Genomic DNA, 144,179 nt, shown 5'->3' on the forward strand with positions numbered 1-144,179 from the left:
AGAGAGAGAGGAATGGAAGCAGGATCGCTGCTGAGCAGAGAGACCGATGTGGGACTTGATCCCAGGACCCCAGGATCATGACTTGAGCAAAAGGCAGAGGCTTTAACCTACTGAGCCACCCAGGTGCCCCTACAACATCCATTCCCGATAAAAAACCTCAACTAATTAGTTTTAGAGGGAACATACTTCAACATAATAAAGACCATACATGAAAAACCCATAGCTAACATATACTCAGTGGGTGAAAAACTGAGAGGTTTTCCCACAAGATCAGGAAAGACAAAATGTCCACTCCTACCACTTTTATTCCACATAGTTTTGGAAGTCCTAGCCACAGCAATCAGACAAGAAAAACAAATAAAAGGCATCCAAATTAGTAAGGAAGAAAAAAATTTTTCACTATATGCAAATGACATAATACTCTATACAGAAAACCCCAAAAACTTAACCAAAAAAACTGCTAGAACTGATAAATGAATTCAGTAAGGTCACAGGACACAAAATCAATATACAGAAATATGTTGCAATTCTATACACTAATGACAAAGCAGAAGAAAGAGAAACTAAGAAAGCAATCCCATTTACAACTACACCAAAAGTAATAAGATACTTAGAAATAAACTTAACCAAGGAAATGAAAGACCTGTACTCTGAAAACTACAAAACATTGATGAAGGAGATGACACAAACAAGTGGAAAGATATTCCATGCTCATGGATTGGAAGAACAAATATTGTTAAAATGCCAATACAACCCAAAGCAATATACAGATTAAATGCAATTCTTATCAAAATACCAACAGCTAGAACAAACAATCCTAAAATTTCTGTGGAACCACAGAAAAACCCAAATAGCCAAAACAATCTTAAAAAAGAAGAATAAAACTGAAGGTATCATAATACCAACTTTTAAGATATACCACAGAACTATAGTAATCAAAACAGTATGGTAACTGTCACAAAAATAGACACATAGATCAATGGAACAGAATAGACTCCCCTGAAACCCCCACAATTATTTGGTCAATTAATTTTCAACAAAGGATGAAAAAATATGCAATAGGAAAAAGTCTCTTCAACAAATGATGTTGAGGAAACTGGACAGCTATATGCAAAATAAAGAAACTAAACCACTTTCTCCCACCATACACAAAAATAAACTCAAAGTGGATTAAGACTTAAATGTGAAACCTGAAACCATACAAATCCTAGAAGAGAGCACAGGTAATAATTTCTCTGACATCAGCCACAGCAACATTTTTCTAGATGTTTCCTGAATCAAGGGAAACGAAAACAAAAACTGGGACTACATCGAAATAAAAAGCATCTGCACAGCAAAGGAAACTATCAACAAAACTAAAAGACAACCTACTGAATAGGAGAAGATATTTGCAAAACTCATAGTTGGTAAAGGGTTAGTATCTAAAATATAGAGGGATTTTATAAAACACAACACCAAAATAAACCAATAATCCAATTAAAAGTGGAGAGAACACATGAACAGATATTTCTTCAAAGAAGACATATAAACAGGGGACCCTGGGTGGTTCAGTTGGTTGGGCGACTGCCTTCAACTCAACTCATGGTCCCAAAGTCCTGGGATTAAGTTCCACATCGGGCTCCCAACTGCATAAGGAGCCTGCTTCTCCCTCTGACCTTCTCCCCTCTCATGCTCTATCTCAAATAAATAAATAAAATTTTTAAAAAAAGAAGAAGACATATAGATAGCCAACAGACACAAGAAAAGTTGCTTAATATCACTAATAATCAGGGAAATGCAAATCAATACCACAATGAGATATTACCTCACATCTGTCAGAATGGCTAAAATCAAAAATACCAGAAATGAAAAATGTTGGTGAGGATGTGGAAAAAAAGAAACCCTTGTGCCCTGTTGGTGGGAGTACAAACTTGTGCAGCCATGGTAGAAAACAGTATGGAGTTTCCTCAAAAAATCAAAATTAGAATTAAAATGTGATCCAGTAATTCCACTACTGGGTATTTACCCAGAGAATATGAAACACTAATTTGAAAAGACATATGCTCCCCTATGTTTATAGCAGCATTATTTATAATAGCCAAATTATGGAAGCAGCCCAGTGTCCATTGATAAATGAATGACTAAAGATGTGGTATGCTCATACAATGGAATATTACTCAGCCATAAAAAAGAAGGAACTCTTGCCATTTGCAACAACGTTGTTGGATCTAAACAATATAAGGCTAAGTGAAATAAGTTTGTCAGAAAAGACAATACCACATAATTTCACTCATATGTGTAATATAAGAAACAAAATAAATGAACAAAGAAAAAAGATACAAACCAAAAACCAGACTCTTCACTATAGAGAACAAACTGATGGTTACACAGAGGGAAGATTCCATGCTTAGCAGAGAGTCTGCTTGGGATTCTCTCTCTCCCTTTCTTCCTCCCTTTTGCAGTCTCTTTCTCTCAATCTCTAAAATAAATAAATACATAAATCTCTTAAAAATTTAAAAAAAGAGAGAGAAAGAAAGAACAATAATAGCATTTACTTCTGATAGTTACCACCTTCTCAACACTTTTGTTTTGGTTTGGTTTTGGTTTGTTGTTGTTCATTTAGGATTTTTTGGGTTTTTTTGTTTGTCTGTTTTTTCTTTTCACCTGTGGTTCAGTAGATAACTCATATTTCCCAAGAAGTCATATGTTTCTGCACAGAGCATTTGCCCTCTGTATCGACTAGGGATGAGGGCCAAGCAAATATAATAAAATCTCCTTTTACCCATCAAAACCAACAATGTAATTCTATTTGCAGCAAGGTTAAATTAGCAGTCATAAGTCATTTTGGTATTGAATGCATGTACTCTAGAGGTGCCTGGGTGACACAGTCAGTTAAACCTTAGACTCTTGGTTTTGGCTTGGGTCATGATCTCAGGGTCATAAGATCAAGCCTGGCATTGGTCTCTGTGCTCAGCACAAAGTCTGCTTGAGATTCCATCTCCCTCTGCCTCTGCCCCCCCCTCAAATAAATAAATAAACCTTTAAAAAAAAAAAAAAGCAAGCATGAACTCTATAGTCCTCAATCTGTACCTTCACACTCCATTTTAACATTATACACAGTAGTTACATCATCTAAAGATGTTCTTATCATTTTTACAAAAAAATCTAGAATTTTCTAAATTCCATGTATTTAGGTAAAACTGCAGCTTCTTAGAAGTCCTCTTTGGTTGCTGTGTCTTGTGTACACACCTCCCATTTCCTACTTTCCATAGTAAGAACAATTACTTAAGTAGAACTACACTTATGATTAGTTTTAAGGTTTGACATTATCACTGGATCACGGTCTTGTGAATATACAAATGTATTCTTCTTGACCTCTTCAATATGTAATGGAAAAGCAATGTCACTATTAACAGTTCCTAAGGTTAGGAGAAAATCAAATTATCAATTTAATCTTTTCTTAAGAGAGATATAATTTGCATAGAGTCAAATTTACATTTTAAATGCCAACTCCATTAGTTTTGACAAATGCATGCTGTTGTATAACCACCCCCACAATCAAGATACAGAACAGTGCCATTACCGGCCAAAATTCCCTCATGGTCCATTGTAGTCAATCCTTCCCTCCACTCCCAGCCCTTACTAACCATTGATCAAGCCAATCTTTGTATATGAACATGTTCATCATGCCTCATTCTTTTGCCCTAATAAAAGTAAGACCTTATCAGAAGAAACTCAGAAATCAAAATGAAATTTTACCTGCAGAAAGTGAGAAAAAGCCAGTTAATAACGATACCCTTACATTTGCTTTCATAGATTCTTATTTATAACTATTTTTCTCTGTATTATGATAGTTATACATAGAAGTCTCCATTAACAAAAAGGATGATAATATATGTCATGGCAGATAAGCAAAAAAAATCATTTTGTTGCCCATGGTGAGCAAATGTCAGTTCCCTAACAGTATCTAAATTATTAATTAGCTTCTATTAACCTTCTGAAGTGATTGATAATAATTAACAAGCCATTCTCCTAATCAGGAATGTAAAAATGCTCTCAATTTGAATCCTGACTAATTGCTAGAAGCTGCCAAGAGTTCTGGGTTACAAAAAATTCTGAGGCTAAATAGAAAAATATTAATATGAAACATTTAAGTTTTAGAAATTATTAAACACTACATGTGGGTTATCTTATGTAATCCTAACAGAAACCCCAGAGAATATTCCTATTGTTATCGCTATGCTATGAGAGGAAGAAATTGAGTTTTCAAAAAAATTAAATAACTCATTCAAGGTCAAACAGGGTAGAAGCCATAAAGCTGCGATTTGAACCCACTCAGCTAGGCCAGCACAGCTTTACCACTGTGCACCCAAGCAAGTAATCACACAATGGGGGGGAGCATGCAAATTTTTCTGAGGAAGTGAATCTGGGCTGAAATTTGAAGCATGTGTTAAACAAGAAAGGAGGAGAGGGTGCAGAGCAAGAAGTGCTTTTCTGACAGAAGGCAGAGCAGGTGCAAAGGCCCAGTAGGTGGAGGAACAAGGCATGTTGCAAGAACTGACAGGCCAGGTTGCCTGAAGCACAGAGACCCAGGGGGAGAGCAGTGTGGGATGAGGGTGGGAAAGAGATCTACACTACAGCCCTGCGAATGACTTTGATCTTTCTCCCAAGGGCATCAGGAAGCTCCTGCACAGTTGTAAACTGGCTAGTGACCCAGTCAAATGTAGGCTTTCAAAAGGTCACTCTGCCTACAAGGAATAAGGTTTTTTCACAAGGGTAAAGGAGGTGGAAAAAGAACATGGCAAACAATCCAGTTAAGGAGCAGTGACAGTGCTAACCATGTCTTTTTACTTTCTATGTTGTGATGCTTGACATCTGGGCCTTGGCTGATCTGGAGGCACTGCCCTTCACAGTGCTAGCTAATTCTTAGGGATTATAAGCAACCGGTCTGCAGACATGTCTTTCATATGTAGACCAAACAACTTAGATCCATACCCTCAATTGTCTCCTTCATCAAACTCTTACATTCTGGGTCACTATCCACCAGACTTAATCACCCCAGGGATAGGTGTCAGATAACAAGAAACAGCCCCAGCGCCCAGTGAAATTATTCAAACTAACCAATCCAAAACCTGCTTACCCTGCTTGGCCCATTCCTCTCTCCTTCTGCCTCTTTACCAACCCTGGTGCTTCCCTGTGTGGCCCCCCATGGATCTGTGAGCTTACTAAACTATCTTTTCAATGGCAGTCATATCTAGATCTGATGGCCTCACCATACTGAGTAGTGAGATCTTTATTTTTAAAAAGAGGCATAATTAAGAAGAGAGTATATCTGAGAGATATTAGAGGTCAGTAGGACATGGTGATGGATTGAATTTGGGACCATGGGGGAAGATAGAGGTCAAGAAGGGTATTTAGATTTCTAACCTGCAGGCAAAGAGAAATAACAGTAAACATTTCCACAACACCTGCAAGGTTCCAGGCTCTGTTCTAAGCATTTATGTGTATGAACTCATTCGATTCTCTAAAATCCTGTTTATTATTCCTGTTTCACATAGATAGAAAAGGAAACACAGAGAAGTTGAGTAATCTGCTGTGGCAGAGACTAGCTGACTAGCTCTCTTACTTCCTGGGAAAGCAGCTGGGCTATATATCCCAGCCTCCTTTGAAGCTAGATGTGGCCAAGTGACCGATTTCTGGCTATTAGAATATGGTGGAGTTGAGGGACCAATATGCAGCCCTTTGGGGCCTGACTCACAAAACTCTCTTATGTACCATCCATCCTGTGTGCTCTTGTTCCCTCTAGATTAATGAATGGTCTCTGGAAACCTCCTGTTGATGATGGTGGAGCCATAAGATAGGTGGAGTTTGGATCCCTACGTTAAGGAGCAGCAGACTTTTTCTGTAAAATACCAGGGTAAGTATTTCAGCCTTTGAGGACCAAGAAGGAGAATTAAAAATATTCTATAAATACTTCTAGAACCAACTCAATCCTGGCCATTTAAAAATGTAAAACCTGTTCTTAGCAAATTTGTCATACAAAAAACATGCCACAGGCCAAATCCAGACCACAATTTGTAGTTTACTGAGCCCTGACCTACAGCATCATGTAAAGAAAAGTCACCTGATGATCTGGAAAACTTTCCAGGAGCAATTAAATACACTGCTTGTTTATCAAACCACTGTAATTTGGGGACCATTTGATCCAGAGTTAGCCTTCCATTACTTACCCAAGACCACATAACTAGGAAGTCACAAAGTGCAGATTTGAATCCTGGTTTTCAAGCCTCTGCTCACTGATACGCACCAAGCTGCCTCTTGAGAAGAAGGATCAGTTCAATTAACATCTAACAAAGTGTGGGAAGGGGCAGAGGAGGCTCATTCTCATTGCCACTCCCATTCTAAATCTTGATTAGAAGGAATGCACAAAAACAAGCAGTAAGAGTTCTACTTTGTATAATTGTGCCTTGAAAACCCACTGGTGGACCAATTTTCATAAAAAGAGATCTTTTTTGGTACTGTCAAGGAGAGAGGCCTATGACTGTCCCTTCAAGGAGCAGGACCAATGTTTTTCATTTTATAAATACCCCCAAGTGCCATTTCTTCCAACTCCACCTCTACCTGCCATCTTCTAAGGAGGGTTCGCAGTTCCAGAAGCTCCCCAAATCTGGAAACATATTGCCCTTCTGCTGGAAAGAGGGGGAATGGAGAGATGTGTAGGCCTGGCTCTGGGACCATCTGTACTTTCTAAGGTCTATACCCCTTAGAGACTTTGACACCTTATTTAAAATGACTAGAGATACAGACAAAGAATTTGTTTCTGCAACTTTATAGAAAATAAAAATGGGAGGAGGAAGTTCTGGTATAGATTATCCTGAACATGTGCACATCCCAAATGCTGGGTGATGTAATGTATCTGAAAAACGGGCCTTCCCTGGGATAAATTTACAAAAAAATAAACTGACCTTCTAAATACCACTCCTGCTGTTTCTTGCCATCTTTCCCCACCATGCAGGATTTGTTTACATTGGTGTTTATAGTTACCAGTTGGACTCAAAATAGCTGTTTTAATTCTGAGATTTCACTCATGGATAAAGAATGTGAAAAGTTTTCTGTGCTGATGTTTGCATTTTTAAATTAAGGGTGCAGCTAATTAATCTCCCCTCTCCATCTCAGGAACGTGAAGATGATTAATAGGAACAGCGAGGTTGTTAGAAAAGAAACCAGTTAATAAGTATATATTTGGGAATTTTCCTGAGACTCTGTTTTGTTTTTGTTTTTGTTTTGTTTTTAATTTTGGTTCAGGAAAGTAGATGAGAGAGATTATTTTTATTTGTACTGTACCTAATGTTATAAAGACAAACAAATGATGACCTTTGTCTATATCATCTGCTGCTTGTGAATGCTCCATTATTGGCTATTGTGGTTTGGTTCTATTGTGTCAAATTCTGGAAATGCAACGCACAGTAAAAGTCACCTTACACAGTGCAACCAGAACTAGTAGTTTGCTGGCTGATTTTAAAAAGTCAAGGATCATAAAAACTTGAAACATACATCTTTAAATATTTTCTTTTAATTTAAAAGTCTAAAATGCTTATATATTTACCATTTTTTCATGTAGTGTGGTGCACCTTCCTTGCCTTTGAGCATGAGTCTGTGAGTCTTGAGAGGAGACCTAGTCAGTTAGCTTAAGTAAAATTCAATCATAACATACTGTCTAAATCCCAATTTCACTTTTTTTATAGAGGAGGGAGAACTTAAAGACATTCAAGAATCAATCAGAAAGTGAAACTATTATTTGTTTTTACATTTTATTTTGAATTTTTTAGAATTGGGTCATCCATACAAAATGCAATGGCAATTTTTAGTGAGTCATCTTTATTTAGTTCAAAAGCGCTTATCCTCTTAGCAGTTATGGATGCAAGCGCTCTTTCCTTTTGCACTGATACTTCTTAGATTTATAGTAGATTTAAATTATGTAACGTCAATAATCCACAAAACTTGCATAAACTGGCTTGGAATTCAGTTCCAACTGCATATAATTCAACTGGCAACAGCAAAAATGCTCAGATATGTAGAGAGCAACTTTAAGCATTTAGCTGTGTTTGTGGAAAGAATGAAGAGATGCAGTTACTCTTACATGAGTCCAGTGGGTAGAGTTCAGTTTTAAGATCCTGGAACGTGTGTGTAAAGTGATGTTTTTATGTGTGTAGGTTTTCCAAATCTTCTTTGTCAATACATGAATTAAACATGGTAATAGTGACACCACACAGACTAGGATAGTGTCATAGAAACAGTAGAAATCTTGGTGTCTAGCTTACTTGGGTTTGAACTTGATCATCTTTGTAATACCAGCAAGACGCCCTAGTATAAAAGCAGTTCTTGCCATCATTATTTTTACATGGACTGAAATAGTGGGAGTCTACTTAACACAGTATGGGTGCACTTATGTGTCGGCAACTATATTCAGGATAGATTTACAAATGCCTTGAAATATTTTCTCAGACACGAAACCCACAATGTTTGACTCTGAGTTATTGAGGATGAGCCATTTAGGATAAATAAATACATTTCTGTCTGATGAATTTCTAATCCTCTTTATCTGCTTCCCCAGCTTCAAAGAGACCAGTAGTTCTCAACTGGGGCAGTGTAACACACACGCCTTCATGGTCATTGGGAAATTTATGGAGGCTTTTGGATCAGTTCTGTGATTGCAGAGTATGACTGGCATTTAGTAGACAGGGTTCTGGGATGCTGGAGTCCCAGCAAGGCGCAGGACAGTTTTGCACAAGTTTCTAATGTCTCTCCAGACACTCATGAAAGTACAACATCTATTTAGAGTTATATGAATGTTAAACAGAACTCTGTTTTATTCTAAAGACAAATAAGGCAAGATTTTGAGGAGGGATGATGTTTAGGAAGTCATTTCTGCTGTAAGAAGACATGTGTGTTCCTATAAATGACTGTGCTATGCAAAATTGTGCGGTAAAAATCATGGCACATATTAGAAAAATGGGGTTAGGAAGAGAACTCAGCAGTGACACACAAAGAAAAAGCTAAGGTCCCAGTAAGAATAGTAGCACCACCGTTTTACACTCATTAAATGGCTAAGAGATACACAAGTACTACAATAAGTACAGCACTTTATCTGAAAAAGTCCTGAAGCTAGCTAGTGAAAGTGGGCAATGAAAAAGCGGCAGTGTGTGTTATTGTGAAGTAGTGAGAGGAGGTTTATCAGAAACTGGACAGAAAGTCTCAATAACATACACTGTGTGTGTGCACGCAGCTCGGGATGCAGGTGGTGAAATGAGATGGCTCGTAGGTATTCAAAATGTGTGAGTGTGTACATGTGTGTATTCCTACAGGGCTCACCCAACTAAGTGCTGGTTTCTGGGTTCACCTCGTGTTTCTTGCTGAAAAAGCCATGCATAAACAAATGTGTTACGTTCAAATTGTTCCCTACCATATCAATTGCATTGGAACAAATCTTTAAACAAGTTTCACAGCAGAACGAACTATAGACTGATTTTTTTTTTCTAGAAGGGCAACAAACATGTAAATCAAGAAAAAATTGTATTTTGTTTTGTTGGGAGCTTTCCAAGATTTATTCTCTGTTTCAGAAAATCATGTCCTGGAGACAAACGTTACTTGTGGTGCATGATTCCTCAGTCCAGCTTGCTGGTATGAGCTTGCCACTTTTACCTGTCATGCACCTGGTGGTCTAGGTAGAGAGGCAAGCATCAAACTCCTTCATTATATCTGCTGTTGTAATCTTTCTTTATAAAGATTTATTTATTTGAGAGAGAGAAAGAGAGGTCGGGGTGGGGAAGGGCAAAGGGAGAGAATCTTAAAGCAGACTCCTTGCTGAGTAGAGAGCCTGACATGGGGTTCAATCCCATAACTCATGAGACCATGACCCGTGAGACCATGCCTCATGAGACCATGACCTATGGGACCATTACCCGAGCCCAAACCAGGACTTGATTGCTCAAACAAATGAGCCACTCAGGTACCCCTTCTACTGTAATCTTTAACTGTAATAGTTAAAGACTATTGAACTATTGAGTAAATAAGTAAAAATGTATCATAAATTACTTTTCTGTCTTTTCTCCCTTGTATGTAATTAGGCTATTATATTGAAATTTTTTGAAGAAACACTGTAAAATACCTATCAGGAAAAGAAGTTGGCATTGGGTTTGACAAGATTATGAACCACGGATACACAGAATTTTTTTTTCCAGAAAAAAGAAAGAGCTACCATCATTTCCCACCTTGATTATGGAAATAGCCTCTGCGCTGACCTATGTCCCCCTCACCCTATCAGATTTATTCTCTCCCCAGCACCATCCAGAAGTACAATGTGAGTCACATATATGATTTCCAATTTTCTGTCCCAACGTTTAGAAAGGGAAACATGGGAAATAAATTTTAATGACATTTTATTTTACCTGCTATATCCAAAATTGAATCATTTCAACATATTATCAATATGAAAAAATATTTATAATTTTGAGGTACTTGGCATCCTCCTTATGCTATGCCTTCAAAATCTGGCATATGATTTATACTTATAGCATTTATCAATTTGAACTAGCCACATTTCAAGTACAGTTTTGAGAGAGAATTTTATGCTTTCCTGTGATAGTCAATACATAACTTCTGGTAAGCCAGATTTGACAATGCTATGGGGCTTCTATGGAGTTGGGGGAACTCTTCACAAAGAATGTTCCATAGGAATAGTAAGCCTAATGCCCTAGGACACCTATTGTATGTTATGAATTAACTTCTCTCCAATACTTGAGGATGGTCCTAGTTAGGTACTCTCCTTAGGAGATTTGAGAAAATAGTTAACTCAGATCATTTTCTAATGAGCTTAATTCTCTTCAGAAAAGGCTGTATTGTCCATTTTTCTTCTTTACCTAAAATGCACTTATTTTATTTAATTCACCTGTTTCTGTTGAATATCACTAGATTTATAGTCTCACTAGTTTCAAGAGGATAAGAGAGAACCATAGGATGTATTTAGGGGGAAGTGGTGGGTCCTTGGTGATGGCAGGTTTTCTGCAAGAAGGGAAAATTCACAGTATGGTTGTCCATAAGTTTGGCTATTTAGAACAATGAGAAATAGTGGAAAAGAGAAGCCTTTTCTTCCAGGTTTCTCATGTAGGAGCCAGCATGGCAGCTCAGGTAGAGAAGAGAATATCCTCCATTTCTTCCCGCCCTCTGCTCCCTTTGTTACCATGGGAGAAAGAATGTCCTATGACTGCAAGACAAAACTCCCTTGATGACTTCTTCTTCCTCCCTCCTGTTTACTTATATGTGATAAGCAGAAAAGGAAAGCAGAATTTCTAGGGCCTTGAGACTACAGCTCTCTCCTCCCAGACCTCTACTTCCTGTGTAGAAGCTGTAGGATGACCTGGAGCCCTTCTTGGAGCCTGGTCATGTCTCTCTTAACCCACTGAAGGGTAGGCATTTAGACTAAGGCAAGACATGGGAGGCTCCACATCAGTCCTGAGGAGGTGATGTATCCACATCCCAGCTTTTGACAGTGATTTCCAGCAGGAGAGAGAGGAGTCACCTATAGGGAGCCTATCTACCCCATCATAAAATCAGGGGCTGTTGTTCCTGGGGTGAGTTCCAAGGTCCAAGACTCAATAAAAAGAGGAACAACTGATAAGATTGCATCACCAAATTCCTTAACTGGCTATTTAACAGTGAGCACTGAACACAGTTCTATGAAGGCAGATGTTTTATGTTATTTTAGTTTGTTTGTTTTTGTTGTTCACTGCTATATATCCAATACCAAGAACAGAGCTTGGCATATGATGAGAGCTCCATATTTTGAGGGGGGGGGGTCCAATTCTTTTTTTATTATTTTTTTTTCAGTGTTCCAAGATTCATTGTTTATGCACCACACCCAGTGCTCCATGCAATACATACCCTCCATAATACCCACCACCAGGCTCTATATTTTGAAAATGGATGAATGCAGATAGAGGTGTGGGGTACGACTGGTGCTGAAGCTGGGTTGTCCCACTCAGGACCCACTAGCCACGGGTGGCTACTGAGGTTTAAAGTAAGTATAATTAAGTAAAATTTAAAATCTAGTCTCTCAGTTATACTCACCCCATTTCAAGTGCTCAATAGCCGCAGGTAGCTAGGGCTAGGTGATTGTATTAGAAAGTTCAGCAAATAGTCTATTTCTCCTTGAAAACGACACCTAACTTCTTTGAACCACAGGCTTTGGAGATGCATTTGTAAATGATATGTTGGTTTATCAACCTCTAATTAATTATTTAATAATAAAGCTGCCATGATGCTGCTCAGGAAATGTCATCACTTTATAATTCCACAACTAGAGTTGGCCTCAAAAATGATGTTCTTCAGGTTTTGCTTTCTAGAAACTATCTTGGAGAACTTATGAAAATCAAGTTTTTGAAAATTTCAAAAATGCATCTTTTTGGTTCACTCCCAAGTTGCCTGCCCTCCCTTTGGAAGTCTTCAAATGTCTTCATCTGTCCTTTTGTATGTCCTGAGTGATTTTCTCCAAGTCAGCACTCTCAACTATGACTAAGTGACAAGAAGTGACAAATCAGTCTCCCGCTTAAGTCTTTCTTGAGAGTGAACTCATTCTAAACTTCTTAGAGGAGCTCATTTCCTTACCTGTAGCTGGTACAATCCCACCTGACAGTTAAGGACACTACCCTCTTTCCACTGCCGAAGTCAAGAGTGCCAGTCACCTTACCCCCTCTTTCTCTTTCTCTCTCATCCCAGACACCAAGTTGGTCACTACTTATTATCAGTTCTTCCTTAAGCAAAACTGTCCCTTCTTTCCCCCATCGTCTGCTTGGATTGTTGCTGCTCTTATTTCCATGGAAATAACACAACTTCATAATTCTCCCAACTGGTTCCCTGCCTCCACTCTTTCTGCCTCAAATCCACTATCTTCATTGCTGCCACAGTGATTTTTTTTTTTTTTTTTTTCCTAACTAAGAACAGCTCTAGCAACGGCAATGCCACTTTCTTGCTTCATCCCTTCCTTGGCTCAGCTCCCTGTTGCCTGCAGAGCCAGATCTGATGTCCTTAGGCTGGATTAGGAATTTGGACTTTGATGTGTCCTTTTGGCTTAAGCACACACCACCCTATCACATACGCAGGGAGCCAGTTCCATCTGGCTTTTTTACCCACTCTCTGCTTTACACACCCTTGATCATCCAACATGCCCTTCCCCCCACTTTTTTTAAATACCTCTCTATTAGAATATGAACTCCATGAAGACAAGAACTTAATCTGTTTTGTGCAGCACTGTACACCAAGCACAATGAACAGTGTCCTAAGGTCGGTGATGAGAATTTCTCTGTTGAATAAGTCAATCTACTATTTTAAGGATCTGTTCCAAGGCCACCTCTGTGATAAAGCCTGTCCTTCCCCTCCCTCCATTCTCATCAGGGTAACTGCTTAACTCCTTTCCTTTGTGACAGCAAAACACACCAAATTTACCATTGTTTAAGCTCTAACATCATATTACATACACTCATATACATGTCTTCCTTTACACTTGAACTCCTTGATGGCAGAAATACTTTCATCATCCCCAATGCCCATCACAGTAGCCAGTTCATAGTAGCCACTCAAAAACTGCTTTATGAATGAGTGAATACAAGAGACGATTTAGAAGAGGAAGCAACTAGAAGGGATCGCACAAACGCACACACGCACAATGAGGAAAAAGACACACAAATCACTCCTATGTAATGCAATGTTTCAGGGTTTCTTCTCAATGAGAGACAGATTTTAGGCTGGCCGCTTGTGTTGACCTTTAATTCGCTTCTGTAAAACATAATTTCAAAAGACAGTCTGGCTCGTAAAACCACACAAGTAAGTTGCAAATCCACCAATTTGAGATTTTTATAATGGGAATACTGATAGATTTTGACCTTTAGTGAATCTCCACTTTCATTATTAAAAAGGTTCTACTCTTTTGTACTAAAGAACTGTGATTTGTGGATATTTTAGGGTATATTTATTTCACTTGGTTTTTGCCTTCAGTCACCTGAGCAAAAATAAAGAGATTTCCCCAGTGGAATTTCAGATATGGATGCCTACTGAGAGGGAGGCAGAAGAGGAAATGATCGTTTGATTTATTCATGACTCTTTGCAGATGCAATGTATTCCGCCCATGCCCATGCTTAGGATCCAGTGACTCCATTTCTAGAGCTCCCACAGTGGTGACCACTATCTGTCCTAATTGAATGACATATAGAAGCCACTGACTGTCTTCTCACTTGTTAAAAGCATTCGTGCTCAGCATACCTCGGAATGGGCAAAGCCTAGCAATTAAAAGCACAGATGGTATGTTGGTGGTATCAAAATTTCTTTAGAAACAAAATCAAGAAATTAAAATGTAAAACAACACATTAAAAACTAGACACCTCAAGCATGTAATTGTATATTTATTTCTCTTTTTAAAGAACACTCCTTAATGTAATTCAATATACAAACTTGGTTTCACAGAATTATAATCCACTATATAGCACAAAGATAACCCAGATTGTGTGTGTGTGTGTGTGTGCATGCACACACATGTGCATGTGTGCACACATGTTGTTGTACCCCCTCCTTTTCTTCCATTCTTCCGGACCTACAAACAAAGGCTCTGCCAACCTTCCACACTAACCAAAGCCCATTCTGCATGTTGTGTACAAAAGACATCATCCTCCCACAAATTCTTTTCCCTGGAAAGCTTCTTTTCCCTGTTCCCCCTGAGATAGCCAGGAGCCTGACACTCTTCCCCTCTTTAAGAGGGTGAAGTGGCTTCCCCTAAAGCTGATGCCAACCCTGTTACCACGTGGACTGGCTGAGAGGAAAGGCTGGTGAGAGGTCTCCACACCCCTTCCCCGCGTCCACTCCTAACCCTCAGAGTCCAAGCACGTCCCCGCCGTCACAGCCTTAGTTCCGGTCACCATCTTGTGCAGCAAGAACCAAGGAGATCTGTAAGCCCAGGTCTTCTCCACGGGCAGCGCACAGCACTGCCTGCCAAGCCACCGGGCCGGCCGATAACCAAGCTCTACACAGTCCCATGTGCTTTGTCACTTTAATTTTTAAAGACACCCTAGCATAGGTCTGTGGCAACCTAGTGTCCAACTGAGTTACATAAAATTGTACCAGTGATGCACTTGTACATATTTACATGGGGCGGAATGTTTTCCCATATTTTTAGATGAGTATATAGATCAACATGTTCACATAAGACCAAATACTTTTAATATTATTTATAACTGATTTATAAAGCTTTGAAAAAACTCACAATAGCACATTGTTTACTTTAATGCTTTACGGTACTATAAGTTTAAAATCACAATCAGCACTTAAGTTATAGTCAATCCAGCAAACAAGAGACAAAAAAATTTACAAGAGTTAAGAACTGACTGATACATCCTTTATCTTTTTTTAACTAATGCATAAGTGCAGAATAAGATACTCTAGTTTAAATATCTTGTTTACAATATACATTTTTGTTCTAGTTACGCAACAGTAAATCCCATGCTTCACATAGAAAAGCAATCCACAACATTAAGAAAAAATGTACAATTTATGAAACAAAGTAAATAAATATTAGTATTACAGAATCAGAGCTGTACATAAAAGCTGTTCAGTTTTAATCATATAAAAATATGTTTTAGTGCAACCTCACATATATATTGATGCTGTTTTGCTTTACATCATTTAGATCCAAGTGTCCAAAAAAAGGAAAGAAATTACATTTATTACAAAGCAGATACACAAATTCTAAAATATGTACAAATTACTGCTAAAAAATGCTTATAAGAATATAAGCAAAGTAAAGAAAAGGCACAAACATCTGTACAATTTTAAAAGTACCAGACCCAATAGGTTAATTTCAAATTTTGTTTTGGTCAGGCTCATGATGACTTGTTAATTTACCTAATTCTTTTGATATAACAAAAGTATATATAATAGCAAACTACGGTAACTTAGGACAGGCATGCTATAAACTTGATTACCTCTATTTCTAGAAAAACAAAAACAAAAACAAAATGGGAAAAATGTGGAAATGAAAGTCTCCATGCATCTTAGATCAATGTAGTTGACTCTTCTCTGCTGAAGGCTCATTGCCTCCCTCTGTGCTTGAAGGTAACTCTTTGCCGCTGTGAAAGCCCGACTGTTTATCATCCACACGACTCGTGCCGTAAAATGTGGCGTGAGCTAATGCAGTCTGTGATGTACCAAAATTGTCCTTTTCACCATCATGCAAGTCAGGGTGGGTGGCTGAGGTACAGGGCTGACCTGGCTCAGGTCCACTAAAGTGTCTAATGCTAACATGTGCACTTTCCAAGGGTTTCTGGTGGTGGGCTTCCTGCACCCGCACTGGCTGATCTGCCCCAAGCAGAGCGGCCTCTTCTGTGGCAATCCGGAGAGAGGCAATGGCTTTTGTACAAGTCTGTATATTTTCCTCCTGTTCCCTCTCTGTTGCATTTAGGCTGTCTTCTGAAGTGCTCTGTTTCATCAACAGCCGAGGGGAGGAGGGCGTGCTAGGTGGACCAGATGACTGCAAGATGTGAGGCGATCGCTTCTCGTGCTGCTTTGAGAGGACATAGGGATCCTTGGGGAAGGATTCCCCAGAGGCTCCCTTCTTTTCCTCAGAGCCCTCCATTGGCAGAGGCAATGCGGGTGGAGGATGTAAACCAGAAAGGGCCGGCGGCATGGAGTGAACCATTTGGATCCCACCAACTGGCACCATGGGGATAGGAGCTCTCACTTGCTGCTGAGAGTGGAGTGGAAGATGACTGAAGACATAGTCATTAGGACCCTCAGGGAAAAGGCTGGAGCCTGGATGTTCATAAGCACCTTCTTGGTCTCCATAGAGACTGAAGTAAGGAACCTGAGGTAATCCTCTTCTTAAATTCTGCACGGGGAAGCAGAGAACACAACCTTTAGGACCTGGTACTCTTCAAGCGAGGTCAAATAGGTCAAGTTATTTCAGTCACTCATTCATTTACTCACTCACTCACTCATTCAAAACACTTTAAAACTACCTCATCCCTTTACTGATTTTTCGCTTTTTAGGACACAAGAGATTTCTCAGTTGTCTTTTAGAAGCCTTGAATGAAGCTGTCGGTCTGTGAAAAGTGACTTTTGTTTTTAAACAGCAACACGATAAAACATGCAGCGTGTTTTCCACCAGGTACAGAGACACATTTCAGTTGTGTGTATGTGTTTTTTTTTTCCATAAAAGAGAATGAAAAGAAAATAATGCATGATTACCAGAAAAAGTTCAAAAAACACTAATAATAGGTTTTTAAATTCAAAAGAAAGTAAAACAATTGCCATCTGTTTATATACTGGGAAGATTTTTAATATTTTTCTTAAGTGTTGAGTATAATTGGAGTGACAAGCCTGAAAATTGGCTTTTTTTTTTTTTTTTTAAGTTTTCCACAGAAGAGATGATGAAATAGTGGTGATAGACAAACTGGTTAGTCTGATGTGCAACACACTGGTTTAAAGGAACAAATTCTCACTCAAGAGGAACCCTGTGTGGAAGATTAGCTTCTTTATCAAATGATAAATCAAGGCCAGTTTTTTTAAGGCAACTATCCATCAAAATAGTTAACGTTAAATATGTCAAATAGTTTCAACTCATACTCAAGTACACAGCCGAGAACCCAAGATTCTTATGTTTTAATATCTTCTGTTGATATTATCATGTTCATTTAAATACCATCTTGGCAATTAATGAATGAGGACACTTAACACTAGGGACCAGAACTCAGATTTTATGGTCCCAGTCCTGAAAGAGAATTTACTTTCTGTAGCAAAACTCAACTTAGACTATGAGATTATCAAGCCTGAATGAAATTAGCAGGGTTTTAATTCCTGAGTTCATTCTTTCAATGGACTGTCATCTAAAAGGTATGCAGTTCTTTTATTTTTATTTTTTTGAGAACTTAAAGTCAGGTAGATATAAACTTGTCAAGTATGATAATAAACCAGGAGAGAGACCCTCCCCCCAAAAAAAGTTCTAATTCATTTCAAGGATGTTTCAGTTCTAAAGCTCAGCGTATGCTCTATACCATCAGTGATTCATTCGGTTCTATTTAGACTGTGAGACCAGCCTGGGAATGATAAATTAAGCATTATCTCTGTTACTCTGTGCCATGCTTAGCCCTTATCCTGTTTTGGGCTACACCTTGTTCAAGCTAGAAACAAATTATTATCCCGGAAGTGCAGGGAAGTGATGAAATCAATCCTATAATCACAAGGACCTCATAAGTTAGGGAAGGTGAGAATTTTATAATATGACAGTAATATAAATGCTACAACAACAAAAAAACAACAAATCCCTCTTGTCTTTGCTCCAATCTAGAAAAAGTCACATTTCCTACATCAAACATCAGTTAAGGTGGAAGAACTGTGACACCTACAGTCATAATCTTTGAAGATAACTAAATGAATCCTCTTTTAATTATAATTTAAAAAGATTCAAAGTTTAAAATGAAATATAGCTTACTCATTTTTCCATTTTGCTTTGGTTGCTATTCTGTGACATCCACTGCATACACCTAATCAGAATGGGGGTCTGTGAAGGGCCAAAGAGAGCTGTTCCATTCCATGGGGTCTCTGACTCCAGGCTAACAAAGGGAGTGATGAGTGAAGTGTCCTCTAACCCTAGGATATACTCAACACATTCAAAACCCATCAGAATTCTATTTGTGTTAAGAATGAAAGTGTCATATTCAGATCTTTGCTGATCAGCAATTAAATAATGACAACCCCAGAAGTAAGTGTGCCAGTAGAATTTTTACCATGTAAGCACTTCCACTGCCCCAAACACTGCCAGGCCTTTCCTATACATCCTCTTCCCCTGCGTTCACCCCTTCTTCAACCTCCAGAGAAACTCTCAACATGATTTTTCTACCTTGGTTTTTACCCTATCTGCAACCGTATTTTGTCTTATAATTTGAGCCTTCTCATTGTGATATCACTGTAAATCTTGGTAAGAAACGCCTCGATATGGAAATGCAAATAATGAACTCGTGTGGGTTGTGTTATGTGTATGTATGTGTGTGTGTGTGTGTGTATATATATATATATAACCTAGGTACCAGGTCTCTCACCCCACTCATCTCTTCAATATTGTCAGTATGTGCTCTGGAAGCAAATGCAAAGAAGGAGGTAGGAGTGTAAGGGGTTCATTGGGAGGCAGAGGAAGCAGGGGATCTGATGTGTGTGAGGGTAAAGAGGAGAGGAAGCAGGGGCTCAGTTGGGATGGATCTAGGCTCAGTCACTGGCTGGGGGCTGCAGGGAGAGTGTGACCTTAGCCTGAAAACTGAGGACTATCCTGATGGCACTAACAGCAGGAGGCTGTCAGTTTACAGCATTCCTCACCGCTGAATGGCAAATTCTTTCAAGAACAGAAATCTGCTTGGCCCACCTCCCTGACTGCCACAAACAGATTAAGAAACTGTGGCCAAGAGGTTAAGTGACTTACTCAAGATCACACAGATAGCAAGTGATAGAACTGAATGTTGACTCTTTGACTAGACACGATGTTCTTTGCACTACATACTGGAAAGCAGACACATTTCTCTCTGTCTCCTTTGCTAATTTATCTGCCAAAACTTTAAAAATGGAATAGGTTTTTTGCTTAAAAAGGTTGAGGCCAGGGGCACCTGGGTGGCTCAGTCATTCAAGAGTCTGCCTTCGACTCAGGTCATGATTCTAGGGTCCTGGGATCAAGCCCTACATCGGGCTCCCTGCTCAGCAGGAAGCTTGTTTCTCCCTTTCCCACTCTCCTGGCCTGTGTTCCCTCTCCTTCTCTCTCATGCTCTCTCTCTCTGTGTCAAATGAACAAAATCTTAAAAAAATATATATTTTAAAAAAGTTGAGGCCAGAAATCTTGAACATTTTTTCATCACCATCCTTGAGCCACATGTGTTAGACCCTCAAAAAATACTGAGGAACGAAAGACCTTCCCCCCCCACCCTTTCTTGCTTCCTTGCTTCTTCCTTCCTTTTATCTATCTATCTATCTATCTATCTATCATCATCTATCTATATTAAAATTAACCACAGCACATTAGGACAGAAACAGTAGAGCAGTATGATCCCAGTGGTTGAGTATCGTCTCCTCCAAACCTGCTCCCTGGAAACTACCACTCCAGGCTGACCCAGAGGATAAGTGTGTCATGTTAGCCTAGAAGATCCTTTCATGCCACAGTCACTGGCCTATGACCACTTGGCCCATACCAAGCAACAAGACAAGGAATTACTAAAAGTATTTTTATCAAAAAGGTTTATTTTTAGGGTTATTCCAATTTAATATTTTCATACATTATTCAGAGAGGGTACAGCACTCCTCCAATACAGCAATCATGAGAAATGCTTCCCATAGTACTGTCACTTCTGTTTTGCCCTGGCAACATCACAGAAAGATTAACTCCTTCTCTGCCCCTCAAAAATGATGTGAAAAAACATTAAATGGGAAGTGCTTTGGACCAACTGCCCCTTCTTCAGGGAGCATTCCCAGATCTATTCCCTCTTGTCACATGAATGAAGCAGCAGGCTATAAATTTTCTAAAGATAATTTAACTGGGTAATAGACCAATGGCTCTATAGTTGGCTTTCATCAATGGTAAAGTTTAATCATTGTGTTAAGCATCGAGGTGAACTGGTATTAAAAAAAAAAAAAAACTGGCTGCAAACTCAGTGATTAATAAAACCAATTTCTTTCCAACAACTTTCTGGTCATATATCCAAAAATTAGGTGAACTTCCTTAGTCCCCTCATTCAATTCCTTTGCCTAAATTGACTGTGAGTCGCTATTAGTTTTTAATAACAATCGTGTACTGGCATCAAAGGCTTATATTTTTGTGACTGCAATTGACTGAAGATGTCCAAACATCTCACAGATACCTCAGTCTCAGTCCACGTGGCCACAGCCAGAACAGGAGAGCCTCGACACACAGGCTTTTTGCAGATCTACGACTCTACTTACACTGTCGTGGCATAAACTTCAGAAGATCTCTCTTTTCTACTTAACACCACCAAGACACAAAAACCTGTGGGAATGTTCCTCTTTTTCTTAGCTTGCTAATTCATTATCTTGGCAAACAAATCCTGTCCTGACTGCGTGCATGTTTCTGCTGTAATTGTATCACAAAGCCTAAATTGGTACCAACTTGTGAAAAGATGATGTTCGGGGCCAGGGAGTGAATTTCAGCACGGAATTTTCCTGAAGTTTAAAAATGATAAACTCAGCTCATGACTCAAGGTAGTGAAAAGGCAATGAGAGAAGGAGCCTGGCCACCAGGACAGTGATAAGACGGAGCTGGAAATGGGTAGTGCCTTTGGCTGGAAGGATGGTATTGAGCCACACAACAGAAACCCAGAACAAAGAAAAAGCAGCAAAAAGTAGACTCCAGGAAACAAAAACACATTTAAAGCAAAGAAACTCAAAAGTCATTCATCTGTCTATGCTAAGTGTCTGCTTCATTCATTTTTTAAAATCCTATACACACTGAAAGAAACATCAAGGTCTGCCATCCTATGGAATGAGGCAGGGCAGATGCTTTTTTTATAGATTTGCATTAGACCCACTGCCTATATTTAATCCATGACTGTTAACTGTTGTTATCTACGTTTATAATGAGGGCACACCCTAGAAATCTCTGGAACTTTCTCCCTGAGATCTCCCAACTTTGGGCCCACCACCTCACTGACCAGTGCACTTGGAGTGACTCTCACTGAGCAGGAGGTGGTAGTAATGACATGAAAAGCAGAGAGGTTCATGCCTTTGACTCACAACATACCACAGGGGTCACTCTCCTCTCCTAGTCACTCACTGGTTTCACATGATCACTCACTGTGAGCAAGGTCATGAGTTTATTTAAAAAAAAAAAATGTATTGAAAATCAATGCTAATGTCTAATCCTGACTTGACAAAGTTCTATAACTGAGACCCCAGTGGCCCTGACAGTGTCTGTCTATACAGTTCTGTCATTCCAAAGACTTCACCTTTCCTACTCATGTAAAGGTTTCAGTTCATATCCATAGTTAGTGAAGCTTAGAAAGCATGTAGAAATGCCTCACCTGTTCCCAGCTGGAAATGCACTACTGCTCTGATGCAATACTACACTTGGGGTAATGCCATAGTCGTGTTACTAACAACAACATGTGAGAAAATGTCCCCTGCTATTTTCAGTAACCAAAGTCACTGTTCCCCATGAGAGATACCCATGTTATAACAAATTTCACATAAGTTATCAACACACTTTGGCTTTCACATTAGAAAGAGAAAACTAATCATACTTACAGGAGGCCCCAATACAATTGGTTCTGCTTGCAAATACTGCCCCATGGACAATGGTGGGTTATGGTATAAAGCCCTTCTGGGAGATGGTGCTCTTATGGTGGTCATGTATCTTCTCTCTCTTCTGGGAGAGAAGTCTCTTCTTGCCGTGATATCTTTCCCAGGTGATACTGGCCTCCTTGGGGACAGATGCCTTCTTGGTGAAACATCTCTTTGTGACATCTCTCTTCTCAATGCAGCTTCCTTTCTTGGTGAAAGATGTCTCATGGGTGACAGATCTCTCCTAGGTGATAAATGTCTTCTAGGTGATAAATCTCCTTTGGGTATCAGATACCTCTTTGGTGAATTATCTCGACGGGGTGAAGAGTCATATCCTGGTGAGGAATGGTGGCTTGAGGGTGAGAAGTCCCTCGGAGAGGAGCTGGGCTCCGAAGACAGCATGTACTCTTCATCCGCACAACTTGGGATGTCCAACCTGTCTTTGTCCGGTTCCGAGTCTGTACTTTTGCTCTGGAATAACCTCTGGTATTCTGTCATCTGAGTATCTTCGCATGAGTCACTTGGTGTCATCAGCTGAGTAACCTGAATACTTGGCAAAGTAACCAAATAGCTGATCAATGAAGAATGCCCCAAGGAACTATCTGAAGGAACCCCATGGGGCACAGCGCCAACATTCACAGGCAAGGATGAGAATCTAGGAGGCTGAGGACTGGTGCTTCTTGATCTTGTTTTCGGTGTCAAATCTCCCTGATCATCAAAGTCATCGTCATCTTCATCATCTTCATCATTATCATCTCCATCCTCACCATCCGATTCTTCGGCATCTGAGAACTGATGATCAGTTGAAATGCTGGACATGCTATGCTTCTCAGCTGCTTTGTGCAAATCTTCCATTGTTTCTGAAACGATTGAACAGACAGTGAAGATCAAGGTCCAAACGTCAAGGATGGGAGCTAATTTGGATGCCATCTCTTTCCAAAATCTCCCTTCCAACTCCGAAGCCCCTAGATATAGTTTCATCTCTAAACTCCTATCACACTCACTAGGAACTTAGCTGGGAGACCTTACACTGGTTCTTATCCTTTTATGACTAATCTGATTCATCCCCATCCAACAAAAGAACTCTAGAGTAGGACCTTATATCTCAAATGTCACATGACCCATAAAAAACACTCAACAAGTGGGTATGGATAATGCTGTTAATGAGGCTAGAAGAAAAGGAAAGCAACAATATGTCTCTATAGGTATAAACTTACATATAAGTGATATATCTCAGAAAGTCTGACTGGACCTCAAGTTTTCTATTCAGGTTAATGATGGATTTTTTTTTCCCTCTTAATAGGAATAATGGCACATTAAATTGTTTTTCAAATTTCCCCAGACGTTTCATAAAATCTAAATCCCTGTCACAACACAAGAATGATTAGATCTCCTTTACAGTTCTAGAAAGAAGTATTTTCATAGTGAGGCCTTTTTTCCCCTTCAGTCAGAATTGAAATGCATTTATTTCTTCTCAGTAGGTTGTAAGCAATTCAACATGTCAAATTTCTTCACTATGTTTCATATTTAATAAAATGAAATATGATCGGTTTTTTAAAATATCAAAACTTGTTTTGTCACCCCAGCCCCAAAGCTCCAGTGTGAAGAATGAAGAGGTCAGTCAACTAAATTTTGTAATACCTGCTTCTTCGTTTTCTGTATCATCCACTGATGTCATTGAAACTCCCAACTCCAAGCATTTCTTCATGTGTGCTTTAGACTTCATATGCTTTGTTAGGTTTCCTAGAAAACACAAGCAAAAAAAAGGATAAATGAATTCATTACAAAAATGTGATGATTGCTCCCAAATTAGAAATGAACTATCTTGAGATAACATAGATTTGTTTCTACCCACTACCCCTTGCCTTGAACTTGATGAGAACAATCTGGCTCCTGAATACATGAACCACTCAGAACTTTGGCCCATTTTCAAGTTTCCTTCCCTTTAGAAGACTTGTGGAATAGGGTCATACCTTTTAAGAGCATGTTCCAAGCAAGACTGGGAATCCCAGGCTTTCCTGGCTGAGAAGAGATCTAGTATCTTTGGCCCCAACAGGCCAGCTTCCTAAGCCTGGATATAAACAGGGTGACATAAACGGGGTCACACACCTCAGAGAAGGTTCAGATCAAACATTCTCATCAATACACCTGAGACCCCAGACCTTCTGACACTGATCAAATATAGATCAACTTTCCAGGCTCCTCACTGGTCATAAGAAAAAAATTATGCAAACTTATGCAAAGGCCAACCTTGTAAATAAATTCAAAGATCCATACACATACTTAGCTAACTACTTACAGGGAATATCACTATCGGTGTTTACCATCTATCTGTCTGGTATATGTTAGCAAACTTATGACAGTAGTTTTTAAAGTTCTGCAATATTCCATCTATTTTGGTAATTCCAAATATTTCCAGGCCCCTACAGTTCTTATTTATCTAAAAATGTTTTAAAGATCTCAAAAATTTTTAGAGCCAGGTCATCAAGAATTCCTAAATCTATAAATTAATTAATACATCTGTATATTAATGGAAAACACTGGCTTCTGCACAGGTGCAAGTTACCTGTGTATGTGGATGGGTGTGTAGGTAGGTGTCAAGATAATTTATTTAGATCTTAATATGTTTCTCTTCATCTATTTATTCTTTCTCTTTTTTCTCCATTTCAATAGGCAGTCAGGCTTTGGACTCTCATCTTCAGGGTAGGTTTTTAGTTAGAAATCTGGCTCTGAAATAACTCCACCCTGGCTTTGGTTGACTGAAGCCCCGAGCTTCTAAAGGGATTCCAGTGGGGGCGGGGGGGGGGTAGTCTGGAGGATGTACGGGAGGAAGGGAGGGAGGGAGGGCCCTGAAAGAGAGGCACCGGGCTTGCAGGAGGTGCTCCTTCCACAACTGCGCTCAGCATCTGCACTCAGATGACATGGTTTGGGACAACAGTCACTTCTATGGAAAACTGGAAGGGTTTCCCAGGATATTGTGCTCATTTTAAGATTCTGAGACATTTGCACATTCCTGAAGGGTGACAAGGAAATGCCAATAATGACCAAGAATAAATTATTTCCTGCTGAAATTCCATGACAATGATCCGGAGCCAAATTTAATTTGATTTTTTTTAAGGTTATAGAAACTAAGTCTTTATTTTTTTATTATTATTATTTTTTAATTTGATTTTAAAAAGCCTAGAAATGTGACATTTCTTCACTCAGCATTTCACATAGCTATACCCACAGCAAACCCTTATGCCCAGGGAAAATCTACCAGTGGTAATAACTAGCAAATTTGCAGTTTATAAAACCAAAGTTTGTATTTTCTTATGTCCTAGGGAGTCTTGAAGAAGTTCTAAATAAAAAGCTTGACTGCAAAGGTGGATGGTATTTAAAGGACCTTATGTTTATCTCTTTTGAAATGCAAATGAACACTCCCTCCTCCTTTACATGGCTTCAAAGGAAACCTCCCATAACAGAGATACTTCTTAATACAGAAGAAACAGGTATATTGAGAGTCTACTCATTTATACTTCTGACAAACCTGATAAGACATTTAGGATATTGGCTATGGGAGAAAATAGGTACAAATTTCTCTACCAAAGATGATCTTATCTGATATTTATTTTTCTTGACAGGTAGGGGAGCAGAATAATGGGCCTGCCAATTTTAAGTTAAAACATAGGAAATCATATGAGGTTAGTGAGGGGGTAAAAATCCATTAGATCTAAAGTACATCTACAGCAAACAGTGAACGTACTTCTACAAAACTCAAACGACCTCTAAGTTACTATTGTCTGTAATCCGAGAACACTGAGTGTATGTACATTTCCATGATTTTATAAAATGATGGAAATACAATCAAAGCAACTTTCTTGTATAAAATATTTTCATATAAATCTACCTGTAAAAGACAGAGTATCGTTTTAACACAGGTCCTAGTTTTATGAGATTCACAGTTGTGGCCTGAGAGTAAGAAATTTTCTCTGTGCTGATAAATACACGGAACACAAGCTATCAAACTTCTATGCATAATTAATGCGACTGTGGATGGAGGGGCCCACCTGGGAGTCTGTGGGTCTCTATATTATTTATAATCTTGAAACTGACCATGGGCACATGCTTTCTTCCCAGCTGCTGCCTTGCTTTTCTAATGCCGCTGCATGAACTGTCTCCCGGTGGTATTTCAGTACCGGTGCAAAGATTATCTAGACCACACAACATTTCCAACAAAGAGTAATAGCAAGAGCAATCCAGGCAATTCTCAGCCACTTCCTTCGGAAACAACTAGCCTGGCCCCAAGTCTATAGCTCTTACTTAAGTCATAAAAGGAGCCTCACTGTCTCGTGGACATCCTTTGACTGCTAACATAAGGGAGAAAATACATTTCAAAACCAAAACCGTCTTACTGTCAATGCAAGTTAGTTATCAAATGGTATTCAGAATCCAAAGTAGCCATTAAAAAAAAAAAGGAATTTTCCTCTAAAAAGATGAGAATTGTACCTTTCGTTTTGAAGGCAAAGTTACATAACTTGCATACGTAAGGCCGGACATCAGTGTGAGTACGGATATGCTTTTTGAGCATGCTTGGCTTCTTACAGCGAATCCCACATTCTTCACAAATGTACTTTCCGCGTCCACGTCCTCTGACATATACATAATCTTCATTCGATTTATACCTGTTTAGGAAAGGGGAATGCCATGTGTTTTCAAATACTTCCAGTGTTTTATATATCAACCCAGAAGCTGTTCTTTTGAGGGGTACATTTTTTTTTGAGTGACAAAATTTTTATGAATGTCTTTTACAATTATTCAACTTTACGTCTATGAAGCCTATGAAATTTATGCAGTAAATGCCTGAAACCACCAAAGAATAGATTTGGCATTGAAAGCAAAATAGAATTTTTCTATGGTCTTCAAAATGGAATTGGGTCCCTCTATTAAGTGTAGATATACGGACTTGGGGTATAGATGTTCAAATGGGCTTCCATAAATCTCAGACAGTTGCAGAGTTGTGTCTTACTACTTTTGGATTTGAGTGCAGACTCCACACAAGAAATATCCAAAAAGTTATACCAACATATTCAAATCAACGTATATCATTTGTTAACATTACATCGTCTAAGATGTGCATGCAGAACACACATGCATCCCTCTAAATTTGCTAAAATAAGTATAACTGATAATAGAATTCTTCATTGCAAATTTTTACTCTATTTTTACAATCCTGGCATGAGAGTGTCTCCAAAATTTCTAGTTTACACAGGCTGAGCTGAGCTCACCAACTGTTGTCTACAGATTTGATCTGCTCCTCCCAAGGACCATGAATTTGCACTAAAGTAGAGTCTAAATTTCAAGTAGCTTTTGGTAAGTACTGTTACATAATAAAAACTAGAGATTCTATTTTTCAATCAAATTTGCATTTGTTTCCAGAAGAATTTAATAGAGAGGCTTGAAAGGATGTCTGAGGTCATCTAGTTTAATCAAATCAGTTAACCAAGTCTTAGGTATTCACTGTGATAATTTGTGAAAGAAACCTATCCAGTGCTCAACCATCACATTTTGTTTAGACTACAATGAAACATGATCAATCATAGAGTACAGTAGCATTCCATTGAATAATTCAATGAATATCATTATCTTTAAATCAAAGCTAGGCTAGAATTATGGGTCTAATGTCATTCTTGGAAAAATATTCCTTTCAAGGGGCTCTTTTTATAACTTCAAAATGTAAACTGACATATAAAATGCCCTAATTCACTACGGATTTAGTTTAAAGGCACTCCATTTACAGGTTTTTTTGTTTTGGTTTTTGGTTTTTTACATTCTAAGAGCATTGCCACTTGTCCATTTTGTCCTAGTAGCTAATCTGTCATCAGGAGTAAAAGTTCAACTTCATTTGTCCAAACAACTGAAGGATTTTTAGGAGAGAAAATCCAACCACATATTTAAATACTAACTCTGTTATGGATGCTATTCAATCTTAACATTATTTACGTTTTGGTCAGTACCAAAAGATCCAGGTGGGAATTAAGTAATATCAAAAATACTGAATAGTCAATTTTGCATGTTTTTTCATCCTTTTAAATCTTTCCCCTTTCACAAAGAATTTCCATCTTCAACTTGTTCTCAAAACTTTCTTAAACTTCACATTTTATTTCACATTGCAGTTTGTAACAAAAGAACTTCAAGTTGCAAAATACCTTTCACCTTTTAATTTCACTCTTCTCTGCCCCTAAATGGATATTACCTAAGAAATATAGAATGAAACAAATAATTTTCTAGAAAGCTAATTTTCATCACAGAAGGACACCTTAAGCTTAATGTAGCCCATCACCACAGTTGGTGGGAAATGCATTTTATCTTCAGGTAACATAGTTTTATTTTTAATGTCTTACCTGTTTAACTTGCAAACAGTAAAATTCAGTATAAAATAAAGCTGCATATTAGAAAAATTTGTGCAAATAAAGTATTTTACCCTTCGACAGGTCTGCAGACCCATGAATCTACTTAGTACATGAATTAATGGATTTTGAAAAAAATAAAAGCTATGTTTAATTAAATTACTAAATCTAGGAATTGCATAAAGCACACATCCACTTAAAAATTTGGTCAGTAATACTTCTTTTTTAAAGTTATTCCTTTGCAATTACCAAAATGAGAGGCGGTAGCACACTGCTTGGAATGAACAGCTGGTCACCCACAGGCAGAAGTTGGGTCACAGATTAAGAAATGATTGGGATGTAGCCCATCCCACGGGACAATGAAAGGAGGAAGAAATAATATAAGGGCACAGTCCTTGTGGATCATAAAAACACAGCAATAAAATATTCACATATGCTTTTTCACTTATGTCCTTTGATGGTGGAGATGGGCTCCCCTAAGGTAATAAGAAGATTTCTGCTAATCTAGTACAAGTGCACAGCTATGAAAACTGCTGAATATAAGCATGTTGATTCAGTCACAGGGACCTCTTAGTCTCTGAGGAAAGATAAAATCTATATTTCTCTCATTTGTGTTAAAAGATGAGGGATGTCAACAAAATATCAAGACAGGTTTCAAGACTCCATACAACTATGGTTTCAATGTTGAAAATACTAGACATCCAAAACGGCCAACACTAAGAGGAAAACAACTTTAATAATTCATCTCTACACTGGTGAATCTACATGGGAAACAGATATTTCCTATCAGTAAACATTCAATGTTTTATAACCAAATAAATAACACTATTCTGTCTTCCAAATGTAACTAGAATAAATTCATGCTCATGGAAACAAGTACATTACAGATCTATTGCAGAGATAAGGCTCATTACAACATAATGCCCCAAATGTGGTTAATATGCTTTAATATTTTTAAATTTTCTCTCATGTGACTGACTGAAATTAAAATACATTTCTGTTGAAATTTAAAACTAAATGTTGCACATATATGTAATTTTTCTTTACCGTATAGATATCAAAGTCATTGGGACCTTATCACTTGTGTTTCTACAACTCAGGATTCAACATTTAAAAAGAAATTCCCAAAGACAAAGAGACTGTCACAAACCAGAAGAGACAGGGAAAACATGACAAATAAATGCAGTGTGGTATCCTGGCTTGGATCCTGGGACAGAAACAGGACACTGATGGAACTGGTGAATTTCTGACAAAGTCTGGACTTTAGGTAATAATAAAAGCAATAAAATAAACCATCAAATTAACTAGTTCTTAGAATTATACATGAGTGTATATGATTATATTTTTGTAAGCACACAATAAAATATGTCCATTAATATTACATATAAAAATAACTATAAAAGTAAAATTAAAGAAGGAACAAGCTTAGATGACATCAAGAGTCTACCAATTTAGTTGATTTCATAGTGCATGAGAGGTGTGAAAATTTAAAGCAGAAGCTCAAATCTTATGAACAGGGACATTATCATTGAAAGTAAGCCATTGAGAGCAAGGGCATGAACTCATTATCTATTACCAGCCAGACTTCAGAAATGTGAATAGAGAAGGAATTCACCTTATACTTCCAACCAGAGTAGATACTATTTTTTCCACGTGTACATTTGTGAATATTTTCTCTGACTTAGAACTGAATGTCTCACACATGCACGTATGTATCCTTACCCTCCTTCAAAGATTTTAATTCGGATTGGCTCCGTTTGTTTAGATCCAATATCTTTATCTCCATGAATATCTCCTTTCCCTCTTTCCTTTAAGATATTTCCAACTAGTTTCCTTTCTAGTTTGCTGCCAAATAAAAAGGATGCATCAGGTTTCATCTGTAGGACAAAAGAAAGAATCATTTCAAATGGTTTCCCTAAAACAGAAGAGAAGCCCACACATTCTGCTCTTCTCTAATCTCTGAAAATTAGCCTAAATTCCATTCTAAAGGGTTGCAGTCCATTTACATGAAATAAGGGATGTTAGAGATAAAAGCGGAGAAGAATGACACTTTTAACGGAATTATCCAACATTTTGTTAAAAAATAATACTCCTCTGTTGGCACTTACTCTGTGCAACACTAATAAAAACAGAAAACATGTTCTGTATTCGGAAATACCAATGAAAACAATATCAATTAAGGACATATTTTCAAAAATTGTTGAAGGGAAATGGTAACCGGATTAAGTAATATAGATTTTTAAACTCTATTTGTTTCGTTAATAATTTGGTAAAAATTCCAAGTGTCCCTTTTAGTATTTTTGTAATTTTACGTGTGAGGTATTAATTGTTCATGCAGGAACAAATCAGATAACCTCTTGGAAAAATGAGTTTGGGGAGAGAAATAGAGAAATTTTAGTAAAATTTTAGTAAAAAGTATTGTCAATGCGAACACGCCCCCTGGAGTTTGTGGAATTCAGTTCTGACACGTGCACACTTCCTCCCGGGTCTTTCCAGTCACTGTCCATCCCCATATTCACAGAGTTCTACGTCCTGTATCCACACTTCACAACCCCTCAATTCCTCACATCAGAAGAAAATTGGATCTGCCGGGTCACTAACACAGGCCAGAAAGGAGAAGAACCCAAAGGAATCGGTCCCAGTGGTAGAATTTCACAGCACCTGGATGAAGGAGAGACGTCCCCAAGACCCAGTTCACGGTCCGTGGCTTCTTCTCTCACTAGGGAAGGGAAATCAGTGTCGCAGAGGGCTCCCTCGACTCTAACCTTCATTTCACTTGTATGTTTTAGACCTTACGTCCTTCACTCTGTATTCTACTCAGCAAGCAAATCCACACTACAGGGCTTTTAGAAATGGTATCCATTACCTGAGCAAACTGCTTCCAAGCACTTGATGATGTAAGTTTGCCAGTTCCAGGTCTGTGCATAGCGGCCAGAGTATAAATTTCTGCAGTGATTTTTTGCTTGGACCTCAGAAGAGCCAGAGTGGTCTTGGTGTTCAATCCTGATGGGTTCGGGTTACAGGAACTAATGCACCATGAAGCATAAACCGAGGATTTGAAGGTGGCCTGTTGCACGTAATTGGGTTTTGTATAATTCAAGAAGCACCAACTCACGGTAGTTGTTGTCCGCAGACTAGGGAACTGAAGAATCTGCTGGAAATCTGCCACATCCGTGAAAAGAAGAGTTGAGTTTGCCATTTTCCTGCTTGGGCCAGAGGCCATGTGCACCAGCATGCCAACAGGCAGCTTCTGGCCCTTTCCTTGCTCTTCAAGCTGACTATCTCCTGGAGGCAATGAGGAGCTCTGTGGGCTCATGCTCATATCAGATGCTGTCTCATCAATATCAAGTTCATCTGAGGACTCTCTGCTTTCGGAAGGCCCACTGGACTTCTGGCCTAGAGAGGGTGCCCTGGAGTTGGGTGGGAATGGCTCCCTCAAGGGCATGCTGACGGATGGATGGTCTTGAGATGAGGAAGGGGACAGTGAGGAGAAGGAAGATGACCCCGACTGCAAGCCATCCTTTGGCTCAGAAGCACAACCTTGTCGAACCAGCTGGGGTTTCTGTGGGCGGGACATATCCTTCTTGATGTCTGAGCTGGTTAGCTCCACAGCACTGAGTTCCTCGACAATCTGTCCATACATCTTTTCTTCTTTGACCCTTTTCTGCTGCTTTGTTTCCATGAAGAGTTCTAAGCTGCTGGCTGGAGAAAGCATCCGTTTGCTACCTCCCAGCGTGGCCACACCATCAGATGTGGAAGGCAAACATAAGGGGATGGAGGATTCCAAGCCAAGGGGTAAGGTCTGAGGTACTTTCCAGATGGGGTATTTTTCTAAGCCTGCATGTTGCCCCAACATCTGGGCAATGTTGAATCCTATCCCTTGCATGGCCGCATTGGTCACCAGTGTTCTTTGGGTAGTATTCTCATCGACTTTGCATATGACAATTGCAGGACTGTTCTGCCCAAGTATCTGAGAAATGCTTGTGTACATGACACTCCCATAGGATGGGACATGGGTCTGGATCCTAACAGGAACCACTGTTCCTGGCAAGGACTGTAAAGGCCCGGCATTTGCTGAGGCAAAATCTTCTTGAAGAACCTGCTCGGAGGGAGTATCAGGTGACTTGGTGCTCTGGTCTGATGGAAACTTTGGAAGGATGGTCTTTGAGTGTAGCCCTGATGTTCCTGAATAACATGGGTAAGTCTGCTCTTTCGTGTGCACATAATCAACAGATTTCTTTCCAGTGTGCTCTGTAATATGCTCTAAGGGATAGCCAGGATGGATTTCTGCCTGGAAAGAAGGCTTGCCACAGCTCTTCTGAGGGTGCTGCATGAGGGCATGTGGAAAATGTGCCTGCCACCAGGGAGGCTGCTGAGCTGGTAAATGAACCATACAGACGGTGGGATATTGAAACTGAAACAAGGCATTCTGGATGGGAGAAAATGGAATAGTCTCTTGATGTGGAAATAAGTGCGGCTGCTCAGACAAGTGCTTGCTCGCAATGTATGATGTTGGTTGTATCAAGGGATTTCTCAGAGATTCCTGGCTGTCCATGTGCACGATCTGCTGCTGGGCCAAGTGGAGTGGCCCTGAGCTCAGCTGGCCACAGGGCCCAACAACCTGCTTCCCGGGGTCCTCTGCCTGGAGAGGAGGCAGCACAGAGGTGGGGGTGTGGTGCCACGTGGCCCTGAGGCCGGCGTGCAGGTGCTCCATCTGCTCCTGCTTCACACTCAGATCTGCACCAGCCTCACCCTGGGCGATCTCCGGAGAACCGCTGAAGGACGCCTGCCGCACCAAGAAGCATTTCTTCCTTTCCCGCGATGGAGATAACGTGGTGCCAGCCGATGCCCCCGCCACCGGGGCATGGGACAGATTCCCATAATCAAAGGATTTGCTCCGGATTTCTGGAACTTCAGTTGGGTGAGGACAAGGCATCTGCTCGGAGGAGCAGCGCCGCATCTCCTTTTGGTGGTGGTGACCCGGGACAGACAATGAGTAGGACCCAGCAGGGACAGTCAAAAACTCAGAATGCTTCCCAAACTCATCTTGCTTAGGAGGTGCGCCAAGCTTAATGGTTTCTTCTCTTTCGAAAGACATGGAAAAACTGGAGCTATGGGACAAGTTGCTTTCCTGACTGGGGCTGCGGGAGAGGCCGGTGCCTGTGGATTCAAAGCTGGATTCCCCTGAAGAGTGCTCCATATCGGCAAGGCGCAATCGTTTCTTTTTGGGTGGCAACTTCTCGGCTGGGAGCTGGGAGAGGGTTTCACTTCTCTGGGGCCACTGAAACTCTTCCACAGGCTTTTCCGGCTCTTTACTCTGGGTGTCTTTCTCCTTCTCTGGTTTATCAGGCTCCTCGGTCACTCGAATCTCAGGAACTTGAATGTTGTGCTGGCGCACCAGCCTGGGCTGCGCATGGTAGGACTGCTGCTGAGCATGCTGGGAAGGGGAGGGCTTCCCTCCACTTTCAGCACTGTCTGCCGGTGGAGCCCACTCTGGACTCACCGGGGCTTCAGAAATCTCACTGTCACAGGTCTCAGAAGGCGAAGAGGCTTTATCCTGTGTGCTAGCCCCCAGTTCAGCTGACTCAGACCTTTCGAATGAATTGGGTCGGCTCAGTGAGTTTGTGTGCTGAATCACAGAAATCACATTTCCAGGAGGCTTCCTGCCCGCTAGGTCTGACATCTTGTCTGAATCAGTGGCTGAGGGTGACTCCTCGGACCCAAGAGATGGGCTTCCAGATTGGAGTTGGGGTCGACAGTGCTCAAAGCGCTCAGAGTGTCCGTGAGAAGGGTTCTCATGTCCAGACATGGAGAATCCACCTCTTAGTCCTTCCTGTATCTGCAACTTGGGGTCATAATCTGAAGTCATCATGCCCATGGGAGTGCTCACAATGCTGCTGCAAATCATGGGGGTGTCCTCCTCATCTCCTACACTCTTCTCTTTCCGGCGTTTTCTATTTTCACATGTAGTTCCAAACATGGTTGGCATACCCTGCAATGGCACCGAGGGATCCATAAAATATTCGCCACCATGTTTTAAAGAGCTGAAGCAGGAAATGTCCCTGTAGCCTTGCTTTGGTGTCTCAGAGTCTTCCCACTTCTTGTAGGGTTTCCGACAGACATCATAGTCATAGCCCATCCGGTCCCCAGACATTAATTTCTTTTCCTTCAGGGATAAGCCTGTGATACTCTTTGACATTCTGCCATGGTGTTCTGCCTCCATGTGCCCCTCTTGTACCGAAGGCAGCTCAAATGCAGCTTGTCTTCTTAACATGCGCTGAGGGGGTATTCCTACCGTCCCTGGATAGAACACATCATCAGAACCAGACATCCGTTCATCAAATGAGTGACTTCCTCTCAAAGAAGGAGGAATACTTAGATTAGTTGCTGAAGAAGTTGGCATCGAGTTGCTTCTAATAAGAGGTGAAGAGTCCACAGGAGCTTCTAAGAGAATTGGGTTGCTGCCTTGGAAATTTGCAGGAAACAGCTTTCCTTCATTCCTGATAGATGATGGCATAGTCTGGGATTGCCTGGATTCGCTGTTGAATTTCGTGGATTTCAGCATGCTGGTTTGACTGGGGTCGATTTCTCCCTTGCTTGGGATCAGCTGTGAGACAGGATCTTCAAACATCTTGATATCTAACCTGGTGTTTACGTGAGGTAATGACTCCATCATGCCCTTTCTCCCCATTGTGGCACGCTCCTGACTTGCGGTTGTAACACTGAGTGTATTTCTGGGACTAAGCCGACAGTATTTTCCAAAGATAATTTCTTCATAAGACTTTGCATTTGTGTTTGGAGGACTTATTTGCTGCTCTGCACTTTCTGAGCGAGAAAAGTAACCGGAGTCAGTACTTCCTTTACTGTGCGGGCTCAGAAGGTTAAGAGATGGCTCAGAATCTTGTCCTTTTTTCTCTGACAGTCTTAGTGCAAGTTTCTGTTTCACTGTGTGAGAATCATCAGGCTTAGTATTTAGAGACGGGTTTGGTAGCATATCAGAGCCTATATACTGAGAGCTTTCACTAGGTAAAGGAATCCCACTTTTGGGGATAATCAAAATGGGCACTTTCATGGGCCCTCCCAGTGATTCTTCCAATGACCCATGATAGCCCCCTCTGCTGGCAATATCCAGTGGGATCGGTGGGCCAGGACTCATTTTCTCAGAAGCCTCAACAAATAAAGAGCTCTCCTCATCCGTATCTGTACTCTGCTCACCGTCTGAATGTATTTCTGCTTCTACATCAATAAAACCAGCCTCTAGGTCCAATTTAGATACAGCTGACTCTGTGAAAGGGACTAATCCTGCTTTAATTGCATGGGCATGTGACTTCCTGTGCTTATATAAATTGCTCTTTGTCTTGAACGAGAAACCACAAGGTATACATGGATATGGCCGCTCACCAGTATGGGACCTGATATGTTTTTTCAGTACGCTTGGTTTGGCACACGCCCTGCTGCAGTAAGGGCAAATGTATTTGCCAGGCTTTTTGGGTTTGTGCTCCTTCTTGTGAGCATCTTCTGACTGTTCGATACTTTTCTGAGAGTATTGGCTATAAGCAGGGTTCAGACTTGAAATCTTTTTTCTAGGGTAACCACCACCGTGGCCGTGTATAGGAAAAGAAAATAAGTCCTCGGAGGCAACAGATGGCAAAGGGCCAGGGAAAAGCCACGGAGGGCCTTCGAGGCTCTGATGTGGCTTGTTGCTGTGCATGACCCCCTGTGGCAATGAGTGCTGAGGGAAAGAGAGTGAATGTTGGCATGAGTAAGGACTTGGACGGTGCGGTGGGTATTGCTTCTCTGTGACCTGCTGTGCCACGTCGCTAGGTGAGGCCAGTTTCCCAGAACCAAAAAGTTGTGCTGATGCTGTGTCTCCGATTTGCTCAGGATCTATTTGTGGTTGCCGCTGTCCTTCTTGACTGCCAAAAGTGCTCATCTTAATAACAGCTGATTGTTCCTGTCTCCATCTACCTGAAGCCTTATCAGTTTCTCCAGACCTTGAGGTAGCTTTTTGTCCTAGAGCTGTGTCCCCGGTGTCCATTTTGTTACAAGGTCTTCAGTGCTAGTTCACTTGAAAGCCATGCAGACTCATGCAGTGTCTCCCAAGCTGTGCTTTTCAGAGCTTGTTTACTTCCATGTTGCAGGGTGTCTGCAGACTTGCTGAGTGCTCCTTCTCTTTGGAAACTTCCACACCCACCCCGTAGTCTTATGGGCATTCGATGGTAATTTCCTTGGACCAGGGCTATAACACAGTTCTCTCCATTGCAGAAATGTCCATCCAAAAGCTAAGTGCAAATCTATAAAGATTTCTTATGGCATTTGAATATTTTCAACTAGCATGAAATTGAGATGAAGAGCCTGGGAGAAATTTTGCCCATCAACTACAGCAAAGTTCAACTGCCAGTTTCACTAAGATAAAATGATCTGAAAGAAAAAGAAACACAAATAGATCGTCATAACAGTTATCTAGTTAGAAACCAGAAACAATCCCAAATAGCCAGGCTGACATTGGATAAATTGCAAATGATTTTTACTCTAAGGAATAGTTTAAAAAACAAAAAGATTTTATTTATTTACTTTAGGGAGAGAGAGAGCATGAACAGGAGGGACAGATGGAAAGGGAGAGAGAATATGAAGCAGACACCACGTGAGCGCAGTGGGACTTGATCTCAGGACCCTGAGATGGCAATCTGAGATAAAACCAAGAGTCAGAGGCTCAATGGACTCTGTCACCCAGGCACCCTTCCAAGGAATGCTTTTTATAGCTGTTACATTAGTTCCACAATTAAAAGATATTAATTTCAAACATGGCATTAAGTCATAAGCATAAATTTCTTCAGTGCTTTAATTTTGGTCATCCTTTTATATACTCCTTAGTTTCGGTTAGAAAAGTATTTAAAAGAAAGCTTTTGATCGACATCATTTATGTAATCATAACTTTTTTTTTTTTTAAGATTTTATTTATTTATTTGACAGAGAGAGATCACAAGTAGATGGAGTGGCAGGCAGAGAGAAAGAGAGAGAGAGAGAGGGAAGCAGGCTCCCTGCTGAGCAGAGAGCCCGATGCAGGATTCGATCCCAGGACTCTGAGATCACGACCTGAGCCGAAGGCAGCGGCTCAACCCACTGAGCCACCCAGGCACCCCAATCATAACATTTTTTAAAGCCTTCATTAAAATAAATTTAGAGCTATTTCCGACCAAGTTGTATAAGTTGCATACTTAAGTGTACTACATATTTCTCTATATGGACATTTTATAGATTAATATATGTATAATAAAACAAATACATGCAAAATATATTTCAAATATTTAAATATATCATATATTTTATATATATCTATATTTATATTAACATACAATACAGATATATTTTATAGATTAAAACTGGTGATCAGCAGAGCTAGCTAAGGCTATAAGAATTAAAGATTGTCCCAGAACTTAGGAAAAGGCAGGAAAGTAAACAATTATAATATCTTCATAAAAATTGAAAAACAAAACACATTTTTGGGATAGTTTGAAAATGTTACGATTACCTGAATGGTTTAGCATTCTCATGGACATGATTGTCTTGACGCTTCCTGGGTAGAAAATAAATGCAGTTAGGAAAAATTGTTCCATGAAACCACAACATTGCTATATATAAAGGTCAGTTTAATGTAATGTGCCCTAAAGAAAAAAAAAAGATTAACCAGTGACTGCTCTGAATATACTCTGCTAAAGTAGTAAACTTTATATTAACCCTGTGTCCAAAAACAACTGAGAGGGAAAACATTATTAAAAATTTAGTAGCATTTTCTAATATACAAAATTATTATATCAAAACATCTTAGTTTTTTGACACAAGTAGCCTGGTTCTAATTAGTTAAATATTTTTTAACGATTTTATTTATTTATTTATTTGAGAGGCAGACAGCATAAATGGGGGTGGGGATAGGCGGAGGGAGAGGGACAAGCAGACTCCCCACTGAGCAGGGAGCCCCACACGGGGCAAGATCCCGGGATTCTGAGATCATGACCTGAGCTGAAGTCAAGCACTTAACTGACTGAGCCACCCAGGTGCCCCTAATTCCTTAAATATTAAAACTTGAGAATAGTGGGGTTTTTTTTATTGAACCTATAGGTTTGCACATTTAAATTTATATCACAACAAATCAAGGAATTCTCCAGATGGCTGTGAATGGCTCAGGGAAACTTAACAACTTAGAAATAATTAGATTTTAAGTGAATAGTCATCTTCCATAAGTGAATGGCCATTGTCATACCCAGAGGATTCTGAGAATTTCAGTGTTCAACTCTATCAGTTATGATGAAAACTGAGATGCTTCCCTGATAGACAGTGTGGCAGTGCTTATCAAACTAAGAAAGCACATAGTCTTTGGCCCAGAAATTCCATTGTTGGAAATTTATCCTTACAGAGGTACCTGCACAAGTGCACAAAGACATGCATACAAGGACAGCTTAAATTAAAATATGACTCAGTCAGGGGCACCTGGGTGGCTCAGTGGGTTAAGCCTCTACCTTCCGCTCAGGTCATGATCTTAGGGTCCTGGATCGAGCTCCGCATCGGGCTCTCTGCTCGGTGGGGAGCCTGCTTTCCCCTCCCTCTCTGCCTGCCTCTCTGCCTACTTATGATCACTGTCTGTCAAATAAACAAATAAAATCTTTAAAAAAAAATATATGACTCCATCATAAACTCAGCCATTTAAGAAAATAAAGTATGGCAATAAGTACCCATATAGGAACTCATCCAGAAGATAGTAATATTGAATGTTAAAAACAACAACAAAAAACTCACTGCACCCTAGGATGCGTTTAAGAAAAACATGTAATCTACAGGGATGCCAAATGGCTTTTAACTCTCATTAAATTAAACTGCAAAGTAGAATCAGGGAGTCAGAAGGGGCATATGCCCCTTCCATATCTTTCACTACTTTTTACCTTATGGTTTTTGGTAATTTTTTCTTTTTGTTTCTTTTTCTTTTCTTTTCTTTCTTTTTTTATTTTTTTTTTAGGTTGAGAGAGAGAGCATAAGCAGGGGGAAGGGGGAGGGGCAGAGGGACAGAGAGAATCTCAAGCACACGCTCTGCTCAGCATAAGCCCAAATCTGGGCTTGATCTCACAACCCTCAGATCATGACCTGAGTCAAAGGAACAATAAGTCTTTTGGGTGAGGAATAAGTAGCCCCCAGATATTTGTAACAAGACATCTGTAATCAAAAGTTCCTTCTGCTAAGAGCCAGAGATTTGTAATGCAGTAGATGGAAAAACTAAACAATATGCATATTAACTTCGGTTTGCTGGAAAGTTTTACTATTAGATTGAATTTTTCCTCACACCGATCTTCTGCATACTTTTGTAGGTAATAAGACAAAAACTGAAAGAGAAGTAATGGCCCTATAATACTGCAATGCAAATTTACTTCGGTCAGAGCAATCGTGCTAACAAGAATATGCAATGTCGAACCCAAATTGACTGAACTTTTTCTCTAATTAACTAAATATTTAAGGTTTATGTAAACACAACCACCATCAGACTTTTAATGGTGAATAGTACCCTTTAAATGGAAAGCACAGTGTATTTTCAACTCAACAGATACATTTTTGAGCCTTTCCTTAACTAGAAGGTAGAGCTTGAACTGAGTAATTTCTAAGTTACTTTTCATATGTAATATTTTACATGACTTTGACCTGTATATGCAGCTCTTTTGCAAGTAATAACAATGATAATGTTTATCATTAATAAGTAATATCAATGATAATGATATGGCATTTACCACATGCCAGATACTGGTACAGAGCTTCCTATGTGTTACCTTATTGGCTCTTCATGACAACCCTATGTGATAAGTGTTATAATACCTATTTGACAGAATCACGATCCTTAGGGAGGATCAGTCTCCTTAGGGAAGTTGACTGTCAGAACCAGAGTCAAACCCAGGTTTGGCTCACCTCCAAGCCTATAAGGTCTCATCTCTCCCATCCACTTAGGCTAGTAAGTTTTATCGTAACTTAAAATAATACATATTCAATAATACTTTCTCCTAAATATTGTCCCTTGGATTTCAATATTTCCAGACCTTAAATTGTTCATAGTCCTAGGAGAATATAAGAGTTTTGCATGGTTGTACTACAGAAAGTGGCCTCAAAATGCCACTTCCTAGAAATCACACAAATCCATAATTTAAATAATGTTCAAAATGAGTAAATTTTTGTACAATTTACAATTTGTATATATTGTCAAAATATAAAGTATTAAGAACAGTATTATGAGGACAGCTTCTTGTGAGAACATGAGAAGTTATTACAACAGACAATTGAAGTGCTTTGAAAAGCACTCCTTTTTAAGGAAAGTAAGAAGCTCACAAGTGAAAATTAGGCATATGGTCACTTCCCAGTCATTGGTTTGCCCAGAATAATATAAAATTTTGCTTTAAAACACTGACTTCAAATTAAGCAATTACATAAAATTTTTTGGAAAAATAGGATTGGAATAATACATTTAATAATTAAGTAGAGTAAAATGTTTTATTTAGTAATGAGGTAATATCTTTATAAATCACACAGATTTAATTTCTGTGGTATACAGTAGTAAATTAAAACCATTATACCCTAAACAACACATACACAATTCTTATTCACTAAGAACATATTACAAAAAAGGAGATGCACAAATTAAAATCACACAAAGGCAGTACTATTTTGCTATTAAAGAATGAACCAGAAGATGAAGAAAAGTGACATACCAAAGATTCAAAAGCCGGTATTTCATGGTCAGAACAAAAATTACCTAGAAAGTTTAGTTAATTGTGGAACTTAAATTTTAGGAAAAAAGCCTAATCAGGAAAAGTCAAAATCTACTACTTTATTTAAAAAATCGATTTTGCTGATATCACATGGGACCATCCTATATTCCAATAGCATTTATTATTCAGAAAACTTTAAAATTCAAAACTTTGATCCCAGTCAAAAAATACATTGACAGTACAATACAGTTATGCAAATAGCTTCTGTCAGGGAGACCACTCCCTTTTAAATTTCTAAAGACAAGCCTACCTAAAATGTCCAACCATGTTATCTTGAAACTGGATGATCGTCTGAACCACATTCCCTACTCCAGGTCATACAGGAAGAGCTTCTGCCTGTGTCTGAACTAGAGGTCTCAGCAGGACTGGGGATCCCTCTGGTCTACCTTCCTCTAAAATTCAACATCTCATTTTTCACTGCAGTGAAAAGCTTAAGAATATCACGAGGGAATTGGGAACTACTCCTATTTCACATGTACCTTTTACATTAGATTTTAAACATAGCTGAGAATATAGCATTTCCCTTCAACACCAGACTTGGAGAGGTTTCAAATAACTGCTATCCATAAAATCAGTTTCCTTCTTGCAGTTTCTGAGGCATATGGAGACAAATAGAAGGGAGAAAACATGAGTGATGGGTCCTTAGAGGAATATACTGATCATATTCTTAAACCATTAAAAATGTGACTCTTTTTATTAATCTCTTGTCTACAGTTGTTTTATCTTGGAAATGGGAAAGAATTTTCCATGTAAATTGTATGTACCATAGATCTATTACTGGGCATAGCATATTTGTCTTGTTAAAACCAAACAGGATTTGGGAATGTTCCAAAGTCTCTTTGCTGCTCCCCTCAACTTCCAATCCGGGGAAGAATTCACTTTTAATCTCAAGGCTTTCAAAGCTGAATCCAAGATGAGATGATGACATTCATCTTTTTTTGTTAGGTGTTACTTTTACTGAGCAATCTAACTACCAACAATGGTAAATTCCTGAGCTTATGTCTTATTGTTTAAATGTATGAAAATGCTTTTTAATAGGGAAATGGTAATAATATTATTATGACCCATCAAAAGTGCCCTTGTATGTACCTGAAGCTTTACTTACATTTTCTCAATAGACATCTATTTGGCACTATGAAATCCATAGTTATGTGGTTAATTACAGCTATAATATCACTTCTCTATTGCAAAGCTATGTCTCATTTTTCATATTCCTAAATGTATGCTAAAAGTTAAATTTCCAGTTTTCCCAATCAATTGATATGTTCAAAAAATGTAATATTAGAGCAATCCTCATATGGGGAGAAAAAAAACAACAACAACCAGCCAGTTATTTCATTCTGTGAGATTTCTTTTTATGGTAAGCAAACCCACGCAGAGTCATTTTTGGCACCCATTGTCAACAAAGGAGAGATATTCCAAACACAATTTCGCATTCACATTTGAAATTTTCCCAATGTCTTTAAGCTCTACGAAAGGAGTGAGATATTTCGTTGGAGAATATGACTCTGGGGTTTCCTGTGGATGGTGCTCCAGCCGGTAGAAACCCTTCAGGCGGTAAAGACAGGCACTGACTGGCAGCTTAGGCACATTTTTCAGAGGGGGACAATGTTGAAAAAGATATTATCCTCTGCGTGGCTATTACATGGAAGAGTTGCCATTTTTCTAAAAGTGTGCCCTCTCCCTTGGCCACTCTTCACAGTCCCACTCAAATAAATTTGGCACCCAGTTAAATAATTTCCTCAGACAGGCCTTGAAAGGAAAGGCACAGAAACAGCCTCCCGTATAGACCTCAACAGAGGTCTCTTCAGGATAACAGCTGGGTGGGATTGGCAGGAAGGCAGGCTTGCTCTGCAGATGAATAAAGGCTTACAGTATCCAGAGTTGTCAATCTGGGATCTTTTGCTTAGAAAAACACTATCTTAGAAAAAAATCTTTACCTCAGGAAATTAATCATTACTTGCGCGGTGGCAAAAGTCAAGTGTGCATCACATAATAACATCCTAAATAATAATGGTATAAAATGACTGGTAACAGACACTACCTCTCTACTTCCAAAATTTTAGTATTAAACATTTCTAAAAATCAAAGTGGTCATTTGGCCTTTTTTTGAGAATTAGGGGGGTATTATACTTGTAAACAAGTATGCACATCTTAATATAGCAATTACTGAATAAAACTTTGGAGGCTGTTTTCATATATTTGCTTTTAAAATGCCAGAGATCAATTACCAAATATTTTAAGAAATATATGAGCATCTCAGGGCACAATGATGGTCTCACAAATCAATACCACATAGGAGGACTGGATAAGGGGAAAAAGGATCTACAAAAAAACTGTGACCATTGCCAGAATCCAGCTGAATACAGACTTATTTCCACAGGATGATTAAAAAAAAGGCACCGTTCTGAGAGCCAAATTCATTATAAATGCTTCTTTTATTAGTAAAAATCCCCATAACAACCTTAGTTCTCCGTAAAATAAGCCAAGTTGCCAATATGAGGAGGATACCTTATATTAATATAAAACCCTGCCAATTGAGAGAACTTTTAGAAAAAAGTAAAAATATTTTGATGATTACCCTCTAATTTGACATATGTTAAAATCCAATTTGATATTTAAAACCTAATGGAAAACTAAACTGTGTATTTTTCCACACTGGCTACACTGAGAGCATGATTGCAGATGTTTGTATAGTTTGCATATTTAGTCAAGGTATTTATGGCTTATTTTGACTGCAGGCTGCTTCTTTCAATATCTTGTTCTAAAAGTTTTTTGCAGGGTTTTTTGTTTTGTTTTGTTTTTTGTTTTTGTTTTTTTACAATTGTGATTTTGTTTCCCCATTGTAGAGCCAAAATAATTAAGATGTACTAAGTAGAATTTTACATGAAAATAAACCTTGACAGAAAGAAATTCTCTTAAATGAGATTATCTCAACTAAGGGAATTATCATTGCAACTGGCTTGCAAAACAAAACAAAACCTTCACAACCCCTTTTCCTGGAGAGGGCATATACATTGTTTCCTCCCCGATTTAATGAGGAAGTTGGTTTACATATGGGTACATGGTAGGCCAAAATTGCTTTTCAAGTTAAATATGAAAACAATTAGAATAAAGTAATAAATTGTAGTTATTAACCTGTTATCCACATATCAAAAGACGGCATCACAACCATCGATGCCTTCCACGAGGCCGACTCTCCCCACAGGAACTCATGCACAACTTCGGGGAATCTAAAAAATGAACAAGACTATTTTTTAAATGATGGCACTTGTAGTCAATTTAAGAGGCATGCTTTCTTCATTCACAGAAACTGCTTTCTTTGAGGAAAGAAAATTTGGAAGAGGATCTCTCAAGAAGACATTTTTTTTTCTGAAGAAAAAAATTTCCTCTCTTTTAACATAGTTAAAATCTTTTGAACAAGTACTTGTATTCAAGAGAATTGCCTATACCAGCAAAAGTGGGGGCAATTAGGAAAATAATGGTAGGGATATATCTTAACATATTGGAACTAGAAATTATGCCTTGGCTGTGCATGACACAGTCCCGCCTTCAAGCTGAGAGTCTTATAAAACTTATTGTGGTATATCAGCAAATAAACTCCAAAGGATGAAATCTCAGATAACCTCGTCGCGAATTCTTTTCTATAGTTTATTTCAGCAATGTTATGTTCTGGGCTAAAATTAATTTCTGAAATAGGAAGCCAAAACCAACCAAACTAAAATCCTGAGACTTAACAAGAAATAAAGGAAGGGACATTCTCATACTTAGAATTAATATTTACCCAACTTTAATCCAAAGAAATGCATGCAAAGTCAGTCAAACTACTTAATCCAAGTAGATGAATCAATCAACCATCTTAAGACGGCTTACCTCCCCATACAAAAGGCCCATATAAAAATATTATTATACTATTCTTAGATGGTTATTGTATGTTTGTTCCTTTTTTTTTTTTTTTAATATTGCTTTTTCTTCCAGACCAGTTAGAGTATTGTAGGAAGGACTAAAGATTCAGGACATGGCAAAATGTGCCTTAATCCAGTCCCACTTCATGTGAGCATTCAAAGTGCTCAAAGGAAGTAGTTTGATTTAACTTCCCCCCTTTCCACACCACCACAGTAGCACTTCCGGACCCCCTGTGCACTTTGAGATGTGAATCATTATAAGCAAGTAGGCCCACTTGGTTCCTCAAAAGACACAAAAGGTACAAAAATAGCTTCTGCAATTGAAGCAAGAACCTCGTCAGCAGCCAGATGAATGTGGGTGGTCAGATAAGATTCCGTTGCTGCAAAGGGCAAATTATTAAGCAAATGCTAGATTTATTTTCTTTTTAAAACTATGTTCTCCTTGCCTCAAATCAACCATTTGCTGGTACTGAAAATGACACTTGACAAGCTCTACTGTTCTCCAAATTGAAAGCTTCATCAAAGCCAAAGAGCATGATTGATTAAATACTGAAAGAAAAAGACATAGATTCTATAAGATAATTAATTATATCTATATTTTTAACAAACCAAATAACACCTTTTTAAAGAAAAGAAAAAAAACAAGCTAAAGTGCTTTAAAAACACACACACACACAAACTATACTTTGGCAATATGACCAACTCTAAAGTAAAGCATGGCATCCCTCCGGACAAAAAAAAAAAAAAATTAATAAATCACTCAGCTATTTTGCACTCCAAACAACATTCACCTATGACATAAACGGGCCAAGAATCTATAGATACAGCTATTTCCAGGGAACAATAACTTGCAGTATTCAGTGACTACATATGATTGACAATCCCATAGTCACTAAACTTAAGAGGTAAGTAAGAAAAAGGAGAACATAACCCCCAGAAGGCCAGCACGGGCACCCACTCCTTCCAACTGAGTTGCAAACTATAGATAGGTACCCAACCATTCCCAATCCCAGAAATCCTCATTCTTGCCAACAGCTTCCACAGGCAAAACAGAGCACAAGAGTATCCCTCAGACAAGCTGTGACAGGGCAATGTTCCCAGTACTGAATCTGCTTTTCCAGGCTTAACTTTCCAGGACTATGGCTACAGAAATAGGAAACACTTATCTCATGACATGCACAAATATTTGGAATTTGAGATTAGAGAAGATCCCTCTTTTCCCTCAATAAGAAGATTGAAATTTCTTTGACATGCCTTACAGTTCATGACCTCTTCAATGTTTGGTTTTCCCTTGGAGAACAAAAAAATCAGTGGCAGGGATATTACACTTACATTTTACCTTACAGAAACCTCCAGGTAATTAGTGTGATTTTAAGGCAAAGATCTGGGCGGTATTAACATGAAGGATATGACACCAACTTTGGTGACTGTACACAAATAATTTTGTTGCAAATTAGAATCAGTAATGGCCTATACAAAGGAGGCAGTTATTACTATTACCATAAAGACCTGAAGATAACCATCTCAGAAAATGATTTTTGCATTAATTTTAAATGAGTTTTGGGGCCTGTTTCCTTATCAAAATATAAGACAAATCTTTCCTCAAATAGCTCTTGAGAATGTAGTGTGACAAGTTATGTTTATGTTCCCTGGAAATCAAGACTTCACACAGTATACTCTTAAACAATGGAACAAAAGAGGAGAGATTTTCATTTCTTTAACTTTGCTTTTAGGTTATTAGATTCATAAGAAATCATCAAGCAATGAAACTTTAATATTTAATAAAACTAACAATTTTAATTCAGGAAATAGTGTTAATGGATCTTGTTATATATCCCCACATCATTTAAAATTCTTTCCTAAATAGGGGGTGAAAATTATCTTTCACTTTACAAAGTACAGACTGATTTTTCTGTCACCTATAGGCTTACAGGAGAGTTCTTCAAAAATATTTTCCAATTCCCCCATCTCCAACATGTAAAAAATACTTGGAAAATTTGATCATTACTGTTTCTGTCCCAGTGGTTTCTCAACCCTTCTACTCTTAAAAAATCTTGGCATTAGATATTTATTCTTGGATGCTTAAAGGTATTGTCACTAAGCCAAGCAAGGAACACACTGAGCTGTGATAGTAAATGATAGATGAGATAGATAGATAGATAGATAGATGATAGGTAGACAGATAGGTAGATAGATAGATTTGTTTTAAAATATCCATTACTGGTAGAATTTTTTATTATTTCAAATCTCTATATTTTCCAAATTATTTTAAGACAAGTTAGGACTTAATAGTTTAATATGACTTTCTGATGAGTCTTGCAAAACATTAAAGCTTCATTGGCAAACAAACTTCTTGTGCAAATATAAGTACCTTCCATCATTTTTCCCCCTTAAGTTAAATAAATGCACACTAGATCATAATTTTAGAAGAGCCGATAAGATAAACCAGTTGCATTTTAGTTGTCACTATTAAAAATAATTATTATGCACATCAACTCTATGAAAAATGGCAAATAGGACTGGAAACAAGATATGGTCCTTCTGTTTCTCATTTAAAAGAAGCATTTAAATATGACATGTTTAAAAGAATGAACACTGCTCTTCACACACTAGAGAAGAGATACTTATATTCAATAGTAGTAAAAGAAATTCCAAAGTAGTAGGTAAAGATGGGAGAAGGGTACTTAAAGAGAAATGCAAGCTCATGATACATTTTATTAATTCCACCAGTTTTTTGAAGAGAGGCATCTTTTCCCCACCCAAAAAAAGAAAAAAAGGCTCTAAATGGGCCCCTGGTTCCACTTCAGAGTGTCTGGTGTGGCAAGGGTAAGTGGTGGCTGGGAGGTGGTAGAGAAGGCAGGCACACATGATGACAATACACAGACACACACAGACACACACACACACACACACACACACACATTGATTGGTGTGATGATTATAAGCTTAGATCTTTGGAAGCAGTTTGTAAATCAAAGTGAAGGTTGGGGCTGGCTTTGAAGTGGAAAGAAGAAGAAAAAGGGTTAAAGAGATACAAATAGGAAAAGGAAAAGGTAGTAATTTTTGGAACATGGAACAATTAATTACTGGGACAAGGCAGAGGCTCTGAAAAGTCACAAAATGTGTGTGGGAAAAGGGAGTTTCCACAGGAGGAAGTTGGGGCAAAACTGAATCAAATTCACCTATTTTGTCTTTTTGCTTAGGGCTCTGGTTCTAGAAACTGCTTGTGAACATGATCCCAAAGCTACCTGTGGTCTTTGCTGCTTCTCAGCAGGTAGCTGCTGCTGGAGCACAGACAAGACACAAAATAGAACATTGTGTAAATTAATATTACTAAAAACAACCAAAAAAGTAGGCGCATGTGATTTAGGGATATAACTTAAGTCTCCTTAACTAGATTTTTTGTCACCATTTTATGACACTTTTAGGCATTTGTCAATGCCCACTATGTACCAGAAAATGGGCTAAGTTAGCAAAATATAGAATGCGAGAGGCAAGCTCTCCATTTAAGACTTCAGAGCCTAATAGGGTGATATTCGTGAACAAACAATTTTTACAGAAAATAAAATAAATTCAATGAAAATTTTAATTTTCCTAAAATGAGTAAATGGTAGAAAAATTAGTTGTCAAAGTGTTTTCGGTGCTTTGACGTAAATATAAATACAGTACAGGGAGACCACAAAAGAGGGAATGGTCAATTTTATCAAGAGAATTCGGAAAGGTTTAGTGAGGAATAGATATTGAGTAAGTCTTCAAAGAAAACTCTGCTAATACACAAAACTACACAGCTCTCAATGTTAGTTTGAGAAATAAATACACTTGTCTGGTATATCATTCCAGTTTTTCTCTAACTGTATATGCTTTTAGCGTGGTGAAATGTTAGTTCACAGAGTTGCTTAAGGAATAAGGTGTTCTCGTTAATACAACCTTATGGTTAGGTAAAGACTACAGAGAAAATGATTTTTGTTTTAACATCTGCTAGTGATTATTTTCCAAAGTACATTAGGCTTCTTCTTGAGTTAATTAGAGTCTCCTGAACATAATTTAATCTTTCTTTGATGATTCAGTATCGAATAGTGCTCTCTAGTCCTTACTCTGAGTCTGGGCTGTGATCATCTGGTATTGGCTATGCAAACTTCTCCCCACATGTGTTCCTAAGCACATGTTATATTTTCCAAGATCACAGTTGTAACTGAGATTTGTTTTCTTGAACACAGATTTGACATCAAATAAGTCATATCTAACTTGTTTTAGGACCAGGTATATAACTACCCACTTCTATCATCATTAATTTTTGAATCTATTCTAAATCACACACGGAGTAATAAGTACTGTGAAACATTTCAGAAATCATTCAATCCATCAGTCAACTAACAGAAGAAAAGGGTGAGAACCAGAGAAATCAAAAGATTTCCTTAAGGAGCTAACAGGTCATTATGATGGCTTGGGGCTATTGTCTAGGTCTTCAAACTTCAAGTCAATTATTTCCCACTCTCCACACTACTTCCTCTAATCTGGCCTTTATCACAGAAATGGATTAAAAGGAATGAAGAATAAATACCATTGAACTTTAAATGAGCAAAAACGATTATCATCCATACTTTAAAACTAACTGGTCAAAGAAACAGAAAATAACAGCAGCTAAAAACCAATGCTCCCATTGAACTGGCTAACAATTTTTACAGAAAATAAAATAAATTCAATGAAAATTTTAATTTTCCTAAAATGAGTAAATAGTAGAAAAATTAGTTGTCAAAATAATCAATTTCTACAAATAGTCCATCATTTCATATCCAAACCAAAAATATTTATTTAAGTCTTTAAATGTATTTAATTTTCCAGCAAAAGCTATTTTCTGTTATCAAGCTTCTTATGCTCTTATAATGAAAAAAATTTTAAATTAAGCATTTTAAGTCAAATTATGCAATCACCTTCCCCAAAGCAAGGATAGCTCTTTCATTAAAGCCAATGGAGGTATGCCCTTTGGTTCATAATACCACAATTTCACCAAGGAGGCCTGTGGAAATATGGTAACCCCATCTCCACAATTATTATTTCTCTGTCAGAATGGTGTATGTTGCCTTGTTTTTTAAAAAGGGCAAGAAGAATTAGATGTTTTCTATGATTAAAAATCTTACTATTTTTGGTGCAATTTTAAATGGGACAGTTTTCTTAATTTCTCTTTCTACCTCTTCATTATTAGTGTATAGAAATGCAACACATTTCTATATATTGATTTAGTGTGCTGCCACTTCACAGAATTCGTTTATCAGATCCAGTAGTTTTTTGGTGGAATCTTTAGGGTTTTCTATATATAGTATCATGTCATCTGAAAATAGTGCAGTTTTACTTCTTTCTTAGCAATTTGTACACCTTTTATTTCTTTTTCTTGTCTGATTTCTTGAACAAAAAATAAAAATGTATTTAAGAATAAACTTAACCAAGGAGGTAAAGCCCTATTCTCTGAAAACTATCAACTGATGAAAGAAAGTGAAAACAACACAAACAAATGGAAAGATATTCCATGCTCATGGACTGGAAGAACAGATATTGTTAAAATGTCCATATTACCCAAAGTGATCACAGATTTAATGCAATCCTCATCAAAAAGCCAATAGCATTTTTCACAGAACAAGAACAAATAATCCTAAAATTTGACGGAATCACAAACGCCAAAGCAATCTTGAAAAAGAAGAACTAAACTGGAGGTATAACAATTCCAGATTTCAAGATCTACTACAAAGCTATAGTAATCAAAACAGTATGGTACTGGCACAAAAAACAGATGCATAGATCAACAGAGCAGAATAGAGAGCCCAGAAATAAACCCATGATTATATGGTCAATTAATCTTTGACAAAGGAGGCAAGAATATGCAAGGGACAAGACAGTCTCTTCAACAAATAGTGTTGGGAAAACTGGATAGCAACATGCAAAAGAATGAAACTGGACCCCTTTCTCACACCACACACAAAAAATAAACTCAAAATGGATTAAAAACCTAATGTGAGCCCTAAAGTCATAAAAATCCTAGAAGAGAACACAGGCAGTAATTTCTCTGATATCAGCCATAGCAACATTTTTCTAGATAAGTCTCCTGAGACAAGGGAAGCAAAACCAAAAATAAACTACTGGGACTACATCAAGATAAAAGCTTCTGCACAACAAAGGTACCTATAAGCAAAACTAAGGGACAACCTCCTAAATGAAAAAAGATATTTGCAAATGACACATCTGATAAATAGTATCTACAACATAGAAAGAATTTATACAACGCAGCACACACAAAAAAACAAATAATCCAATTTAAAAAAGGGCAGAGGACATGAACAGACATTTCTCCAAAGAAGACGTACAGATGCCTCCTAGGCACATGATAGGATCCTCAACATCACCCATCATGCACTCTTGGTGGGAATGTAAACTGGTTTAGCCACTGTGGGAAACAGTATGCAGGTTTCTCAAAAAGTAAAAAATAGAACTACCAGATAATGCCAGTAATTCCACTACTGAGTATTTGCCCAAAGAATATGAAAACACTAATTTGAAAAGATATATTTACTCTTATGTTTATGACAGCATTATTTACAATAGCCATGATATGGAAGCAACCCAAGTGCCCACCAACAGATGAATGGATAAAGAAGATGTGATATATACATATAATGGACTATTATTCAGCCATAAAAAAGAATGAAATCTTGCCATTTGCAACAACATAAATGGATCTAGAGCTAGAGAATATAACGCTAAGTAAAATAAATCAGAGAAAGACAAACACCATATAATTTCATTCATGTGGAATTTAAGAAACAAAATAAATGAACAAAGTAAAAAAGAGATAAACCAAAAACCAGACTCTTAACTACAGAGAAAAAACTGATGGCTACCAGAGCGGGGCCGTCAGCGGGAGGACAGGTTAAGTAAATGCAGGGGATTAAGAGTACACTTTTCACAATGAGTACTGAGTAATGTATAAAATTGTTGAATCACTATGTTGTAGACCTGAAACTAATATAATGTTGTATGTTAATTATACTGGAATTAAAATAAAAATATCTTTTTTGTTTTCTTGGTTGTGATACATTTTTATTTTTATATTCCAATTCTTATTTTTTCCCCTTTCTTTCAATTCCCACTATCCTATCTCTTAATGTGATTATGGTAGGTAAATAACCACTTCCTGCCAAGCTATCTTAAATATTTACCCTAACTAAATATTTGGAGGATAAAAGCAGAGGAGTACTATTTGGCTACTCTACTCTAACAAGAAATACAACAGCAAAGTCGTAATTCCGATATATTGTGTTCTCAAGTTTTACCTTTTCCAGTGCTTATGCTTACTCTTTGGTTGCTACAGGTAAACGTAAGTAAGGTAATGATTCCTTCTCCAACTTTCCTTTCACTCTTGGATGTGCCAAGATTAACATCAAGGCCAATGTTAACTTCAGATTATGTGAACAAAGAGAATAGAGAAAACAAGTTGTAAAATAAGCATTATTTTGTAAGTATGCATAAAACAGACTGACTTTGTCTGAAGGGAAAATCCATCTCTCACAGTAGACCCTCCCATGTCAATGGAAATAATACCAAAAGCAATGAATGCATAACTGAAAATAGGAATTGCATTTCATATCTCATGCTACATCCAATTCTCAGGTCGGAGAGACAAAGAATCATCTTATCTCCCTACATTATGTCTACCCACAATAAAGATCCCTGAAGAAAGAAATCAAGGCAAGGCCTATGATATATCATATGTAACACCTCACCAGATGGGCCCTGTCTGCCTCTAATAACTGAGCAGCTGAAATAATCAATTCCATCTCCTCTCTTGAAAATTCTTACAGAGTGAGGATGTTGACCCGTGAGTCAGTGTAGAGGTGAGCAACCTCAGTAAGTCAAAGAGCACATCTTGATTTAGCACTGTCCCTGGATCAGCAAGGCACCCAGACTTCAGAAAATGTCATAATATTAGCACACATCAAATATTCTGAACCTCATTCAGTTATTATCAGAGTTCAAGAAAGCATATGATCAAAAAGGGCTTGAACAACCAAGTAAGCCTCAACAGAGGTAACGTGGTTCAAACAGAAGCCATGTTTTACCCAAAGGAAGTAAGTAGAAAACCTTTAAAATTGCCTATGGTATGTGGTTGTTCAGGTACTCCCCTGACACTTTGATGAACTCTGGATGGCATTCATATTTTCAGCCCCATCTTGGAATATATTGTTGCCTACAAAGTGTAAGGCTAGAAGAATCTCCAAGTTTCAAGCAGGCATTTATAAGATCCTCTTGGGTAAACTCTGTCAGATAATTCCAGAATTCCACCTATAGGCCCTTTCACACAATCAAATGACATTTTTTCCAAAGCTTTTATAAACTAATGAAATGAAATAAAATGTCATTGGAATATAAATTTCATATTTATTTGAATTTGAATCCAGATATTGCTGATTTACTTACAATATATATGTATTCTAAGTATCACATATATTACATAAAAATATATATATTATATCTGAAATTTAGACAACTTCAATGAAACTTACCAAGAAAAACTGAATTAAGAATAATGTTCAGGTGTGGAATTCAAAGATAAGTAAGACAAAATTCCTGCCTTCAAATGGCGTACTGTCTAGTAAGCAAGAAAACCATATAAACAAGCTAGAAAAGCAACAGAAAAATAAAGTGGTATTACGGATTCACAGAAACAAAAGATAGCTCGGGAAAACGGTCTTTAAGAAACATGATCTTGGGCCTTGAAAGGCTAGGATTTGGCAAGCAGAGATGCAAAGAAAAGACATTTAATGTGAACATACTGTTCAAAAGGGAAGATGGGTTTTAGATGATCAAACTATTAGTTAATACCTGGAATATGGATTTGTTATCTTATTTAAATAACTACATAGATTCAAACACATTTGAAATATATTGAAAGTTTAACAGCCATGTGAATGTCTCACAGGACATGGGACAACAGCTGGCAGAGTAGGAAGACAACAGATACTTGTCAGTTGAGTCAATGATGAAAAGAATTACGTGAGGGGCACCTGGGTGGCTCAGTTGGTTGAGCAACTAACTGCCTTCAGGTCAGGTCATGATCTCAGGGTCTTGGGATCAAGTCCTGCATCCGGCTTCTTACTCAGTGGGGAGTTTGCTTCTTCCTCTACCTCTCCTTTTCTCCTCTGCTCATACTCTTTCTCTCCCTCTATCTCTCCCTCCCTCTCTCAAATAAACAAATAAAGTCTTTTAAAAAAGAAAAGAATTATATGAATAAATGTAAATAAATGAATGAATGAACTAATAAAAGGGTGTGAATTCACCATGTGTATGTGTGTGTATGTGTCCCCAGCATGAGGCTTGCTTAATGACTGAAAAAGAGCATCATAAACCCTCATCTATAAAGCATGGAAGGGATGTTGGCCTGTGTACCACCATATACAACAGTCAAGGACACAGAAACCCATTAAAACTGAATGACTGACCTGAGTGGATTTTAAGAAAGTTGAGCATCCTAAACCTCATAAAAGGATTAGTTTTAGAATTCCTGGCTCTTTTTCAGCTACCAAACCAAAGAAAAAAAAATTTGTGAAAGCTAGATGATATGTTAAAAATTTTAGGTAGGAAAAAAGTTAACAGAAATGTGTATTTCTTTTTTTTTTTTAACCAAATAATAAGTACAAACATTAACCGTGTTAACTTTTCTTAAAGATCTCATCTCAATACAGTAACTAATTAACTGATCAAGAGCTAGGCTTAAATGTATCGACCTAAAAGTAAACAATAAAATCTTAATTTAACTTGTTTTCTCCAGTTTTTCAGTCTCACTTTCCTGCCTTCTTATTGATTGGAGCAGTCATTTTCATCACTGAAACCTGTGAGATTTGATGCTGAGTCTAGTATACTTTTGCCAAATATAAATATATATATTTTTATATAAATATATAAATATTATTATAATTAATATTACATAAATATTTATATAATTTATATAAATATATTTATATATATTATTTACGTGTGTGTGTGTGTGTGTGTGTGTATGAGAAGATCATTGAAAATCAGGGAGAAAAAAGATGGCTCCTGAACTTGAAGCCCAGAAGCAACACATCAGCAAACTTCTATCTAAGAAATGGTCAAGACAAATAAGGCAATGTTGACTCCAAAGGCCCTCTAGATATAAAAAGTCATCCCTAGGTCCCTGGGTGGAGCAGTCAGTTAATCGTTGGACTCTTGATTTTGGCTCAGGTCATAATCTCAGGGTTGTGAGATTGGGCTTCATGCTGGGCATGAAGTCTGCTTAAGATTCTCTCTCTCCCTTTGCCCTTACCCTCCCTTCCTTAAAAAAGAAAATCACCCCTGGAGTTGTTCATGAATATTCCTACCTCTTGCAGTTTTAGAGTACATTTACTGCACTGACTATCAAGATGCCAGTCTACATGCTAACTACAAGGGAAGAAGAGGGCAGTATTTAAAGCACTGTACTCAGACAGTCCAGTTCAAATAAATCACGGATCAAGCATTTACTAGCTTGTGACTACAAAAATCTTAGTACAAAGGTAAGTAATAATACCAAATGTCACCTACCAACCTCATTCAATTGTGAGAATTCAATGAGACATAATGAATTCAATGAACCCAAAGCACTTTGTAGACTATCTGACACATGGCATTTGTTCCAAGTGTTACTGTTGTCATTTTTATGAGTTACAACTGCCCTCAGAGCGCGTGGGCCTTGGTCACTCCAATTCCAAAGACTATATAGCACCAACCTAGAGTGCCAGGCGACCGCACTGGATGACAGTGGCTCGCTTAAGCCTATTCTGGTAGTAACCTAAGCCCTTGAGCCTAGACAGACCACTAAGCATGTCCCAGGCACACAAATGAGGGAGGAGTGACTGGCTGCTTTCCGCTACATAAAGTTTCTCAGGGCTGACAATTATTATGGACTGAATGTTTGTATCTCCCTGAAATTCATATCCTGATGTCCTAACTCAGCATGGGGCTATATCTGGAGATAGGGCTTCAAAGGAAGTAATTAAGGCTGTAAGAGTGGGTCTGATCCCATAGGATTAGTGCCCTTCCAGGAAAAGGCATCAGAGAGCGGTCTCTCACTTTCTCTCTCTGCACGCACACCAAAAAGAGGGTCTGTGAACACATAATGAGATGATGGCCACCTACAAGACAAGAGAATAGACCTTGGAATAAAAACCAACCCTGCCAGCACCTCGTCTCTGAAAATGTGAGACTTAAATTTCTGTTGTTGAAGGCACTCAATCTTTAGTATTTTGTTATGGCAGGCTGAGCAGACTAACATGATAATTTAACACAGTTTTATAAAAGTACACGAAATTGTTGAGACAAGGGAGAAAAGATGTAATGAAAAGAATACTAGAATTTGAGTCAGAAAATCCATACTCCTATGCCAGTTTTAATACCTGGCAGCTATGAAATCTTGGATAATTTACTTAGTGTTTTTAGCCTTCTTTCTTCACTCAGAAAATAAAACAAGAACTCCTCCCAACCACGGTCGTTGTAACCAGAATGTGTCATAGTAGGTACTTGATAAATTGATTTTTAAAAGATAATGAGATCAAGTGGGTATTCAGTGAGAGAGAGCTATAGTAATTAAAGATATTGTATCTCATAATTCTATACTGCTACCTAAAGCAGAATATTGCAATAGTCAAGCTGTGTTTCATTCTATCAACATTTAGAAAATATTATTGGTGGCCTAAGTATTCACTTTTTATGGTATCATTAGTGAATGAGGTGATTTTTTTTCAATGCTTTAATCAATAATTTATCAAAGAAAATTGATGATGATTCTATGTCACATTTTCCCCCCAATTCAATGGCTACTAAAGTATGCATTGCTTGCTACCATAGACAAAGAAAGGTGTCTATTCTAATTTATTTAGCAATTAAAAAGTTGTGTGATTTATAATTTTTAATTCTCCCAAATGATGACATGTGGAAGAAATTTGCCTGTTGCCAGGATCAAGAATTTTGTTTTTATTGAAAACTGGTTTTATGGACATTACATTTTAAGCCTACTTAGCATTCCTCTTTAGGATGGCTACTAGAGAACTAAGATCTAAATTTGGTGCCTTCCTCTAGGAAGTACATAGGCTTTTCTGGCACATATTTTGACAATAATATCATTTCTAGCTTCAAGTACTATTCCTACTTCTGTTTCCTATTGTCTCGTACTCACACTTACTAATATGTACACATACACATGCACTCCTCAATAATGGGAACTATTACAAAAGACATAATAAATGTAGCTGGGAACTGTTTCTAAAATTGAACCTGTTTATATATTTCAATAGTGTTTGGGCAGCACAATTGTGAAAACTAATTGGTTCCAGGAATATAAAAAGTAAGTGGAAACTCCCCAAATATTTGTCTTTTCCCTCTGCTTTCACCTGTATTGATTCCAAGAAAGGATTTCATAAATACAACAGCAAAGGTACATATAACACAAGTCAAGAGAAACATTAATTATTTTTCCTTCTCTAAGAAATTGCAAATGAATAATATGGAAATAATATGCTCAAATTATATTATCTTTGAGACATGGTCAAATTTCCAGCTACTGTCAAGGCTCAGCGGCAGACATGGTAAATGCATCTGACATATTCTTGGACACAGATAACTTACACTGGCAGATCTACATAAAAATCCTGTATGGTGTACTGAAGGGGTTGGATGAATGTTTTTTATTTGTTGAACATCCATAAGGTATAAAATCAGATTTGGACACATGTACTTGAGCAAGTTTAAAATCTATTTGATCAGAAAGTATTTCAAGTCTCAAATCAACCTCTACATTTGAGCATCAACCATTCTAAATGTTACTAAAATTTCAAACAATGAATTAAGAGTCTAAAAACCATTTTTAGTGCCATTTTGATTAACGAGTTATATGTGATTTAATTTGATCTTTGTATTCAAATAACTCCAAATGCCAGAGAATTTGTCAGATTCCTAATTTGGGGTTTCAGTCAACATTGACCAGTATCCAATATGGATGGACATATTGGCCTAATTTCTACATTCTTCACACCCATATAAATAAGTAATTTGTAGAACACAATTTAAACAAGGCAGCCAGAAATAATTCACCTTGAAAACATTATAAGAAATAAAAAATAGATATGCTTTTGTTTCAGCTTTAAGAGCAGTTTGCCAAAATCTGCCATCCCACAAATGGTCTTAAATAACTGATGTTATTTGTTATACTGTATATTTGTTATATCTCACTTTCATCCTCTCTCATACATCACTGAAGAGTAAAGAATTTGCTTTAAAAATCTCATTAAGAATTCTTTCTTCACACAAATTCTAGTCAAAATAAACTAAAGTGGAGAAAAAATAAGCAAAAGCAATTAAGCAAATGAAAACACAGAGAAGATTGCAAAATTAAATATTTTATCATATTGTTTAATTTATCAGGCTTGAGCTGATTTCATTAAGGGCCTTAGACAAGGGCCAGAACTAATTTTATTGCAGCATCTGCTCTCTGATTTTAACATGGGTGTAAATTATTTGAATAGGCAGATTATAATACTTCTTTGAACTGATGAGTAGCAATGCAATATAGAGAAGAAAATGTTTTAATATTATTTTGCATATATACATTATGTTATTTTTCAAAGCTTACCATTTCACTCTCATAATATCCTCCTAATGTAAGAAGAGCATGAGGAAATCAAGGCTCAGAGAGGCTAAGCCATTGTCACAAAAATATTTAATGGATCACACAATCAGTGCACAGCTCCCTGGCCTCCTGTCCCCCAACACAAGGCTCCTTTTGTGGACCAAATGGAGCCTATAAACCAGTTAGTTTTAAGAGAGCATGTGTGGAATTTGTGGGCAGAAGACATAGGTTTAAGATCTCCCTCTCCCGTGAATTGACCTTGAATGGTTTCCCTTCCTTTCTCTGAGCTTGAATTTCCTCATATGTAAAATGGGAATAAAGATGCTGGCCCCACTGTTCTACTCCCGTATTGATAAGCCGACAATTGAGATGACCTATCAAAGCTGTCAATTTTAAATCACCAAATAGTAGATGTTGTTGTTGTGGATACTAATGAACAAAGCAGCTTTTTGCTGAAGAAACTAAAACAGAAGACATTCAAAGGCCTGAGCCTGAATACTTCCTACTTCCCTGAGTGCCCTGAGTAAATTCTACCAACTAGTAACAAGTAACCAGTCAGAAAACTTTTTATACAATAGACTAATGGGACTTTGGGATGGCTCATCAAGGGCAGATAAAAGAGGCAAACAATTGCAACCCCATGAAAACCTGTACAAACTTCCACTTTCCTCAGTGTCATGCCTTCTTTATGGGCATGTAGGTAGAGCTAAGAAGTGGGAAACACCAACCAAGGTATTTTATCATAGCATCGTGTGATGCCTTTTTGATAGCAAGGAACAGAGATCCTGACCCAAACTCTCTATGGCAAAAATGTTTCCACCATTGACTCACGATCCTCAATAGTCCAGGGGTAGTGTGCTTTCAGGCTACGCTTGATCCAGAGGCCTCTGAAGCCTTCGGGATTTGGCTTCTTTTATTGAGATTCTTTTAACTCTCTCCTCTGTGTGTCAGATTCGTCATGAGGTTGGCCCCTCTCCTGGGAGTAGCAATGACGAAAGGGATTCCTGACTTCCTCTCTTCACCACCAAATCAAAGGAAGAGAAAACTTCTCGTGACCGCTCAAGATGAAAATCTTCTTTTGTGTTTGACAGGCACTGCCTACTATTATTGAGAAGCCCAATTCAGAATTATTTATAATACTCTTCTTGACATAAAATCACTACATTAGAAACAAAAGGAAGGATTTTCTAGGCATATGTGTACATACTCTTTGGACACAGCAAGCACATATGTACACAACAGGAAAACTGTCATTCCAGAATGGCCCTTTGTTTACAATGTTGAGTGACATCATCTCCATTCACTGTCTAAATGATCTGTGCCCATTTTAGCTTAAAGTCCCAATTACTGTCTTTTTGAAGAAAGAATTTCAAATGTATTACTTTTGATGAGCTAACAACTCTTCCCTTTTTTCCATGTAAACTTGTGAAAGAATTTAGAACTAAACATTTTAATTCAATTTAGATTCATTTGAGTAGATCAAGTTTAGTTAATGCCTAAAAATATAAAAAAATAAAAATTCTCTCTCCAGAATTTAAGAGTAACTATTTCATACTCTATTTTGTGTCTACTTAGACAGGAAATGTCTATTTAGAAATTAAACCAAATAACAATATAGTTAAAATTTTCATTGAGATGTTTCTTTGTCAGAGAAAATAAGCTGACCAGAATATGAACACCCTCCATTTATAGTAAACTGTTGGTGAGGAGGTACTATTATAAATATTTTCCATATGATATGCTTAGGTATTTGGGTTCTGAGTATTATGCCTATATTGTTTCTTTTCTCTCACTTTTTTCTTATGAGTAAGGAGTTCCACCCCTTGTCCCCTTTTCTTTATGAGAAAAAAAAATAGGAAAATCTATTTTATGAAAGAAGTCATGATAGCAGGTAATGAAGTTAAGGTTTCCCACAAACATATTTGTTACACCCTCCTATTTACTTCTCTTTAGTTTCTGGGGAAAAGAAAAAAAAGTCATATTGTTAGCACCTCTGAAGAGAAGGGATCACTAAGACAAAGTATCACAAAGCAAATATGAATATTTAAGGGGTTTTAAAGGTGTTAATGATTCCCTACAATTTTTTTAAAGATTTATTTATTTTAGAGAAAGAGAAGGGGAGAAGAGGGAGTGACAGAGGGAAAGAAAGAGAGAGAACCCTCAAGCAGACTCCCAGCTGAACACAGAGCCCAATTTGGGGCTCGATCTCAGGATGCTGTTTTCATTGTATTTTATAAAGTAAAAAGTATTAAATAGAGTATCGATGTAAGAATTTCTGTATGTGTGCGTGCAGTGTGTGTGTGTGTGTGTGTGTACACATATACTGGTTGAATGACTAGCCATAAAGCATAGCTCATTTCTTGTCTTGTCAGTCAGAAAGTCATCATCCAGGCCCCCATGAGGAGCACCTAAGTCTCTCTAAAAGCACATGGGAATATGAATCTTGTCAACTTCAGGGTGAGACATGTTTCCATGATGGACTAAAACACCAAGAAAAAGGAGAGAGAGAAGGTATCAGGCATTACCTTCTTGAGCACTGTGTCTTCTGATCCTATAGAATAGGGATTAAGAATTAGTCAATTTCTGGTCACTAGTAGTTGGTTTCAAAATCAACTAATGAGTTGGAAAATTAACACTTGCTCAAAGCAACCTCCCCACCCAGCCAAAAAATTATCAAAAGTCCCAAACATCAGAGTTCTGTCAGCTGACTTCTATCATGCAAGCTAAAAACCGTAGTTAAAGTTCAGGCAAACTAGTGACATCAGAAAGCAGGGAAACCTCTGGGCTAAGATCTGGTTAGTGGGAGAGAACAATTCCCTTGCAGGCTAAAAAGGAATGATACATCAAGGCTAAGCCCCTGATACTCAGCCCCTGGCCCACACCCACTGATCAGTCTGAAATGTATTCACCTTCACCTTGTACATGAAAATCTACCTATCACTTAATGTCAATGAATAATGGCTTCTCTTCAAATGCGGGTCAAACAGCTGACGTCAATTTCCACCCCTCCCCCCCAATATGTTAAAAACCTTGTTGTTGCCCAAGAAAACTTTCCCAGAAGTCTGATTAAGCAGCAAATATTTTCCCTTTTCTTCAGACTGAGTGTCTGGGTTGCAACACAACTAGATGGCAGCAAATAAATAAATAAATAATAAATATTGGAAAATGTCTGCATTTGGTGTGAAAAACTGTCTTAAGCACTCACAGATAATTGAAGCATGGAACCTAGCAGAGAAAACATCACCATACTCAGCTGCAGAAGTGTGTCTACATTACTGCAATTTTAGATACTTAAACCAACCTTCAATGAACATTGATGATATGATATTAGTCATTATTAAATAGCAACTCTACCATACAAAGTACAGAATTTGAGTTTAATAAGGTGGCATTCCAACTGCCAGATGGCAGCTCCATTTAATTTACATTTCTCTATGAAACATTTGAGTCCTTTCCAAGAGACTCACCTCAAGTGTCTAAGTATTTGGCCTTCATTTTTATACATACCCAAAATGCTCTGAGATAAGAAAGGCATGACTGATCATATTGAGTGAATTTATATACAAAAATTTATAAAAAGAACAAATTTTCTTACTACTTAAAGCATCTATTTGATGAGAAAGATTTCAATTTGTTTTTCAATTGCAAATTTTTCATTTTTCAAATTTCAATTAAATTTAAAACCATAAGATAAAATCTTGCAAGTGGCTTCCTTTCACTATCCCAAGAGATGATAAGCAAAAGAAAAGAAAGAATTTAGGAGATTTAGGAAGAAAAATTCCTAAAAGCGCATGGAAAGTAGTCATGTCTACAGAAAGCGTTTAAAGAACTTGTTCTTTTTCCCCAAACTGGAAGTATCCTTCTGTTTGAGTACTGAGTGTCTCTCCCTGTGCTAACTACAAGCAATCCAAACAGAAACTGTCATCTCTACCAAACAACAGCTTTAGAGGCATCATAATTTTATCCTTTGCTTCTTCATGTTAATTAGCAAATAATAGAATTGTTTGACAGAGACTGGCTACATAGTGATCATTACGGAGAAGCCTCTCCATTTTGAACAGACTGGGGCTGGCAGGACAGCCTTCACTGCATGGCAGGGAGAACCCCAGGCATGCACAAGGTGAGTCGGATGGCTCATCCAGCGGCTCAGCCTGCCCTTCCACATGTTCAGAGCACACCAGTAGGGAGAGGATCTTTCCCAAAGCTTCACCAACTATGCAATAAGGCAGTAGCCAGTATCAAAGAAAGAGGGAATGAGGGGCACCTAGAGGCACAGCTACAGGTAAGAGGTAATAGGATAACATGAAAAGAACACTGGGCTCTAGAAGTACCAGTACACTTTAAAATACTTCGTTTCATTGAATTCTCGTGATAACATTGAAACATAACTTTTTTCCAGCCAAGGTTAGATAAGGCCAAAGAACAGACAAAGAAAGTAAATGTCAGGAAGAGGATTTTAAGCTACTTGTCTTTTACTCGGGAACCCCAATATTCCCACTAATCCATGGCCGCTCTCCTTCAGCACACTAATTCAGCTCCCCTGTTTATGTATCCCTGGATACATCACTTAAAAGTGGGCCTTGGTTTCTCCACCTATAAAATGGACTTCATAATTCCCGTCCTGTGACCTTCCTTAGTTATTTTAAGAATTAAATGAATTTATATATGGAAATAATATTAAAATGAAATCACTTGGTCATGGGAAGATCTGAATGCTAATTTCACGGCCCTTCTCAGTCACTGTTTTATAGGTATCTTCACCACAGGCCTTCTGTGTGAAGACTCAAGTTCTAACTTCTAACATTAATATTTCACAGACAGAGAAATATCTGGCTTATTGTTTTTCATCTTTAAGTCTAAGTATAATCCTTCCTCTCAAGTCTTCTGTGATCCCCTACTAATGATTCATCACAATGTGCCATTGTTTTGATGTATTTATCTCTCAGACTAGAATGGGAGGCTCTTGCAGCCAGGAATTCTATCTCTATTTGTTAACATACTACTAGCTGCTGTAGCAAACAAAATCTAAAATGCTTAGTGGCTTATTCACAATAACAGTCAAAATGAGGGTCCTGACGGATGGCTCCTCTCAATCCAAGAACCCAAGCCCCTTTAACCTATGGCCCACCATTTACAACAAGGATTGCAAGGCCACCATGATTACCCTCCTTCAAGCTGGCAAGAGGGGGAAGACATGGAGGGTCATCCATGGGAGGGTTTTAGGAGTCAAACGTTAATGTGGCACACAGCATTTCCACTCACATTCCATCCACTAAAACTCAGTCACATGGCTCATGAACTACGGGAGGGATTGTGAAATGCAATCTAACTATGAGCCCCAGAAGAACAGGATACAAGATACAGCCAGTCAGTTTCTGCCACGCTTATAATGGAAACTGCAAAGACACTTCCTGAAGGAACTACAGGTATACCCAAGTCTTGGCCACATAGATATGAAAGGGGAAAAAAGGAACTATATGTAAAGCATATAGTATTTAGATCTAATTCACTTAAATTCACTAATTCACTGCTTCCCTTCCTTTTCCTAATATACCCAAATCCAGTATGAAGGATAAAAACTACATCGTCAAAAGAAAAAATAAAAGCATCATAAGCAAAACCCTAAGTTTCCAAAAAAAAGAATCACCCTATAATAAAGGAATATTATGGAGACAAAATTCACTAGCAATACATAAAGGAGAGATAAAGCATGACAGAGTGCACTTACTGTTTAATTTACTAGAGAATTTTACACTTACCTAATACTAAGAGGTAAAGTCTTGTCATGTTTCTATATCTAAGTTAGACTATACATCATAAAACTCTGATGTTGATGCTTTAATATCTAAGTGGTTTCCATACCAGTTAACTTTAAAAACTGATCAAATGCACAGATGAAAAAGATACTTAAAATTTTTGTTGTAAGTCAAGTCACTAAGTATACCAAGAATGAATGCATGATCTTTTAAAGCCATCATACGAAACTGTAATAGGGAAAGTACTTCTTAGAAATTCACATTTGGCCAAGTCAAGATTGCTAGTGTATTTAATTCGTACCAAAAGAAATCTATCAAGTATAATTTTAAACTCCACTTGGGAGATAAGCTCATACACCTTTGGTTCCTCATCACCCAGAAGTTTCAGGTGATAAAATATGATGCTTCTTGCTCCAATCCGGAGACTCCCTTTTGTTTAGTGGAATTTGCTTCACCACACAAGCTCTCAAAATAGCCTTATTTCTGCTATTTTTCTGACTGTATTTTAAAAGAGAAATGACCTCGGTTTCGCAGATGTTGGTGAAATAATAACAATTGCACATGCAAGGCATATAATTAGTTGAAAAAGAGGGTAAAAAAAGACTTCACCTACACTATGTGGGCACAAAGACTTAGATGAAGTGTGAAACAGCTGTTGTCTGGATCTTGCACAGCTGTAGCCAGCACAGAGGCAGCAGCACCAACTACACACATGTGCACACACACACATCACTTGGAACACAAAGAGAAGAAATCCTTCCGAAACTCAAGAGATTGCAGATGCCTACGCTGGAAATAAACTCAGTAGTTGCCTTCACCCCATAGGGGGCCAATATCAGGACGGAGCAAAAACAAGAGAGAGAACAATGAAGTGATTCTTCCCTTCCAATCAAGAGCTGCCCAAATCACAGAGAAAGAACATCTCTTCTTTGGCGCCCTGTGTGTGGAAATGTTGCCCTTCATTAACCCAAGTCCTCAGGGATGGGAACCTGGAAGGGGTGGAAAAGGAACCAAAGTCTCTCATTTTCATATCAACCTTTGTTGAACTCCTAAGGCTTTCAACTTCTAAGCTGACAGAGCTCTTAAGCATGAATATCAAAAGCTTTTTTTTTTAACCTGTTTTCGCAATCTCCTTTGATTATTTTATGAAAATTATGAGCCAGTTTACAATGAGTGCAGTGAACTCCAGTTCAAATTTTAATTGTACATGGAAGCAAAATACCAGTTTATTTTTACCCAACATGAATAAATTCTAATGGGAAGATTTGTTCACAGCTTCAACAATCATGTCTTAGTGGTGAAGGGCTCAAAGGACTTGGTAATAATTATAAACAAATACTACCTATGGCAGTGGCCTGGCCACTTGTTCAAAAATCGCATCAATACTGAACCAGACTGACTGCCCACAGAGGCTGAGTTTTGGAAGTTATATAGAACAATAGGTTCACACTCTCCTGATCTAGCTTGATACCTGGATAAACTTTAGAACATCAGTGTACACAATTCTAGTCCCTTTGGGACCAAGCAGATAATGAAAGTATGTGGAGTGGCATGGTGAAGATATGAGGAAGAGTAGTAGCCAAGAACCTACTGAAAAATGAACATCTAGATTTCATGTGAACTTAATGTGATGGACCATTTGTGATCTCCCTTTCCCCAAAAGTCACAAGTTGAAATCCTAAACCCCATTGGGAGATGGAATCTTTGGGAGGTAATTAGGTCATAAGCATGGAGCCCTCATGCTAGCATTAGTGCCCTTATAAGACAAGAGAGCTTGTATTCTCCCTCTCAGCCATGAGAGGATACAATTAGTTGGCCATCTATAAGCCAGGACGAAGGCCTTCACCAAGAACTCAACCATGCTGGCACCATGATCTAGGACTTCCAGACTCTAGAACTGTGAGAAATAAATGTTTGTTCTTTATGTCAGTCTATGGTACTTCTGTTATAGCAGCCTGAACTGATTAAGAATAGTTGGTTAATGGGATAAGGACAAAAGTGACATTCTTTTAAGAAAATAGGGTGACCTAATAAGAACATTTGCCTGAATATAAGGCCATTTCATCTCAGCATGATGAAAGGCTAAAGGAATTACTGCAGGAAAAGTGCTAGAAAATTATTTTTAATAGACTTGAGAAAGGTGAATGGGGAATATCAGTCCTTTAAATTTGACTACAAAATTTCAGCCCTTGTCCAAAAAATAAAGAACAAAAAGAAGAAACACATACTCAACAAAATCCCTTAACATTGCACTATCAGATGTCGCTCTGTATAGTGCTAAATTGTGAGGTATCCATGCTTTATGATAAACTATATGCAAAATATACACAAGGTAACTGAATAGAAAGATGTGTGGTATAAACATTAGAGTAATTATGTGGGTGGGCAAGGGCCAGGAGGCATCCTTGGGGAAATAAGGAGCCAGAGAAGCAAGATAAGTGTGGTACATGACCTTGTGCCATTTTTCCTCACCAGACCCAACCTAAAGGGTAAGGCCTATACTACCCATGCAGGGAAAGGGAAGGAAGTAATGCTAATGTTCCTTTTAAAGGAACCCTCCAACTCCTCCCCACCCTCTGAGATGCCAACAAGCCTCAGAAACTATAATGGTAAAAAGCTAAATCTCCCTTCATCTAAAACAGGAAGCCCTCACACCAAACTTGTTCTTTCCTTAGTGCGAGGACAGGAACAGAGAGGAAAAGGGGCCCTGCCTTCATTTGCTCTTCACTTGCTCTCTGATCAAGCAGGGCAGAGTGTTACAGAAAGAAATCTTCCACTTTACTTCTGGAAGAGGAGCTTATTCAGAAAAAAGCTACATGGGAACAGTTTCCAGAGAAGGTCTGAGAAGGCTAGGTGTCTCCTGACCCAGCTCCATCTTTTCAAAAACTTTTTGAGTTCATTTTCAGGCATACTAAAGCTCTCCAGACTCTAGATATATTTTGTTATACCATCTACAAAGCATCCAAGAGGGATTTGGTAGAGATTGATGATACACAAGATATGTGAGATGCCAAAATCCTCATCATTCACTCATTTGTTCAACAAGTCTGTATTGAGTACATACCTTTAGGTGCTGTGCTTGGTCCTTGGTCTACATTGGGGAAACAAACAGACATGAGCTCTGCCCTAGAGAAATTCTGTTTGGTGGACAAACCTCCCATCATAGGTTAAAACTACTATTCTCCACTTGCATATAGTTTAATGTATATATACATTAACTAATACTTTCATTAAAAAGGCAGCTTTTATATCATGGTCGATACCATTAGGACCTTAGCACCTATAGGGTCACTGCTCTGCATATATGCCCTCATCCCAACTACTGTTAGTACTCCCACCACACTCAGTAGAGTTTGGAGAAATAATATATGAAATGGTTTGTATTCTCAAGTAGCTTACAATCTTCCTTAAGAGACAAAGAAATCTATTTGAAATATAAGTAACAATATAATGGGAAGAGTACCCTGAAGAATTCAAAACTGCAAATATTCCATAAATAGGGTGATCATAAAACTTATTATCCAAACCATTGCATTTTTCAGAGCAAAAGGTGGACTATTAATATTTAATACTGGGACTTTCCCTAGCAAATCAGACCCTGTCATTTTTTTAATAAATTCCCTTTTTAGGGATGAATTCTTCAACCTAAAAACCAAATTTAGTTCCTTTCTCAAGAAATATTAATGGAATATTTATTATATTTAAACACTACAATAGGCTCTTTTAGAGACAGGCTTTGGGGAAGACCTCACAAAGGTAAATAAAATACAGTGCTTAATCCCAGAGAAGACATGAAAATTGCTCACGTGTTCTGACTACATTTTGTGTGACAGATAACCCAATGTTAAGCTTTGTGCATACATTATCTCATTTAACCATCAAAACAATCCTAGGAGGTAGCTATTACTCCCATTTTACAGATGAGGTTTATAGTGGTTATGTAATTTGTCCAGGGTCACACATATTGTAAAGGGTGGACGCTGTAACCAGGTTTGTCCCATTGCGATGTCTCAGCTCTTGTCTATGATAAGTACTATAAGAATAATCCAGGGGCGCCTGGGTGGCTCAGGGAGTTAAAGCCTCTGCCTTTGGCTCAGGTCATGATCCCAGGGTCCTGGGATCGAGCCCCAAAACAGGCTCTCTGCCTGGGGGGGAACCTGCTTCCTCCTCTCTCTCTGCCTGGCTCTCTGCCTACTTGTGATCTCTGTCAAATAAATAAATAAAATCTTTAAAAAAAAAAAAAAAAGAATAATCCAAAGGAGGAAAAATTGTATTTGTGTTTGGAGTAATAATGGATGGCTGAATGAAGGACAGTGGTATTAGACACGGACCCTGAAGAGTTAGAAGCCTTTAAAAATAGTTAATAGAGGGGAGAGCAACCCATGGAGATCAAACAATGAGCCAATAGCCTAGAGATGGCAAACAGTGGGTGAGTAAGAAGGAGTCAACTTGGCTAGTACTTTGTACTTTTAAATAAAGGAATTGACAACTGTGGGCTGGGAAGGTCAGCTGAGGCCACTCTGCCTTAATGTTTAATTTAAGCAAATATGAAACTCAGTTTGCATGCTCTGAGTACACTCCATATTTAATTTGCATCAAGGATGACCAGTGTATCCAGATCAAGATATCTTGAAAGCAAAGTGCCTTATAAAGCTGGGAGAAAGGCGGCAGCTAGAAGGAAGACCAGCAGACATGTGTATCATCCAAAGACAGGCAAGGGTGCCAACTTGGGGCTGGACACGGTCCTGGAAAATCCCTGTAAGTTAAAATTATGTATGTGAATCAAACCTTATTTTTCCAGTGAAACAATGTTATAATGATGGCAACATTTCATATCAATGTTCAAATACTGTAACAATGGTCCCATAACTTGTATTTACTAAAGAATAATACTTTCAATGTGTATATATAAATTAAACAGAGGGTGTTATAGTCGTAATCTTAATGAACTGAAACCATCCCTAGAAACAAAGCCTCTGTAGGATGGAGAGGTACTGTGGGAGGAGAGGCCAAAGTGATACCCAGGAGGAAAGCTGTGCACAAGGCCACAAAGCCCACCCGCTGGAGGAAAACAGCCATGGACAGAGGGAGTGACCAGTGGCCCCAAATCTGTGGAGTCATCTTGGGCAAATTGCCTGAGGTAATGGCAGGTAATGGAGCTACAGGGTGTCTCCCTATCTCCAAGGCTCCTCCCCAGCTAACTTAACCCACACACCATGGCTGCCACATGAAGCTTCCCAAAACAAGATCTCTAATCTTATTGTTCTCTTGCTCAAAAACTTCCAGTGACTGCCCATTTCCTACCAACTTCCAATCTCTAGCACTGTCATTTCTGACCCTCCAGAATCTGGTTTTTATCTGACTATCCAACCTAATCTTCTACTACATCTACCCCAATAATCTAGGCTGTAGAAAAGATGGCTTAGTCATTATTCTTGAGCATGACCATTTCCTATCTTTATACCCTGTTCAAGTTATGAGCTCTGTCTGGCAAACTCTCATCTTTTCCATCAAGATTTATCAACCTACTTAATACACACAAGATCTAACAGGTGTGCCTGCTTCTCCACAAAGCCTGATATGTAACAAATGCTCTATATATCTGTTGGATGGATGGATGAATGGTTTAATGGTTGGATGAATAAATGAATCTCTTACCTGATAGTCATCTTTCCCTTGTCAGTGTGCCACAGTACACTTCTGTTCCTTTTATGAAGCTCTTTGCATGCTAACCTTCTTTCATAAATATCTGAATACAGTTCTTCCCTCCCTCATTACATGGAAGGGCCTTGAAGCCTGAATTATATTCACCTTTGTATTCCACACAACTCCAAGTGCAAGTTCTTTTATAACATATGTGTTTTAAAATATAAGAAATAAAGTGATATGGTGTACTTAGCAGCAGGTAACAAATGTACATAATGGACAATTTAATACATGTGAAGGGTAGATACTAGGTACAAGTGAGTACTTTAGTCAGTAAATGGGACTGGGTTAGCCTTAACTGTAAGTAGACAAAGGTTAAGTCTCTAGTCTGAAGTTAACTTTTGTCATAGACAGCTGTGGACATCACCTTCTACTTCTTCTACTGATACCTTCTAAGAACATTCTCCCCACCACACTCCCACAAAGATTCTAAGTACTGTCCCCCATGCTCCCTAGGCACTGTGTGCATGAACCCTTCAAAAGCAAGGAGGGCACGCTACTGTCTAACTCTTGCTCCCCGTGTCTCTTCTCAGTGGAAGGAAGTCAGCTTTATGATCTCTGTAATCCATCATCCCAAGAGCAGGATCTGGTCCCTATTTGGCTCTCAATAAAAGTTTCTTAGTAAGTACTTTACTTTAGAAGTACTTACTTTATGTACTAAATTCTACCACTAAGTACATTCGTCACTGTTGACAAACCTAGGATATGTTGCTAAATCTCTCAGGGTAGTAGAACTTAGCCTGACATTAGCCCTGCTTCTTACCAAGGATGTGATATTGAACAAGTCACTGATATATCAGGGCTGATTTCCTAATGTTTCACATGAAGATAAAAGTACCTACCCTGCAGGCTATGGTAAGAGCTAGAGGTTATGTAAATATGGCACCTAACACAGTTTCTGGCAACTGATGCTTGCTTCATAATGACAGCAATTGCAAGTATTACATTAAGAGGACAGGTAAGAGTAAATATTGATATATAATTTTTTAACAAACGTAATTTTTTTAAAATGAGTGTTTTTTTCTAATCAAACATAAAATTTTGATTTAGAAACTTATAGAGACATGGACTACATCCTTGGGGCTATACATTATTTATCATGCTTCCAGTAAGAATGTCAAGCCAACTGGCAAAGGAAATATAATGGAATTTTTTAGGGGTTGTAGTGAGCTGATGGAAAAACATGTAAAATATAGCACAAAAGGTAAGGTTTAAGGTCTGTCTTCAATCTGATTTCTGCTCCATGAATTGCCAAGGAGAATTAAAAAAGAAAATCAGTGGGGAGGAAAGAGGATGTTTTCTCAACATTAAATATTTAAAGTGGATCGATAAGAGCACTTCATATCAAGAATTCTTCATCAGTCTCCATGACTCCCAAACATTAAATATGTAAGTGGTACATATGTAGGCCATATTGAGAAAAACCAATGTGGAAAATGTGTATCTGACACAGTTTCCAAAGAAAAGAATCTAGTGTCTAGCTTCCTGTATAAACAAATGTCATCACATTCAAAGAACAGTACATCAGGAAATTCTCTGGAAGATGTCTATGTTTTCATGATGGGTGTGTGTGTGTGTGTGTGTGTGTGAGAGAGAGAGAGAGAGAGAGAGAGAGAGATTGAGATCTGATAGCATTCCACCACAGGATGACCTCAGAAGCACTATAAGACAAATCATTAAAAATGCAACACATGTAAACTCTCTTCCATTGTAGATGCAGAGAGGTTAGTGAGAGCAAAATGATCATTTAAGATCAATTTAAGAAACCTGGCTTCTTACAAATAGGAGAAAGTAGGTGGATTTGTCTAAACCTCTCTATTTACATCTTCGAAACCCTATCATTTTGTGCAATGGCTAAAATTTCATGCATGTCACAAGTCTTTCCCCTCCTCCCCTGCCACACAATGTGGCTGCTTTTAAAAATGTCAGATTGAGAATAAGAGAAGAAAGAGCCATTATTTTGAAATTTCACAAATTCACAACTGAATTTAAATCACACAACTTCTAGTTTATTTAAAATGGATAAAACTTTTGAAAAAGGAAGAGCCAGCAATACCTTGCATCATGCTATGAAAATACTTCCTAACATTCTCTCAACAAAGATTTCACAAACCTAACTCCCTATGATAGGTGTGTACATTAGGTTAAATCCTTTATTTAGTGATTATCTAATAGTGCCTTGAATTCTTTGGGTTAATGAGTATTATATAAATGAGTAAATAAGTATGAAAATGGGCCTTGGCTCAGCCTCAGGATCAACATGGAGTAGGAGGCACCAGAGTCATTCTCCTGCTTGCAAAGCACCATAAAGGTAGACAACAAATATGGAACAACATACTGGACATCCAACAGCAAATGTCAGTGATTTCCAAGAGAAGGGAAACCGATAAGGTGAGCCCTAAATTACTGCAGACTACTATCCAGAGAAAATTTTCACCATGATCGGGAAGGGGAAATTTAAGAAGAGACTAGTGATCTCCTCAAGTTGAAGAAACAGAGAGGGGAATGCTGGAAACCTAAAGTGTCTGGAGTTCACAGAGCTTGGTGAGGTCAGCACTGCACAGAGAGAGCTCCAGAGAGCAAAGATTTAATAGAATATTGACCAGCACACACATATGAAGAAACCATCCAATGTCAGGAGAAACGACACTAAAAGTGTGACACAGAACAGTGCCCAGTACTCAGAAAGGGCCAAGAAGAGTGCCTGTTCCCAACAGTCAGAATAGATAACCTCATAATTACGAAGCTATCAATCAGAGTATTAAGAAGGATCTCGATCTGGGTTGGGGGTGAAGGTGGGGATTAACCCCAAACTAAATTCTGCCCTAGTCTTACCTAACAAAAGCCTAAAAGCAAGCTCTGAAAGGACCAAACTATTTGCCCAAGCTCAAGAATATTTTTAGGCATACAAACATCACTAATACCCAACAAGGTAAAATTCTAGCATCCAATAAAAAATTATCAAGTATGCCAAGAAAGCAGAAAAATCTGACCCAAAAAGAGGAGAAAAATTAATGGATCAGCACTGACCCAGAAATGACATAGATGACAGAATTAGTAGAAAAGTCATTGAAAGTTATTTTAATTGTACTGCATATGTTCAAGAAACTAGAGTAAAGAATAAATATGTTAAGTAGAAGCAATATGGTAGATACAAGAAAGGCTTACATTGAACTTCTACAGAGGACAACCTCAAAATCTGGGAGGAAAAATACACTGGCTGGCGGATTTGACCTTACAAAAAACTACTGAACTTGAAGACATAGCAACAGAAATTATTTAAGATGAAACATGAGGGTCGAAACACTTGACTCTACTCAAAGTCCACAGTTTCAAAAAAGTGTTTGTGAGTTGAATGAGGCCAGTTGTCTGGATGATGAGATAAAATTCATATATAGTTGCAGATCCACTTAGCACTATGAAAAGAAAGTGCTTATTTTTCTATTAATAAAAGTATATGGCTTTATAGACCAGTCACTTTATAATCCTTCTATTGAAGGTTATATATGGTTTATAAGACCTCTCACCCACTAAAGAACCTAAAATGAGTACTAACAAAGCTTATAAATAACTTTACAGTTTTAAATAACTAGTGTGACTTCACCAGCTACATATATTATACATAAAATATATGCATATAACATATATATTGCAATAATAAAAAGCCCATGGGCAGACTATTACTTTTCAATAATTGTAGATCATTATATTAATGTGATCAAAACTGTTAGAAGGCCTCATTTCACTTGAAGAATTAATGTTTTTTGTCTTTTTTTAATTGAGTTTCTAACTGAGCCATCTTTTGGTTCATCTACATCTCCCAGTTTCTGTTGTTGAATATTCTGTATTCTGAAAATATCATTCACACTCAAGATTTCACTACTCAATATGCACTGATGACACACATATTTCATAAATTCTCCTTAAATTTGTCCCTTTAGTGTAATAAGAAATAGCATATTGTTAAATCATTTAAAGTGAATAATTTATAAACTATAAGACATTTTAATCTGGATTCCTCATCATCAAGTCAGATGATTTATAATAGAACATAAATTCAGGACCTCTTCACAATCTTTCTTTTATTATTTTATTGAATGCTCTGCAGGCCCATGCTGGTCACTGGAAATAGAATGATGAATAAGACACAACCCTCAAAGAGTTTATGCTCTAGGGTCAGATGGGAGAAAATAATTGTATACCATATGTGTGGTCAAGTATGGACAAAGCGCTACAGGGACAGAAGTGAGAAGATGATTAACGGCCAGGGTGAGGGATGAGGGAAAGGAGGAAGGAAAACTACACAAGTGAGGTGAACTTTACACCTTGTATTATCTGTGGATGTTCACCCAATGGAGACATTGGAAATGAAATTTGAGGCTGTACCTAGCAGCTGTAAATGCACAGAAGCATAAGGAAAGGAGATAGAGTTTAGAGATAAACAAACTTGGGTTTATAAATATAAAGTTATGTGTGGCATAATAATGATATTAGAGAAATTATCTGGGAACTCAAAAGTGGGTCAAGATACAAAGTACCTTATATATTATGGTAAGGATTCTGGATTTTATCTTACAACAGAAGGAAGATTTCTCTGTCGGGAACAAAAAAACTTAGGAAGCAGCGTGGGGAACATACTAGAGGTGGTTGGTCCTTAAGGCAAGGGCAATGGTCAAGAGTCTCCTGCAATAGTTCAAGGAAACACAATGAAGCACTGAATGGGACAGAGGAGGAGCTGCAGATTAAAAGGATGTTTAGGAAGAAGAACCCGTGGAATTTGAGAATTGGTTGTGTGCGTCTGTGTGACATGAAGGCAAGCAAAGAATAAAGACTAATTCCAGGGTTCTAGCTTGAAGGACTTATAGGGATGGTGAAGTTTTTAATGGAAAGAGGGAGGAGGGAACAGCCCTTAAAGGGAAACTACAATTCTGGGCGGGTCAAATATGAAATTTATTTGGGCTACTTAAGGAGAGACATCTAGTATATGGCTGGAGGTGCAGAAGTGAGACACTAGAGCTTTCACTACAGAATAGTCAAAGAAATGAAGGAGCATGCAAACACTCGGTTGTTATGAATATGTAAAGTGAAAAAGCCCAATGACGTAACACTGCACTGTCATGCTTCTGGGCCGATGGGGGGCAAAATCAATGACAGAGACACTTAAGAGTAATTGGAGAGGCGAGGCAGGGTGAGAGTGATATGAAAACCAATGGAGGAGAATATTTCAAGGAAAAGAGAGTCACATGTAGCTGAAAAGTCATAATAAGTAAGAAATGAACAATGTCCACTAACAAAAGGGTCATTGGTGTCTTTAACATGAATAACTGCAGGGGGGTAGAGATGTTGAAGCCAGATTCCTAAGAAGATATGCAGTAAAGAACCTGACATCACTAATACAGATTAATCTTTAAGAAAATCACTGATGGAAGGCCTAGTCAACAGATTACATGAATACTGATAATTATTGTTTTAAAAAGTAATTATGGAGGCCTACTATCTGTCAGGCAGTATACCGAGCACTTTATATGCATTAACTTTAATTCTAGAAAATTTAGATGTTTCTAAAACACTCTTTCTGTAATGCCAAATTTCCATCAAATTGCTAATCTTCTAAGCAAAATATCCAGCTTGGTTACCTGTGCTTTAAGAATAAGGACTGTGTCTTCTAGATTTTTTTGTATTTTCTTTTTTTTTTTTTTTTTGGCCCTATCCAGTGAAGTTTAAGGGATGTAGTAAAAATCCAATATCCTTTAAAACTCTTAAAAATATATTGAGTGCTTGCCATATGCATGACTTCATATTAGACATTAGAGAATATTTTTATTACACTATCCAATTCTACACAAGTTCAGAGGCTCACTGAAAAGACAAGACATGCAAGTGAAAATTTAAATTACAGCTTTAAACATCAATTAAGTGCCACTACATTTATAATAGTACGATATGAGCTCAGTAAAGAAGAGATTGCTATGAGCTAGTGTTGTGAAAGAAATATTTATGCAGCTGGTACAAGTTAAATAAGGGCTTGAAAATTCTGATAGGAAGAGACAAGGCTTTCCAGGAGATAGAAATGCCTGGGTGAGGGAACGGTTGTGCATCTCATGAGAGCCAAGAATTCATAGCCAACGATTCACTGAGCAAAATCTTCAACTGTATTGCTCTTTGCCCTGAGTTCAGCCCATTTCCAACATGTATCTTTTTTTCCTTCCCTATCTATCCTAAATTCATCTTTTATCTGTAGCTCAGGAGCACAAGTTTCTCTGTTCAAAACTATGAAATACTTTTCACCACTCAACTCCACACCATTAGCACCCCAATGGATCCTCAAGGCTACTTCTGAAGTCCCTTCCCTGGGTGTCATTTGCAAATCACCCCCTCCAGGGGAGCAGGGAGAAAGGGGAGTTGAAAAATGACAGCTCCTTGAAGACAGGGCACACTTTTGTCCAACTGGAGTTGAAAAGCATCGACAGGGCACATGAAGACTTAATCCAAAGAAAAGCAAATGGCTATGCCCTTCAAGCTATCATTGGAGCCCAGATTCTAAAAAATAAAGTATAAATTAAGGCTTTGGGAGCCCCAATTTCCTTCTGAGACCCATATAATGTATAGGTCTATACATTTTAGAAATGTAAAAGCACTTTTTTTGTTTTTTTTTTCCCCCAGTCACTTGGTAATTAACCCGACTGAAACTCTGGTGTAAATACTGTGGCTTTGGTTTAGAATACATTCTGGTTGAAGTCAAAGCTTAAGAAAGACATGCTCTCAGTTCCAGATTCTATGCTCCCACTAGATTTCACTTCAGCTATACACAGCTCATTTGACTTCTCTTCCGAGATGACTAGTGGTCCTATCAATACAATCTAGTAACAATCACAAGCCCACATCCAAATCATTTCATTTCTAATAAGCACTAGACTGTTACTACTAATTTAATGAACAGGAAGTACCTGTGTGTCTTTAGCACTATGCTGGATACAACATGCATAGAGATAAAGAGATCATTACTAATAAGACACAAGATCCTCAAAAAACACCTTGAGATGTAACCAGTGAAGGACAACATAATTTTAAGAGTAAAGAAATTTACAAAGCAGGAGAAGGTAACTGAGGGAAAGGTGAAAAAAAAAAAAATATGTCTTGAGGAGTACCAAAAAGATGTGCAAGAAAATGACATTTAAACTAGATCTTGAGGTGCCTGGCTGGCTCATTTGGTAAAGCACGTGACTCTTGATCACAGGGTCATGAGTTCAAGCCCCACAGTGGGCATAGAACTTACTTTAAAAAAAAAATTGTATTTAAAAGATAAATACATTAGATCTCAAAGGGAAGGAAAGAAGAGAAGTAAAAGGATATATATCGAGCATGGACTAGACCCAAGTAACATATTGTCACCTTGTTGCCCCCATTTTAGAGAAGCTGAACCAGGACAGAAAAGCTAAGGCAGGACAACTGAAGTCACTTGATAAAATGCCACATAGCCAGCTTCAAGCCTAGCTTTGTATATTCTGTCCAATGTGTGAGCTCCCTTCCAAGGACAAGGAAGCATTTCTCACATGGAAATAGGAAAAAATTATTATTGCTACAGTTAAAATTTCTTAAGAAGTGCCTCTTATAATACTTTACTCATAAAGAATTAACATTTTATGGCTGTAGGTATAATTTTCTATTTGTCTGTAAAAAGCTGTAAAAACCCAGTCCTTTGAAAAATGCCTGGGGCTCAAGGTCACTGAAGGGATTTGTGAAACTTTTAAAATCATACGCAATATGTTGTGTATATATGCATTTTTCCGGGAAGAAATGGTCAGGAGCTTTTAGTAATCCTTAAGAGGTCTATGAACACCTCTTTCCAAGGCGAAGAAACTGCTCTGGTTTCTCTTCATATCGTATAAATCTTTCGCCTTTTACCAAAGGCTAAGAAACACTGACCTACAGAGAGTTTTGCCAGGCTTTTCAACGTTCTCCAAAAATGCATATATAAAATTTAGTTTCACATTTAAGGAAATACATTTTATATGTAATAGGGAAGAATATTACAATATTCTATTAATAATGTAACCACTTGATAAGGAGACATTGAAGGGACACTTTCCCATGTTCCAATAACTACTCAGGATGTTAACAGTGAAAGGGTCATTTAGAAAGCTAATTTCCTTTTCATCATGCTCGTTAAGTGTTTACTTTAATTCACATCCTGTGTGACCCTATGGGAAAATTTTTAACTAATACTGGGGAAAATCCCATAGGGTTACACAGGATGTGAACTGGGCCCATACTGAGTTACCTTTGGCTCAAAAAATAAAATTAGATAGGTAAGTTTCACTTTCTGTTTGTCATAAGTTCCACTTTCTGGTTCCCAAAGTTTAGATTCATAGCGTATCTGGGTTTCTGAATTGGCAGTGCAATAAAATCCCCAAATTCTCACTCTTTTTAAAATCATTTTTAAGGAATGATTTCTCAGTGTTGTATAGCAAACTCCTTCCTGCTGAAAATTCAAATCTGTAGTGCGAATCCAGACGAGCCTGCGGGAGCATTCTGGCTGCTGGAGCACACCCGGAGTGCTCCTTCAGAACTGTGCTCACAGTTCAGCTGCCGTTTTCCATTTCCTGTGGAGAACACACATCATACCACTTCCCCTATAGAAAAAAGAAAGCAGCCCAGCTTAATTGCTGATGGAAACACTGTCATACTTTCCACTGGCCAAGCTTGAAACCATTACTGATCTAACCTTCATTAATTTTTCCACAACAATTTGCAGAAATGTCAGGAAGCAGCTGCACAAAAACTGATTAATTGTGCTTATCACCGCTACTTCACCAGGCTATATATATATATTTTTTTTTCTTACAGTTTAAAAATAAAATTTGGGATTTTTCTGTTTCGATTGGTATTGGTGTGGTGTATCTTATTCTGAAAAAAACCCAGGTCTATTTTTGACAACTTCCAATAGCCCAACATTTTCAAATCTGGAGTAGACCCCATGAAGTTTGGGACAGCATCCATGAAGGAAGAGATTGCTTCCTGCTGATTACTCAGTTATATCTGTTTAAACAGACGTTAATGAATTCAAGTCTATGGCAACACTGCATTTATTAGTCAATCACAGAAGCTAAAATTCACTTCCGAAATGTGAATTAGAAAATCAAGTGCCCTTTTTCTATTTTTTTCACTTTCTTTCTCCCTCATCATCTTAGTTTGAGCTATACCATCTGTCCCAACCCATCAAGTAATGTACTGGGCACGTCTGGCAAAAACGAGTGGAACAATACACCTCCTAACCCCAAGCATGCAAGCAGTGAGCATCTATAAAAGTGGTACTGGGGTGCCTGAGTGGCTCAGTGGGTTAAAGCCTCTGCCTTCAGGTCAGGTCATGATCCCAGGGTCCTGGGATCAAGCCCCGCATCGGGCTCTCTGTTCAGCAGGGATCCTGCTTTCCCCTCTCTCTCTGCCTGCATCTCTGCCTACTTGTGATCTCTGTCAAATGGATAAAATAAAATCTTTAAAAAAAAAAAAAGTGGTACTAATGGAATCTGGCCATTTGGGGATAACTGGTTACGGCGAGCTAACTTCTCAGCCAGCACTCGGATTTGCAGAGGTTTGACTAGTTGGCAAAACATCAACTAGTGTTCAAGAAGAGAAACACTAACAAACTTTATTTTTCAAAACACAAGAATTCAGATATAAATTCTCCAAGACGTTGATATTTGTCAATGTCACTGACAAGAAGTCTTCAAAAGCAAACATCAGAGTACTGTCATGGTCCTTGACAGGGAGACAAAGTCAACCCAGATCTAGCATTCTGCAACACTACTAAACTTTTTGACTATGAGCCTGTTTTTTCTTTCTCCATATTGCCTGATCACAAGGAGTGTGAAGCCCAAGGAAGTGAAGCCCAACAGACTATGAACCAAATGACATGGTACCTTTCGGAGCAAGCTCCAAGAGACTAAAAGAGTTCCTTCTAGGACTGCATCATAATAACCCAAAGGCTGTCTTCACCCCAAATATGTAGACTCCTAGTCTAACCCCAAACAAAGGAAAACGGAGATCGGGCAATAATGGTGCCTGGCATTGATGTAACAGCTGGATGTGTAGCACCGTGGCCCAGATCATGAACAGTATCTCCTTCAAATTCCACCTCTAATACTTAACAGATACATAAATAACTTCTGGCAAGTTACCTACCCCTTCTGTGCCTTAGTTTTCCCATCTGTAATATGTGGGTAATAATAACACTAAAATCCTTAACAGGATTATACAGTGCTTAGAAATGGCACTGACAAGTAAAATCTAAATATTAGTTATAATTCTACATTTTTCTGCTGATATTTCAGGCATGCGTTAGTCTAAAATAAAGACGGAAGAATCTGACAAGGTTCCTAAATTAATTTAAGAGAGCCCAGGGGCTTGGCTGAATGATTTCCCCTGCTATTACGGGACTATCAATACTACCTAAAATTCTACCATTAAAACTGGGCCAAGCAACCAGGGTTAAATTTTCTATTCTTTCTGTTGACCCCCTGAGGTATCTTAGGGCAACATGCTTTGTGATGCCTGGGGAGCAAGCACTGCTGGAAATAACCAACTCTCACCACCACCAGCAGCCGGCCTGGAAAGGAGAGGTGGGAGGAAGGACACCACAGGTTAGGGAAGTGCAAACAAAGGACACTGAGTTGGCCTTCACCATAATCAAAGGGTTTGCTGAATAAAACAAAGGAACTAATTCCCTGGCACCGAGATCAGGATTGAGGTGCCAGGAGGCCACATGGTCCAGGAAGGATACCTCTTGAAATTCCTGTTGTACCGTGTGACCTTAAATAACTCACTACACTCTCCAAGTCTTGATCTTCCATAGAGAAATATGGGATCTCATTCATATACATTGAAGCTTCTCATACTTCTTGCTGCCATGAGCCCCTTTGGTAGTCTGACCGCCGCCTGTGGATCCCTCCTAGCATAATATTCTAACTGCATAAAATTAAATACAGAAGATTATAAAGGAAATTGATTATAATGACATACAACAATCTCAAAAAATTTTAAAACAAATTTGACAGTAATATATGTGATTCCTTATTAGAAATTAGAAACAAGATATAAAGCAAGATAATATCCACCATAATTTTGAGTAGTCATAATCACAAAGATACTTTGAGATGTTAGCCACAAAAGTGATGATGTGAGACTATCTGTTATTTCTACTGGAGACAAAGGCACAGATATTGCTAAAACTACTGTTTTGTCTATTGCCTAATTAATAATGGAGGGAGGGCTGAAGTTCAGTTAGAGGTTAGTGAAAATAAAATTAGAATTTTTTTTCTAAATCAAATTCTCAGATCCTCTGAATTCTATTTGCAGCTAAGATCCCCAATGTAGGTAAATAATAAATCTATTTATAATTCTAGTGATCTAGGATCAATGACTCAATTGTGTCCCCCCTCTCTCCACAGAGAGTCTGCACAAAGGAAAGGAACTCTCTCATCCTTTCCAGATAGGTGGAGAGAAACAGACCTACAGGATGGAAGTATCTTTCCTCATCCCTATCCAAGGACTTGGAAATGAGTTACCCAAACACTCCAAGGACCTCTCATCCTTTGGCGTATACAGATGAAAGGGCATCAATACCAATTAACCACAGCTCCCATTTCAGCCTCACCTGCTCACACAGGACCTCCAGGCCCCCTGAGAAGTCCCAGCCAAGTATTTCTGTAATGCCAGCAAGGGAGATTTACAAGAACCCACAGGCAGCCTGACAGTCAGTCACACCACCACCATCTGCCATTTCTTCCTTCCTGCACCAGCTCCCCCTAGTGTCCTCCTCTAGAAACCCCTCTGCTGCCACTGTAGATGGTGTCCCTCTTGAGCATGCCAGTGGTCAGGCATCCCACAGCGAGGCAGGAGGAGTTCTTGCCTTGGGTCCCACACTTTAGAAGGTTCACCAATACACACAAAAGAAAAGTATTGAGGGCCGCCTAGGTGGCTCAATCGGTTAAGCATCTGACTCTTAATTTTAGGTCAGGTCTTGATCTCAGGGTCAAGGGTTCAAGTCCCACAGTGAGCTCCACAGTGGCCGTGCAGCCTACTTAAAAGAAAAAAAGAAAGAAAAGAAACATATTGAAAAGTACATGTGCAACTCTGTCACCAGCGTCCAAATGTCCTGCAGCCCTAAATGTCCTAGCTCCTGACTGTTGCTGTTTAGGTGCCAGGACAATGTTTCTCTGTATCTGGTGAGCCATCTTGTTGCTCCAATCAAAAACTGACTGAGTCTGAATGCCCTGAAGGTTTGTGGGTTGTGACATTGCAGAGTGGGGACTTAGACACCATTTCAAAAGCAGAAAAAATGTGAGCAGCATTAATGCTTAAGTAAAAGAAAACACGGAGTACCTAGTCATTGTTCTTAAATGGCGCAAAGGCAACAGATTCCTCTATAACAAAGGACTGCCAGGCGTGCCATTTCTTGCTTCTCTTAGTGCTCTGATCAGTAGTTTTAGAAATCTCAGTGCATTAGTGCAGCATTTGGAAAAATTATACATGGTGCCCAAAGAACATTTTACAAGTAAACAATTCTCACTCTTAAATTTGTGATGATGTAAAGTGCATGAATCACATTAATTCTTTACATTAGCAACTAAACAAACATTGAATGCTAATCCATATGTACTTCAATTCAGTGGTTAAGAAGATAATTACAAGGGTGCCTGGGTGGCTCAGTGGGTTAAAGCCTCTGCCTTCGGCTCAGGTCATGGTCTCAGGGTCCTGGGATCGAGCCCCACATCGGGCTCTCTGCTCAGCAGGGAGCCTGCTTCCCTCTCTCTCTCTCTCTCTCTCTGCCTGCCTCTCTGCCTACTTGTGATCTCTGTCTGTCAAATGGATAAAATAAAATCTTTAAAAAAAAAAAAGATAATTACATTTCCCAAAAAAAGTTAAGACACTTTAACTTTATTTCAAATAATTTTGGATTTAAAATGTTTTATACATTCATTATAATATGGACTTCCTTTTGATTTTAAAGTTATTTTGGATATTAAATTTAAAAAATAGCTTTTTGAAAATGTTTAGCTTTTGAATTTGTACTTCCTTTGCTCTATATCATTAATGAAAATATATTGATATTTTATATACTTTGAATACAATTAACATTTTATATTTAAATCTCTTAGGTCATTGAGAATGAAAACAAGTAAAAAAAAAACAATAGAAAATCTAAAAGCATCATTCTGCTTAAATTTTTTAAGCTGGAAACAATGCAAGTAAGCAGACTTTTATCAAGCATGACCCACATAAAATTCACTAACAGGACATGACAAATTCTTTATTTAATGATCATTCAATTACTGTTCAAAACAACAAAAGTGAGCCCAAAAAGTATTCTCATCAAGCCCACAACTTGACCATCTTCTTCCTTATAAAGACTATCACTGATCAGGTTAAGAAGACTGTCTGTGGGCCTCCAGTTGAACTCTTGCCCTGAAGGCCCCAGAAGTATTGGCGCCAAAGCCAAATCCCGAGTTGTGTGTTCTTAAGGTCCAAAGCAAGTGTGGCTTCTAACCAGTTCTCCCTCAAAACTGCCATGGAAGCAGCTCCGTCAGGTTTTTGCCTCCACTCTTCTTTAGAATCTCTCCGAGATTACTGTGTAACGTAATGGCTGATCCAGTCCAAGGAGCTAGGGAGGTAACAGCACCCTTCACTGCCCCTCTCGGATATCCTCCGCCCCATCTCAGCCAGATATAAAACCACAGTTAAATATCACTGAGTGAGAACACATACCAGAAGTGAAAGAGGAGGGGATTGTACAGTTTGAGTCTGATGAATTCCATACTGGTGTAAAGAAAACCATTTACCTAGTTTACCTTCTTTCCTCTTTCCTCTGTCTTCTCCCTGCCTCCAAGGCTCTTGGTTGACCTGTACTCCACCATCTCCACACCCCCGGTGCATTTCCCTACCAGACTACTCAAACTAAGGTCTCGTAGGAGGAAGAATGGCAGCGAAGGCCAAAGAGACTGAAGCGGGCCTTTTACATTTTTGTTCATTATCCGGTTCTGAAACTTGGAGAATAAATATTGCAGCAAGTTTTTTCCAACAACTTACATGAACACAATGAATGTTTTGAGTAGAGTTGTCCCTTTATACTTGGAAGTTTAGAGGAAGGACATTTCCGAGACATCTGGATTAAGGGACTGGGTCCTACAATAATCCATATCAACTTTTGTTTAAAGATCTGTATAAAGTCTTGATTTTCATGTTTTAAACAGAGAAAGAATTTTAGAGGTTTTGCAGATATATAGAGAAATCTCATTATATATGTGTGTGTATATACATATATAAAATACATATATGATAATAATATTTATATAAAATCAAGAAGGTGGGTACTGGGATGGGGAGGGCTGAGCTACTTGCTCAAGGTCTGTCAACTATTCTCTGAGATTCAGGACAAGAACCTGGGTGGCTTCCTGATATTTCAACCAATGTCCTTTCCAGTTAATCACTACTTCTTCCCCCCAGCAGTGAACTACCATGTAATGTTCATATGTGGCCAAATAATATTGGCATTCTTCAATTCAGAAATCACTTATGAAGGCTTTGATAATGTTAGAAAATAAAACTTAGAAATCATTTAGTTATTAGATAATCCTTCTTATAAGTTATTCTACATATTATTATTAAATGTAGAAATGCAAGATCTAATTATAATAGACATTACAGAAATTACACAGAACATATCCAAACTTAATTCTCCAGGATACTCACAGAGGATTTAAGTGATAATGTTATTGTGAGTAAAAAGATTTAAAAATGTGTTCTTCAGAAAATGTTAACTAATTGCATCTGTTCTGAAGAATCATTCACAGTGCCAATGTTAACATGGAAATTATTTTAATTTAAATTTTTATCAGTTTTCCAAAATGCATCAAACATGTACATGTATGGTAAATCTAGCAATATTTAAAATAAAATAATATCTTCAAATAAATGACATTATCTTCATTCACTGGCCCACTTCTATATTTTAAGCAAAATCCTAAGTAGACAGATATTATATCCCATTTGCCGTACAAGCCAATCATGCTGCTTCCAAGAAACAAATAAAAAATATCTGATTTAAAAGTTGCTTTTCAATATCTGAAACTAGCTCTTTAAAACCAAACGTGTCTTATTATAAAATCTTTACCTTAGGAGAACTTTCCATTAGGTAAGTTTAAATGGTTTAAAAATAAAATCTTATATGAGGAGCTCTGAATAGCTCTACTTTTACTGTAACTAGTGGGAAAGTTATAGATAACTAACCAAAGTATTTTAAGTCTTGTTCCTGCCAGCTGGTAAAGATTCACAAGATGTAAATTGAAAAGCACACATATAGTTCTCGATGTTTTGAAAGGACTGAATCTCTTTGACCTGTAAATGATCAAAGGGAATTTCATAATTAATTCTTTATCAGAATGATGCTGTTTATATTTCTTGATTAGACAGCGATTTTCCATGCATATACAATACACTTAAATTTCCATGTCGGTCAGACCCCCTCACTAGTACTGTATTTCCCAGTAAAAACCCATTAGTTTATCTTGCATTTATCAGAATCAAAAATATAATCATTGGTCAACTTCCTTCCATTCCTATTCTGGATGAATGAATGAATGGATGAATGAATGAATGAGTGAATGAATATATTAACTATGTACACACATCAGAGTAGTTTTTGTCTTCTCCGTGGCTACAGATACAAGGATTAAGAAAATATATACGGTTTAGAAAATAATACAGGCACAAATGCAAACCATTTAAAAAATAATACCAAAGTGAAATTAACTTATTTTTTCTCTCTAGAATTAAAAAAGTCCACATAAACGTTTTATCCTCGTCGAACAAATACTTCCAAACTTAGGTTAGGGCAGTCTTAAAATATGCATAATAAGATTTCATATTAACATACTTTAAAATATTTTAGAGAGTCTATAAATATATGTTAATATGTTCATCAACTCCCCAAACTTAAAATTTACATTTTGACAGAATGAAAATTGTTGCCATTTATAATGAAAATTACTGTCATTTATGCACATAATGTGTTTTATATGCTTTGGAAACAAAAGAACTTGAGATTGAGAGTTCTGTGATGAAGATTCCATAGGTTTCTCATTTCAACTTGAATTTTAACTATTTAAAATAGAGGTGCACATGGTGGCATGTTACACTCACCCAAATACTCATGAATGTGTACTGCAAAACAATTAGGGGTATAAACTGAAGGCCCTGTCCTCGCATACCGTATCACCAAGCTGACATGACAACACACTAAATCTTGTGAGACAGAAACCTGTGAGCCACATCAGCACAAAAAAAGTAGAAAGTCATAAAAATGAGGCAAGGAGACATAATAAATAAAAGAGTAAAAAAGAAAGTATTAGCTGGCAAGGGACATATCCCTGCTCTCTCAGATTTACTGTGCCCTGGGAGACGAGCCTGACTCAGTCACACCGTTCCTTCTCACTCCCAAGTTCGATGGCCAGCTGAAAAAATCTTGACAGTGCTTGCAAAGGCAGAATATGTCCCTACATTTGGGAAATTCCCCGAGGATATTTAGGCTTTTTACATGTATGCACAAAGAAACAAATATCTATGTTAAGGCTTCTGCTAAGATAGTGGGAAAAGCAGCCAGATAAAATACCTTGTCCATTCAATTCTTAAGGAAGGAGAACCCCACAGCTGTAATAGGTAAAGTCTGACAAGAACACACGGCAATCTCTTCAGAAGCTCTGAGGAGTTTCACTCCCATCAATCTGGTAACTGGATTACTGTATTCTAGCAGACTGAACATATAAGAAGGATGTATCTTATTTACGATGTTATAATTCTCTTCTCACCTCAGCTGCATTTCCCAGCCCCCAGCCAGGAATACAAGAGGAATTCAGTAAATGTTTACTGAAGGAGTGATCAAAGGAGTGAACAGATGACTGAAAGAATGATTATAAACACACTCACATTTAATATATTTAACATGTACTATTATGCATTTGTGGGGTTAAGGAGCAATTGCTTCTTCCTCTACTCTACTATTCCTTTTAATTTCCTTCTATTCCTTTAATTTTTTTAAAGATTTTAGTTATTTATTTGACAGAAAGAGAGAGAGAGAGCACAAGCAGGGGGAAGAGCAGGCTCTAAGCAGGCTCCCCACTGAGCAAGGAGCCCGATGTGGGACTCGATCCCCATGACCTGAGCTAAAGGCAGACACTTAACTGACTGAGCCACCCAGGTGTCCCTTTCTATTCCTTTTCAATTGCAAGGTAGTCTGATATAATTTAAAATTCTTCTTTGTAACACAGACACCTCTGTGAAAGTTCTTTTACTGTGCCCAGTTTGCTGTAATAATGGATTTAAAACAAACACACCAAAAATCAACCAAATATAACTATGATATAAATGTCACCTTTTCTCCTTTACTATGCTATTCATCCTAGCAAGGTAATTTAAAATTTTTCTTTAAGTTCTATTATTATTCCTAAATGTTAAACCATCAGACGTATCCCTCCTGCCTCCTAGCAGATTCTGCACCCTTCACCTGTTTCCTCACGGTGAATGTATATTTTGTCTGTTTATTGGCACACGAATATCCTTGAGGACAGGAAAAGAAGTGGTGTGTGCGTGTGTGTATGTGTGTGCACGCGCACATGGGCACGCACTTCCCTGGATTGTTCTCATGGAAATCTCCCACATGGGAAAAGGGCCAAGGAGAGCCTGAGGACTTCCCTGACCCTGAGCCAAGGGTGTGGTAAATGTACTCACCATAACCAGCTGGGTGCTTAAAGGGAAGGAGTGGGAAGGAGGAAGGGGAAAGATGGTAATAAGTGTTGAAATCTTTTACCTGTGAGACAATCATCTAAGAAACTGACATTTTTTGCAATATTTAAATATTTTGTGAAGACTTCTCAGGACTAACATAGTCTCAGGTGATAGCTTTAAGCCCAGCCAGAGCACTAAGATCTACCACGGTTTATATAAACTTGACCCATTAAGGAGGAATCACTGAAGGAAGTTCAGCTTTTTCTTTCAGTGATGTAGTTTAATTATATATTCAAGATTAAGTTATAACTTTTAGGATGTTTCCACCCCTACCCTACAGAAATCCCATCAAAAGCCACCCGTGATCTTTAAACTGGAGAAGACAGTGGCCCTTTCTTAGATCAGAACACTGGTGACCCCTCTGCAGCACTTGATGCTGTTAGACATACCTTCCTTAAATAGTGAGTTCCAGCTCAAAACCAGACACGCAATAGACAGTAAGTAAAAGCTCTTCTTCCTATGAAGTTCCTTGCCCCTTAGCTTCTTTGATATTTGCCTGTCTTGATGTCCAGCTACAATTCTGATAGCTGCAATACCTTGGAATCTATCCTCTATCTGATTTTCCAGGCCCAGATGAAGCATCTTCTCCCCTGTATGCTTCACATTTTTCCTGTGTCAAAATTGATACCTCTCTCCTTTGTGTTCTCATAGCCCTTTCTTCTACTCCTGCTAGGACAATGATCATGATCTGCTTTGGATTTTAGTTAACTGAAGACATATTTTATAACCACACCTAAGTTTTCGGCTACTTGGGAAGGAGACCACACTTGTTTCGTCGGTACACACCTCGAGCACCAAGCGCAATGTTTTGCACATGCCTGGCTTTCCATAAATATTAGTGGGATTCAAGAGTCTACTTAAGTTGTTGAACGGAACAGAATCTTTAACTTCTTGTTTCCCACCCCTGCATTGCCCATCACAACAAAACCTGCAGATAATTTAATCCCCTCTGGCCCCTCCTGTGTACTCCTATTTCAACCAGCCCAGTTTAGAACCCAGTAACCTCTCATGGAGACTATCCCAATAGCTTCTAACTTCTCTACCTCCAAGTCTTCTACCTCTTACTTATAAAGTGAACTAAGGAATATTGCCAAAATGTAATCTAATCATGTTACTCCTCGACTCAAAAATGGGTAAAGGTTCTCTGATGTCTACCAGAGAATGTGCTAACCACACACTGAAGGCCGTCTACACGCTGGATCTCTCAACATCATTCTTTCTGTTTCTTCCATGTCTCCTCCTCACTCAGCGAACACAGCATGTTAGTTTTCACTCCATGAGGACACCCATACCATCCCCCTGTTTCTTTGCCTATGTGGATATAATTCTCTCCACCTGTCAAAACATTGCCCATAGTGAATGAAGCCTTCCTCAGGAAAGACTTCCTGATCCCTAAGCCCTTTCCCCTCACATACCCACAAGAAAGTACATATGATTTCCTCCGCTGAATGGGCAACATGTTTTACTTACACATCTCTGGGGATGCTACTTAAGCTTTCTTTTATCCAAGTCAGGTAATAACAATTTCATCTCTCTTTTAGATTTGATAAGCAAAGGAAAGGATAAAATGCAGACTTCCTCCTCGTTTTATTCCTCTAACCACCAGGACACTAAATTGCATATGGCAGAAATGTCATAAATATTCATTGAATTTAACCTAAACTGAAGCTTTTACAAATAGCCAAAAAAGCTCAGGTTCCATGTAAGAAGGATGGGGGCCAAAGCCAAGTTAGTGCTGGCATCTGTGATGATTGGTGTTCTCAAAATTTCCACTTAAGGCTGATGACAGAATTAAGCTCTGCTACAGTCAATGAATAATTTATTTGTGCACAAAACATTCTGTTAATGGAAATCTTTTTATGGCTCAAGATCTAAAATATATTTACTGCCCTATAGTTATTAAATGTTTGCTTTAATCATTAGTACACAAGGTAATGACAAATGATAATTACAGGATCATTATATGCTCTTAAACTGATTTAATCAAGAGCATCTCTTCTGAAATTCAAAAACTCAGTGGATGGGAATGGGGGTGGACTACAATGGAACCCACCAACTCACTGCCACCATCAAATTTAAGAACCTAAAGATTTTGTTGTTAGAAACACCACCAATTGAGAGAATAACTTTAGATTCAAACAGTTAATACATTTTTTTTTTTAATTTTAATGCTGAAGTAAAAATCCCACTGCTTCCCTGACGTGGAGTGCTCCAACTGAATAAATCATAGCAAAAGAGCAGTTCATGTGTTTGCGCATTCCCTAGATTTCCCAGCCTGCCAAAAAATGTTCCTTTGCTGTGCTATTTCAGCAAGTCGTGAGATGACAATGATTATGCTCCTCAAAAGGAAAAGATAGCTATTTTCCCCATTTTTATTTTTGGATGCTGAAAGGCACACTTCTGGCTGCTGTGAGTACTCTGACAAGTACACATGTTCCTGAGGAGGTGAATTTGTGGGGGATTTTGGCAGGAGTAAGGTTGAGAAAACCTAAAACTATCCTAAGCTCTTGGGAAATATTTAAAGACAGCAACAAGAGGAAGAAGACTCAGGTCTTCCAGTGAATTCCTGTTTCCAACTATCAACCCTCATGGAAAAAGAAAAGCCATGTAGTATAAAATATATGCTTTTAATCTACTTTTATCTCAAATTCAACTAGTTTACAATCAAGTTCATCACCCTATTACTGAAACCAGTTTCTCTCTTTACTTCTCTTTTCCTATTAAAAGTAACATTCAAACTCCCAGGCTCAAAACCTTGTATCCTCATTGACAGCTTCCTTCTGCTCCCCTACCCCCATATTGCACAGACACAAATGCACATGTACACACACACACACACACACACACACACAACCACCTACACCCAATCAGGCAGCCCTATGCTGACTTCCTGCACACCCTCCCTTATATTATCTGTGTCCCATCAATCTTTATTGCTACCCCTCCAGTTTAGGCCCTCCACACCTGCCTGAGATCCCACTGCACAAAATCAGATTAGAAGGTAATCTGAGTCCAACTGGTAAATTCCCAAAGGACAGGTTTAGGTACAGTATCCTCAGGTATATGGAATCTAGGAATAATGAGCAGAGGCTGTGACCTGTAGAAGTATCAGGAGAGTCTTAAGGAAAACAGTTGGAGCAGAAAGTAGCCACAAGGGTACCATGATGCATGCATACCTGAGAAGTGGGAAATTGAGGAAGAGATTGGAGCAGTTAAATCAGAAAGAATCTCCTGAACCTCAGTTCAAGTGTTCACTGAAGTTTTCTAAAAGTACTCTGTCTGTGATGGAAGCGTGGGAGGAGAGGTAAAAGGCACCCCATGAACTGACAGCTCTTGTGCAAACTCGTGTAAGTGCCTTCTGTGCTTTTAGGGACTCCTGCACCTACACACCCCACCCTACCCTCACCACTACCCCTGCACCCCACCCTGACCACTACCCCCAACCCACCGTCACCACTAACTACCCCCAACCCACCCTCACCACTACCCCTGCACCCCACCCTCACCACTACCCCCAAACTGCCTTCACCACTATCCCCTCCCTCATTACTACCCCTTGACACCCTACCCTCACCACTACCCCCTGCACCCCACTCTCACCACTACCTCCAACCCACCCTCACCACTATGCCCTGCACCCCACCCTCACACTATGCCCAAATCACCCTCACCACTACCCCCTGCACCCCATACTCATTACTACCCCCTGAAATCCCGCCCTCACCACTACCCCCCTGCATCCTACCCTCACCATTACCCCCCCACGCTACCCTCACCACTACCCCTGTACCCCACCCTCATCACTTCCCCCTGCACCCACCCTCACCAGTACCCCAACGCCCCCTCGCCACTACCCCCAACATCCTCACCACTACCCCCCTGCACCCCATGCCCATTATTACTGCAACACCCCACCTCCCTCACTATAACTCCACCTTACCCTCACCACTACCCCAACCCCACCCTCACCACTACCCACCCACCCTCACCACTAACCCCCTGTACCCCACCCTCACCACTATACCCCCACCTCACCATTATCCCTGCACCCCACCCTCACCACTACCCCCACCCTACCTCACCACTACCCCCTGCACCTCACAGTCATTACTACCCCCCCGACACCCCACCCTCACCATAACCCCCACCCTACCCTCACCACTATCCCCCTATACCCCACCCTCATTACTACCCTCTGCACCTCACCCTCACCTGTACCCCCCAACACCCCACCCTCATCACTACCCCCCGCACCCTAGCCTCACTACTCCCCACCACACCCAATGCTCATTACTACCCCCAGATACCAACCAGCACAACAGGGCTGGATTCATCTTCCTAATTTGCAGGCCTGATTGTGTCTCTCTTCTGCTCAAAAATGTTCAGAGCCTTCCCACCACCACAGGCCGAATTAAATGCATACCCTCCCTACCAGAGTCAAAGACAGCTGTACCCCACATTCACATTACATTTACACCTGTATCTCCTAGGAAGCCTTTACTTCAGAGGCCATGTTTTATTTTATCTCATTAAATCTTTTCAGAGGTCAATTGTTTTTGTTCCCATGGTCAAGACAAGGACAATAAAATGTCTTTGTCAGGGGAATAAAGGGGGTTTTGTTTTATTTGTGGGGGAGAGTACTGTTGTTACTCTATATAGAGATTTCTTTGCATTCAAAAAGATCATTAGAAAAACACAAAAGTTATTCTTACGGCTCTGCTCTGGGTATTTAATAAGTAGCAGACATGCTGACTCATCTCACTAATATGATTAAAATTCAATCTGCACCCAGGTATACATTTGCAGTCCCCAAAATGAACTTTAAAAAGAAAACACACCGCCAAATATTTTTATTGAATTAAACAAATATTTATTGAATATCTACTATTTTTTTCAATCACCATTTTCAAGGCTGAAGAGGACACCCACGAAATAGACACAGCCTTTGCCCTCAAGCAGCTTATAGGGTACCATGTGAGAAAAAATTTTTACATAAATTGCTTTAATATAAAGCACAAAAATCCGTGCAAAAAGTAACGTTAGAGAAGTAAAAATTGTTAAGGGGATTCAGAAGGAAATGGTAAAACATGAAGATGAATCATACTAAAAAAAACAGCTAACCAGTTTCTCAAATCAGTAAAGTACAATTAACCAAAAAATAATAACGCAAATAATAGATGAGGTTGAAAACCCAAAGTTAATTTGTCTTTTGACAATTCATGGATGAGAAGTCAATGGGAGATCAGGTTCAAAAATAAAGATCTCTAAGTGGGTCATTTTGGCCAATATCCACTTCAGCAATTTATTACGAAAACTACCCAAGAGAATCAGAATCTCAAAGGCTATTCTTCATCTATAGGGATGCTGCCTGGAGTCTGTGAGATTCTCAAAGCTGGGAGAGCGTCTGGGTGAACTAAACAGTTGTACCACCAAGGAAAGTAAAGGTACACTGCCTCCAATATTCCCTATCAGACCTGATTTTTCTCCCAAACTTCCATATAGCGTCTATTTCCTTATTTGATTCAATTATTGGAGCATCAATAAAGCTCCAATAATTGAATACTGGCAGTCAGCCAGACCGGTGACGGCAGCTAGTGATACCCTATCTGAAGTTGCGGGAACCAGAGTTCAAGTCTGCCTCTACCACTCACTAGTGCTGCGACTTTGAGCAAATCACTCACTTGTAACCCCCTGAGCCTCCGTTTCCTCATACACAAAATAAGATGTGAGTGCTATGTACATAATAGTTATTGCCTAAAGTGAGATAATGTAACATGGAAGCCATTTGTAAACGGTATAGCATTACACAAATGGTAATGCACGTCATCAGGGAAACAAGGAATATAATTACTAAGTCCTGTTGCATAGGTTGTATGTGGAGAATAAAAGATGAGAGGTTTATTCCTCATAACCACCCTTCAGTGCATGCTACAGTCAGGAGGATAGAAGGATAAGCAGAAGGGAATATTATGAAATGATATAAAAGCAAACTTCAGTCGGTTTTCTGGCAACTAAAAAAACGCTCATGGACCAAATGTGCTTTGTTCATACTGCTGATTTAATTAATGCTTTCTGACTGAATGACGAATACATGAAGGGGTCAGGAACTGAATGTGGGAATGAATGAAGGCATAGCCAAGAGAAATGCATGAACAAAGCAGGAGGTATCAGGTATGTGTCAGGAGTGAAAGAAATAATTTGGGAAAAATGAACCCATGTGGCCCAAGAAGCCAACAGTAATGGGCTCCATTCACACAGACTATAATGGCAGAAGAAACAGCAGTCCTGATAAATAGAGATTGGTTCTAGGCTTCCTATCATTCCAGCAATACTCATTCATAAATACTGACACCTTCTCCAGTTGCCTAAAAACATAAAGGACCCAAGCAGAAAAGCTGCATGCATGCAAAAAACTATAAAAATGACCCCATATGAAAGGAAACATTTTGAAGGCCACAACACATTGAAGCTCATAAGGGCTACTCTGAATTCTATGTGATAGCTAGAAAAATTATATCAAACCCATAGAGAGCAGAGAGTAAATCTAATTTGCAACATTACCAAATCTTTACAAAATCTGCAAAACGTGTCCAAATAGAATGGATTAAAAGTTTCCTCAGTTTTATTTTCCCTATTTGTGTAACTAATGACATATATATTTAAATTATTTATTTAATTTATTTACATATTCTATTTTATTATTTATAAATTAAATTTGGATTTCAATAACTTCTGGCTCCAAAAATTACTAACTATAATGACTATGTAATTCTCAGCTAAGTAATTAACTGCTCTGAAACCCAATTTTCTCAAATGAATATGGGATTCTTACTTTTTACTTTAAAGATTTTATTTATTTATTTGACAGAGAGAGAGAGAGATCACAATAGGCAGGCAGAGAGAGAAGGGTAAGCAGGCTCTCCGCTGAGCAGAGAACCCGATGTGGGGCTGGATCCCAGGAGCCTAAGATCATGACCTGAGCCAAAGAGGCTTAACCCACTGAGCCACCCAGGCACCCCACTTACTTTTAACTTTAAAAAGCTTAAGTACCTGTAGTACAGAGCCAACTCACAGAACATGTTAAGCATTTTCACCTTCCTTCTTACCTTTCCTCAGCTTAAAGAAGAAATACCACTTACACAGTTCTTTTTTTTTTTTTTTTTTTTTTTAAGATTTCATTTGTTTATTTCAGAGAGTGAGAGAGAGACCGCACAAGCAGCGGGGAGGGCAAAAGGAAAGGGAGAAGCAGGCTCCCTGATGAGCAGGGAGCCCAGTGCAGGGCTTGATCACAGAACCCTGAGATCATGACCTGAGCCAAAGGCAAATGCTTAACAGACTGAGCCATCCAAGCTCCCTACCATTTACATAATTCTTAAATAATTACAACTGATGCAATGAAAGAATATAAATTTGAACATATTGTTAAAGGTCCATAGTCCACCTAATGGTCCAAAGTTCACCTACCTTAAAATGAATAATTTTAAGACAAATCAAAAGCACTGGCTACACGAAAGAAAATGGCAACAAATGAGGAGCAATATTGTTGATAGAAAGATAAAATTGTTTTTTTTTTTTTTTACTATATTTTATAAAAAGTGATATAAGAGAAAGATTATCCTAATGGTGAGGGTTTTCCTTTCTTGGAAACTGTCTTCTATTTACTACCAATGTGGGGAGGGGAAATTAGGCAAATTTCTAAAATGTATTATTTGAAAAAAATATCCTCACTTGGACTAATGGGCAAAGCCAGGTTCACAGACAAAGTCAGGGAGAGACTGCTGATTATACACAACACAGACATCATAAAAAACCATACTAATTTCATACGAAGTGTTTCCTAACCAAAGTATTTGGTTTAATTGAGAAAATGTACCCATCTCAATGAGTTCTGTCTCCAGTGACAGGCTAAAGAATCAGTCACATGATTAATAAAGTGTTAAGTATTGTTATGCTTAAATAATGACACAGCTACCATTACCACTATTAACCATCCTCGTAAACACTAATAGTTGTTGAGCTCCTACCACCTGCCAGGAGTTTAATCCTCACATAATCTTATGAATTTACTTTACAAAAAAAAAAAAAAAATTATTATTTTAAAACACAGTGACTCCCAGTATGCCGACTTTGAAGCAAAGGTTCCCAGAACACACGTGTGATAATCAAGAAGGCTAGCTGTACTCAATGTCCCGGCCAGGTGTATTCTCAGGCAGCACTCAGACAGCATAACCTGCACAGTGTCCTAAACATCCCTTAAGTTAGGTTCCACCAGCCAAAATTTAACTATAACACCATCGGGTCCTTTGAGAATAATTGTAAAAGCCAAACTTGTGAGTACATGGAGAATTAAGTGCGGCAGACAAAAACATTTAGGTTAGTGGTGCTCAGTAATCATTATCATTTTCTAATATCTACTCTAGCTATTAAGAATTAAAGTTTTGTTTTAGAAACTGCCTTTTAATGTTTCTCTTCCTGAAGGGTTTTGTATCAAACTGCCTTATATCCCTTTAATTATCTGATTTTATTTCTTTTTCTGAATGGCACCATATGCCCATAACAATGTAAATTAATGGTCACAAATGAATCTTGGGCCATGAGCCTTACAGACAAAATGAAAAGATGTCCTGGGGTTTCCAAGCTTGGTATTTATTTCTGCACTCACTGAATACTCAAAAACCACACTAACAAATCAGGTTCTAGGGCAGTTGTCTCAAGGGAGATCATTTCAGACAAACCTAAAACAGTTGTTGGCTTCATATGAATAATACAACCATATCTCTGAAAAACCACCTGACCTCATCACGTTTTAAGATGTTGATAGGTGAAGCAGATACTATTAGTTTGGTTTCAAAGTCTGCTCCCCAAATGATTAGCCACTTTCTCCTCTTATTCATTATCATCCATCAGGTTTTTAAATAGCTTCAGTTCATTCAGAGGAAAATTAAATAACAAGCTGTACAATTTAGAATTGTGCATAAAATTTAGAATTTCAGAAACTCCAATCTTGTGACTGGACTAGAAAAATAAATATTTTTTCCAAATTTTCTGTTACTGGGTAAAGGGTTAATTAAAGCATGAGTTTGCCTGGATTAAAAAAAAAGAAGAAGAAGAAGAAGAATTACCAAACCTTAAAATCAGTATCATTTAGAGTTCGGATGCCAAAAATCTGTTTGACAGAGCAGGCTTTACTATACTGACATTTTAGCAGTAGCCAAAGTCCTGTTCCCACTAAATTCAGTCTTGGCAACACCAGTAATTTTCTAAAAGCCTTAACTCCTCTTGGTTAGGAGTTCTCTACCACGAGAGCTTTCCACAAAACACAGTGCAACGAGGAAGTTGAATTGAGCAAGACTTAAAGGTTTCTATTCTTATCATATAAACCAAGCTTTCTGTAAAATGAGAAAGGCCTAAATAAAGAAAGATACTAATTTACTCAAAATGTTCATTAGATTTTAGATTTTCCTCTGATACAATACAGTACAATTATACATAAATATCTCACTAATGGCAAAATCTGATATGTTTACATTATTTCAAGATTTCAACAAGCAAATAAGTACTAAAATAGTAAATAAAAGTATCTGGTCTCAAATTACAAGTGACAACATTTTCTAGTTTTCTCATCTTTCTAACTGGTACATTCCCAGAAATATTGTAAACACTTACAAACATGTTCATTTAGATAGCATTCCAAACATCTTTCACAGGTAGTAAGGGCCTCAAATCATCACTGCCAAAATTTCACATAAAGCTTAATATTTTGCTTAAAAGATATTCCCAATAATTTTGAAATCAAACCATATAAAAAGCACTTGACTCAACTTACCCAGCAGTTGACTGTTAATGAATTGGTAAAAGAATGTTCCAACCTAATCAGTTCGCTTAGTTTTTCAAGTGGATCTCATTACCATTGTCTTTTTAAAAATTCAAAGACTCCACCTAATGAGGAAAGGAAAACAAAAACAGAAACAAAAACAGTGTTTAAACCAGAGCAGCATCATGGGATCAATACATTAACAACACAGAAATCAAATCAAGGGACGCCTGGGTGGCTCAGTTGGTTAAGCAGCTGCCTTGGGTTCAGGTCATGATTCCAGCATCTTGGGATCGAGTCCCACATCGGGCTCCTTGCTTGGTGGGGAAGCCTGCTTCTCCCTCTGCCTCTGCCTGTCTGCCATTCCGCCTGCCTGTGCTCATTCTTTCGCTCTCTCGCTCTCGCTCACAAATAAATAAAATCTTAAAAAAAAAAAAAAGAAATCAAATCAAGATTCTTACTAAATCTTCTAAGTTACTGTGCTTCTTAAGAGTATAAAACAACAAAAGCATCTGCTAACTAAACCAATCCAGTATGGGGCAAAATGTATGTTCGAGCATAAAGAAAACAATAAAATGACACAGTCAATGTGAGAGCAGAAAAGTTTATTGTCAGTACTGATTGGCACACAGAAGCAAGAACTATATAATGACAGGATATGTAAAATTAGACATGAGTAAAAGAGGCAACTGATTGCTTTAGAATTCAGTTCATTGATTCTTATTAATTTACCAATGCAATGCAAATGTGTAGGCTGTAGTTCCTTAAAGCAGTTAAGTTCTAGTTCCATATATCTCTGTTGAGGAATATAAACTAATACCTATAATCAGTCACTTGGAGAGAATTCACTGCCATGAATTTCAAAATCATCCTCAGAATGTTATATCTGGTCTCCCACAGAAAGTATTTATTCTACTAAAGACCCCATAAACAGCTTGATTAGGTTTATAAATAATATCAGTTAATTCCATTCATTTTACCACCTTTTCTATCACCTTACACCTTTTCTAAAGCCCAAATATTAAATTACTATCTCAACTTCAAGAGAAAGTTTGAGAGAAAGCAAGCAATATCTCATCTGATGAGAACCTAAAATAAACGGATGCTAGAGGGCCAAGCAGAAGAGTAAGATACAGAGTTGGCTGGCAGCCAGCTACTCCCAAATCAAGTCTCCCCAGGGTAGATTTAGTATGTCTTAAAGTCCCAGAACATCAAACCCAACCATAGTCAAGTGAAAAATCAAAAACCTATCCCAAAGCCAGAAATACATGATTTTTATCATGCAGTTTGGAATTAGCCACATATGGCCACATATGGCCACTCCTCTCTAATCCCAAGACACATAGTAGTAAAAATTAATTTAACTAACCTCAGTATTTTTAAAAATGTTGAAATGATTTGCTATCCACTCTTAGAAGGTAGAAGCTCAAAACAAAAACAAAAACAAAACAAAAACGTTCCTAACAATGGAGAAGACAAATAGCAGTAATTATACACACTAAGTAGAAATCCACAGTAGTCATGGGAAATACATTTTCACTTCCAAGACAATCTAATGTCTAGATTCTAGGCTTGACTGCTATTCAGGAAATAGTTATCTAAAAAACTCATGTGGATATGGTCTCCAAAGACTTCTTCATTTACAGAGAAATAGTCTTAATTATTAGTCTAGGGTTCTTGCCATAAATACAGCAAGACAAAAGTTCAAATGGTTTGGTTATTTTAAATTATTCTGGATCAACAAATATAAGCACCTACAGGAGTTTCAAACAGTACAACACATCCATTTTTCACACTTGGATATCTAGAGCTGTGAAAATATTTTTGTACTTTTCTAGGACTTGGATGAAAGTTGTAAAGGCCCTTTCAAGTAACGATTGGAACTTAGCTTTATAATCCTGCCTCTGAACTACTGCCGTGATGGTTCTGCGCTAGTACAGGGTTTCACAACTTATCCTTCTGTTGATCACTTTCCGAGGAAAAGCAAGGGCACTTCCCATTGGAATGGCTCACAGATTGGCTTGAAGATTCTTCAGAATCCTTTTCTCACTGATTTGTCAATGAATAATGTGAAATTGACCTATACAAAAGTTTAGATCTACCATCCCTCTTCCTATGCTTGTTTATTTCTTAGAGCACTGCTTTCTTAAAGTATGTAGTTCTTGCCTCATAAAAGGACTTAGTACTTGCATAAGTACTGCATACTTAGTACTTCTTGCATAAAAGGACTTAGTACTTGCCAGTCATTAAGCCAGAATCTCAAAAGGTCTTTCATCTAGAATATAGCAAGTATGTTTTTGTTCCAATCTAACTATGCTTATCTGAGTGGCCAGTGATTTCAAATTACTTAGGAATTTTTTAGTGGTAGTATGGACACCTCACATCAAACCTCAAAAGCAGAAAGCACAAAATATATTAGTCATCTGTATGGATGATTTAGTAAAATGATTGCTCCTAATTAGCAAAGAAGATACGGATCTGTTGCCTACATAGCAGGTGTGCCTCATGTGTACAAACCACAATACAACATTCTTTAGAAATGTTCATTTCCTTAGAAATGAACAATGACACCCATGATATGATAGTAGGTTCCTTACGATTTCTATACCACACAGTAGTGCAATGCCTAAAATAATTGTACAACCTGATGAAAGCAGTTGAATCTAAACCTTCTTACCTTCTTACCTTTAATTTTTTTTTTTAATTGCTTGCCTCTACACATTAGGAAAAGGAAAAACAAAAACAAAAACAAAAACAAAAACACCTCGGTGAGTGGTATTTCAGCTTCCTCGGAAAATCTAAAAACATCTGAAACTTTGTATTTCAGTTAGGTAATCTAAACAATGGAGCAATTTATCATTAGCTAATATTTGATCATGCTTGTCACCAACTGGTCTATATTTTAGCCACAATGCTGAACCTGAGTGACCTTCTCTAGCTGAATGGTTTACCCCATGTAGTATACAGGAACCATGCCCTCTGAGTTGACCAGACCACTCCCTGAGAGCATATCAGCTGTCCATACTGTTGCAACAGCGACACAGTAAACTTGCCCTTTTAGGAGCACACTAGTGTAGCACTTGGCACCCTGGAGTGTGCTTGTGGATTCTGGTGTTTTTATATCCCTGGACTAATCCTTTGTCCAGGTCCTGGTGTTCAAACACCATCCTTCTATTGATGACAAGACTGAGATGCAGAAGGTCACAATCATTTGCTCAAGGTCATGCAACTAGAAGGCAGATTTCCTAACCACTATTCCACTATTTTTCTTTTACATCAATGAGCTTCTCTGATCACCAAAGATGCTAAAGATGCTTCTTAATATATGATGGGAGGGAAATAGGGAAGGCAGTGAGTGCAAAGTGGGCGGCAACAGACCAGCAAATACCACAGGCTCCACACCACCCTCTTTATCAGGGTTGCAAGTAACTTGCTTCTTTGTAAACCTAGTAAAAAACTGCCCAAGGAGAATAAGGAAACAGAATAACTTCAGACTGTTAGAGACCCGAAACATCCTGGCATATTTTGGCAGGACTCCAAAATAAAATTTGGAAAGCAGTACCTTAACCGCCAGAGTCAGTACAGCTGCCCTACTTAGCCATCTGTATTATTTTTCTTTAGAAACACATAACAACATTGAAGACATTTTAAACCAAAAAAAACCTCAATCTCATCATCCAAACACAATTATTAACATTTTTTACAAATGTATTTATTTCCCATGGAAGCATATGCTCACATAGATGTTCTCATAACACATATAACAATGTATTCTGGTTTTTTCATTTAATATTTCACAAACACATCCTACATTTCCATGTAATTCATACAGTTCTCATTTTTACTAGCCATATAATATTCCATAGTTTGCATATGTAGTCATTTCCTCAACCATTCCTCTGTGTGGGAACATCTAAATTGCTCTCATTTATTTTTAACTCTAGAGATGCTACTAGTAGTAGAGATACGATTCTTCCTTAAAAACATTAACAGAAATGGGATTAGTAAATCAGAGTATGAGTATTTTTATGGACTTCACATTTCTAGCCATACTGATGTGAGGAGATTGAAATCACGTATGAAGCTACCAACAATATGTGAGCATTCCACTTGCACAAAACTTACTCACCCTTTCATGTGATTAAATTCTTTTGGTGGTTTATTTAATGTAAACTGGCACTTCTGGGTTGTCTTTTTATACTAATGGTGACCATAATTACTCTCCCATTTAAAAATAATTTCATTGTCTTTCTTTTCTAATGTGAAAATTATCTCTACCCATATAATTTGACTACATTGTAGTCCTGTTTTTTCTTATGCATTTAAATGGCACTTTAATACAATGTATACATTAACTTCTCTACAAATTGTTCTGTACGCTCAATAAATGTAAAGATAAAGAATCTTTAGATCTTTAACCATTTAATATATCTGGCATGTATTTGACAAGTTCCAAGGTATCCACATACCATTTACTAAACTTGCTATATTATATTTTATGTGTTATTACATCATAATGGTCCATTTATAGGCTTCTCCTTTCTTACACTGATCTACATATTTAAAATGTAAGCTTTGTTCAGACTGAGTAAATGTAATGTGACTGGCATTATCGTAGGAACTCGCTGTTCATGTGTTAGGCAGTTTTAATTATTACTGTTGTTTATAGTATGTTTGAAATCTACAGTAGGGCTAGATTTGATAACCTTGTTCTCTTTTTTTTCCCTCCAAACATTCCTTCATATTTCCTTATGTGTGCATAGATACTTGCAAATTTCTCACCCATTTTTCCCAGATTATATTACCTGATTAAGTGTAATATTTGCCTTCCGCATTCAGCCATACCCAAAAAATCCCATTAGACGTTTTAATAGAATTGTATTGAATCACATATAAGCATCCTCTCAATATTTTGTTTTGCCATGTAAAAAATAGTGTATTATCCTGCATCTCTACATTTATTATATTTTTACATTCAATAAATATTTGCATTCTAAAAAACCTGATTCTGTGTCTTCCCAAATTCCATTTCACTTGCTTAGAAATAGTTAATTTCTCAAGTTCAACAACTGAATTGTGTTACTTCCTCATAAGATCCCCTGAATAAAATCCTTTATATGCAGGCAAACAGTGATTAAATAGAAAAGTGTTAAGTTCCAGCTTAAATAAAACATCCTAATTGCCTCAACAATGACGAAATTAAACTATATAAATGACACAACCACCACAAAATAATATCCCACGAAACCACTTTATTTTCTTAGTATATTTACAAGACACCGCCCCAAATTCATTTAAAACACAGCTGAATGGCTAAGAGAACACTTTATCCTCCTTGCTCTTCATCCCAACCACTGTCTGCTATCTGAAGACTAGGTTCAAAGATTGAGCAAAACCAACAGAAAAATGCAAATAATTTAAAATTATGATAATTTTTTAAAAAGATTTTATTTATCTACTTGACAGAGACCACAAGTAGGCAAAGAGGCAGGCAGAGAGAGAGGGGGAAGCAGGCTCCCCGCTGAGCAGAGAGCCCAATGTGGGGCTTGATCCCAGGACCCTGGGATCATGACCTGAGCCGAAGGCAGAGGCTTTAATCCACTGAGCCACCCAGATGCCCCTAAAATTATGATAATCTTTTAAACATAAACTTGACTAGGGGCTTCTGGATTGCTCAGACAGCTGAGGATCTTCCTTTTGGCTTGGGTCATGATCTCAGGGTCCTGGGATGGAGCCCTGCATCAGGGCTCCCTGCACAGTGGGGAGCCTCCTTCTCCCTCTGCTGCTTTCCAGCTCTGCCCCTGCTCCTGCACTCAGGCTCTCTCTCCTTCCCTTTCTCTCTCTTCCTCTCAAATAAATAAATAAACCTTAAAAAAGAAAAACCCATAAACTTGACTGAGAATATTGTACATGTTACTGCACATTTAATTGAGTCCATGTGTTATCTTCCTTGATGTAACAGACCTAGGGACTCTCAAGGAATCTTGTATTTTATAGAATGTATGAGTACCTGAAGAATTCTAGACACCATAGTGAAAAGGAAGTAAGGGCAGATGGAAGAAATGGGAGGGGAAAGACCAGGAATATCTGTACGAAGATAGACAAATAAGGACAGAAGCTATTTTCCATCCTCACTTTGAACGTCACACTATGTGTCAAGTTGAGTGAAAGCATGAGTGACGTGCCTCTCCAACTTCCTGAAGAAAGAAACACACAGAAAATGTGGCAAATATTTAATCTGAGCCTTGTTTCCTGAAAGACTGCAAGATGCCCACAGATTTTCTTTCCCAGAGTTCAAAATAGCAAGCTGAGTGGGTGTAGCACTTCAAGTGCAAAAGAAAAAAAAAAAAGGTAACTAAGGAAAAGGAAATCATACTTTTTGCTTCTCTGTATGAGAATTCTAAAAGAAGCCAGTTAAAGGGATTTTAATGATTTATATCTAGAGCTGTCTTGAATCAGGACATAAATACAGTCCTGATACTTAACTAGGGCCTTTTGGTCACTTTTAAAGGTAACAGTTTCTATGAAAAGACTAATTTCCAACCTCACTGGTAGAGTAAGAGCGAGCAGTTCCACTCCAATACAGCCTGGGACATAAATGATGACAATACAACACTGACAAAAGGGAGACTTGAAGGTTCCTGGGGTCTCTACCCTTCCCAGGGAGAGAAACCTTCCCCCACAATGCTTTTAAAACTTTAACGTGCTTATGAGTCACCAGAGAAGTGTGTTGAAATGTGGATTCTAATTCTATGGGTCTGGATGGGGTCTAACTTGGGAGAATTCCATGGTGATGCTGATGGCTGGTCTGAGGTCCCCATTTTGAGAAGAGCGGTAACACCGGTTTACTAACAGCCAGACAGCAGAAGTAACAATCAACCAATTAAGAACATATGCAAAGGTGTCTCACACTGCACTAGCTGTTCTAAGAAATAATAAAGTAGACCATAATAACAAAGCCCTGAGCCAACATATAAAAACTATTTTAAAAAGTTAAATGCCAAATACTAAAATGTGTGGTAGTGATTCTAGACATGATAGATGATGAGAACAGGAAGAGTTGTATACGGGCTAGTTTAGTGGCAAATGGTTTCCCAGAATAGGCTATACTCCGTCAGGCTCCAGGTTTGGGGTGGTGTGGACAGAGAGTGCAGGAGCCCAGAAAAGTTAATGTTGGAAGGCACACTGAGAGTTCTCAAAAACGAAGACTGCAGTGTGCCTGTTTTGTGGGTGTAGATATTATCATTTGAAATTTTAACTTGAATTCACTTGAATCAGGTGACAGGAACTTCTGACTTTGTTTAAAATTTGTAAGTTTGGGAATGATAGCGCTATTCTAGGGCAGTAAAGAAATGGGTAGATTTACCTGAGTCTTATGCAAATTTTCTCCACTGGCAATAGCAACAGTATTATTAATGATGTTTTAAATTTAAGCCTGGTAGCAAAAATTACCGTGTGTGTGTGTGTGTGTGTGTGTGTGTGTGTGTGTGTATGCATATGTATGCCTTTGATTAACATATGTCTCTAATGATTAACAGGTTTAAAAGCACTAGAATGTAACTTTTCACTACAACAGAATTAATAGCCTTCTGTTATTTGGAATGTTGAATTTTACTTTTATTATAAAAATAAACACTTTTTTCTTCTATAAAGTACTTTTAGATGGCACATACCCACACACACACTCAGCTCCAACATTATTCTTCCCTTTCCTCCCACACTGGCTGACAATGGGAAGAAAACACATCCAGAAACAGAATGAAATTCTTAATGAGTTATACCTTAGTTGTTTTTTAAATCTCCTTAGAAAATTCCTGTCAACCTACAATATTTTCAGTATATTGCCTGGTGGATTTAATAGGAAAAAAAAAAAAAAACAGAAGATTGCAAAAGTCAATAAAACATAAAAAAATCAATCTCTAACTTTTTTTTTTTTTAACTGAAAAAATTTACGGGGAGATGGAGTACCTTTAAGCTGCAGGAGGGAAGAGAAGCATTTGAAAGAGAAATAATACATTTTAGCATTGCGGGGTCAGGTCAACAAACTTACTGAGTTTCAGTTCCATTTTTGAACTACCAACTTCATCTTATTGTAAGCAATAAGAAATGATATATGGAATACTAGTTCATTTCCTATTAATGTTAAGTGCCATAGCTATGGTTTAACCACAGCTTTTCTGCCTTCCAGGTTCCTGTCCTACAAAACTTACTTCCCTGTGCTTGCTGGCAGATGGGATTTAGGAATGGATTATGGCAAAACTCTGCAATTTCAAAGTATCTAGACTTGAATGTTTAAAAATACCTGCATCAGGGTAGCTGTGGAAAGTAAGGCCCTGGCATTCAGATGCACTAATGGATTTACCTATCTCCCCCAATCTAATACACACACACACACACACACACACACTCATTACTAACAAGAAAACGGTATTACTACAAGGACCCTAAATTGTTGCTCATGAATGGTTTGCAAAAGAGAATGCAGTCTGGCCCTAAAAAGACCATGAAGTTTGTCTTCTAGAAATCTCTTCCCCTTTCTACTCGGAACTTTTTCAGGTGTCCTCCCCTAACTAGGTCATGGGATCCTTCAGGCTGCATTCCCCAACTACTGCAAAAAAGAGCTAATAATCATTTTCAGGCCTGACTGCCAAAAATGTAATGTGTTCTCATTAGAGAAAACAACACATGAATCAACCAACCTTGGGACATTATAAAACTTCATATAAAGAAATAAATAATAGTTGATGAAGAGCCATATTTGGGGGGAACGGGTTTTACAAAAATGGAAGCAAGAGACCCCCTCTGTGGTAAATGTTATTATTAATCTTATTGAGATACAGTGCAAAGGACTGTGCCACCTAAACTGGAACAAGATATGGTCTGCTTTCAGTTTTCTGAGGCAATTTCTATTTGAATCCAACAGACAGTTCATCAATGAGAAACTCTCTCTCTCTGATTCTCTCTCTCCCTCTCCTCTCTCTCTCTCCCTCAAGGGTCTGGCCTTTCATTAGTTATAAGGCATAGCCCCGTTTTTACTCCCTCAGTATCTATCATTACAGTCCTCTGTGTTTACGTGTCCACCTGCTTTTAAAATTACTGATTGATATTATCCAAAATGACAGCAGTTAAATTTGCAACAGCACAGGCTTCTCCCCGCAAGCCCGGAATCATGGTGGAAATCGCTTCAGTTGAGAAAGATTTCCCGAGCCAGAATTTTTGTCCTCCCTAACCAAGCTGCCAGGCCCAGATCAAATGAAGGTCGATGCAACGTCCCCAGAGGAAGCTGCTCAACTCGCTGGGTCGGTTCCCCTGAGCCCTGCCAAGGAGGCCCTTCGGTCTGACAGCTGACCTGGCAGCGCTGGTGTCTTCCCCAGGCGGAGAGTCTCCCACCCCCACCAGGATGACACAGAGCACCAAAGCCAGCAAAGTAAAGCTGAGCAGCTGGGGGCAGCCACTTGTGGATGACGCGAAGGCAGGCTCCCTCTGCCGTGGAAGTGTTAGAAACCTCTGACGGTGGCCTGAGCTGTTGAATTGTATACTGCGAGACAGGACATCCCTCCTGGCATTCTGGGTGAGTAAAGCCAGGGCCAGGGCAACAACAGCCTGGCCTGAGGACAGTCTGCTCCTCACATCAAAGCCGGAGGCCCTGGGATGCTGGCCAGCGGCCAAAGACGCAAAGAGCAGCAGGGGAGTGTGTTGCCTTAGGACAATAGCAAACTGGGACGTGGTAGAGTCTGTGAATTCCAAGCACTGGGGAGGTCTGCTCAGAGATTTTACCCTCTCCTGTCAGGGCTGTGATTTAATTTCCTTTGAAGAAAAAAAAAAGAAGAAGAAGAAAAGAAAAAGGAAGGAACATACATTCCCAAACCTTCCGTCTGCAAAAGCAGGCACCGCAGTGCAAGTTAATGCACTCTGGTCCTTTTCAGCCGCAGCCACTGTCTAGAACAATACAGCTAAGTGAGATGTGACATTCTCCCGCTCATCTTATTAGGGCAATAAGTCTAAGGGGTAATTAAGATCATTTAAATGCAAACATCACTGTTCCATTGCTAATATCCTCCCAGATCGTTCCCATCAGTTCTGTTTAATTAGAAGGGCATCACTCCTTAATGATAACCTGACAGTTTTGTTTATTTGACAGTACAAAGCAGAGAGTCTCATTTGGGGTAACAAGAACTGAAAGGAGAAGCGCCAAACTCTCAATCACAAAGATGACTCAGCTGTTGGACCTGAGAGGCTGTACCTGGAAAAGCTTACCCCTTGCTCAACAGACACGGGATTAATTCAAGAACCATCTCCTAGCCTCCTCACTTTGTAGGACAGCTTTTTGCACAAAAACATACAGAAAACAAACTAAGGGGGGAAAAGTCTGTAAGAGAGGAGAAGAAAACTCCATCAATCACTCTCCCTCCCCGGGGTCTTAAAAGGGGATTCCTAAGCACAGGGATAAATGCCATAAATGTCCCAGTGCCCCGTCAGGGAAGCAAGCAACAAAGGCGAACGTGGCGTACCTCCGCCTCTGGGGTGACGGGGCGCCATCGTGAGAATCTTCACTGCATAAACGCTCATTGGAACAGAGAGGACCTTGTGAGTTCTCCTTTCAGAGGAAATGAATATGAGTTGAGATCACTCAACTCTAATCTGCCCTGTAGCTCAGGGTGAGCCTCTGGGCAGCCCATGCCCCGTTTAGGCAGCAGGCTGTCCTGGCCCCACGTGTCATCCCTAGTCATGCTACGGGTGGAAGAGCTCCCAGCTCCTTGCTAATCCCATGTGCGGAAGGCCAAGGTACAGAGTTTTACTTGATTGCATAAAATGTGGAGCTATTTTCAGCTTCTGAATCATCATTCTGGCTGTTTCACCAGCCTTAAACCCTATTAAACCCTATTACAACCCTTTAGAAATATCTTTCCTATTCAATTTTCACATATTTTCACCTAAGCAAACACTTAAAGTAATCCTGGGAAGTTTCAAAAAGATGAGACCCTGACATGGAAGAAGGAGAAAAAAAGAAAAAACCTGAAAAGAGTTTTACAAGTATCTGCAATTGAAAATGGTCACCGTTGCAGAGGCGGTGGGTCAGGCCCTACACTTCCGTGATCTTCAAGCCCTTTATGAAACCCCTGGACAATTAACACCTAGCAGGACTTCAGTGCTTGAGGACACAAATCGTTTTTGTTTAAGTCACACTTCTAAGAGAGGAAAACCATTAAATGATGGAAATAAAAAAAGCTGCTAACTGATATAGGAAGAACCTAAACTATTTCTGTAATAATTCCACTGGGATTGATGCTGGATAGTATAAAAACAGGATGTTTTGGTTGTTGCTCCTCCTAAGAGACTACCAAACCAGCATAAGACTACAAATCACAACAAAATTACAAATCTATGTGAAGTTTCTAGTATTAAGAAAGCCAGATGGAATTTTTATTCATGTATTTAAAATTTTTGCTCAATGTGGGATGACCTCTGGAAACATGTTTCTTGTTTTTATGAATGCCAAAAGGGAAACAGTTACATAACAATGGTCCAGCATCCTAGGGCAGAGAACTTAATCTTCAATATGGGATAGTCGCAGATGAGTCTTCACGGCTAAGACTTCTTATTTTTAAAATTAACATGGATTAATTCATGGTATCTGGATATCTGTTCTATTTAGTTAGAAGCTAATCCCAACAATATAAGGATTCCAATAACAAACTGTTTCTAATGTTCCTTCAATGCAACATTTTGAAGCTATCACTACTCAAGGATGAACTTAATATTCATGGCCTATGGGTAATTTTAAATGGATAGGACTAGCACACTCAGATATACAATCTTAACTGTGTGTAGGAGGAAGGCAGAGAAGGATGGAGCAGGAGACAGGTTATCATCTCTATAACTGAAATCGTGGTTTTTCATTACTTTTTGCCTAAGTCAACAGAAGCCTATATATCGTGCCCTTATTCTGACCCATAGAGCCCCATTTGGGAAGGCAGAATAAATCGGAGGAAGTGCAAATAGGAAATATTTGCACCTAAATATTCTCCCAAGCAGACAGCTGAGTTCTGCTGTGTGCACTCAGATGTTTTTTGAAATAGCTGGGAAAGTCACTCAAAACACCACACGTGCTCCCATAATCCCAGGAATGAGTCTCCATTCAAACCAAGCCCAAGCACCAAGTCAACCATGAGTCTAGGAAGGAAATAAATAGAAGCTTCTCTAACTCTCTGAGGTCCCAGAGCCTACAACTAATCAATAAGGCTGATGGTTTCATTTTTTGTAAAACTATAAAATACATCTTTTTAATATTTAACCACTTATAAACTTTTCTGCTCAGTGAAATAAAAATTTGTTTCCTTTCTCATTATCTATAATATACTATTTCTGCCATCTGTTAGCATATTCAACAATCATTTTGTTAAGATTTTATTTTTTAACTAATCTCTATACCCAATGTAGGGCTTGAACTCACAACCCTGAGACCAAGAGTCACATGCTCTACCACCTAAGCCAGCCAGGTGCCCCTCAACATCATTTACTAAGCACCTGTCACACATACTAGGCACTGTCGTGATCAGAAAGCACACAAATGTGGTTTCTGACCTCAGTGAATACCAAACTTACAGGCAGGATGAAAAGTGCTATAGTAGAAGTTACAGCAGGGCCCCCAGCAAGGGGTAGGTGTCAAGAAAGGGCTGAAAATGGACACACTTGAAATGGATCTGGAGTAATCAGCAGAAGCTTGCCAAGGCAGACAAGGGCTGGGAATAGGCGTAGGGCAGCAGGTCCCAGTGTCACAGGGCCATGCAGAGAAAACTTCAAATGATAAACAGAGTCAAATACAAATCATCAACAGTAGGTCAAATAAGTCGAAGACCTGAAAGATTTCACTGAATTTCAAAACGAAGAGGTTACTGACACTCCTTTTTAAAGCAGGTGATGCAGTTGAGATGGGTGGTCTAGAAGCTAGAACAGCCATTAGGATTACTGGTTCTAGTTTGTTTGTTTGCTATCAAAATGGGAGATATTTAAACACATTTAAGTTTCCAGGTTGAGAGACCTTTTTAGTAGCTGTGGTCCTGGGGTGGGGAGTGGGAGTGGGGAGTCTGAACAATATTTTACTGGATTAAATGTTGGCCACAGTAGAGAGATACAACCAAGACTTCATTGTGTTAAAGTAAAATTTCAGATTCTCAACAACTAAGTCTAACTACTACTGGGGATTTATTGATTTGGGGAGCCAAAAAGAATCAGTGAGAAACCATATGAAACTGGAGAAATCTTAAAACTTCTAAAAGACAAAGGTACACTTCGATCACAGAACTGGCAAGCTGAACACAAGTTTATAGATCATCCATTTCAAGCTCTTAATTGAAAACAAATTTTAAAGCAATGAAATAATAACAACTTCCGTTGGGCAACATCAGAACCAAATTTAAATTGTGCAAGATGAAAGAAATTGCTCGTAACAAAGAGGAGGCACAAACTAGCCTGTTTGAGAAGCTTTCACACATTTGATTCAGCCATCTTGATAGAAGGCCATAACTAAACCTGGTGATAACAAGTTAGTATTAATAAGCGTACCAAGAAAATTTCTGAAGCAACACTCTAGAACCCACTGACCTCTCACACACTTAGTCCCTAATAACTAACTCTTCCTGCTCAGCTGGGGTCACACCCCAAGGTGGCTTTCACCCTTTGTCTCAGGACAAGGAACCACTGCATTATCAAAGAGTAAACAAGGAATGATACGAAGTGAAAAATGTAGTTTTACAGTGTAATGGTTTGTGTTGTATGATTATAACTGAAAACCCAGTTTTATTCAAGTGATGAAAAATTTACGAAAAAATGCTTCTTTAGAACTTAAAAATGACTTATAAATTGGTTTCTGGAAAATATAAAAATAAGAGAGGTTCTTTCATACTACTTTTTAAAAAGTTTTCCAACTCCCTCTGTCTTCATGTTTTAAGAAATGAGAAAAAAAAAAATCACCCAGAGGAGGCAACTTTATCAGGCCTGAAATAAATAAAGTCTGGTAATAAGATTTGACTCCCAGCCAAGAGTGGGGTCCACCTGCCCTCGGTCTGGGAAGGCTTAGGATTGTGGTTCTTTCATAGTTAGATACAGACATATACACCAAGCATTATCTCTTTATTTATGAGATGTAGCAGATAGTTTGGCAGCCTAGACTCTCTTTAGACTGCTCTGATTTCCATAAAAAGGAAGCTTAAAAGTTTGGGCTTACTACTGAAAGCATGAAGAAAATGAAAGACCTAGAAATAGTAATGAGGTTTGAAACAATCAGCACATAGAATGACAAAAATAATCAAAATTTACTGAATTTACCAAATCCGTGTGTTCCAGCAACATGCTACATGATTTATGTGTATTTTCTCATTAAATCCTTTACAAGGCAGGCACTAATATGACCTCTCTTACAGACGACTTAAGGTCCCACGTTTAAAGAGCTTATCCATTGTCGCACAGTACAGGCTGAAAGTGGTTTTTTAACCCAGTGAATCTGACTCAAAACCAATGCTTTTGAAAACATATACATAGTAGCAATACAAAAAGATGCTTGATTTGAAGAAATCCAAGTACCCAGCAATTATTCGCACTCAGTTTTCAGTTTCACTCATGATTTTGATCTGGCAAATGAACCATCGGTGCCAAGCCAAGAAAAGTGCAATGTATTGAACCATTCCTATTACTCACTATCTATACTGGTGTGACTGAACCACATGGCAATAGTTTCAGGTGAGTCAACCTGTCTGCAACAATGATGGAACACTTTCACACTGAAAATGAAGGTCGCTGCTCTAAATTGGGCAACAAAATCAAAATCTTTCGTATACAGCTCAAGAGTACTCTTTTACCCAGATCATTGTCCTAATTTACTTTGGCACTGAAAAATGTTTATTATTATAAAGTAAGACTAAAATTGATTTTGGGTTTGGAGGACTTTATATGTCTACGTTCCACTAGATTAATATTTGAGGGCATTCCATGCTCTCCTTCTCCAGAAAATACAGTATTTCTTTGTTCTTAAATAAAAGCCACAAATATCCAAAAAGGAAACAAAACTTCAATACATGATATTCCTTTAAGTTGTGTTTTAACTTTGTTATTGGGAAATGTCTTTATTTAATTTTTCTATCAAAAATTATGCTTTTCTTATAACATGTTCATGATGAACTCTTTTTCCCCTCATTTATTCAATTACTCATTCAACAAACAACAATTATGTACTCCCAGAGCTGTGGTTCTTGTCCTCATAGAACTTAGGAGCTAGCGAAGAACAGACATTAAAAACAGATTGTTACTGTGTAGATCCTACAACAAAAGGCAAGTCATATAATCAGAGAGCCATTTGAGAAAGGCAACTCTTTTCTAAGTGTGCACAATTTAAAAAATTTAAAATGTGGAAGCTAAGCATCCCTCTTTTCATGATCTGAAGCCTCAAATTTAGAGGTGGTTAAAAGAGACATATGTTAAATCCACCACAACTATATTTTCTTTCAAAACGGTAAATGTCCCAGAGCACCCGGAATCCAATTTGGAAATCATTCAGCACAAATGATCTAGAAATTTCCCAAAAGAAGTCACTGGCCACTATTTTCTTATTCTAGCTTGCACAGATTTATCACTGAGTCTAACATACCAATTTGTGCAATTAGACAAATTTAGAATGAAGGGTTAGGGGAGCCAGATAACATGATCAGAATTGCAGAAAACACTTTCAAGTTTTGAAGTAGCAGACTTTTCCACTGTTACCTGTCTAGTCTGAAATGATAAACATCTGTCTCTTTGACAAACTTGATGTTAAAATTTGTTATTTGCAGTCAAAAGCTCTACCACTGAGCTATACCCCCACAAAATTTGTTATTTGATGTAGAAACAAAAAGAAACTCTTTTTTGTTCTTATCTTTCAGTTCATCTAAACTCCCCTTAGTTTAACTGCATACATGTACAACATTTATCTTTTCTTTTACTCCTTTTAGAGCCTGCTAAGATTCCAGCTGTTTTTTTATTGATTTCCTTCAGCTGGTATGTCAGTCCTTAGATTAAGGTGTTTGTCTTTTCCTCCTTTGGCAGACTTAGGCAGACTTGTCCATTTGGCAAAGATTATCTACGAGAGCATGGCCAAATGGAATCCAAGGAGACTGCCAGATGTCTATTTTTTCCACATCAGAGAAGCAAGCCATAGATGGTCCAGCTTGTCTGCCCTCCAAGTCTAGGACTGAGAGTGGGAAGTCCCAACAGAAAGGAAAGTCCAAGCTGCCTACCTGAGGGTCTCCTTGTGGATTTGGTGAAGAACTCACTTGGAAGAGGCACAAGCTGGACGATTACACTTCATCTTCCAGCCTGCCAAAAAGGTTCCTTCTTAAAATAAGTCACATAGCCAAAGTTCCCTTTAATGATTACTACTTGAAGTCTGGAATGCCTCTCTCTAGAACCAGAGTCACAGTGATTGGCATCCCAGACTAGCCTAAGGCGATGTAATAGGAGTACTATAGAACCTGTATCACCTACATGGCATAGATTTTATTTGAAAAAAAAATAGTCACACTGAGGACTTGAATCAAAAGGATATGAAACTATTCCCCCCCTTTTCCTACATGGGCCATAAAAGTCTAGGTAGAACCCTAAGAGGTAAATAATAATGGAAGAACAGCAAGACACCTTCTTCAGGGGCAGAGGGATGGCTGGGGGGCAACAGCAGGGAGAATCTTGGTGGTGCTAGTCTTTCCCAAAGGCAGCAGGGGTGGTCCGGTTACCGGTAGTGACTGGGGTGGCTGGGGTGGCCAGATAGAGGAAGAGAAAAGCTGACCCCGAGAATAGGTCAATCAGAAACTTGAACAGTGGTGAAAAGGAAGTGTCCTCAAGCTGAGGGCAAAAGGAAGAGAAAGGGAATTCCTGCCACAAACCGACAGGGGAAATCCCCTGGTTTGGGTTGCTATTCACTGGGTCACAGGATTAGGAATATTCATCATTTAGTAATTTAACCCTCCCAAACCTTACTTTCCTTCTCTGGCTTCTTAAGGTCAAGCGTTCTGTTGTAAATGTGAATCTGATTCAGGCTGGCATATGTGCAGTGCTTCTCAGATTGGCTGTCTGCCTACAGAGGTTCTGAATCAGAGCGATTTTGAACCCCAAGGGACACTGGGCAATGTCTGGGCTTATTTCTGGTTATCACGGCGGGGGAGGGGGTGCTATTGTCGTCTGGCAGGTAGAGACCAGGAATGCTGTTTAATATTCTACAATGCACAGGACAGCCCCCCACACCGAAGAATCGTCCATCCCCAAATCTCAACAGCACCAAGTTGAGAAAGGCTCTAACTTCCTAAATGTGCGACAGTAACTTTCTGTGACTTGTTACTGTGCTCGTGACGTGTCTGAGCAAGTGATCATAGCACACAGATCCTGCAGGTCACTATATTATTAAACTCCATTGTGGAAATCCTGGTCAACTAAGAGAAATCCTACAACCAACATCATTCTTCAGATAAACAGAGTATGACATCCGATTTTTAACTGAAGAAATACAATCAAGAGAGCTGAACACTGAGAGCCTGGCAGGAAGGTTTCGGCATGAACCTGGTATTACCAGGGTCAAACTGCGGAGTTCCAGAGCACGGTGTGCTGCGAGGTCCCAGGTGAACGCGGACCTTGCCACTGATGCCGCACCCTGCTTCTTAAGCATTTCCATCAACAACAGCTGTATTCCTCACTGAGCATCCAATGACAACCCAGGAGTGTCACCTCACTCCCGAAATGCTCACAGCGCACCCCTGTTAAAGCAAAAGCAATCGTCTCCCCTCAGGAAATCGTTTACTGGGCTGGATGTGTGAAAAAGAATGAAAGCAGGGTCACGAATCAGGGCACAACTAGTTCTGTGATCAGGACAGGGGACATAACCTTTCTCTGGTCCTCTCTTCATCGGAACAGAGAAAGAGTTGGACTTAGTCATCTCCAGCCTCCCTTTCAATCCCCACTCCCATGATTTGTTTTCTTTCCAGATGGTAATGAGAAGGAGGCTGCTCAAAAGAAAGTTGGCAAAAGCAACCTTGTGAAGCCCTTTGCCCTGAGGGTTCCCAAGGGTGGGGGGTGTCTGTGAACCCAGCAGACCAGCCACCCAGGCAGTGAGCAGTCCCACAAGAGAAGCCTTTTCCAACAAAAGTGAAAAATGGCCCCAAGCTTGACAGAGCAAGTCTCCGTTGAGCTCCAGGCTGTTAGAAATGATGACTGTAAGAAATCAAGGCACAATCTCTGTGTGTGCACAGCAGGGGAAGGACGAATGATTACACTCTGGCCTCGTCAGCCACAGCCTCCTGCACAGATAGCCATCGCCTCCCAAGCACCCTCTTCTCATTAGGAAGGACAGAGCAAGAGTACAGTGCGTTTTTAACTGTGCCTTTGTAATAAAAATCGCAGGCAAAAGCAAAATGGAAGGCAACAACACCACCAAATTGAGGAGCCTTGAGATGTAATGGACAAATGCTTTACATATTTATGTCCATTTGGTAGGGACCCAAATTAGTTCTAGTTCAGGAACTGCTCAGCAGGACTGAATTATCTGCTGGGATAGTTTCCATTCACTGCCCTACAATAAGAAAGGAAACTGTTTTCTTAAGTGTCTCCCCTACCTCCGCATACCACCCCCCCCAATCAAGATTTTTATGCCCTGCTTCTAGAAGTTCAGACGCTTAGTGTGGCTATTTAAAAATAACAGTGTCGGGTCACCTGGGTGGCTCAGTGGGTTAAGCCTTCTGCCTTCAGCTCAGGTCATGATCCCGGGGTGCTGGGATAGAGCCCCGCATCAGGCTCTCTGCTCAGCGGGGAGCCTGCTTCCTCCTCTCTGTCTCTCTGTCTGCCTTTCTGCCTACTTGTGATCTCTGTCAAATAAATAAATAAAATCTTTAAAAAAATAAAATAAATAAAATAAATAAAATAAAAATAACAGTGTCAAAAATAAATAAATAAATAAAAGTAACAGTGTCAAAGACATATTCAGGCCCTATCAAGTACAGAAAGTCAAAGACTGTATTTCTAGTCCTCAAATTTTTAAAAATCTGAACATGAAAACGCATTAAAAAAAAAAAAAGCTACAGTGGGGCATATGCAAGAAGAAGGGGGACAAATAAAAATCTATTTTCCTACCCATTCAACTTTATCACAACTTCCCAGGGCTCTGTTTTCCCCACCCCCTGCAGAAACACCAGGATTTAAACATGCATTTGAAATACGGGGCCTTCTGAAAAAGCAGGTTTGTTTTCTGGATTTGTTTTTTGTCCTGTTTTGTTTTGTTTTGTTTCAGGAAGAGCATCCACCATATGCATTTGCGAGTCCTGGACAACTACCATCTCACGATTTTTTGCCACATGCTATTGAGGGGGAAATGGCAGATACTTTCCCCCCATTTCACTGAGAACAAGACAGGAAGGGGTTAAACTTAGGAGGCCTTTCCATCCCCCCCACCCAAGTTCTACTTCCTGCTCCTCATTACTACTATCTAGGACTCTCCCCAAGCCACCCCCAGCATAATGGGGGAAAAGAATCCCCCTTCAGCTCCTGTCACTGACATTGAAAGACTGCAGACTCCAGTACTTTTCTGGTAAAATGAAAAAGCAGACCCATGCCAAGAGTTGAGTTCCCTTTCGTTGCAAAGAATCTAACATGGCCAATGTGCTACCAAAAAATCAATAGCAGTAATGATTGCCTTTTTTGGAGTGGCCCGGGCTGTCAGCAGGACAGGGGACACTGCTAAGCCCAGGCACACTGCCTGGATCAGGCACAGCAAATGTGCTTCACAACAGACAAGCATGAGTAATTTACTTATTAAAGAGATAACTGTAAAGGCTGATACAAATGGGCAAGTGTAAATCCTTCAACGCACAGACCAAGTGCTTGGCTGGGCGACCACAATGCTATGAGCAATGAAATCTAGGTTATGTTACTCAACTTCCAAAAATCTAATGCCCCTTTTAGGCTGAAAAAGATGACCTCTCCATGTGCACAAAGAAATGGCCTGCAAGGGAGAGCTCTGGTTTAGAGGGGCTCCCCGATGACACTGAAGCCACACAGGAAGTTGAGGGGAAACCTCTGTGACTAGTCTGCACTAACCCGGTCTTCATGTATGAATACAGGGCAGATAAGGGAACTACTCCATTTCAGCTTGGCTCTAAAGCATTTTACATGATTCAGAAGAACACAAACCTAATCGATAATTGCCCAAGCCATCCCTTCTGTGGTCATTTTCCTCATGTTGTCCACAAATGCAGCGGTGATGGTGCATTTCTGAGATTCAGAGAACAAGAGACAACATCTCTGTGATCTCATTTTTACTTCTGAAATGGTTATTTCATTGCCACCAACCAGCAAACGTTAGCCAAAAATAAAGAGGGCTAAAACATAATTAGAAGGTGGAGCTTGAGTTAATGAGCAAATTAGAAAAAAATATTATGTCACTTGCCATCAAATGTTATCTGTCAGCTGAAAATAAAAATCCAAAGAAAGAGAGGTTTCCAACAGTCTTTCTACAATAAGCTATTGTATGGTTCACAGGTCTGGGTCATTCACAACTCCCGGAAATAGCTGCATTTTCGCCAAATGCTCTTATTTTGTATGTTCCCACGAGCTTTCAGGACTTGTGCAAATTGTTTTCCAAGCACCATCCGGCCATAATGACCAGGTTACTACTGATAATTATGCTTGCCTGTCTATAGGTTTGTCAGCTAAAGAAATCCACAGACGGCTGTCATAATGAGCAGAAATCTACTTCTGGCACAGCTGGGCTGACCACAATGCATTAGAAAAACAACCCTCTTTGCAATAACCAGTTCTGGGCATCACTGGTTAAAAAAGACTAGTTTCCTGTTTTTCTCAAAAACTTCAGAGTGTGGGTATTGCTATTTTTTACCCCACCCACAACTTTTCTCTTTAATTGTTGAAGATTTGGTGCTGTAAACACCTAATCATGGGCATTTATATATATATATATATATATATATATATACATATATATATATATAATAGCTCACAGTTTAATTTTAGGTCAGATTTATCCTTTCCAAGCCAGAGTCTGCCCTGTGCCAAGGTGTGGGCAGGAGAGAGAGCTGGGGGCACTGGCTTGGGGGCTTCAGGAGAAAGGGAGCATCCCCCTGGAAAGGGGATCTCGACCCAGGCTTAGGTAATACCCAGTCACTCTATGGCTAGGGCCAGAATCAGGAGCAGGACAATGGTTGGTTCATGTTGGCTGAACCTGGCTGGAGTCTGGTGGCCTTAATAAGGGCACAAAATATCAAGAGCTCTGCCAGACATATCACCTCAATTATTCTAAGTTATTCTTCTTCCCAACTTTGAAATGTTAATTCCTTTCCGGGAGAGATCTAAGTACTCATATGCAGTGCATAGTATCACAAAGGCTGCTGTTCCTTCTGCCTGACCCTGTAAGGTCCCTGCTCCAATGTCACCTTCTCCCATAGCCTCTCCCCACCTAATTAACACACATACACACAGAGCGTGTGTGCTAGTAAGGCTGACATACATCTGTCCCCCATATTAGGATAGAAGCTTCTCAGAAGAGACAATACTGCTTCGTTTCCCCATTGTATCCCTGACACATGAACAGTGCCTAGAAATGGCAGATGACTGATTAATATTTGCTCAGAATGAACGCCTCCCATCCCCCCACACTGTTAATTCACTACCACCTTTAGCTCACCTCTTACCCCCTCGTGCCCAACTCTGCAGAAACCCTCATCATTGTACTGTACTTTGTTTGCTTCTGCCTTTCTTATGCACCCAGGGCTCCTGGGGACAGAAACTGTACCCTGCTCACTGCTCGGGACCTAGCACATAACAGGTGTTCAATAAACATCTGCGGATGGGTGTTAAAGGAATCACCTGTGATTGGGGCCAGGGCCAGGGTAGACACTACAGAAATACAAAAAGGGGTAAAACACAGATTTCTATCTATAATTTTTTCTTTTACCCATACTCTAGCTTTTGGTCACTGCTAGAAGTATCCTTAGTCAACAGCATCAGCTCAAAGGCAAAGCAATAAGAATTAAGGTGCATAAACTTGTCAAAACAAGGTGGGGGGGCGCAATTTAAAGGAAGTTGAAAGCAAAATGTTTATTGCTGTCCTGCTAGGCAAGAAGTTGAGGTAATATCCTCTGAAAGTCACTGAAGAAGGGAAAGGATGCTACTAACCAAAATTAAATCTTCATTTTGGTTAAACTTCACAATAGGGAAAATGTAAACATTTTTTCCTCCTATAGATTCTCCTTTTAAAAGAAAGGCAGAAATTCATCAAAGGCCTCTATCCCCTCAGACCTTCTACATTTTTTCTGGAACTGTAAAAGGGACAAGAAGGACTCTGAGCCACAATTACTCACTGACTTTATGTGATTCCCATAATGTTAAGAAGAACCAAGAGGATAAAAATTTAAATGAGCAGAAATAAATTTACAGTTTTATCACCTGTTTCAAGATTTTTAAAAATTACTGGTATGTACACTAATTCTGTCAAGTTCTACAAGCTACCAGTTACTGTCACTACTGGCCCTGAGAGTAGGCTTTATTCCTAATAAATTTGGCAACTTGTCTAAGTAATAAATCAACTTTTTAAGATGAGGTAAATCCTCTTTGATTCCTATGTGTTTCATTTAACTATGAAAAAAATAAAAGAGAAATAGAAGTTAAATCAACCAATATTTCACAGAAGACTTGGATCAATTTTCAAGGAAATTAAAAAGCTACTTAGTACATGCATACATCAGATAACTGAAAAAGGCAGCAGAGCCACATACCAACAATGACATAAGGAGGCAACAGAACAACATAATCAAACACTTAAGTGAATTCACAAAGGAAAATGGTTGGAATAACAAAGCCTCTTTGCTTCTGTATGTTTGGAAATAAACAAGATCATTGTTACATTTTGTTACTAAGGAGCAAAATCTTTCCTTACTGATTGACAGATCAGTTACAATGACCTTCCCCAATATTAATACTCACATGATTGATCTCTAAGAAGCAATGTGCTAATAACGACAAGCTCTAAAATATGCACTATAAGCTTGAGATGAATAAACCACAGTTTCTATATATGAAAAAAAAATGAAATGCCATGTCTAATGTAAACCAAAGATCTAATGCAAGAACATTTGATTAACTATGAGCAACATGACCAGCCCAACAAAATAATTCTGTTTCTTCTAGGTGTCTTTGGGAAAAAACAGAATAGCACCATACAAAGAACACAAATTTATAAAAGACATATACATTTTGTAATCAGGTTGACGCAAAAAAATAATAACATTCCAAGAAACAGATCTTTTGGCTTTCTTTCTAAGTCATTAATAAATGCCCTTAAAATTGTCCCTCTCCCTCTAAACAATTTAATGCTGGTTTAAGTTCTAAGTTGCCAAGCCCCATACTTTCAAATTATAAATAGATAAAATTCAGTGTATGGAACTTCTTTTTAGAAAAGGATTCCATTTCAAAGTAGACTCCTAAGAAAGAAATGGTGGGCAGAGCAGACAGTGTGGCAGTCTTACTGGAGATTAGAATTGGGTCCACCTGCAAGAGCAGATGGTTCCTCTGGACAGCTGCAGGAAGATGGGGAAAATAGCTTGAGAGCTATTGATTTCCATAATGATTAAAAGTACCACCAACAACAATAAAACAGCATTCAGGTTTTCATAATGTTACCTGAAAATTTTCTCAGGAAATTTTCGGTTTGTAAAATTAAGGAGGCACATCAGCCTGGCAATCTCTGTAAGCCTCTGTTATCAATATTTTATACCTGAATCTTTTCGTGGCCCTACATTCTCTTTTCCCACTATATAAATCTCCATAACAGGCAAGAAACACTAATAAATGAAACATGGGTTTAGCTAATATAATTACTAGAAAGAATGAAACAATTTTATTATACTAGATTCCAGATGTGAAGGACAAGCAACAGTTCTTCCCCAAACAACTTTACTACTTTCAACGGTTATATATATATATATATGGATTTGCTGTTGTAGCAAATGAAATATATAAAAATGGAAAAAAAACAGGTTTTTGTTATATTTTCCCTATAAATTCTCTGTCCCTGGCTCCATACATAATACACCACAAAATTTAATATGAAACCTCAGATACCAGAACTATATGCATAAATAAACTCTGAATCATAGTATGTTTGGATTTCTTTAATATAAGTCCTAAATACAAGCCAACACTTTTCTCAGCCCTGTCAGTGTTCCTGACATTAACGCATATACTGTTTTTGTTTCAAAACCCTAAATCTTTTTGGAAATTACAAATTAACTTCTTTAGACTATTAATGGCTATTAATAGTTACTATGCATAAAATAATTCCTAAAATAACTGCTTTCTGAAGAATCAAAAAGCATACAGGGTACAATATTACAAAATATTTCTAAAGACAGTGCATGGCAAATAACAAGTTATGAATCCTTCTACAGATTTAATTGAATTCTCAGAAGTAAAGAGGAAATAAAAGATATTTAGAAAGTCTTTCCCCAAAGAGGTCAAATTCAGTAGTAAATGTCATGCCAGATTTAGAGTAAATCAGAAGTATCAAATGAAAATTTTCACAATACTTCACAGCTACCTACATCTAACCACACTTTTTACATACTACACATTTTGAGGCCCCACTCTTGATAACTCAGGGACAGGTGTTAGGATATCCCATAAGGAATAAGAGTATTTCTTTCTATGGAAAAGCACACATTCCATTGAGAACTGATTCAAGGAATATTTATAGTTCAAACATCCCTAAAATACATTTCTAAGCAAAATCTTTATTTAAATTTCATCCTTATTATTTCAAGGAACTTTTGTTCCAATATGGAAAAATGTTTATACTGCTATAAACCAAGATCATATTAAAAGGATACATATGTGTTAGCAATTCTCAAATTAAACACGCATGATTTACCTTTGCCTCTTCCACCAGAAAGACCACCCAGTAAGCAGATCCCTCTCTTTTTTTTCTGCTGCCCATTCTGAGGATTTCCCTCTCCTCCTAGTCCTGCAGCTTGGAATTAGAGCCACCTTCACTGGCTCTTTCCTTCAATCTCCAGCCTCCAGGAATGTCAGCAAGAGCCTCCCCAGATCCCTTCCACCAAGAACTCTAGAAGTAGCTAAGAAATCAGGAGTGGTAGAGATGCTGCTCCCACAATAGCAGAAAGATCCATGTTCCCCAATGTCACAGCTTCTCACTCGGAATGCCTTTTTCCAGAAAAACTGACACCCAGATATATAACTCCTTACCCATTACTAATATAGCAAGTGCTTTACAGGTCAACTCAGTTTTTGTGGTTTAGCAAAGAAAAATATTATCCAAGAAAACTGTTTGAAGTTGGTGGTATCTTATGTGCACACAGAAGGAGAAAGAAACTGGAATCTTTATACATGACACTTGTTCATTCAATTACTTTTTGAGCACCTCGTAGCTTCTAGATATTATACATCTGCTATTACATACCTCAGTTAAATGTCTTTATTCTGCTCTTTATTGCCTGTTCTTTTCTTTAAAATATTGCCTTTTTTGGAATTTCAGTTCAATCCACCCCCCCACACACACACAAAATTACATACAAGGAGGGGAAAATTCACAGCACACAATCTGTCATTTGCCTGGATGATACTTTGATTATGTCCCTCAATATTCTCCTTTCCTCAAAGGCCCAAACCCCAAAAGAATACATTTAGTGCATTCCCTTACAAACTGCAATTATCTCCCATGGGGCTGAAACACTTAGAAAAGTGATCAATTCTCACCTCCCATAACATATATACACACACATATACATGTGCTAGAGTTTAAAATTAAAAAATAGGCTCTTCAAAAATTATTTCCTTTAGTAAGAGTTTTATTACAGTTCATTGGTTTTGTTTCTGTTGTAGATTTTTCATTCTTTGATAAGAAAATAAATATATTGACTGTCACGATTGCTCTAGAAAAACCAAATTTCCTCTAAATGATCTTAGGTATCTAACACATTGCCATTTTTATCATTTAAGTTAGAGTTTGGACTGCTATTTCCATTGTATTTCTAAATGTTATTCAGTTAGGATGTGGGGTGCTGTGCATTAATGCTCTCAGGAACATTTTAAGAAAATGCTGAGTGATGAGAAAATGAGAAAACATAAAAATCATAGTTTTCATTAAAAAGTAACCAAAAAAGACATTAGGGTTATGTTACAAACTAGTGAGAGTCTCAACCTATTAAACTGAGAGAGCAGAAATGGAAAAACTTTTAAAGACCATTGTTACCCTTAGCTTTTTCTTTTACCCGGTTCAAAATCCTTGCATAATGAATACAGTAATACTTAATAAATGCATATGAACCTACCACCTCTCTTCTTTTGCAGTTTAATTAGGTGGCTGACTTCAGGCATACTATAAATTATAATGACAATTTAATTACTTCTTCAATGTGCACACTTAAAAGATTTATAAACAGGAATAGAACAGCCCAGTACATTGAAAAAGAGGCACACCAAGCGAAATGAGGCACAGCCCAGGACCATGACAGAGACAGACGATTTCTCTAAGACGTAGCTGAACCAGAAGGGGTTTGCATGCCTCCGTAAACAACTGCTCTCCTGCCTCCTGACGGATTATGAACAACCTCTACAGCCTTCTTTGTAACCTTAAAACTGTCTTTACAGGCAAGGAGCCGGACCTGCCGTATTTTCTTTGTCAGCGATGCCTTTCTGAACCTTCCCCAAAAGACTTCCTCTTGCTGTGAAAAAGCACAGAACTTCTAAGAGGCTCAGACCTTGATTCAAATCCTTCTTCCGCCGTTGGCCTCCTGTGACTTTTGAGGAAGCTGATCTCCCTGGGTTTCAGTGTCTTCCTGTGTAAAGTGAAGAAAATCCCTCCTTTGCAGGGCTGGGTTGGGCGGTGCATTGGTTAAGAGGCATCCTTCAGCTTCTTACTGCCTCTAATCGAGCACAATATTGATTCTCCTTGTGCCTCAGTTTCCTCACCTAGGAAAGGGGAGACGGTAACAGTAACTGCCTTAAACGCTGTGGGAGAAGAAACGAAGTTAAGGCATCTAAAGCACGCCCGCCTGGCACACCCTAAGTCCTCAGTAAAGGTTAGCTATCAAGGAATCACTGAGGGGCCACTGGGTGGCTCTGTCACTAAGCACCTGCCTTCAGCTCAGGTCATGATCCCAGGGTCCTGGGATCAAGCCCCACCTCTGGTTCCCTGCTCAGTGGGAAGTCTGCTTCTCCCTCTCCACTCCCCCTGCTTCTGTTTCCTCTCTTGCTGTGTCTCTCTCTGTCAAATTTAAAAAAAAAAAAGAAAAAAAAATCTTGAAAAAGAAAAAAAAGAAATCACTGAGCATGATGGATTGCACACACTTCCTTTCCCCCAACGCCCAGCAACACCGGTATTTCTAGCAATGAACAGTCCCTGAAATTTCATCTCTGCTGTAAAGCTTCCTTTGGGAACTAGGTAAGAGATCACTCCTTTATCTTTTTGCCCTATGTATATCCATATCAAAGTGACTATCTTTCAACTTGAGTCACCAGAACACAAGTATTTTGTCTGGAAAGTTGTTTCTGGGAGGCACCTGCAGTCTTGGGAATCTGGACATGCCATCAGTTATTCAAAAACATGTGGACAGGGGCGCCTGGGTAGCACAGTGGGTTAAAGCCTCTGCCTTCAGCTCGGGTCATGATCCCAGGGTCATGAAATAGAGCCCCGCATCAGGCTCTCTGCTCAGCAGGGAGCCTGCCCCCCTCCCCCCACCCCCACCACCCGCCTCTCTGCCTACTTGTGATCTCTGTTTGTCAAATAAATAAAATCTTAAAAAAAAAATGTGGACAATCCCCAAAGCAGTGTGTATCTTGATGATACAGAGGAGATATGATGATAAAATGATACGATGATATCATGAAAAAATGATAAAGAGGAGAATTACTGCGAGGATCAATATGTAAAGTTGTACAAAGGGCTTTCTTTTTATCTTTAAGCTAAGTCTCTCCCTTAATTGATTTAACCATATTGGGATTTCATTTTACCCCAACTGGGTTAAAATGCAGAGACTCAGCCCAAAAAGACCAATTAATACCTTTCCAACTGCTAAAAGAAAAAGAAAAAGAAAATTCTCATTCCCTTGAACAGTCTTTATTAAAAAAAGAGAGAGAGAGAAGGTAAAAATTAAGCTACAATTTTTTTACAAGCTTATTTGTTTGTTTGTTTGTTTGTTTGTTTGTTTTAGAAGGGAGGGGCAGAGGGAGAGGGAGAAATCTCAAGCTGACTGCACACTGAGCCCTGAGATCATGGCCTGAGCCAAAACCAAGAGTGAGCCTGAGCCACCCGGCGCCCCTGAGCTACAATTTTTTGATGGGGATTTTTAGTTCTCTTCCCTGCCCCTACGGTAAACTAGAGAATGGGGGAATATGGAAGATGGGGAATAAGGAGATCCAGTAGTTATGAGGAATCTTAGGTAGAGCTATACTGACTCCTGGATTTCTAAGCAGCTTTGGTAAGTGCGGTGTTAGTATTCCTCTGAAGAGCAGCGGGATATATGCCTGCGTGTAAATATTTATTTTAATCAAAAGACACTTAATTAGAAAGCACTACTGCCTGCTTATATCAGAAAACAAACATTTTACCCCTATGCTCTTCTGTATTTTCATTTGTCTTTCTTATAACTTCTCATGCTATTAAGAATCAAACTTTCTGTTTACAACTTTACAGAAAGACTGCAGCCAAAACTAAGGAACACTACCCATCCATGAGTATTTCTTATTATCCAAGTCAGGCAATTGGATATATTCGACGAATTGTTATTAGCTCTTAGTGGTATTTACCACTATGGCATCCATCCACGGTACATTTGGTCAAAGATAAAACAAGTATCTGGCTTGAACTGCCTTCTACAAGCCAGTTGTTGTCATCACAGATTGATTGCAACAGATATGCTTTTGATACCCAGAACCTGAACACACCATCCCTGATTCTTCCTCTGCCCACTTCTGTGAGAGCTTTGGTCAGCAACAGCTGCAGCTCATACATTACTCGACTTGTCTGAGTACAGGACAGAAGTATAAAGATTAGATGACATAAAGCCTTGAATACTGGACATAGCTCTTCCAAAGCATTCCTGAACTAGTCAGAAAAAAAAAAAAAAGACTCTCTATGTGCCATCACTTAGAAAACATGTGGAACAAATACCTGCTTTCCATAATTAAAACATGAACACTGAAGGAGTAGCATGCAAGCATTGGAAAGTAGCCCGGTGTTTTTAAGACAATGAAAATTCCAACAGGATCCCATGTGAAGTTCTTGAAATGTTGTGCTAGAAAAGGCTACTTATTTTTGTAGAAGTTCTTATTTTTAAAAAAAGAAAAAGCAATTCCCAAGGGTCTTGGGGTCACCCATCTAAACAAGCTAGTTTCAAGCTTTCTATATTATCATTTTATACCACTAATCTGGCACAGATTAGCAACAGAAAGGAAACATATGTCTATCATCTTAAAACTAGAAAGACATCACATTGCAAGACTGCTGTGTCAGAAATTTCCGTTTTTAAGAGTGACACAGTGCTTAAACAATAGTTATCCCGCTGAGCTACAGTTCACTTAACCTCACGGCGCAGCTGATGACTGATGAAGGGTCAAGAGGGTACCAGACTTTGGGTGCACAACACTTCAATCCGTTATCAAAGATGGCAAGAGGCCATGTACTACAATAACGGAACAAATACTTCCTTTTACCATACAGTAAATTCCTTTCCCTGATTGGCTAAAACTTCAGCCCATGGTTCACAGAATAAAGATATGTTCTATCGTTAGCAAAACACATTTTACAAAGCAGCCCCTTGGTTCCTATGCCAAGTGAAATGTCTCTTTCTCCATGGCAGTTAATAACCAGGTGTAGCTCTCAGCCTCCTTATGCAAAAGCATCTACTAAGAGGACCATAAAGAAACTTAGAAAACCCAACCTCAGCACTTTTTGCACGATTACTTCATTGAGGCAGATGCCCATCTGTAAAGGCAATTAAACCTTCCAGTAGGTGCGAGAGGAACACACAGAATGTTCTAATCAGAGAGTATTTAATATGTGGCAAATCATACTATCATTTCCACTTATTTGCAGTTTTTCAAAAACACTATCAAGTCACGGTTATAAATGAATTCAGAATCAAGGGGATATATCTATTTTGAAAGAAAAGAAGGAGAAAAATGTTTATCCGAATGTTTGGACTTCTGGTTAATTCGATTTGTTATGATAACTGTTAATCAGATAACATTTCAACCCATTTTATTGAAAAATCTTACTTTTTCATAATGGGTAAGTCCAATGTATTGCCTCTAGAGTATTTTTCCCCTGTGGGTGTGATTCTGAACATCTATTCAAAATTACAGAATAATCCAGATTTAAGCGATGCAGAAGATTTGAATATATAGCGAAAATCCTAGATCAGAGGCTTACAACCCAGGATGATTTTTGCTCCCTCAGGGACAGTTGGCAATGTCTGGAAACATTTTTGGTTGTTAGGACTGAGTACAGGGAATACTATCAGTATCTACTGGGGAGTGGCCAGGAATGCTACTAAACATCCTATAATGCACAAAATAGATCCCCTGCAACAAAGAACTGTCCAGACCCAAATGTCAAAGGCACCAAGGCTGAGCAACCCTAGCCTAGATGTTGCTTCAAAAAAAGTCACTGTTACTTACCACTTCTCTGAAAAATAAAGTGCTCACAGACAAAAAAAAAAAAAGGGTTGTATCATGGCTGATCAAAATTTTAATGCATAAAACAAATGTATTTATTTGCCAAAAATATACCAACTATATACAAATTCCTCATTCAGTCTAGAAAATTATTTCATAAAAACCACGTATTCAAATATAATATTAAAATCAATTTAATCTTTAGTCATTACCATGCCTGAAACAATTCTTTCTTCCAATTTTAAAATTTATTTTCAGCATTTTACAAATACTGAGGTTTGGATTATATATGTTAGTAGCTTTCCTTAGTAACTTCAAGTTCAGCCACAGTAATCCAAAAAAGGCCTGGTTAAAAGTATATTCATATTACTAATCTTATAGCCTATGTGTTCAATCAGGGAACAGGTGTTCATTACCTTCCTTTGTAGCAGAAAAGAAAGACTGACGATTTCTCCCAGAACACTGATCTGAAACGGCCCTTCAGAGAGATGAAACACAATCTTCACTCCGAGGCCAGGAAGAGTAGAGAACGCTTAAAAGCTCCCAGCCACAGCAGCAAGGCCAGCCCTGAACAGCTGCAGGTTAGTGCACTCAGTCTACAGAAGGAGGTCCCTGGGTCCCCACTGCTAACCCTCGGAGTATCTGTGGCAGCTCCTTTGGCATTCTGCACCAGGGTTATTATAAAAATGAACACTACTGGGCACCTGGGTGGCTCAGAGATCCTTCAGCTCAGGTCATGATCCCAGGGTCCTGGGATCGAGCCCGACATCAGGCTCTCTGCTCAGCGGGGAGCCTGCTCCCCACCTCTCTCTGCCTGCCTCTCTGCCTGCCTGTGATCTCTCTCTGTGTGTCAAATAAATACATAAAATCTTTTTTTTAAAAAATGAACATTACTATGCAGCAGAGAAGGACCCGTGTATTGGAAGAAAGGAAGTTACCACCTAAGTTCAGGAGGTCTGCTTCTCTGGCCTCACCCTACCCCTCACTGGCTGCTTATCTATCAGCCGGTCACTGAGTGTCTCCGAGGCAGAATTCCTGTATCTGTAAAATGGCGTTGTTGTGATGGTGAGGCGAAATGTATCTAGAAGACCTTTTCACACCACCCAGCTGCATAAAGCCCATGAGTTTGTACCTACGAAGGATCCCTACCGCACAGCCCCTTCTTTGTTCTTCCCACATCCTTCTCTCTATCCACCCCTGCCTGTTCCCTTCCTCCTCCTCTCGAAAGACGTATTATCAAAGTCAACCAAATTCCATTAAATAGAATTTAAAACAGTATAAGAGATGGTAGCTTTCATCCCATCAAAATAGAATTTTATTTCCTCTTTGAACCTAGATGAGTGCAAACTGTTTCAGATCCATTTTTCCTCTTAGGCTTCACAAAAGGGCGCCTGGATGGCACAGTCAGTTGAATGTCTGACTCTTGGTTTCACCTCAGGTCGTGATCTCAGGGTCGTGAGATCGAGCCCCATGTCAGGCTCCCAGCCCATAGCAGAGCCTGTTTCGGATTCTCTCTGCCTCTTCCTTTGCTCCTCCCACTAGTGCGTGCTCTCTCTCTCTCTCAAATAAATAAATAAATCTTTTTTTAAAAATAAAATTAAATAAAAAATAAATAAACTTCACAAAAGCCCTGCCATGTGATAAAATTATCCTTATTTTACAATATAGAAAAAAACTGGGGCACGTGGAGGAAAAACTTGCCCAATTATCACCCAGTTAGAAGTAAGGCATGACAATTTAATTCCAGACTATAATCTTAACCACTACCAAGAACAATCTCTCCCTTTATAGATAAATGTATTTATATGAGCAGATATCAGTTTTTGTAAAGTGAGCCTTACAACGCTCAGATAGCCAGACACTGCACAGTCACCACACAGTACAAACACACTGAATCTTTTCCCCTCATAAACCTCCTCTTCACCTTGCTGCTCCCCAGGACACAGACGACAGGCCTGGAGAAATCAACTTTTTGCCAAAGACAAGGTCCATCCGTGAACCAAATTTTCTTCAGCTCAAGAAGAAAGTAGCTTCCCCAATGAGATAATTTCTGACATTGCAGAAGTGAGTTACTGGCATGTGTAGTGAGGTAATAGGAAGAGTGACTATGTGAAAACAACAGTGACAATGATAATCACACTGACACGTGCTTATTCACAACACTTCACAGCTTACAGACTATTTCCTCATACATTATCTCATTAGACTTGGATCATCCAACCACAAGGAAAGAAGATCTGCAAGTATCAGAAGGAAAAAGGCAGGTCAAGTGTCAAAAGATCCAAGGAGAGACTTAGTGTCTTAAATTCCCAAATTTAAACTGGTTACTCCATGGCCAAAAATGCAATTGTAGAGCTTCTGAACACATCTGTCGTGATTCCAAAATAATTTTGAAAGTCTTATTTCTTCTGAGAAAGATAATAAAGCAAAACAAATCAAAACCTTTATAAAAGTAGTTCTATGGGCATTTTTATATAATAAATAAAATATTAAAAATACAAATTTACCCTTATGGAACACACTACATGCATAGATTCAGAAGCTAAAATCACAGAAACGTGTTTATAAAAGTACAATGGCATACATTTGTATCAACACCTCATTCGACCGCCTTCATGTTGAGCTCTCATCTCTGCAGTTACTACTACAGCTCAAAGGCAGCCACAAATGACTTACCTTTGCCTGTCTACCCCAAGCCTAACGCAGGACTTCGTATATGGTGAGAACTCAACCAAGGCACGGATTGGCTAATTAATGGAAATTAAACTGGTAGCCCACTACTATGAAATAAATGGTCTTAAAATATATACTGTTGCACAGACAAGCAACGCTAAACCCAGCTGAAATGCAATTTGAGCAAAAGTAAGCCACAGATTTAAGGGCATGGCAACAAAAATGCTCCTTTTGAATTTGACAGCTCTCAGTCATTCAGGCCCTGAGTAACACACAGGGAGCAGCCCTTTAAAACTACTGTGGTATCTTCTGAATCACTGCCATCACCCGAGAAAACCCCAGGAAGTGGTTTGATTGAGTAGCTGGACCAGAGCTTAGGCATCAGCTGATGTCTCTCACACATACACACAAGCTAGTAATAACGCGGACACTGTGAAACCAGGAATAACATTCCCCTGTCTTCAGCAGTTTGGGAAATCATTTCTAACCCAGTGAGTATATAACTTGGGAACAAGTCAAATGGTTAATTATTCACTGAGAGATTAGTAATTAATCTGTTTTAGACCAAGTATGTAGGACCTGAATAACATAAGGATGTCCGATGTCTGGAACAATGAGTCTTTGGGACCATTTCCAAAAGGCAGCAATCTTTCCTAAACAGTTATGACTAACCAAGAACAAAGCCTAAGTGCTGGCAGCTACTGGCAAAATCGAATAAAAATGGACAGTGATTTCATAAAACCTTTCAAACTCACTTTATCTTAAAATATGTATTGATGACATCTTTTTTCTTTTCAATAAATGACTGGTGAAAATCACATGACTCTTCAGTAAATCACATTTAAACAGCATTTGCATCTTTACCTGAAAATGAAAGGACAAAGTCCAGCTCACCTTACCTAACCAAAACTAGGAGATACTGTGATTTTTCAAAACATATAAGTTAGAATGAAAGATCTACCCCTTTCCTGCAATTGAAGTTAGTTCTTTTATGGCCAATTTTGAGAGTAAAGTAAGATTTCAAGCAATATTGAGTTTCTTACAGTTCATAAATTTCCCATTTGGTATTTTTCAATGTATTATTCCCATAGTTTCCAGCCTTTTTGACCAAGGTACCCTTAATCCACGATTTCTCTATATTTCCAGTCTCCCCAACCTCAACCTCTGCAGATATCAATTCTCTACAGGATCTAACAAGGTAACGCCAACAGCCATAAGACACAGCTTTTACACCACCCATATTGACAATATTCCCTTAACAGAAAGGATTTGCAATGCCAGTCTTAATGCATTACACAGCCTCTTTCCAGACACCATGCGGCTCAGACAATGGCATGAGGCCGCTGCATAGAAACACAGAATCGAGATCCACCTGCCTTCAGTCCTCAGCAGTGCACCCAACACATGCTCTCCCATGCAAAACTACACCAACCTTTCAGGAAATAATCCTTCACATCTACTCACTAGAGGGAAAATGCGGCGGGGGGCGGGTAGTGGTTACCCCAAACAAGATATTTATAGAAACAGAGTTTTTTCTCATCTTTACTCTTGCAAAAGAAAAGGATGGCTTCTTGAATAAAGCTGTTTATGCAAAACAGCAAATTCCGGGATAGACTGAGAATCCAATCACTGGCATTATCTGGAATGACAATACTATTCACAAATAATTGATGTGCACAATGATTACCATGAGCCACTACGTGCCTTTAATGTTATTAAACATAAAAAACTACTGTAAGTGTATTTGACTGAATTCTTTGAAAACAGTTAATCCATGAATAGAATACATAGTTACTCTTCACTTTGAGCAAACGTGTTCCAGGTACTCCGGATTGAATTAACCATTTGTGTATACTGAATTGAGTATAATCATATAGCATTAGGATCACACACTAAGTGAGGAAGCAAAGCTATTGTCCTTAAAACTAGCTCTTCCCAGCTAGCCAATGGACGTTTTAAGAACGGCTTCTGAAAGGATGATAATAAACCAAGAGTAGATGAGGTGTTCCCCAGCTTCTGAATATTTTTTTAAAGTTGACCAGTAATTCTTCTATCTGTGTGAGGAATGAGTAATGTCCTTCTAAAACACTGTGTTTTCAGGGATCTGACCAACAACGAAAAAAATAAAACATACTTGCACCAGTCCCTAAGCAGTTAGCATGACTTTTGCTTGGAACAGGAGGACATACTGTACTTAAATTTACCCACTACAAATGGTTCCCCTCCACTCAGCCATTGCTATTAAAAGAACCAAGCTGTTCTAAAGACAAGCAGGAAGAGGATATCCAAAATGTGTAGGTGGGATATTTTCATAGAGCTTCTCAAAATTCCAAATACCTGAACAAACTAAAGCAAGTTAAAACCCCAACTCAAGCTTTAACCCAAATTAATTAGAAAAACAATGTCCACGTATTGCTCTGCTCAGTTCCATGAATATATTTTTATAAAAAAGCTATTTGGATAAGACCATTTACAAATGTTTGCAAAAAACCATGTCATCCAAAGTCTAAATTTTTTTTTCACATTTTTTTCCCTCCAGCTTGGTCTTAAAAAAGATATAGACCTATTTGCCTTTTAAAAACCTATTTTGTCCCATGTAAATTAGTAAAACAGTCCAAACCTTCTTAGAGTTCTGAAAGCAATGTTTTTGAAAGACATCATGCCCTTATTAATTGAGTTATAAAGGATATACTGAGTACGCCCTATATGCTTGCACCGTAATAACTGCCATTGGGATTCAAGACTTATGACTATAAGTCATAGTCCCACGAGAGAGGAGCTAATCTCATATAGGCAAGACATGTATACATAAAATTATTATATTCCCCTCTGAGGGGTATAGACAAAAGGAGAAGGAAAATTAAAGAATTTGGCTAGCATGGAAGAGAAGGAAGGACAGTAGGGAGAGAACAGAATAAACAAAGGCCTGAAAACCTGAAAAAACACAGCCTATTTGTGGTCAATGGACGCCTCAGAAGGCTAGAAAAGTGATAAGAACTGAAACTACCTAGGTGGGACAGGTTCAGAGGTCACCTGTCCTAACACCTTTGTTTTCCAGATAAGGAAACCAGGCTCTATGTGATGAATATATCAACAAATACTTGGAAGTACTATTTCCTCTACTATGCACTGAGATGCAAGGATGAGTGACAAAATGTCATTGACCACAGCAAGTCTGTTGGGGGGCGGGGAGGGGTGGGGAGTGAAGACAGGAAAAAAAAACAACAACACATAAACAATTAAATTGATCATTTCAGGTTTTGGTAAGTCCTAGAAAAAAAATGTGATAAAAGGTGAAATGGAGATAGAGGGAAGAAACTGCTCAAACCCGAGTCACAGATGGCCTGTTCAAAAATGTGACATTTGAGCTGAGACTTGAACAAGGAGCTACACCTGAGAAGATGTGGGTAGAGAGCATTCTAAACAGGAAAAACAGTGAGGGCAAAGACCAAGACGGGAACAATTCAGCAAATCTCAAGAACAGCATGAAGGCCAACATGGTTGAACCCTAATAGGGAATGGAGTGTGTTGGAAGGATGCACTGCCAGCCTGAACAGCTTAGATTTATTCTAAGGGTAATAAAAATTTATTGGAAAATTTTGAGCAAGGGAATGCATTATATAATTTATACTTAATAGACTATTCTGAGGAGTGTCAGGGAGGGTAGTGAAGAGATTTTGCAGCACACTAGACCAGTGTGTGGCCAGAAGGACACTGATGTTCCCCTTTCACTATCATAACTTGATATACCCATGGGACAGCCAAGTGAACATATTAAGAAAAGTATTTAAGTTGGGAACTAAGGAGAAGATGCATTCATGGCTAGAAAACTTTGAAAATTATCGGTATATGCACAGTATTTGAAACCATGTGATTATCGCTATCTGCTAGAAAGACCATTTAGATACAGAAGATAAAGGGATTGAGAACAGAGCCCAAGGAGGGGACTACAGGGGAAGACCAGCAAAGGAGACTAAGAGGCAGTGGGAGAAAAGCCTCAAAATAAGGGCAGTGCACGGAAGTTGGGAGAACCAAGCATTTTATCAAGCAAGGCATGACGATCAACTAATCCAAATGCTATTAAGAGAAAGTCAATTATCATATGGAACATTAGGAATAACATGAAGGACATTAGGAGAAGGAAAGGAAAAGTGGATTGGGGGAAATCAGAAGGAGAGACAAAGCATGAGAGACTGTGGACTCCAAGAAAAAACCCGAGGGTTTTAGAGGGGAAAGGGTGGGAAAATGGGGTAGCCCGGTGATGGGCATTAAGGAGGGCATGTATTGCGTGGAACATTGGGTGTTATACGCAAACAATGAATCTTGGAACACTACATCAAAAACTAAGGATGATCTATATGGTGACTAACATGACATAATTAAAAATAAATAAAACCCAGAACCAAAAAATTTTAAAAAAGAGTTGAAAATATTAAGACAGAGAATGACCACAGGCTTTGGCAAGATGTATGGGAGGTGAGGAACTTGAGACGTTAGTAGAGATTATGGGCATTTGGGGAGTGTTGATGGACAGACTCCACAGTCTACAGCTCCAGAGTGACATGAGTCTACATTCGTTGGGCCAAGAATGGGGATGCATGGGCCACAGGGTCAGTTCTGAGGACCACAAAGCACCACAGCAAGTTATAATGGCTTTCAACTGAGCGCTACCAATAGCAAAAATCACTCAACAGGATAGGAGAGAATAATGGGGTGAAATACAAAATGGCCAAGTTCTTTTGAAAAATGTCATCACAGGACACATTGCATGGCATCTGCCTTTTAAAAGATGGAGTAAAGATATCTACAAAAATATCAACTTCCCATATTTTTGTTCCTCTCTATTATATATTAGGAGTGGGCTTCTTTTAGTATTGCTAATACTCTGAATATAAGCTAGTCTTTCCAAGCATCATTCAACCAATTGTACAGTCTAACATAGGTACTACCAAACTCATAAAGTACATATATGCTTAATTATTTTAAATCAGGAATGCCCCTTTAGTTATTCAATTTTTATTAGCTAGTCCACTCACTGTAATTAGGCCCAGAGAAAAATGTAAGTTCACAATATAAATCACTATTCCCAATGAATACCCTAATAAATAAAAAAATTTACTTACCTAGAAGGTAAATAATACAATATTAATAGCTCACCATTAAAATCCCATTTCAGAAATATTTCTATTTAATGTTATTTAAAATTTACATATCTTGTTGTCTCCCTAAAATGATGTACTACCAAAGTCCAAATTGTATCTCATTCCAGTATATTGTATATCATTACACCTTTGGTCCACTTAAAGAAAGTAAAGGGGAAAAAACACAGAGTTTGGCCTTGGGCTCCTTCATACTATCCCATACTTTTATTGACCTTTTAATCCCAACATGAGAAGCGCTAGGAACATGAAGATGTATCTCAGCCTCCTGAGGAACTATGTGATTGTCTCCAGGAGGAATTCACCATTATAAGGGGGAAAAAACAGTGAGGATTATGAAACACTTTTTTTTAACAAAAAAGTACTGCAACTATTCTTTCTTAGTTTTTCTCATGACAAAGCTGCAGATGCTGGGATTTTCTGTATGTGTGCAGCTCTAAGGGCAACGTGGCACTCTTGGAATATATTATTTCACTAATCTACATGTACATATTTCCTTTATCAATCTTTATAGGAGTGGAGGCAATTCTCGATATTCTAGACAATTATCAGGCATTTTTTTTAATGTCATTTAAACTTGTGATGCAGTAAATTCTCTCCCAAAATTCTGTCAAACCCCAATCATATAGGCTTCAGTATAATGAGAAAACAATGAAAACAGAGTGTACTCCAAAATCACGTTAACACAGACTCATTAAACATTGCATTACTAACAAATGTTCCAGATTTTAATACGTAGTTCAAAACATAGCTCCATATTCTTCTATATACAATATTTTCCAGAATTATTCATTTCTAAACAGTAACAAAACTATACATTAATTGATACAACAAGAGAATGCATTTTTAAACAAGTTTTCAGACACTAATGGCTCTGGGTAAAAATACAAAGCATGCTTCAGAGGTACACCCTCTTGGAGAGAACAATTGAAGGAGGAAGTGATGGTCCTGGCAGTGGTCAAAAGCCATCCCATAATCCAATGCAAAGTCAGTGGCAACCCTCTCCAAGTTCCATATGAGATACGCAGGCACTGAGAATGACATCAGGGAAGGACAGAGTGTTGTCTGTGCCTCCCCAGATGTCCTGGCGGGAGACAGACTTTTCCCTATCAAAGGGAAAATCAGTCAGCAAATGTGTCTCAGTTGACAGCTCTAGATCACTACTTTTGAGCAGTGACAGGCCAGTGACCAGAGGAACACCGAGAGGCTTCTCTGTGATGCTAGAACTAGAGGCACATCGCTTCATCATCCTAATTACAGAAACTAGAGGCTGAGAAAGGAAATGAGGTTCCACGGGCAAGGGGAGACCAAGCTGTGGCACAAAGCACTTAAATTTGAACTCAGAAGATCTGACTTCTATTCCTGGCTTTGCCACTCATAAACTGTGTAGCCCTGGGCCCATTATTTAGTCTGTCTGCTCCTCTGTTGTGTGACTTATCCACTTAGGAAGATAGCAACATCTGTCTTGTCTGCCATATGGATTTTATAAGAATTCAGTGAGACTATGTATTTAGAAGCTCTTGGTAAATTATGAAGTCTTGTGAACTTCTCATTTTAGGCAGAAGCCCATCCTTTAAAATTGTAGGCAGTACGTAGGCAGGGAAGGTTTTAGGTCTTCACAGTAACCCATTAAAAATGGTATTTTAGGAAGATGAGCCTTGCAGTACGGAACTGACCACTGGCAGAGAGACTTGAGTCAGGAACACCATCTAACAGGCTGTAGTAAGCTAAGTGGGACACAGTAGAACTTTTCTAGGGCAGTGGTGGTTGAAACACAGGTAGGGGATCTTTTTTGGACCACATTAAGCATAAGGGATAATAATGTATTACAGATGAATGTCACAGGAGCTACCATTCGAATCACCCCAATCATTCCATCCTGCAGCTCTCTGTTAACATCCTAAATTTAATTCCACGACTCTCCTGGGCCTTCTCTTTCTCCTCTGTCTCAAACTCAGACCTCTACTGGCTAGTGCCAGACTCCCTTCTCAAAATGTTTTTCACTTCCTCACAGCTGCTGAGGAAGCTCTTTGCCCCCATGTGGACTTCTGGTCCCTTAATCTCAGGTCCCTTCCCAGGCCATCTCCCTTCCGCAGTTTTGGCCTCACGGCACTCCACCTGTCCTCCTCATGCTCCGCCCCCATTCAAACAGGGCTCACCCCACAGGCTGCTTCCGTGGTTTCCCTGGGTCACATGGCAACACCAGCAAAAACCACTGATAGAGCCACCTGGGTTGTGATCTCCAACTCCCAATGAATTCTTTCAGGATGAGGACGATGTCTGGTTCACTACTGTCTCCACAGAAGCGGGCCCAGGGCCTGGCATCTGGAACATCTTCAGCGTATACTGCATGAGTGAAAATGATGATATTTGGAAATCCTAGAAGCCACCCCTCCTATTACTTGGATCTTCTTGGCTTCCACCTACCCCCTTGCCGCTCCTCTTTACAAGTTCTATTTTCCTTCCTATTCCCCAAAGAAAAGTATTTCCCAGGGTTCTAAACTCAGCTCCCTTGTATTCCCCTTTTGTTCACTCTCCAGCAGAGACTAGTTGCCACCAACAAACATAGGAGAATGTCGAGATACCGTGACTATTTCCACTAGGACCCAAACTCAAGACTCTTGCTGAGAGTCCCACAACTTGAACCCTGCTCCAGGAGGGTGAGGCCTCACAAGAAAAAAAAAAAAAGACTCCAGTGAGACGGAACAAAGGCCAGAGGAATTTGACCCTCCCAGTGGGGCAACTGAGCCTCAAGTGGGATTGACAGGCAAGTCTTTGCCACCAGACAGAGTCACCAACGTGTCCTACATTAATGACAAAGAAGCCTCTTTTCTCAGGAATCATTACTTGCCTTTAAAAGTGCAGGTTCTCTGAGGCCTGAGGGCTTTACACCTTTACCGTCATTTGGTGCCCTTCCTCTAAGACAGCTTTTCACCTAAAAGAGAAAGGTTTGCTTCAACACTTCATTATAAATGGGGAAAATGGACCCATTCCACTGAGACCCTAATCCCAATTCTGTCCCTTTAGCCTACATGGATGTGGCTTGGACAAAATGTCCATAGTTCAGCCTCTAGCTGGGCTCTGTATCTTGATTCCTCCCACCCATCAATGCCCAGGCACAACTCAAAGCCACGTTTATAAACACAGGTTCCTCATAGCCCTATCTGAACAGAGCAGTTACATAAAATCAAATTTGTCTTTGCCCCAATAGCTTTTCCTTTCTTTTCTCTGTTATTGGGACCCTCACTCCTTAGCCTCTGGGGCTCAAATCTCAGTCATCCTTGATGCCTCAAGTGCTCAGTTTGGATCAGGCATGGGACATATGCAGTCTTCTCACCATAACAGACTCCAGTTTCTTGAGGACAGAGATTTTTATCTTACTCTTTATGGTGAAAAAGGCAAAGGTCTTTTTTCATGGCTGGTAAGATATATTCCTGGTTTTTTTTTGAACTTATTCCCCCAGGAGGAAGATAAATTATTTACTGGACTATGCTATGTGGTCTTATGAATACCTCTCAACTCATATAAAACTAACCTAAATAACAGAAGAAAACCATTTTCAATATGACCTTACCTAGTTCACACAGAAGTTAGGTTGTGATTTTACAGAAAATGAGGCACTTGTGGGCAATTAGTTATTTAAATACTTATAAATCTCCATGTTAAAAAATTTTTAATGTCCAGTAAAAAATCTGAAGGTTTGGAAAGGGGGAAATTTTTAAAATAAAATTCTGTAGCAAGTGAGTTTGAGATGAGTGTAGATAATTACAGCAACCTGCCTGACACATGGCAAGAATTTCCCCACACATATGCTTAGAAGATATTCCTATCCATCCTTTAGTTTTGAGGTACTCAGATAGCATCACGTAACTTTAGTAAGTTAGAAGAATGCCTCTGATGAAAATTCTTGGACCTGAGAGCCATTGCTTGCATTTAAAATAAAATGGCCTATAAGCTTCCACTTTCAGGATAGTTCCCACACAAAGTTTTCTTTTACATAAAATATATATTTTTCCAGACTAAGTGAAAAGAGTAGAATAAAATATTTTCACTACAATACATTTATCTCCATCCGCTGTTGTCTACACAGTGCTTTTCATCTATCCCTGAGCTCCCAGGCTCCAATTCTATGAAAGCCTTTCCCTTCACCACCACTCAACAGGGACTTCTACCCTGCTGACTTAAATGCTGACATCTCGCTGCAGAAATCTGAGTACCTCACAGTGGATCCATGCATCAGTCATTGAGGGACGCTGCCAACCTCTGTCACAAGAAGATTAAGACAACACACATAAAGCTGCAAACATTGCCCTAACTAATTAGCAGTTCTGTTTCCATTATCGGGGCTGCAGAAGGACTGAGTCCGGCATCGCCAAGCTCATTACTGACATCACACCTATGAGGTGAGAGCCTTCCAGCTCCTAAGCCTCAACAGATCATCTCCAATGAGAGGGCTTGTCCTTTAGCCACCATCAAGATGATGTGTTTTGAGTATAAAGTTCATTGGTTTATGAGCCCTCATAATCTTCATCCGAAAATGATGACAATAAGATACAAGACTTTTTAAAACTTGAATAATCACTAAGCAGAATTCACAAAACTAAGGAATCCTTTGATGCTCTTAATGTACCAGTTATCTAGTAAGAAGGGGAAGAATCATTTACCAAATGAAATATTTTTACACCCTCCCAGAATGAGCCTTATAAATGGGTCATTCAATTGTTTTGATACTATCACTTAGGTATTACCCTAATTGTAGGTGATTTTGAGGGTTTCTTTTTACCTTATGTAATACCAGAGCAACATGCCTACAAGAAGGTAAAATTAAGTGTCATATCTCCACAGTGTTTTAGGTGGCTTGCTGTCTGCATCACCCTTGTAAGCCGTCCAACATAATAGGAACCTTCGTTAAAGGGTAACATATTAATGAGGAAACTATCAGCTGCACTGACCAGAGTCGATACTCCAATCACTCATCTACATTTGAGCAGTCTGATTATCCATAAGTAATAAAAGTGTCTAAAGTGTCTCCATAGAAACCAAGTATACAGTGGAATTTACACTTGCAGTAAAGGATCTACTTTAACAAAAAGACTTCAAGCCAAGATTTTGCTCTAACTTAGGTTTACACATCATCTTTCTCTGATATCATTAGATATTACACCTTTGAGATTTCACAGTCTTGAAGATTACAGAAAGCTCTGCACATGGGGAGAGAAAAAAAAAAGGTTTGAAAGAAAAGATTTGCATATGTAGTTATAAAAATACCAAAGCAGATTCCATGCTAAGCTCTGCCAAAAAGAGAATAATTACCATTGCCCATCAGCATGCAGCCTTGAAATTATATTCTCTTCTTCCTGCAGAAGCAGTCATCAGATTATTAAAATGAGGTTATCCTGACTAAACTCAAATAGTTCTTATACGGAATAAGCACAATGCAATCAACAGACAAGCTGCGATTTCCCTCCCACACAAACTATAATCTTTTGTGAAATATATTTTTAATGAAGAATACATAGCTCTCCTCCACGTTTGGTTCTGCTCTCACACTCCTCCACATAAAAGCATACATACATTTTAAAGAGAAGGTGAAGAATTTTATAGCATCTAATAACATCCCCTACGATGTACGGCAAAAAGGAATGTTAGCATCTGAACTAACCCCAAATGTATCTTTTTCATATAACGTCATTCTTATGAAAATAAAGCAAGTTACCAATGGCTCCTGGGGGACAGTAGGCTGAAATAAACCTAAACAATGGATCTCACCAAAATTTTAATGATTTCTTTCTAATTAGATTCATTATGAAGGCTTAATTCATTCAATGACTAATGACTCAAAACCCAAGAAAATGAATTTTAATCTTTCACAAATTTCAAATTATAAATTGTCATGAGTCATACTGCTTATTCAAAAAGCAAGTTTTTGAAAGGAAAGTTTTTTTGTAGGTGAGGTTGATAGTGGCACTCATTCTTCTTTCTCCTCCAGTAATCTGAATTTTAAATGTCAAAAATTAAAACAATATGACTGGATAGTTGGATAGATATTTACCATTAGGACATCAAATTGGAAATGAGCCTACAAAAAGTAATTATATATGCCCATGCCCACTCAATAGAATTGTAAGAGGCAAAAAAGAAACAAAAATGTCTCCACTAGGCTTATTTACCCCATATAGCACCTGTTTCAGCAGTCCTAGGCTCTGGAGTATATTTCTGAATTTGATTCCTAAGAAGCATGCCATGAAGAAATTAGTTACAGTAACAAATAACCTTGGTAATCTGTTACATCAAGGGGCTAAGCCTTCATGGGAGTTGGGAGAAGAAAAAAAGGAGTAAGATTTGCTAAAGCCTAATCAATCAAAGTAATTTTTCCACAAAGAAACAGTCTTAAAAGATCAGAAAACCAGTTTCACCTAAATGCTTAAATGATGTAATTGCTTTACACTAAAAGGAGTGTTTTAATTTTTTCTAATTGTCATTTAAAAAACAAAATCATCACTGAAGAGATAGCCTGCAAACAGGGGCAAAGCAGAGTTGGTTGAATTCACATGTGTACCTCAGCCCATCTGCATAGAACCTGCTCTTCTCTAACTCAGCAAGAGGTCAAGGACTACTTTTGCCAATAAAGTGACATCAGGGAAAGGGAGAGAGAGGAGGAGATGAAAAGAGAAAGAGGCAGTAAAGGAGGAGATGGAAGACAGGACTAGGAAAAAAGTTCAGGAGATGGGTTGGCACATCGGGAAGCAAACGTAGCTGCTGACATGCTGGGGAGTCATTCCAAAGACAGTTCAGGAGCCTCATTCTCACAGGTGTAAGAAAGATATGGGAAGAAAGAAGAAAATGAGAAAACATTTTTGTGAATGCAGTCATAATTCCTTTCCACACGCGTCCACTGGTGCTCTACTCCCCAAAGCCTGTCGATGTGAGGTGCAGGCTAACTTTCAGAGTCACCTCCAAACACACCTGGATGCAAGACAACACAGAGCCCCACGTATTACCAGGAATGCTGGCACACCTTTCAATTCAAAGCCCCTATTTCGTATTTGGGATCCTAACAGTCCCGCTCTCGTGGGTAAAATCTGGCCAGTGGATTTGAAAAACAAAAGCCCAACTCGTTAAAGAGAACTCAGTGCCCTCCCCAGCCAACCCCACAGAGTCCCCGGGTGCCTCCACGGCAAGGTTCTGACGGTCCGCTTTCTCAGGTTCCGGAAATGCACCTTTCCCCGCACGCAGCCTCGCAGGGCTAAGGAACCCGCTGAGCCAGAATTGCCGCTGTTCACAAAAGGAATTCCCCCTCCCTTCCCCTCCTTCTCCCTCCCCTTTCTTCTCTTGTCCCTCCTCCCATCCTCCGCTGGTAAAGAACAGCACTCTGCTACCTGCCTGGATCAACACACCGTGAGCCCCTGTCT

At 38.7% G+C, this 144,179-nt stretch overlaps 1 protein-coding gene across 3 annotated transcripts; it reads right to left on the reverse strand.

Moving 5' to 3' along the window:
• Positions 1–14,414: 14,414 nt before the first annotated feature.
• HIVEP2 (HIVEP zinc finger 2) lies at positions 14,415–98,349 on the reverse strand. 3 transcript variants are annotated; one of them, XM_032873062.1, is made up of 9 exons: positions 98,237–98,349; positions 44,675–44,769; positions 38,269–38,313; positions 31,603–37,157; positions 30,459–30,613; positions 26,836–27,011; positions 23,989–24,090; positions 22,312–23,207; positions 14,415–16,906 (listed from the first exon to the last, which is right to left on the reverse strand). In XM_032873062.1, exons 4-9 carry the CDS (start codon positions 36,772–36,774, stop codon positions 16,079–16,081), a joined length of 7,329 nt encoding a protein of 2,442 aa, XP_032728953.1. In that variant the 5' UTR covers positions 36,775–37,157; positions 38,269–38,313; positions 44,675–44,769; positions 98,237–98,349; the 3' UTR covers positions 14,415–16,078. The 3 variants fall into 3 exon arrangements, with proteins under 3 accessions (XP_032728953.1, XP_032728955.1, XP_032728954.1); XM_032873064.1 differs by lacking the exon at positions 44,675–44,769; XM_032873063.1 differs by lacking the exon at positions 98,237–98,349 and having other exon boundaries at positions 44,675–44,786.
• Positions 98,350–144,179: the final 45,830 nt, after the last annotated feature.

Source organism: Lontra canadensis, unplaced genomic scaffold, assembly GCF_010015895.1.
Source record: "Lontra canadensis isolate GAN:19392208 unplaced genomic scaffold, GSC_riverotter_1.0 scaffold47, whole genome shotgun sequence".
NCBI lineage: Eukaryota > Metazoa > Chordata > Mammalia > Carnivora > Mustelidae > Lontra > Lontra canadensis.

Bases quoted from the DNA above. Each gene is read 5' to 3' on its own strand.
- HIVEP2 (XM_032873064.1), bottom strand. From the start codon at position 36,774: ATGGACACCGGGGACACAGCTCTAGGACAAAAAGCTACCTCAAGGTCT. The intron at 30,614-31,602 runs GTAATGGATACC...TTTGTCCTACAG, and splicing joins CTTGGAAGCAGTTTGCTCAG to ATGAAACCTGATGCATCCTT. The intron at 16,907-22,311 runs GTAAGTATGATT...TTCCCCGTGCAG, and splicing joins CAATTGTATTGGGGCCTCCT to AATTTAAGAAGAGGATTACC.